The following is a 144,179-nucleotide window of genomic DNA, read 5'->3' on the forward strand; positions in this document are numbered from 1 at the left end:
TCCACGAACCCACCCGAGTGCCCGATACTTCCGGTTAGTATGCTTGCCTTCTAGACCTTTTTCTCCCAACTTCCCCTGAGCTATGTTCATGTTCTGTTCTGTCACCTTTGGGATCTTCCGACCACGCAGTTGTATCAGTTAAGATAAAAACGAAATGCAATATATCTGATGGACTTCTCCACTGTATTGTATATCGATAGTCTACTGCTGACTGTGATAGCTTCCGTACACTTATATCTGATCTACCACTGCATTCCATGTTTTAAAAAGATGTATCCTCCATAGTATCAAACCTGACCGAATGGTTAATTGTAGGCAGAGACCGATTCATACCATCCAAAAAATTCCAAAAACCTACCAGCCAGAGATGGTTCTCCCCAGAAGGTGCTGCTGCCATCGCGCACAGAAGTCACTTTTTCCATAGCTACCAACGTAATAGATACACTGAGACTAAGCCTGCATTCAGGACTGCCAGCAACCACTGTAAAAGAGTAATAAAAATGCAAGAGAGCTATATGCTCAGTCCGTTAAATCCAAAGTAGCATAGCAGCAGCTTGGTTCCCACCAGTTTTGGCAAATAGCAAACAGGATCCTGAACAGAAGTGTGTGTTCTATCCCAACCATCATCAACAGACCTGAGGTCATCTCCTCAGCTTCAGACAAGGCCAAACTATTTTCCAAGAACTTTGCAGCTAATTCTACCCTATGCGACGAAGGCCATCAACTCCCCGTATTTCCTCCTATAACGGATAACATGCTCTGCAACATACACATATCTGTGCGTGATGTCGCCAAGCTAATCAAGAACCTTGATTCCAGTAAAGCAACTGGCCCTGACGGCATTCCAATCATTGTGCTGAAAAAGCCTCAACCAGAACTTGCCCCCATACTTACAAAACTCTTTAAGCGGTGCCTTAAAGAGAAGTGCTTTCCAACACCCTGGAAAACCTCATTAGTATGCCCTGTATTTAAGAACTTAGGTTATAAGTCCTCTCTCTCTCTCAGTACAGACCAATAAGTCTCCTGTGTGTCATGAGTAAGTTGCTGGAATCCATATTAAATAGAGCAGTAGTCAACCATCTCAGCAGAAATGACCTTCTTAGTGACATGCAATATGGTTTCCGTTCTGCCAGATCTACAGCAGATGTGCTAACGGTTTTATCTCATAGGATTAGGAAATCTCTTGACAAAGGCTTCCTATCTAGGGCAATTGCTCTTGACATATCAAAGGCTTTCGATAAGGTATGGCCTAAGGGCCTACTTCTCAAGATTTCCAGCTACGGTATAACTGGAAATGTTTTCTCAATCATAAAATTATTTCTCTCTGATAGACTCATAAGAGTAGTAGTTGATGGGCAGAAATCAGAGGCCATCAATATTAATGTTGGAGTCCTTCAGGGGTCCATCCTAGGCCCAACTCTCTTCCTGATATACATCAATGATCTCTCAAAACACATCCTTAAATCATTTGTTGACATCTATGCTGATGACACGACCATCTATGGCAACACATCAAAAGGCTGTAAATGACAAAGTTCTCTCAGATTCTCTTTCCTCTGATCTTGAGCGTGTGGTTCAGTGGGGAGGAGGTGGCTGATTACTTTTAATGCATCTAAAACCAAGCTCCTATCTTTACATCATCAACGCTCTGATCCCCATCTGGCATCAATTGATATGGGTGGCTCTCGTCTAGGGCAAGCTCCCTGTTTTGATAAGCTTCTGGGCTTGACCTGTACCCCTGACCTGAAATGGAATACGTACATCAAGTCAGTTGCCAACATCACTGGAAAAATGGTAGGTTCCTTGTATTTGAGAATTTTATTTTTAAATAAAAAAAGTAAAACAGAAAGGCTCAATAAAACAGAAAGGCTCAGTGATAATGCAACTGCTACCAGCAGTTCTACTACGGAAATTAATACTAGACCTAAAAGAAATAATCTCAAGAATTTGTAAATCCAAAGATTACTATCTTTGGTATTGATATAGGGTGTATTTTGTATTGCCATAGAAAAAATGGTCAATTATAAAATTTTGAAGAAATTGAATAAGAGGATTTTTTTCTTTTTCCTTTCTTTTTTTGACAGGAGAGTTTGAGAATTTTATTTTTAAATAAAAAATAAATAAGTAAAACAGAAAGGCTCAGTAAAAAAGAAAAATTGTAAAATTTATTTTAAAACGGATTTAAGAATTTTTCCAATATTTGTGAATTTGAGCGGTTTATTTGAATTCAGCAGACGACCTTTTTGAGCTTTCTGATTGGCTGTTTTGTGTCACGTGATGTAAACAAAAGAAAAACAGAGTTTTTGTTTTAAGTTAGATCAACAAATTTTATCAGATTGGAAAATATTTCTGAACTGATCGGTTCGGATTTTTTTCTGCTCTCCGGAGAAAATATCGATACCCGTTTAAAATGGTTTCTTCGTTAAAATCTTTCTAGAAATGTAGCGAAAGGCCGAGACAAATTATTCTCAAATAATTGATTGAATTTCGAATCTAGAATTCTCCGTAAAAAAATTAAATATTTCGACAGAGTCAAAATATTAAGAATTTGTTTTAAAATATTTTGGGAGAAAGAGAATTAATTAGAATAGTTGGGAATAATTATCCTTCCCTTAACAACATCTTTGATAATTATACCAAAATTATCAGGACTTTAGTAATAGTTAGACTTTCCTATAAGACTTCTTCAGAAACGAATAGATCTCCGAAAAGATTTCCTTTTTAAAATGCTTCCTCGATTAATGTGCCTCTTAGAAATCATTCTCTTTGTAAAACAAATGTTCCAGATAAATCACAGGATAAGATTTCTACTCTGAAGAATTTTCATGCTAAATCTTCTGGTACATACTTTAAATGTAATTTTTGCAAGACTGATAGTCATGCAGGTTTCCTTTGTAAAGTTTATCCTACTTTGCAGGACAGATTGTCTCAATGCACTGTCCTCAAGTTGTGTAAAAAGTGTTCAAGTCCTAATCATTCCACCGAGAAGTGTAAAGGAAATCAAAATTTATTTAGGTCTTGTTGGAAGTGTGGTAAAAGGGATCATGGAGGTTTTTTTTGTGTCCCAATTTAGATCTAGCGCCCGTAAACTCTAATCCTTGCTTGCAGGCAGAAGGCCAATTTATTTTGCCCCTGCTGGAAATATCAGCTACTAAGAATAATATTAAATTTTAATTGTTTGATTGACACTGGTAGCCGGCGTTCGTATCTGTCCGGCAAGATGTGTAGAATGTTTAAATTCGAACATGATTGTTCTAATAGTAAGGATTTTTTGATTAAAACCTTTTTGGGTTCTTCTCAAAAACGTTTGGATAAGATTAATTTGTTTGTCAAATATTCCGAAAGTGAAATTGAAGTTCCTTTCCTTGTTGATAATGATTTAGATTTGGATTTCCATTTGCCGAGTTTGAGGGATTGTTTTGACAGTTTGACTAGAAAAGGGCATAAATTATCCATTAATATTCCAGACATTCTCAATGATAATGTGAAGGTACATGGGTTGTTGGGAGTTGATGCACTAAAAGTGTTGGGACCTGTGGAGTTAATAGAATTTATGGAGGGGAATGCCTTAAGGTTGTCAGAGGGATTAGTTCCTTTTGGCAGTATCTCAAATTTCAGGTTAGATTATGTCTCCTCGGCTAATGAAGCTTGTGGTTGTAATTATAGCAAAATAATTTCCAGCTATTTTTTTATTCCTTCGAAAGTTTTGTTGAATCTTCAGTTGATAGAAAGTTGGAGAGAATGTTCAGCCTGGAAGAGTTAGGAATTTCAGAAGATTCAGTCAGCAATTTTGATGCTAATAAGCTGAATGACTTTCGGAACTCCATAAATTATCAGGATGGGAGTTATTATGTGGACTTACTATGGGATGAGGATAAGTTGGCATCTGTTCCTTCTAATTATAGAGTAGTCCTCAATGTACTTAACAGAGTAGTTGACAGATTGAGTAAACAGAACTTATACAGAGAATATGTCAATGTATTTTTAGAACAAGAATTGGAGGGGGTAATTGAGAGAGTGAATGTCAGACCAAAAAATTTTCATGAATTTACATGGATCCCTCAAAGGCCAGTAATAAAAGAAGATAATCAGAGTACAACTAAGATAAGGCCAGTGTTTAATTGTTCTTTGCGCACGGGTGGACATCCTTCTATTAATGATTGTGTTTACCCCAGGGTAAATTTGTTCACAGACATGTTCGATCTTCTTTTGAAGTTTAAGACGGATCACCATGTTTTATTGGCTGATGTGCGCAAGGCCTTTTTAATGATTAAGTTGAAGACCGAGAAACACCAGAGTCGATTTTGTTTCTTTCTCAAGCTCGATGACAAAATTGTATGTTTCCGTTACAAGACACTTATTTTTGGTTTTGTGGCAAGCCCGTTTATCCTTAATTTTATAATTAAGTATCATGTGGAGAAATATCCGGATGTCCCATCGAAAGAGATGCTAGCTATATTACCCATGATTCCCCTCATGAGAAAGTATTGGGTTATTTATATAACACCACAGAAGATGATCGGCACCTTTCACTCGATTTGGAGGAAAAGGCTGCAAATACTAAAAGAGGAATATTGTCAGAAAATTCTAGGGTTTATGATCCCTTGCCTCTTTGCCTGCCTGTTACTATCAAAGGGAGATTACTCCTCAGTCTTTGGTGGAAAAACAAAGTGCATTGGAATCAACCCTTGCCCATTTATGTCCAGGATGCTTGGCGCAGGATATTTAAGGAGATGCTCTCTTTGAACACTTTCAGGTTTCCAAGATTCGTAATGGATACGTCTATTAATTTAGATTTAATTATATTTTGTGATGCCTCACTAAAGGCATTTGGGTTTACTGTTTATGTCTTCCAAAGGGAAGAAGCTAATTTATTATTTGCCAAAGCCAAGGTGGCTCCCTCAAATAAGAGAACAATCTCGTGACCTTTACCAAATTGACTTTAAAAATATTATTAAAACTCAATTCATAAAGAAAATGATGTCAAGATATTAGTGAAGAAAATGATGTCAAGATATTAGTGAAGAAAATGATGTCAAGATATTAGTGAAGAAAACGATGTCAAGATATTAATGAAGAAAATGATGTCAAGATATTCATGAAGAAAATGATGTCAAGCTATTAATGAAGAAAATGATGTCAAGATATTCATGAAGAAAATGATGTCAAGATATTAATGAAGAAACTGATGTCAAAATATTAATGAAGAAAATGATGTCAAGATATTAATGAAGAAACTGATGTCAAGATATTAATGAAGAAAATGATGTCAAGAAAAAACCCGAAAAACTTGTTCATTCACCTAATAATTTACAGTTAAAAAGTAAAATATTTATCTTTTCTATTACAACGTTCAGATTAAACCAATGATTGCTGGTCTTGTCTGATCTATGCTTGATGGGAATTTCCGAGAATCCAGGTCAAATTATGAAAGAGTACCGAATATTTCTTTCTCAAGCTTTGTTTCATGCATGAAACTGAAAGATGATTATATCTAACCATTTGGACAGAGTATGTGAAGCGTTAGGATTGAGTTATGAAAAACGATTATCGGAAAGACAAAAGAAATGAATTTTTATTAACACAACCATTAACTCAAGCAGTAACCACGCATGGGAGTAATCGAGTGTTATCTGCTGGTGTTAATTTACCGTCAGATGATTTTCAACATGCATTGGGTGTTCCCATATAAAGACATTAAACCTTGGGTCGGTTGTCGCCTATCGTCTTAGTGGTGTAACGACATAAATTTTGTTTTACCAGGTACTTCATTCATGTGTTGAAACTTACACCCCCACTGAAAAATGGTACAGTCGGGTGACATTATTGTTGAATGAGTGAGCTGACATGTCATTGTTGAAGAAATTTCATTGCTCATTGTGGGCCAACCTGGACTCCAATACCAACTATTTACCCAATGGCAATGTCTACTACCTCAGTCATCAATAAATCACCAGACCGTACCATTTTTCCGTGGGGGTGTTAGTTACATACACATGAATGAAGCACATCGTAAAACGACATTTCGTTACACTGCTAAGACAATAGGCAACATTTTTGTCGTTAGACCAACCTAAAGGAATAACTGAGATGAAGGTTTCAAATGCACAAAGATTACAACTTGGTGTCGTGAATGTGGAGGCAGACTTTGTTGAAAATAATGCTTCCTGGCATACCATTCATAATGGATGAGGACATATAGGGCTTAGAGACATTCTATAAGTGAAGAACAGGCAGTTTCCTAGAAGTAAAATGGGAATATTTAATTTTATTTTCGTATTTTAAAGCATTTTCAGGGTAAGTAACAGAATTCAAAACTTTTGGCTACCAAATTGACAGAACCGACCAAAGGGTTAAACAACAAAAAAAGAAGCTTGCATTCAGCCGACAATCAACATAGCCCATGTGTGGCTCAATCCATACTAGCTAAGAATATCAATAACATATCTCAGAGAATATTGGCCTATTTTTACAGTGATCATATTACTTTAGGACTGACCACCAATATCTATAATGGATGTCAATTTTAAAGTTTTGTAAACGTACTCATGTATTTTAATTAGAACCGTCTTAATGTATTTTTTTTGTTTTTAATCACATAATTTTGGGGGACTGTTAAGAGAGGAGAAATATGAAAGCAATCAACATTTTCCTCCTGTAGCACGTTTCATATAGTCTTAGACTCCAACCAACACCTCATCACTAGGACTAATCATACAACTACCAGGATTTTTAATAAGTAACTCGATTGCGAGATGATGACCTACCGCATGGTCAGGAGAATTGTTCATTTTAGCTTTTTGATTACATATCTTAATTGTCTCTTCTTTCTCCTGTTCTTCCTATATGGACAAAGGAGAGTTTTACCTAAGCAGGTAGAGAAGAGAAGGAATTTGTGTTAGTTTCATATGATTGTAGGTGAAATATGTCAGGAAATTATCAGCTTTTTTACATACTAATCTGAGAAATGAGTTCCTTTTAGCAACCGATGAAAATAAGGGGTCCTATATCCAAATAAAATCATTAGCAGTTTATCCTCTTTGAAAAAAAATAAAAGAATATATAAATAACAAGAGGGATATAATGGTTCCTTACTGAATTTCTATGGTCAATACCAAGAAAGATAAATAATGGCTCACACTTATAAAAAAACTAAAATAATATCAGTTTTTACACAACTTTCAAAATACCTGGATTAAACAACTTTCCAGAAGGGTCTTACCAGCTGAAATAAATTATGAAAGAAATTAGAGATATAATACTCAGATTTTATTTAAATGCTGCATATATAATTTAACTTGCATAACATGTATGATGCTCATGTGAGAAAATCAGCAGCAGCTGTAGAATAGCTGACTAGTGAACATATGAGAAACTGCCATCTTAGTACATATGCAAAGCGTGTGCACACTGATGTCACGGGAAGGAGAAGAGAAAAAGACAGAAATAAGAACACATGATGAGAGACGACAGCAATCAGACGTGTTTTGACTCATATGCAGTGAAAAATGTGTTGCATGGTTGAAAAAGTGGAAACCCAGGTGGGGAAAATGATACACAAAAAGGGCATTTCTGACAGGCATGTGCAACGCGGGAGTGATATTTTCAAAAACAGTGAAGTTCGTTGTTGGAAATTACTGGAATAGTTTTTTTTATCCACCTAAAAAAAATGCTAAATCCTATTTTAATGTCCTTCCTTCGTATTTTGTTCCTGCGATGGTATCAATGTGCAGGAGCGAGTTTTTTAATCACATTATTTTATTTGTAATAATTAAAAGTATTCAGTTATTTTTATACAAAAGCAGTTCCTCAAGGCTATATGGAAATCATTATTTCTATAGCAAAAGTAGCGACACGTCACGGTTTGAGATTTTGAATATTTCGTTTGTAAGTTGTGATCATTGCAGCTAGAAGTCAACTATGACAATTAATGTCTCCAAAATACGAAATAGTTTAATTTTATGTCGCCTTTACTTTTCAAAACAAAATTAAAGTGTACTATCACAATCCAGTAAGTAAATATTCGATAAGTGTTATTTTTACAATGTTTGCACAATAAATAACACTCAAGATGAGAACAGTAGTCTTAAGAATCTAAGTAATACAAAGAATCATTCTTCATCTAAAAAATTCAGAATCGTAATACTATAATTGGTTTAATGTTGGAGACGCCCCTCCATGGGATTAATGGACTATCTCATGATGTCACTTCCTCTGGTGACGTCACTTCGGATAATGAGTACCGGTGCCTAGCAAAGATTGGTATGTGGCCAAGGAGGTTGTGTGCAAATGCCCAACAGTTGAGGAATGATATTGCTCAACCCGCCTTGCCTGTAATATATGTGAATCCATGTTTGTTTCTAAAAGTCCTGTGTTCCTTTCGTTTTATTACGATTTAACACCATAACATTTAAGAATCATGATTATTTTTTTAATTCATTGACTTTTTAAGGTTTGTTGCTTTGGTCAACGTCTAGAATCTTTCCAACCCCCCACACTCTTTACAATGACGACTTTTACAAGTTTTCGAGGGTGATGAAAGCATATATATGCTTCAAAAATGGTGACGAGAAATAGTTTTCATGATATGAAAAATGTACTTTTTCAAAATGTGAGGAATCACATTTGAATATAAATTAAACGTAAAATTAGGACCAACTTTATGGCCACCTACGTAGGGGGTTGCTTTTTGCCTTTATTTTTGGGCAAAAGGTATTTTTGGCTTTTTTTTCCTCTCAATAAAGCCATGGGGATATTTCAGAACAAAGATAGAGTATAATCTCTATACAGATATGTGTCATTTCTTGTGCTTTCAGTGGTGACCATTTTTATGTGCAAGTGCGCACATATATTTGCCACAAACAAGTAGTTTTCCAAATAATAAGCAATGTAATTCATTATGTTATCGGTGGTGGCCAATTCTGTATGTGCAAGTGAATACTGAATTGGCCACCACTGATAACAAACAATTGCATTATCACGTGGCCAGAAAGTGGGTGCTTATTTTATACTAGCAGGGCTACCCAGCGTTGCTTGGGATCATATAAACTATTACAAAATTGAAGTTGATTTTGAACATATGTTATTCTTAGGATAGAGGAATTTTTAATGTCCATGTATAATTTGCTATTTCGAGCAAAAGAATTTTTACCTACCTAGAACATGTGTGAAATAATTGTACCCTCCATAGGATTTACAGCATGTATATGAAATAATTTTACCTTTGTGAGGACGGGTAATGTACAACACATATTTAAAATAAGTTTTCCTATACTCAGACGGGAAATTTAAATACATATATTAAACAATTTAACATACTCTCGACAGGTATTGTACAACATATATGAAATAATTTCACTTCCCACCAAGGCAACCATAATTTAAAAAAATTGAAGTCAATTTTAGATTGATCGTTATGATTTCCAAATTAATACATAAATATATTGCCTTGGTTAATGATTAGACAACTGATATTCATAAAAAAATTTTAGTGGCTCCAAGCCCTGACTGAAGCGATTATTATAAAACATTTTCAGTTGCATGATGTCTTGTCTGGAACGATTTCCATAAGACATTTCAAGAGGCTTTGTGCCTTGTCTGGAGTGATTTCAATAAACGCTTTCAAGTGGCTTCATGCTTTGTTTAGAGTAATTTTAAAGAAAAACTTCCAAGTGGTTTCATGCCTTGACTTAAGCGATTTTTAAAAAACATTGCAAGCGGCTTCCTGAGAAATTTCCAGTAGCTTTATGCTTTGCCTAGAGCGATTTCCATAAAAAGTCTAGAGGCTTTTTACCTTGTCTGGAGCACGTCCCATAAAATGTTTCAAGTTGCTTCATGTCTTGTCTGGAGCAAATTTCACAACAAAAATTAAGTGGCTTTATGCCTTGTCTGGAGCGAATTTCATATAACATTTCAAGTGGCTTCATACTGTGTCTGGAGCGATTCTTATATAACATTTCTAGTACCTTTATGCCTTATCTGAAGCGATTTCCATATAAAATTTTAGTGGCTTCGTGTCATGTCTGGAGCGATTCCAATCAAACATTTCAAGTGGCTCCATGCCATGTCTGGAGCGATTTTAATAAAAAAATTTTAAGTGGCTTCATGCCATGTCTGGAGCGATTTTAATAAAAACATTTCAAGTCGCTTTATGCCTTGTCTGTAGCAATTTCCATAAAAACATATCAAGTGGTTTCATGCCTTGTCTTGACCGATTTTCATGAAACTTTCAAGCATGGTCCGTATCCTGTATGTTTTTTTTTCATTTAATAAATTCTTAAAGGACACTGCAGATTAGTAAAAATATACTCTCCCCATATTAAGAATGGCTTTCTAAATAATAACGTCATTATTGCAGCGCACTCCTTATTACGTATGTCATTTTTTTATTTATTAAGTTGGTAGGTGAAAGTACATAATAGTTAAAAACATATGCTCCTCATATTAAGAATGGTTATCTAAATAATAACGGTATTATTTCAGCACGGTCCTTAATCCATATTTCAGTTTTTTTATTTATTAAATTGTAAGAATAGTTAAAGACACACGCTTCCCATATAAGGAATGGCTCTAAATATTAACGTTATTATTTCAAATCCATATGAAAGCATAGAATATTTAAAAGATACTTTCCCCATATTAAAAATGGCTTTCTAATAATGTTATTACTTCAGCACGGTTTGTTTCCATATGCCAGTTTTTTATTTATTAAATTGTTATGTGAAAGTACAGAATTATTAAAAGCATACACTCCACATATTAAGAATGTCTTTCTAAATAATAACGTTAATATTTCAGCATGCTCTGTATTTCGAATGTCAGTTTTTTATTTATAAAATTGGTAGGTGAAAGCATAGAATAGTTAAAAGACACTCTACCCATATTAAAAATGGCTTTCTAAATTATGTTATTACTTCAGCACGGTTTGTATTCAATATGTCAGGGTTTTTTTTAGTAAATTGTTAGCTGGAAGTACAGAATAGTTTAAACATGTCTTCCCCATATTAAGAATGGCTTTCTAAATAATAGCGTTATTATTTAAGCATGGTCTGTAATACGCATGTCAGTTTTTTATTTATTAAATTGTTAGGTGAACGTATAGAATAGTTAAAAACATATGCCTCCCATATAAAAATGACTTTCTTAATAATAGCATTGAGACTCAAGACTTTGTATTTTGTATGAAATTAGATTGAGAAATGGATACTTATTGTTGACATGAAAACAATAATAAAACAAAAATAGAGGTAAACATGAAAGGAATCTACCTGGCTTTTTCTAAGCAGTTCAGAGATCTCACCCCCATTTGTTTTTCAAGGAGGAAATAATGCCTGGTAAAAAAACTACTTGGTTACTTAGCTAACATTAAAGTGTAGTATCTGTTCTGATGCTCTGCTGCACATTTTTCAGTTGGTGGAGAAGTTCTTCATGACTGAGACAATTATTTTTAATTGTTAGGAGAAAATAAAGGATAGTAAAAAACATACCCTACCCTCCCCATGCAAAGAATGGCTTTCTAAATAATAACATTATTACTTCAACACAGTTCATATTCCGTATACATGTTTCTTATTTAATAAATTGTTAGATGAAAGTACAGAATAGTTGAAAAATACCTTCCCTCCACATATTAAGAATGGCTTCCTAAATAATATTATTTCAGCACAGTCTGTATTCCGGGTGTTATTTTCCATCCCCTCTGCCTTAAAAATATATTCGAAATAAAATAAATATGAAATCTTAAAAAGAAGAAATATAGGTGTCTTTGTACTAACAAATTTAAAACCGCGAGTAAAATTTACATATTATTTCATTTTTTTAATACAAAGACATAAAAAAATGAGTTGTCATCAACTAGAATCAAGTCAAAATATCTAGCGTTCCAGTTTAATATTGTTTTTTGTATTGTGTGCATAAACGCAAATAATGTCGGCTAGTGGTTAATGTACATTTTATAAGTGTAAATTCTGCCAATGTCTACATGTTATTCATGTATGTAAACAAAGATATAACTCACTATAAACCATCCTTGGTGCATGAATATTATTTCCTGAGAATTTCAGTGTTATGTGACCAGTAGTTTAAGGGTTTACCTATTAAATATTACACACATGTACTATTTTATTTATATAGATAAGTATGTAAGGTTTCACAGTAGCATTTCTAAGATAGGTGGTTGTAGGGATTACATGATAGTAATGTATTGTATATAAGTCATTTCCAACTGTTGTTCCGGTTAATGTTCCCAGGACTTGCTGCTACATTGAATGCTTAATTTTTTTCCCGTATGTGTTTTCATAAGTCAACAAACTTGACAAGAACCACATACTTCACAACAATGTGGTTTCTCTACTGTATGTGTTTATCTACAATTCAACAATGTTGACTTCCAAGGAACATAAGAACCACATATTTAACAAAAATGTGGTTTGTCTCCCGTATGTGTTTTCATATGATTCAACAAATTTGATTTTTGTGCAAAACAAGAGCCACATACTTCACAAGCATGTCGTTGCTCCCACGCATGTTTTTTCATATGCCACAACAAATGTGACTTCTGTGCAAAAGAAGAACCACATATTTCACAAGAATGTGGTTTTTCTCCCGTGTGTGTTTTTATATGAGTCAACAAATTTGATTTCTGTGCAAAAGAAGAACCACATATTTCACAACAATGTGGTTTCTCTCCCGTGTGTGTTTTCATATGACGCAACAAATGTGACTTTCGTGCAAAACCTGACGCACATACTTCACAAAAATGCGGTTTCTCTCCTGTATGTGTTTTCATATGAGTCAACAAAGTTGACTTCCATGCAAATGAAGAACCACATACTTCACAGGAATGAGGTTTCTCTCCCGTATGTGTTTTCATATGACTCAACAAACATGACTTCCATGCAAAAGAAGAACCACATACTTCACATGAATGTGGTTTCTCTCCCGTATGTGTTTTCATATGACTCAACAAATTTGACTTCTGCGCAAAAGAAGAACCACATACTTCACAAGAATGTGGCTTGTCTCCCGTATGTGTTTTCATATGATTCAACAAAGTTGACTTCCATGCAAATGAAGAACCACATACTTCACAAGAATGAGGTTTCTCTCCCATATGTGTTTTCATATGATTCAACAAACTTGACCTCCATGCAAAAGAAGAACTACATACTTCACAAGAATGTGGTTTCTCTCACGTATGTGTTTTCATATGATTCAACAAAGTTGATTTATGTGCAAATGAAGAACCACATACTTCACAAGAATGTGGTTTCTCTCCCGTATGTGTTTTCATATGTCTCAACAAACTTGACTTCTGCACAAAAGAACAACCACATACTTCACAACAATGTGGTTTCTCTCCCGTATGTATTTTCATATGATTCAACAAAGTTGATTTATGTGCAAATGAAGAACCACATACTTCACAAGAATGTGGTTTCTCTCCCGTATGTGTTTTCATATGTCTCAACAAATTTGACTTTGCACAAAAGAACAACCACATACTTCACAACAATGTGGTTTCTCTACCGTATGTGTTTTCATATGATGCAACAAATTAGACTTCTGCACAAAAGAAGAACCACATACTTTACAAGAATGGTGTTTCTCTCCCGTATGTGTTGTCATATGCTGCAACAAATGTGACTTCCGTGCAAAAGAAGAACCACATACTTCACAAGAATGTGGTTTCTCTCCCATATGTTTTTTCATATGATTCAGTAAAGTTAACTTCCTTGCAAAAGAAGAACCACATATTTCACAAGAATGTAGTTTATCTCCCATGTTTGATTGCATTCCACAAAAAGTATATTGACTTGAGTATATGAGAATAAGCACGCTTATAATTCTAAAAATTTCTTTGAAGGAATTAAAACTGTTACATCACCAAGGAAGAAAAGGTCTTCTGATCTCTTAATGGATTTCTTTTCAGTGTTGCAAATTCTGAAAATATACAATAAATTTGAAAAAATAAAATTTTTGTGATAAAATTTAATTTTTATTAAAATATATATAGCGTCCTATGTAATTTGAAGTAGCATCCTATGTAATTTGAAATTTTATTTGCAATATCACTAAAGATTGAAACTTCAGCATTCAGGAGTATTTAACTTACAACTGATTTTTACAAAGTACTCTAACCATAGCACTTTTTTAAGGATACATTTTAAACTCTTCTAACTTAATGTTACTAATACTACAATATAAAAGGTTGTGGAAACAAAAAGGTGAATTCCAAAAATGTTATTTAAAAATCTGCAGTTTTATTAAATTAGGCTTTTTACACATGATCAAAATTATAAGACCAAGGGTTTAAATTCTTAGATTTATGGTACTTCTAATGTTTTTAGTTCAGTTAGAGATTAGCATTCACTGTGTAAAGGTGTTACCATGCCTAAACCAAGAAAACTCACCGAAGTTGACTGCCCCCAAATTCTAGGATTCCGTTTGTCACAACGAGTGATAGCAGTTAAGGTATATCGCAGTGCAACTGTTATTGTCAACTTTCTAAAAAACATTGAGAATTATGGAAAAGCAAAATCCTTTGGTATGCCCCCAAAATTTCTCCTGCATTGAGTAGGAAAATCAGACAGGTTATGAATGACAGAGGACTTTATTCTAGTCAAATTAAGTCGGTTACAGATGTTGATTACAGTCCAATCAGACGACACTTACAACAAAAAGGCATGGTAAATAAAAAGTGTAAACAAATTCCTCTATTGCTTCCACGTCACAAAGTGGAACGCTTAAGATTTGGTTATGAATACCAAATCTGGGACGTTGAGAAGTGGAAGACAGTCTTGTTTTCTAATGAGAAAAATTCAATTTAGATGGTCCTTATGAGTTACAGCGATATTGACATGACAAAAGCATGTCCTTTGAAATTTTTTCCACACATCATAGTGGTAAAGGGTCCATAATTGTATGAGGTGCCTTTTCTTACAGATGGTAAGATGGAACTCCAGATGGTGCAGGGTCGTCAGACAACAGCTGGTTATATTAGCTACAAAAAGCATCTTTGATGATGGAGGGACATCGTTTGTGTGGGGACGGATGGTTATTCCAAGAGGTTAATGCTGCAGTCCACAATGCAAGACGGATCTTAAGCTTTCTACAAGAAAATGGAGTCCATCTCTTGGGACATCCTTCATGCTCACCAGACTTGAACCCAATTGAAAATGTTTAAGGATGGATGAAAAAAGAGGTTTATCGAAACGGCAAACAATATTCAAGAAAAATGAATTTCGTGAAGCCATCTTCAGAAACTGGAAAAGGATCCCTCGCACCTTAATGGAAATCCTTATATTTTACATGCCCCCCCCCCAAAAAAAATTTTTGAAGTCATCAAAATCAGTGGAGGTAGATCTCATTACTAAGTTTTATTGTTGAATGTTTTCATACACTTTTCGTACACTTTTTTACAATTTAATAGATTTTTTGTCTCTGGTCTTATAATTTTTATCATGTGTAAAAAGTCTAATTTCATAAAATGTAAATTTTAAAAATAAATCTTTAGAATGTAGTTTTTTGTTTCCATATCCTTTTAGATTGTAGTATCGGAAGAGTTTATAGAAACTTTTTACTGCTTATTACTATATTATTTATAATTAATTGTTCCCATATAGTGTTAAATACTATACTAGGCTTAGTAATTGATCATCACCCAGAATATATATCGATTCCTTAAGCCAGATTACTCTTTATTGTTCTTCTCCATTTATAATTTTTATTTCATCCCATAAGGGTAGATGGTTTGCCTTTTAAATCATTTATTCTGCCATAACTGGTTTTTCAATCTCTTCAATGTTTTTTAATCTTACTGTAAGTGAGTGACATGGATTACATTTGTATAACTTTCAACATTTACATGGAATCTCTTTGTCATGATTTTTCCATAAACCATTTGACATGCACTCTTTAATACTAACCTGACGTTTTAAAAATTACAAATTCTTTCATTTTTTTCTGCCATGTCCTTTGTATATGATATACAAACTTTTATTCGTATAACATAATGGCAGTATTCAGAAGAGATTTGACTATCTTGTTTTCTGGTGGAGAGTTTTTCTTAAGCTTTCTACCTCATTTTAATATGTATTGTTATTAGTATATTAGTATATTTTTATTAGTATGTATTAATTTTGCTAAGTGTTTTAGGAAACAGACAGTTTCTTTACATTATATAGATTGTGAGGATTGAACTGTTATACTGGCTACATATTTAAAGATATATAGAGTGTTATTAGAGTCTTTTAATGATGTGGCATGAGATGACTTGGAAAATAAGAGACAAGAGTTTGATTTGGAGTGGTATTATTATTTTGTTCTTTCGTCAGTGGCATTTTGTTGTTATAATGGAGTAGTATCTATTTTCAAATTTTGTGCAGGGATTGACTTTACTATTGAAAAAAGGCAGTGGTGTCAGACATAAAAGAGAAGTAAGGGAATAGTACATGAAGTAAAGAGAAGTAAATAGGCAGGTAGATAATTAGATATTAGTACAAGTGTCAACTGGTAACATTATCGAGATTACCATGAATGATAAACAAAAGAGAAAAAAAATTGAAGGGAATAAAAATACCTCAAGAATTCAAGTTGGAAGTTGATATGTTGTTGAAGTAGAATAGAGATTTTTCTTGGACAGAACCGATACGCTGGAGAAGCATATCAATACTGGAAGGCATTAACTCATACTGAGACGCCCGTATTGAAAAGCAATAAAAGTTGGTAGACTTACAGAATAGACAAAATGATGTGGACAGGTGTCATTGAGGCATTGAATAGCCCGAGGAGTTTTCTATTAGTGTTAGTAGAAAAGATTTGGTGTATATTTTCGGGCTTTAAACAAAATCACCAAGAAGTATGTTTGAGCATTACTGGTTATTGACGATATACTAGCCTTGCTCGGGCCAGCAAAATATTTCTCAAAAATAGATCTAAAGTCAGCAGCTTAAATTAAGTAAGGACAATAAAATGAAAGCTGTGTTCACCTACCACCAGGGTTTATTTCAGTTTAACCTAATGCCACGCAGACTTGCAAATGTATCCAGGGTCTTTCCGGAATTAATTTCCATAGTTATACAGGTACAGCAAGATTATACATTACCGTATTTGGATGATATTTTAAGATTCTCAGATACGAACATATAAATAGGGTACTAGTCAGTTTACATAAGCACAACCTCAGGTTAAAATCCATAATGTGTGAGATTTCTAGGAGAGAAGTACAGTATCTGTGGTTCAAAGTAAGTGAACAGGGTATAACAAAGTCAAATCGATAAAATTACAGATTTCTTCAATATCACGTCATATCATCAATGATTTATCAAAAGATTTTGTGAGACAAGTGAGCCGTTAGTTTACTTGATGAGGAAATATGAAAGGTTCCAATGCGACAACACATGCTAGTTTGCCTTTAATGTTTACCTAAAAACGAAGTTTGCAGATATGGTTATATTGGTGTATTTTGATCCTGAAAAGGACAACCGGCTGTACACAGATGCATCCAATCATGTATTTGGGAAATATCTGTTGCAAATTGTCATATGATCAAAGGAAAAGCAAAGAGGCTGAAAAACCAATTTACTAGTCATTACATAAAGTTAATGATAAAATCGAATCATGTATTTGGGAAATATCTGTTGCAAATTGTCATATGATCAAAGGAAGAGCAAAGAGGCTGAAAAACCAATTTACTAGTTATCACATAAAGTTAATGATAAAATCGAATCATGTATTTGGGAAATATCTGTTGCAAATTGTCATATGATCAAAGGAAAAGCAAAGAGGCTGAAAAAACAATTTACTAGTTATCACATAAAGTTAATGATAAAATCGAATCATTTATAGCCAAAAAAGTTTGCGTCATATAAAAGGGTTGAGTGTTCATCAGTATCGTCCGAACGTTCTATAATTTCGAGTGTAGATTTAAGAGGCAGATAGGGAAATTTTTAGATTTAAAGATGCGGATGAAGAATAGTAAATCATCTATAATGCAACAAAAATAATTCATAGTGAAAGACGAGATGATGTCGAAACTCAACGACAAACTATTGATAAGGTTATATGTACCGTCACATCATAGAAAAAGACTGTGCAGTACGATGACAATAATGGTCACATGGGCGTGGAAAAGATATTTCACGCCAATAAGTAAAAGTATTTCTGTCCGTGTTCATTTAAGGAGGTGAATTAATACGTAGGCAAATATATTTCATGCCAAACCAGAAACCTGAGAAAGCAACAACTACAAATGCAGAAGTGTGGTTTGCCTCGTTTTCTTTTTGCAAAACTGATATTTGATATTTCCAGGCCCTACCCTACACTTTCAGGTAACTAGTACATAGTGACGTTCATCGATATGTATAGTGCTTGGCTGGAGACTTTTGTGATCCCTAATAAGAAGGCAGAAATGGTGGTGCATCTCTTGTTGGATGAGATTTCCTCAAGATTCAAGGTACAACTCCAGTTGTTAACAGACAATGGGTCCAAAAATGTTAACAAAGTGATGAAGAAGGCATGGGAGGACCTCAACATACACCACGTGACCACATCATTTTATTTTCCTTAAAGTAACGGAAAATAGAAAGATTTCATAGGATGATGTATGACATTTTAGCGAACAATGAACAGTCATGGCATTTATACATAAACCAAATGTTGGCGACTGTCAGATTCCATGTGAGCGAAATAATGAAATTCTCACCATACTTCTTGGTCTACAACAGAGACGTGATCCTGCCATTGGATAATATATTAATGCCTTGTAGAGTATGCTATGGTGACGAGCAACACTAGATCACTCTAAAAGATATGCATCGATCTTTTACTTTAGTAAGGGATAACATTCAGGAAGCTAGGAAAAAACTGGTAGCGAACTCTGATAAGAAAACAAAGTCAATGGATTTTAAGATTGAAGATCTGGTTTATTATGTAAGAAAACATGTTTTGTGGTTATATAAGATTAAGTAGCATTTGATGGGCTCCGTGACAACGTGCATGTGTAACATCTGTGGACAACGTCAATCAAGGAATGGGAAATTCCCAGCATGGAAAGACCGTTATGAAAGAGCGTATGAGTTGGATAGCAATTCAGGCATAGTACAGGCTGTTATCTTAATATGGAGGAGTTAACATCAACAAGAAAGATCGGATCAGGAGTCTGATGTACCAATGATGAAGAGGAGAGTCATAACACAGAGCATAACTTCGAAAATTGCATATATTTTAGACACGAATTATCCCCTATTTTCATAACATATGATATTAGGATCCATTTGAAAAGGCCTAAAGTAGGTTCAGTGTTTGGAAGTGGTTAGGGTTAGATGTCAAAGACGATATTAGGATCCGTTCAGAAAGGCCTAAAGTAGGTTCAGTGTTTGGAAGTGGGGAAGAGGAACAAATGAGATGGAATTGTTTAGGTTGGGTAAGATCTATTTTCTGTTTTTAAAAGAATATTCCTTTCTCGGGTTCATTCCATGCATGATTAAAAAAAGTAATTGAAAGTGATTATGAGAAAGACAAAAGAAATTAATTAATTAAGGGCATTTCTGAGAAACATGTTCGACACCGAAGTTATATTTTGAAGCACAGTTAAGTGCATTGTTGGAAATTACTGGAATAAATTCTTGTGTATCCACTTAAAAAATGCTGAGTTGTATTTCAATGTCCTTCCTTTTTTGTTTCTGCGATGGTACCAGAAAATGTGCAGGTCTGGGTTTTGAAATGTAATAACACTGTTCGAGTGTAAGAGTCACATTAAATACTTTCATCTCTATAAATGATCAGTGAAATTCGAAACCAAGATCCCAGTGACTGTGCCAGTTGCTTTATTACTGAGCCATAACCAAAAGCAGCATATCAAGTCTAGGTGGAAACCATTATTTCTATAGCAGCAGCACCGACACCTGACGGTTTGAGATTTTGAATTTTTGGTTTATAAGCTGTGCTGATTGCTGCTAGCAGTCAACTTCCTTTCTAGTTTACCAAATAAAAGGCCATTTCTCAGGCAAGTTGAGCAGATGACAACATTCATAAAACGATTAAACATTGGCAATCCTCTCTTCCATTCCAGCTCTTGGACTGACAACACACTGAATGGTGTTTCTACTAACTAATTTCCCTGTTTCATTGGCATAGAAATGGCGACAGTCTGCATTGCACAATTGACGATCAACAATAAAACCAACAGTTTTGCCATTTTAACTTTTCTTTCTTTATTTTTTGTTACACTACCAACTCTTCGAAGTACACACACACATGCTAGCCAAGTCAGTTACACACATGGACCTATTCTACAGCCAATCCTTTTCTTCTTTTTTACATTTTTACTAACGAATAAAATTAATAAAATTGTTTTTAAATGTTAGAATGAGACTTTGTCTTTCTATACTACAATCCTTTCAGCAGATAAATATAAATTAGCAAATTATGGTTAAACCAATAATTTCTCGGGTAAATTCGATACAATGCTATCAAAAACGTACAACTTTAAAACTTAAAACTGTTGTCAAAACATCACACTCCAAAACTCGATACTCTTTTGTAAAAACTTCCAACTCAAAAACACAAATTCATTACATCCACTTATGAAAAACCCATTAATAATCAGTTAATGTTCCATAACATACAAAATAGTTTGATTTTATGTCATCTCACTTTTCAAAACGGAATTAAAGTTAATGTGTACTATCACAATCCGGTAAGTAAATATGAAATTTCCATTATTGCAAGGAAAAACAAAAACAATTTAATGTTCAACAAAATAAAAAATAATTACACACACATGCTAGCCAAGTCAATTACAATTTTCCCTACACAAATTCAGAACATCCACTTATGAAAGCCTCATTAATAATAACTCTAAACTTTTCATCTATCACATTTAATTGCTTGATTGGTTGAAACATGGACTCATTCTACAATCCTTTTCTTATTTTCTACATTTTTACTAACGAATAAAATTAATAAAGTTGTTTTTAATGTTAGAATGAGTCTTTCTATACTACAATCCTTTCAGCAGATAAATATAAATTAGCAATTTATTCTTAAACTAACAATTTCTCGGGTAAATTCGATACAATGCTATCAAAAACTTCCAACTTTAAAACTTGAAACTGTTGTCAAAACATCACACTCCAAAACTCGACACTCTATTGTAAAACCTTCCAACTCAAAAACTCAACATTCTTTCAAGTTAACTTGCACATGACTACGCACATAGCATCCTTTATCCAACTTGTTCTCCTGTTTGTTTCACAAACGTTTTTATTCACCCATTTCATTTGCATAGAAATAATGAGTCTGTGTTGCACAAGTGGCCATCTGTTAGAGAATAGCAAGGCAGAAGCAGAAAATTATCTGTTGATCTATCTGTTTATCTAATTATCTCTGCATCTATCTGTCTATATAATTACCTATCTAGCGATGAGTTGACAACAGAGATTTGAAGTCATTTTCGATGACATGTTATGTGTTCCAGTTTGTGCAAGCATAGCTGAAGTTGGATTAGAAACGCCGATAAAGACAGGTGGGATTAAATGTGTCACCCCTGTGAAGGAGACGTCTCAAAATGGAAGCAAAGAAGAAATCTCCAATCCAAAGATATAAAATCCTACACCGTCTTTGGTCCTGTCTTGAAGCGTTCCTTTAAACAGATTCGAGCTCCCCAAGGACGTATGACAAACCTATCATAATTAGCAGAAACAGGTATGACGTCATGTTATGTTATATATGTATATATGTTGACATGCAAGCACACAGCAACACCTAGAAGAATCAGGGGCATCTACAATAGACATTAAAGATCTGATGACAACAGTCCATTACATAAAAAACAAAAACATACATAGTAACACGTCAACAATAAAACTATTTTAACCTTTCTTTTTTTGTTATAAAACTAACACTTTCAAGCACATGCTAGCCAAGTAAGTTATGATTTTTCTTGCACAAATTCAGAACATCCACTTATGAAAGTCCCATTAATTATAACTCCAACCTTTTCATCTAGTACAGTTAATGTTTCATAAAATACAAAATAGTTTAATTTTATGTCATCATCACTTTTCAAAACGTTAAAGGGTACTATCACAATCCGGTAAGTAAATATGAAATTTCTATTATTGTGATGAAAAACAAAAACAATTTTTCAACATGTAAAAAATGTAAAGAAAGAAAAATGTTATTGGTACGTATCATTTGGACTATTGTTCTCATCTTAAGTGTTATTTTTACAATTTTTGCACAATAAATAACACTCAAGATGAGAACAGTAGTCTTAATAGTCTAAATAATACAAAGAATAATTCCTCATCTAAAGAAATTCAGAACCGTAATATTGTAATTTGTTTAAAAATCATGATTATTTTTTAAAATTTAATCAAAGTTATTTGTAAGGTTTGTTGAATGTATTTTTGAAAGAACTTAAAAATACATAATAATAAGTTTCTTTAATTATCAGCATTCTTTAAACAAATGAATAGAAAATTTAATAACTGCATTTCCAAATAAATTAACAGGAAAACTCAACAAGAATACAAACATTTAATTTTAAAAAATGAGAAAACAATAACTGCATTACTTAATTTGTGAAATTTGTCTAAAAAAAGTCGATGTTTCCAAAATGGGGGTTCGATTTACTAGAGTGTTGTATTAGAAACAGAGTACACCTAAAACTAGTAAATATTGAATTCTTTTTTATATATAATCTGGTAGATTACTGAGTATTAGACTTTGTTGAAAAAATATAAAATAAAAAAAAAGATGACAATAAAAAAATATACACAGTGGGAGGGTATTGCTTTCATACGTGCATCGAGCATTTTTTTTTTACTTTAAACATATGAATCAGTGAAAAACATTTAAATTTAAAAAATTGAAAAAAGAAAATTTATAAATAAATAGGTTGTTTTGATACACATCTAAAATCTTTGCAATCCTCAAAAAATATTTTACAATGACGATTTTTTAAGGTTTTCAGGAATTCTGAAACCGAATATATACATTAAAAGTGGCGCAGAGAAATAGTTTTCATGATATAAAAAAATTACTTTTTCAAAATAAATTTATGGCCACCTAGTAAGGCGGGCATTTTTTTGTTTTTGTTTTTGTTTTTTTCTGATTTCATGTTTCGATAAAGACAAAAGGACATTAAAGAACAAAAAACAAAGAAAAATGTTATCAATTCTGTATGTGAAAACACATACAGAATTGGCCACCACTGATAACATAAAGAATTACGTATTGACCTTTTTTTATGTTTAAGTCAGTATTGAAAACAAAATCTGATAGATTAGTGACCATTCGATAATAATCCGATGAAAAAAAGATGAAAATAAAAAATACACATATGTGCGCCATGTAGTAATACTTACGTTTTTTTTTTATAATCTACTTTCGATTAACTTTATCTGATTTTATAAAGGAAACGATTTTTTAAATGTGATTGACTTTACAAGCTCAACTTAACATTCAAGATGACGAACGGAAGAGCAAGTTCGCAGAAAACAAATTGAAGAGGAGAAATTATTTCGAAATAGAGCCGATCTATTTGGTGAATATCACGGATAAAATTATTATTTTATTTAACATTTTAATATTTACATGAGAGAGAACAGATTACAAGTTTAATTTTTTTATTAATTCTCTAATTCGTTGCACGTGCAATTTAATGGCTGACACTGATTTAAAACCGCCTTTTCGTATTTTTATTTATTTATTTATTTTAGATTCCTGATTTTTTAAAATTGTGTTTGAAACATTTAAGCCTAAAGTTAATCTGATGCTTGTGCAGTTTACCAAACTCATTAAAAATGAAGATATTGGTGAACATTAGTTTATCATATTTTGTTTTTATATATATATAGATAGATTTCCTTTATCGTGTTGAATCTCTAATTCGTTGCACGTGCAATTTAATGGCGGGATCAGATAGATGAACATATTTTTGAAAGCTTATCATATTTTTTAATCGTGTTTTAAAGATTAAAGATTAAAGTTAATCGATGATATTGACTGGTTACTTAAATTCGGCTCAAGGAAATAATTTATCCCGAATTCTCCTAAGACAGCAAAACATCGAACCGGAAATGTAAATATGAATCGAAACGTTTCGTCCCCCCCCCATTTTCTCAGTTTTTTTTTAATATCGAAATGAAACGAAACAGCTTTATTTGTTTTGTTTTTTTTGTTTTTTTTTGTCTCTGTAATGAAAAATAAAGACCTTTTAATATATTAGAAAGGTTTTATTCAACATAAAATTCAGCAGGTACAACAACATGGTCGATAACGAACGACTAAGCTGGGAAAAGGCGCCAATTTAGTTCTATTTGTAAACATCTGGTGAGTGGTGCGCATGCGCACTAGCGCTCTAAAGTCACAAGACTCTCCACCACATTTTATTTATATTTCGGGTTGCAGGTGATCTTCCTTCCCCTTTTTGTTGCTTCTGGAAGAAATTTGAAAACGCCCTTCCTCGAGTCAGACTGTTGCTGCTGCTCTTCTATTTCTAAACACTTTGTTTTGTCGACTGGAGAGAAAGATTCTCCATTTGGTGAGGTATTATTTTTTGGGGTCTCCTGTTGATCAATCAACTCTGGTTCGCGGATGTTTGTTGGAGTAGTAGAATCTGGTGATGTACCATGATCAGGGGAGACAGGAGATTCCAAGTTTGTAGAGGAGGGGTCAGTGACAGGAGTGGGGGCTAGGTCTTCTGTTGAGACTGTTGACTGCCGGTCGTCAGGGAAACGAATTCTTGCAAAGTTGGGAGTTGCAGATATTATATCTACTGGTTCCACTAGGGGATCTGACTTGTGTTGGCGGACAAACTTCCTAAGGAGGGCCGGTCCTCCTTGCAGCCACTCGAGTAAGGTATATCAGGTGGCCGACCTTCTGGAAAAGTTAAACATTCTCTCGTGTGGGGTTGAGTTAGTTGCTGTACAAAGTAGCGATCGAATAGAGTGCAAAGCTATGTCGAGTACTTCATGGCAGTGACGTTCGTCCAATTGCCTGGTTTTGAGTGCAAGTTTGATCGTTTTCCAAATTGTGCAATTTACTCTCTCGCATTGTCCATTGCCGATTGGATGGTATGGAGTTGAGTGAGTAATTACAACTCCATGTTGCCAGAGAAACTCTTTTAGTTCACATGAAATAAACTGACTTCCTCGATCACTATGGATGGAATCTGGGCAGCCAAAAAAGGTAAATAAATTCTGGAGACAATTTATAACAGTTTTTGTTGATATGTCCTGACATGGATAGACAAAGGATAGCGTGAATATTTCTCTACAATCACGAGTAGGTATTTGAGATTATTCGTAGATGGTTTCGGTCCCATGAAATCTATTGAAAGACGTTCAAAGGGGGATTGAGAATGGATTAATCGACCTGATGGAGGTTTGAAGAACCTTGGTTTTATTTCAGCACATATTTGACATTCAGCGCAGGTGCGCTTAACATCTTCCATGGAGAATGGTAGATTATTCTGCCTCACAAAGTGGTAGAGTCTCGCTACTCCAGGATGACAAAGTGCTGCGTGCAGGTCCTTTAGTGATAATGAGTGCGAAGCAGAACATGATCGAGAAAGGGTATCTGCAGAGTTATTAAGAGAACCTGATCTATATACTATCTCATAAGAATAGTTTGAAAGTTCAAGTCTCCACCGAAGCAGCTTATCGTTTTTAATACGATTTGGTGTCTGCGTATTGAACATAAATGATGCAGCCTGTTGGTCAGTAATAATGGTAAAGTGTCGACCGAGTAAGAGGTCACGCTATTTACGCACAGATTCTACAATGGCTGCCGATTCACGTTCCACTGCTGAATGTCGACGCTCTGACTGCGTTAGGGTTCTGGAAAAATATGCTACTGGACGTCCATTATGGGAAAGGCAGGCTGCTAATGCTGTCGCAGATGCATCAGTTTCTATCGTAAAAGGAACTTCATCCTCAATGGCTGCAACCGAAGCCTTGCAAATTTCATCTTTCATGGTTGAAATTATTTTTTAGTTTCTCAGTGATAGGAAAGGACGTAATGTTTAATAAAGGTGAAATCCGATCTGAGAAATTCTCTATCCATGGTGAATAGTATGAGAAGAGACCTAGAGCCCGCCTGAGTGACTTACTGCAGTTCGGAATCGGTAATTCTTTTAGTGGTGTAAGTCTGTCTGGATCAGGACTGATTGTTACATTTTCCAATAAGTGCCCTAGAAACTTTAGTTTGGTTATACCATATTCACATTTTACAGGGTTTAGTTGCAAGTTAAGACGGTTGATAACCTTTCTAAAAGCTTCCATATTTTCGTTTAATTCTTTATTAGTTTTTCCTCCGATGACAATGTCATCAATGTAGGCAAATGTACCTTGGAGTTCATGTTCTTGAATCAGATTATGCATAATACGTTGAAACACAGCTACTGAGTTCGTTAGCCCAAAAGGTAACCTAGAAAACTCGTATAGTCCTCCGTCAGCTTCAAATGCTGTGTAAATTCTCTCGTCTCTACGTATAGGGCATTGATAATATGCAGACTTCAGGTCAAACTTATTGAAAATTTTGTACTGTGATAGTCGGCGTATGATATCCGAAATTTTGGAAAGCGGAAAAGCATCCAAAAGTGTAAACCGATTTATAGTTGCAGAATAGTCAACGACCATGCGACGCTGATGTCTTTAATTTCTAGTTACTAGTACTTGGGCTCTCCATGGGGAATTCGATTTGATTATGATACCTTCTTTTAATAATTTTTGTATCTCATTCCGGATAAATTCGCAGTCCGATGCTGAGTAGTTTCTGCTTTTTGTTACGATGGGTTTATAATTCTTTGCTAAATTAGCAAAAAGAGACGGTGGCTCGATTTTCATCTGAGTGACGTTAAAAATCTGTAAAGATGGTATCTTTCCGTTATAACGGAATTCCTCCCGGTTATGCAATTGCATGAACTCTTGTCCTAGTATAATTGGAGCACCCAAGTTGGGAAGGATAGATAGACGCATATTAGTGTAAATTTGTCCATTAACAGCGATGGACGCAACACAGTGTCCTAAGGTTTTGCTCGTGAGATTCGAGGAAGCCATGCTTACCGTATCATTAGAAGGTAATATACTAAGACCGAGTGATCTCACGATGTTCATTCGTATAAAGTTATGAGTGCTTCCACTGTCTACCATAGCTTTCAAACAGGTACTATTAATTGTTGCATTTACTACAGAATATTGTGTGCATGGAGTGCATTGGGATGACGCAGTGAGGGCAATATATGCAGAACTAGTCCTGGTATTATAAGTTGTTTGTTTTATTTTAGATCGGCAGACTTTAGAGAAGTGGACCCTCTTTCCACATTTAAGGCAGTCAGCATTCCGAGCTGGGCAAATATTTCGAGAATGATTTTCTCGTCCACAGAATTGGCATCTGGCGAAGTGAGTCGCCTGATTATTTCTGGAAACAGCAGCACATTCATTAGTTAGTTCTAAACTAGAGTTATTTTCAGATTCATCTGCATGAATAGATGCCTTTGCTACAATTGATGTGTCATAAGCTGCTGCATTATGTTGGGCCATTTCTAGACTTCGTGCAGTTGCTACGGCATGATCTAGGTTAATTTCAAAACTTTCAAGTAATCTCTGCCTAATAGTTGAGGAAGTGAGCCCTGTGATAAATGCGTCACGTATCGCTAGCTCCGCATGTTGAGAGGCAGTAACATCTTCAAATTTACAATCCTTAGAAAGATTCTTTAGTTTTAGGAGAAACTGATCAATAGATTCACCTTGATTTTGTTTCCTAGTGGCGAGAAGGTGACGAGCAAACACAGAATTTACCGGTTTTTACATAGGTTGCTTGAAGGATGCTAATAGCCCTCTCGAATGTTGAACAGTGAGATATAAGAGAATAGACCTTCGGTGAGATGAAATTAATCAGAATACTTAACTTATTCGGAGGATTTTGAGGATGAGCGACTGTGAGAGAGTCGATGCAGTTGATGAGGGTACGAAACCAATGATTCTATTCGTCAGCGGTTGTATCTGACGATCCTTCGAATTTACCAGGTCTCAGTATAGCATCCATTGCTGCTGTTAATTTTTTAATTTTATGTTGAATAAATTGTAATGAAAAATAAAGACATTTTAAGATATTAGAAAGGTTTTATTCAACATAAAATTCAGCAGGTACAACAACATGGTCGGTAACGAACGACTAAGCTGAGAAAAGGCGCCAATTTCGTTCTATTTGTAAACATCTGGTGCGCATGCGCACTAGCGCTCTAAACTCACAACAGTCTCTTTCTTTTTTTTATCGAAATGAAATTTGTTTTTGTTTTCCTTTTATTTTATATTTTTATTTTATTTTTATTGTGAAAAAAAGGGGGGTTAATGATTGCTCATGAGAGGGAGAGCGGTGTGCATTTACCTTGCTTACTAACAAAAAGAGACTGCCTTTTTAAAGCTTTTTTTTCACAGGTCAGGTGACAGTTAATCACATGACCTTTTCGTTATTTAAAGGGAGATTCTTCTCACTGGTCAAGTTTTTTTTCCAGATGAATTTGTGGCTGGTGCCGGAAAGCAATTCTTTGATTACCTAAGCTTTGCTGGCTAGCAATTTTTAACTGACTGTCACGTCGCGGAAGGGGGCAATTCTTCTGCAACTTAAGATAGGTGCACATTGCTTCCTTTCCTCGACTGAGCAGTCATTGGATTTTAAGGGAAAATTAATTTTTTTTTTCACATTATCAGTTTTTTTTTTTTTGTGGGGGAGGGTTTTCTATATAAATAAAGGTTCCACCCTCAAATTTAAAATTACTACTACTAAGGTTTTTCTGGCTGCTGAAAACGAAAACAACGTTTAAAATTTCAGGAAACAAATATTTTTTCAGACATGAAAAAATTATCGTGTGAAAATGAGGGGGATCACCTTTTTATATTAATTTAACATAAAATAAGCACCCTCTTTACGGCCACTTTTTTTTTTGAGGGGGGCAATTTTTAAGGTAGTGTTTATTTGGTAATTGTGACCAACCAACCAGCAAAAATTAGCGCTTGGGCTTACAACAACGACCACTAGTTATAACAAAGACTTACATTGTTAAAAAAATATATATACATGAACAAAAAAAGTTGTAATGAAAAATGTGTTCCTGGCGGCGTCAGAAACTGACAAATTCAAATTTAGAAGTTAAATAAATTTATTGTACCACATCCCTTGAAAGATAAATATTAGTTTTCTGGTACTATTTCAAAGATAATTAATAAAATGAAGTCTTAAGATATTTATTGGATTAAAAAAAAAAGAACATTGTTTTTACAAAAAAAAAAAACATTGCTCGTAAAAAAAGATAGTTTTTACAAAAAAGCTTAATTATTCCCCACCCCTCAAAGAAGAAGTTCGTAACAGATCCAGCTTTGCATAATTCCAAGTAGAAGTTTAATAACAGATCCAGCTTTGCATAATTCCAAGTAGAAGTTTAATAACAGATCCAGCTTTGCATAATTCCAAGTAGAAGTTTAATAACAGATCCAGCTTTGCATAATTCCAAGTAGAAGTTTAATAACAGATCCAGCTTTGCATAATTCCAAGTAGAAGTTTAATAACAGATCCAGCTTTGCATAATTCCAAGTAGAAGTTTAATAACAGATCCAGCTTTGCATAATTCCAAGTAGAAGTTTAATAACAGATCCAGCTTTGCATAATTCCAAATAGAAGTTTAATAACAGATCCAGCTTTGCATAATTCCAAGTAGAAGTTTAATAACAGATCCAGCTTTGCATAATTCCAAATAGAAGTTTAATAACAGATCCAGCTTTGCATAATTCCAAATAGAAGTTTAATAACAGATCCAGCTTTGCATAATCAAAACGAAAGATAACGCGTCGCTCATAAGTTCTACAAAAGCCCCCCCTCCAAAAAAATGTCAGGAAGTCCATTTTATTTTATAACTAAGGCTGTGACAAGAAAACATTTTTATCATTGTTTTGACTCTCGAGTATATATCCGACACAGTTAATCAACCGAGAACCACATCACTCTATTGTTGGAATTTTTTAATACCAATAATAGAGTATCCCCCCACTGTTTACATTTATTTTGCAACAATGGTTTGTTGCGACCTGTGACTAGGTAAAAATTGTAGAACCTTGTCGGTCTGGTAATAAGGGTAACGATTCGATTTCCTTCAACTCCAATCCCAAACTGAAATCACAGTATTTATTTTCGGAAAATTTACAAAGTAAAAATCAGAAAAATTTGGCACAAGGCCGAAGATGGGGGAGGGGAAAGGACGGTCTTCTCTGACTAGTGCTAACTAATCTAACCTAACTAGTTCCTACTTTCACTCTACTTACACCATAATACCACATTCATACTATACATCCATCAGCGTATACATCCTTCATCAATCACCATAAGAACATCATACCATGATAACCTAATTAAAACCCATAAGAAAGGGGGGGTTTGGGAAGATAAAAATTTTATATACAAAATACAAATGAAATATTTACAATGTTAGTAACAAAAGACCCCCCCCGTTGTTAAACTATGGCAGATGAACTGATTCGCCAGTCGAAAGGGTGAGATGCGGGTCCAAACGCTTTATTTAAAACACCTCTTACGAAAACTTCGAAAGGGAACCCGCATCTCTGGCGAATCAAGCGATCTGTCACCTAATTGGGGAGGGGAGTGGGGTTAAAAAAAACGCAGGGACAAACTTAAAAGGGGCCTAATGATCGCTATCACACACTAGCTAGGTTATGAACAAAGAAGCCTAAATAATGGTCCTACTCTTGCCTATATCGTGACCTACTCTGGACTAAAAACGAGTCAGGGCTGACGTTCGTTCCTGTTACCCAAAATTCTTTTTCCTAAGGAACATCCAAGAACCAGTCAAGACTTGCTTCTCTCACCCGACACACACGCGCAACTGACACCCACCATTCAACAAAGTCTGACGGAGAGAGTCTAACTCTCTCGGCCTTGATACGATCCTTTAAATAATGATGGAAGAGTCATATAAGGTCGAGGGGAGCGAAGTCCTCAGATCCATAGACCACTTTCATACGTGTGTTCCAGATAACACCTCTCATCACAGCTAGCAAGGTCAAACACAAATCTTTTCTGAGCCTATCCGTTGTCGGAGCCCAATTGCTACAGACATTAATAGGAACCAAGGTTAATGAGGATGTGTTTAGTATGCGGACCATGAGACCTGTAACAAACTCAATCAGTGGCGCCACGATGTGACAATAAACGAAGGCGTGACATAAAGTCTCGTCCTCATCGCCGCACCGTTTACAAATAGGCGAGTCCACCAAGCCAGCTGAGTGGAGTCTCTTACCGACCCAGAGAGCATCCCGAATTACCAGCCAGGTCAGGGAAGCCTCGTCGTTAGTGAGGCATCCTGACCCAAGCGCCCAAGGCCAGATTGAGCAGAGCTGCTCCTTCGTCAAAGGGAGCCTCTCACTGATGACATCCGTTACGGATCCCTTCACTAAAACCCGATATAATGCCTTTCGGGACAACAGCAGAGTGTTAGAGGGGCTTTCCTTCACTCTTAAGAGGGACTTCAGTGCGCGCCGGCACTCGCGGTAGAAGGGACATTCACCTCGGGGCAACCTGTGTGCCTCCCCCTCGGAGTAGTGCACCCCTCTCAAAGCCAGGAAGGCTTTCTTGGTGTCCTCCATCCAGAGGCCACCGTTTTCCCTATCTTGTGTGCACATTCGATCTAGATAGTAGAGCCGTAGCGTGTATAGCCGAATCTCCACGTTTGGCATACCGAGACCGCCTTCAGAAGGATGTAGGTAGCAGACATCGCGACAGACCTTAGGGGCCCTTCCAAGCCATAAGAAGTTGAAAAGAGCCCTCTGCAAATATAGCAGTGTATCTGACGGGATTGGAAGCACTGATAGACGATAAATAGCGATTGGATAGATGTGGGTATTACACACCTCCACTCGCCCCTTTAATGAAAGGTTTTTACTGATCCACCGTGAAGCTGCAGACCGTACCGCTTTCAGAACCTCCGACCAATTTTTCTCCAGCTGGAGGTCAGGACCATACCAGACGCCGAGTATCTTGCAAGGCCCATCGCTCCAACTAAAGGGCCCCTGAAGGGGCATACCCCTCCAGGCACCAATGCGCAAACCTGAAGACTTGTCGCAGTTAATTTTGGCCCCTGTTACCGTTTCATACAATCTGATTTCTACACCGACGACACTAATCTCAGCACTGCTCGTTACAAGCACAGTTACGTCGTCGGCATAGGCGGAGTACTTCGCCTGGGCATCCACACCTGGCAAAGTGATTCCGCGTAGCCTGCGCAAAAATGGCTCGATCACAAGCACATATAGCATGGGTGATAACGGGCACCCTTGACGAATGGAACGTGACAAACTGAAGGGTCTCGACCTCTTCCCATTTACTTCCACCATCACCGTGGGGTTAGTATAGAGAAGATGAACCCAAGAGCGAAATTGCGGGCCAAAACCGGCCGCCGATAAAACAGCCCCCAAGTACCGATGGTCAACCCTATCGAAGGCTTTGGACTGATCTAAATTGATCAGCGCGGCCTCAGTGTCGACTTTTTCTATCCTCAGGCATATCGAGTGCAAGTTATCCTGGATTGTCCTGCCCTTCACGGCACACGTTTGCTCGGGGCTAATAAGACGAGCCAGGACAAGCTGCAGACGATTTGCGAGAATCTTGGCCAAAATCTTTAACTCAGCGTTAAGCATCGTTACGGGGCCTGAAATTACCTAACCCATCCCCACCATCTTTGCTTTTACGGACAAGTTTTATCACACCCATGGTAAAGTACTTGGGGATTGAGCCGTTCCTAAACCATGAGTTAAACAAAACCGTCAGTAAAGGGACAAAGATGTGCGACAACCTCAAATACACTTCGTAGGGAAGACCATCGATCTCCGGTGACTTATTAAGGCTGAACCGCTTTAAGGCTTCAATGACTTCATCCTCCGTTATGCCACCTTTGCACCTAGACGCTTCGGTCGTCGAAAGACGAGAAAAGTCAGCTAAATAGGTGTCGAACTGTTCTAATGACAGACCGGGTTCCATGGAAAAAAGCTCCTGGAAATGGGATCTAAACGCCTCCAGCACACCCTGGTTTCTGGTCACGGTACGCCCGTCCGGCAATGTGACACGAGTGATGTGCCTATCAGCCGCTTGCCTAAGCTCCTCTGCACGCAGTTCAGCGGCCATGTTTGTTGCTTCCTGGGGCATTCTTTTTAACCTAGCCCTAATCGCTAAGGCTTGGTGCTCCTTTTCAGCAAGGGAGGCAAGCCGAGCCCTAATTATATTAACGCTAGCACTATCCCCCTCCTCCACCGCCCGATCTAGTCTAGACTCTAGTGTCACTTTAGCTGCCCTAGAATCTAGATTGAGTCTTTTGCTAAAGTCAGCAGCAAAGGACTTAATGGCTTCCTTAACTTTTACCCACCACTTATTCCCAATAATTGCCCCCGTCAATTCCCGCTGTAGGGTTAGTAATAGCCCGTCACGGAAGCCCTTCACATCGAACAACGACGTGTTGAGCTTCCAGTAACCGGCTAATCTAGGCTTAGGTCTATCTAAGTTTACCCGTACACGAACAAGTCTGTGATCCGAGTAAACTATATTGTGGAAACTTGGACAATCCAATACTCCTACGTTGACTCGCCTAACTAAGAACCGGTCGATATAGCTTGAGAGCTGTATCGAATCGGAGCCGCCTCTACCTGTCCAAGTCCACACTAAGTCACGGGGCTTTTCATTTCAGAACTTGTCGATAAGATCAAACTTATCCACAAATTCACGAAATAAAACAGCATCCTAATCTCTGTTAGTTCCCCTAGATGTTAACCCAAATCGATCTAACTCGGGATCCAGGACGGCATTCCAGTCTCCCGCTAAGATAACCGTTCTGGAAACATCTAAGAACTGCTCCATCCGCCGAAAAAAAACAGCCAGCTCAGAATGGCTATTGGGCGCATAAACCCCAATAAGACGTAATGCCCTACCCTTTATGGTAACATCCAAAACACATAGTCTTCCCTCCGGATCCAAGTAACACGGGTCACACGACGCATCTAGAGACCTTTTAACTAGCCAGGAAACCCCTCTCGAGCGAGAATTATAGTGCGCTGAGTAAGCCTCAAAGGTCTTAGACAGTGCACTCAAATGGTCACCAGGAATAAGGTGGGTTTCCTGCACACAACAGATATCCACTCCGAGATGCTGCAGGTCCAAACTCAAGCGTCATTTTCACGAGTCGGCCCTTAGCCCTCGGACATTTAAACTAGCAAGCTTGAGATCCATGGTGGTGCCTTAGGGTTGGGAACCAGGAACGAACATCGCGGCCGTGAGCATGCTGACGGCTCTCGTGAGGGAATAACTACCCATCGTAGTATCGATGAGGCCGTCACGAGAGATACCACCGACATGCAAAGGATAGGTTAGTTTTGCTATCCTATATAGGGAGGGGTGCATTTTTACCGGGACCCTCCCAACACAACATTTTTTAAGGTTTTTTATGTCACAATCTTTAAACACAACAAGGGGAGTGGGGAGGTTGAAGGCTTTATTTGCCTCTTCGAACATTAGCCAAAGATCCTTGGCCTCTTCTTTTTTCCGAACAACGGTTAAGATTCTTTTGGCATTGGGAAAATTAGCAGGGGTATCTATTAGTTTCCCCCCACCTCCTTGAACTCAATTAGTTTTGTGAGGTCAGTTCCTTTAAAGTTCTTGTGGTTGTTAATAGCGGCTTGGTTTATTATGCAAATGTCTTTTCCAAGGAGGTAGAGAGTCTTTTTCTTGTGTTCAGGCGCGGGGGTAATGTCCATAGCAGAATGTGTGTTTTTAGAAGGAGATGCAAGGGGAGTGTTGTGAGTGGTCGCAGAGGTGGATGGAATGGGAGAGGAGGGTTTGTGTATTTTTGAAGGGCTTAAGGGTATTAGTTTAGGCTGTTTATAAGGGACCGGAGTTGTAACTGGAGGAAGCATTTTGAGGGGGGAAGGAGTTTTTGGTTTTGTAGGAGACTGGGTGATAGGGTTGGTTAAAGATTTGGGGCTTGGTTTCGGAGAAGTGGCTTTACATGGGGATTTGGGTGATGGGCGTTGAGCGTCTAATTTCTTTTTTAGTTTGACAATTTCCAGATATTTCTCTTTTCCGGGGTCGTTTTGCAGCATTGCCTGTTCTTTCATTTGGTCAAGGCTCAGGCGTCCAGGGGTTTTTCTCCCAGGGGTTATTTGTCAGGGTTCTCCCCTGAGGATTTCGTCTGATTCTGTTTCGTTGGTAGGCGGCTTGGGACCGCTTTTTGATGAGGATCCCAAGTGTTGTCCAATGGATTTTTTGGTGTTTGGAGGAGGTTTTTTTAAGGCGCATTCTGACGTGAGGTGGCCAATTTCGCTGCAATTCCAGCATGTCGGTCTTCGGCCAGCCACTATTATAGGGAGTTTCTCCTCTCCCGCCTCGAGGAAGAAAGGGATCGCATCGAAGTTTGCCTTATCGAGGAGGATGTCATATGACCATATGCCGTGGAACTCGTCCACCTGCACCGAAACCATTTCACCATATTTTAGAAGGAAGGCGCCGATGTGTTCTCCTTCAATGTGGTGAGGTACATTAAAAACGGACACCGTAGTCCGACGTTTTCCCATATATTCTGATCTTAGAATATAGTTTTGAGTGATTATCTCTTTTTGTGAGATAGTTAGGCAGTCTTCTGGGGAGTTAAAAAGTACACTCCATGTGTTGTAGCCCTTGCACTTGACGATGCGCAAGGGTCTAAAACCAGCTGTAGCCAAAAGGTTGGTGACGATATCTGCATTTGCTCTTATAACTTTTTTTAACTTTCTGTCGACTATAAATATAGTCAGACACTTTTTTTTGGATTTCCTCCAATCTTGGCACGTTGACAATTAGTCCTTTGTTGGTGACAAGTTCCAGGCATTGTTTTGCCTTTTCAATGAATTCATTGACGTTGATATCCACTTTCGGTGGTTTGGTCCAGGTGTTTGGCGTAGAAGTAGTGCCGCGTTTTCCGCTTCCAAAATGTCGACGACAATGGGCGTTTGGATCGCCGAAGCGGCCATAGCCGAACCGTTAAAAAAACTGGTTAAAAGAAAGTCCAAAAAATAACTGTTAAAAATAACAGTAAGGCAAAGGAAAGAAAAAAAGCGTCGTGTAGAGAAAAAAAATCCGATGGTAATAAAAATAAAAGAAATCGCTGATAGAATAACACACGAGACAAGAGTCAAAAGCAAACTGAAATCACAAGCAAAATTCAGTTCACTCCATCCCTCTTATAATCCAGTTAGCCAATCAAATAAGTTAAACGTAACAACTACCAATATAAAAAGAGTCATCACCCACATAAAAGGTTTCTGCTGCCACTCTTCCTGAGAGTCGCAAGTAAGTGCTTCAAGTTTTATCAACAGAAGAAAAAGGAAATGCTAGCTCCTTGATGACTTCACGAGCCCAGAGCGCGGATTTTGGTCTCTTTTTTGGTTCCAGCAGATTAGGAGATACTATTTTGAATCTTATTATTGTATTCGTTCATGGATACGACATGTTCATTATAAGAACCAGTGTTATTTTGAACTTATCGAACCAAATAAAATCATTAAAATACATAACTTATCCAGGTAGGTAGAATAGTAACTTATAGAACAAAATAAAAGTATTAAAATGCATAACTTATCCAGATAGGTAGAAGAGTAATTTATCGAACCAAATAAAAGCATTAAAATACATAACTTATCCAGGTAGGTAGAAGAGTAACTTATCGAACCGAATAAAAGCATTAAAATACATAACTTATCCAGGTAGGTACAAGAGTAACTTATCGAACCGAATAAAAGCATTAAAATACATAACTTATCCAGGTAGGTAGAAGAGTAACTTATCGAACCGAATAAAAGCATTAAAATACATAACATCGAAGTAGGTAGAAGAGTAACTGATCGAACTGAATAAGAACATTAAAATACATAACTTATCCAGGTAGGTAAAATTGTAACTTATCGAACTGAATAAAAACATTAAAATACATAACTTATCCAGTTAGGTAGAAGAGTAACTTATCTTGCTTTGTCAGTTTTTTTATTTACTGGTTTCTCTTAACAAAACTCCCCAAAACGGTGAATTGTTATTATAATTATTTTGAATGCACCTAATTTTTTTTTTATTACAAAATATTTTTCTACTTTATTTTTTGTTGAGTGAAATTTGTTTTACATTTAATCTCTTTAATTCATTTTTTTCTCGTATAGATTTATTTTAGACACAATCAAGAAATAATCAGAAATCTATATAAAAAAATAAATAAATAAAAATACGAAAATACGGCTTTAAACACTATTAGTTTCCGCCATTAAATTGCACATGCAACGAATTAGGGAATTAATAAAGATGAAACTTTTAATCCGTTCTCTCTCATGTAAATATTAAAATGTTAAATAAAATGATATTAATTTTATCCGTAATATTCACCAAATAGATCGGCTCTATTTCGAAATGATTTGTTTTTATTTTTATTTTTCCTCTTCAATTTTGTTTTCTGCGAACTTGCTCTTCCGTTCGTCATCTTGAATGTTAAGTTGAGCTTGTAAAGTCAATCACATTTGAAAACTCGTTTCCTTTATAAAAGCAGATAAAGTTAATCGAAAGCAGATTATAAAACAAAAAAACGTAAGTATTACTACATGGCGCATGTGTATTTTTTATTTTCATCTGTTTCCATTTTTTCATCGGATTATTATCGAATGGTCACTAATCTATCAGATTTTGTTTTCAATACTGACTTAAACATAAAAAAAAGGGACAATACGTAATTCTTTATGTACTCAGTGGTGGCGAATTCTGTATTCGTTTTCTCGTACAGAATTGATCACATTTTTATTGATTTTTGTTCTTTAATGTCCTTGTGGCTTTATTGAAACATGAAATCAGAAAAAAAAAGCGAATAATCCTAATGAAAATGTTGATTTTTCGCTGTCGATTGTTTTTGTTTTCAATATTGACTTAAACAAAAAAAAATAACTTCTTCATCGTTTACCAAAACAAAACAAAGCAAAAAAAAAAAAATAATAATTTTATAAATTTTATATGTTTTTAAGTTTCAGATTTTGTTTTCACTACTGACTTAAACATAAAAAAAGGTCAATTTCTAAAATCTTTCAAAATTACAAATATTCTTTACAATGACGACTTTTATACGTTTTCAAGGATGCTGAAAATGAATAAATATTTCAAGAGGCGCAGAGAACTAGTTTCGATGACATGAGGAAAGTATTTTTTCTAAAAGTGAAGATCACTTTTTTATATAAATTTAATGTAAAATGAGCACCCACTTTTTGGCCACATTGTGATATTTGGGGGAGGGGCTTAAAGCCGTTTTGGTAAGTTGTTACTTACTTTCCACCTTAATAGTCAGCTTTAACATGACGAATTCTATATGTTTTCGGTATGCTGAAAACGAATATCACATTGAAAATTGCCGCATACAAGTAGTTTTATGGATATTAAGCTAAGTAATTCTTTATGTTATCAGTTGTAGCCACCATTCATAACATAAGGAATTACATTGCGTAATAGTCGGAAAACTCGTTATTGTCTTGTTAACTCAACTTTTCTTCCCAAGAAAAGTTTCTCTTCTTTTGTAAAATGTTTTAATATGGGGAACACGCGATGCAGGATGAATACCATCTGATAATTTAAAATTAACACCGGTAGATGAGACTTGATGACTTCCATGCTCGAGTTTATAAACAAGAAAAAATTGATTTCTTTTGTCTTTCTCATAATCTTTTCTTTCATAACTCATTCCTAAGCTTCACATACTCTGACAAAATGGTTAACCGGAAGCATCTTCCAAAGTGTTACGTATAAAACAAATCCCGAGAAAGGAATATTTATTAAAACAGAATATAGATCTCACTCAACATCGAATTCCTTCTCGCTGGTTCCTCTTCTCCACTTCCAAACTCCGAACCAACTCTAGGCCGTTTTGAATGGATCCTATTACTGTCTTTGACATCTGCAACGTTGATGTTAACTCCTCCATATTGTGAACAATAATCAAATTAAATAAAAAATAATAATGATGAAAAAAATAAAAAAATAATAGTGAACAATAATAATCAAATTAAATAAAAAATAATAATGATGAAAAAAATAAAAAAATAATAGTGAACAATAATAATCAAATTAAATAATAAATAATAATGATGAAATAAATAAAAAAATAATAGTGAACAATAATAATCAAATTAAATAATATATAATAATGATGAACTAAATAAAAAAATGATAGTGAAAAGTAATAATCAAATTAAATAAATAATAATAATGATTAAATAAATAAAAAAATAATAGTGAACAATAATAATCAAATTAAATAAATAATAATAATGATTAAATAAATAAAAAAATAATAGTGAACAATAATAATCAAATTAAATAATAAATAATAATGATGAAATAAATAAAAAATAATAGTGAAAAGTAATAATCAAATTAAATAATACATAATAATGATGAAATAAATAAAAAAATAATAGTGAAAAGTAATAATCAAATAAAATAAAAAATAATAATGATGAAAAAAATAAACAAATAATAGTGAACAATAATCACATTAAATAAAAAATAATAATGATGATGAAAAAAATAAAAATAGTGAACAATAATAATCAAATAAACTAATAAATAATAATGATGAAATAAATAAAAAAAATAATAGTGAACAATAATCAAATTAAATAAATAATAATAATGATAATGAAATAAATAAAAAATAATAGTGAACAATAATCAAATTAAATAAATAATAATAATGATGATGAAAAAAATAAAAAATAATAGTGAACAATAATAATCAAATTAAATAAAAAATAATAATGATGAAATAAATTAAGAAATAATAGTGAACAATTATCAAATTAAATAATAAATAATAATGATGAAATAAATTAAGAAATAATAGTGAACAATTATCAAATTAAATAATAAATAATAATGATGAAATAAATAAAAAAAATAATAGTGAAAAGTTATAATCAAATTAAATAATAAATAATAATGATGAAATAAATAAAAAAATAAACGTGAACAATAATCAAATTAAATAAATAATAATAATGATGATGAAAAAAATAAAAAAAATAATAGTGAACAATAATCAAATTAAATAAATAATAATAATGATGATGCAAAAAATAAAAAAATAATAGTGAACAATAATAATCAAATTAAATAATAAATAATAATGATGAAATAAATAAAAAATAATAGTGAAAAGTAATAATCACATTAAATAATAAATAATAATGATGAAATAAATAAAAAAATAATAGTGAAAAGTAATAATCAAATAAAATAAAAAATAATAATGATGAAAAAAATAAACAAATAATAGTGAACAATAATCACATTAAATAAAAAATAATAATGATGATGAAAAAAATAAAAAATAATAGTGAACAATAATCACATTAAATAAAAAATAATAATGATGATGAAAAAAAAAATAATAGTGAACAATAATAATCAAATAAACTAATAAATAATAATGATGAAATAAATAAAAAAAATAATAGTGAACAATAATCAAATTAAATAAATAATACTAATGATAATGAAATAAATAAAAAATAATAGTGAACAATAATCAAATTAAATAAATAATAATAATGATGATGAAAAAAATAAAAAATAATAGTGAACAATAATAATCAAATTAAATAAAAAATAATAATGATGAAATAAATTAAGAAATAATAGTGAACAATTATCAAATTAAATAATAAATAATAATGATGAAATAAATTAAGAAATAATAGTGAACAATTATCAAATTAAATAATAAATAATAATGATGAAATAAATAAAAAAAATAATAGTGAAAAGTTATAATCAAATTAAATAATAAATAATAATGATGAAATAAATAAAAAAATAATAGTGAACAATAATAATCAAATTAAATAATAAAATAATACTGATGAAATAAATAAAAAAATAATAGTAAACAATTATAATCAAATTAAATAATAAAATAATAATGATGAAATGAATGAAAAAATAATAGTGAACAATAATAATCAAATAAAATAAAAAATAATAATGATGAAATAAATAAAAATATAATAGTGAACAATAATAATCAAATTAAATAATAAAATAATAATGATGAAATAAATAAAAAAATCATAGTGAACAATAATCAAATAAAATAAAAAATAATAATGATGATGAAAACAATAAAAAAAATGATAGTGAAAAATAATAATCAAATTAAATAAATAATAATAATGATGATGAAATAAATAAAAAAATAATAGTGAAAAATAATAATCAAATAAAATAAAAAATAATAATGATGAAATAAATAAAAAAATAATAGTGAAAAATAATAATCAAATAAAATAATAAATAATAATGATGAAATAAATAAAAAAATAATAGTGAACAATAATAATCAAATTAAATAAAAAATAATAATGATCAAATAAAATAAAAAATAATAGAGAACAATAATAATCAAATTTAATAAAAAATAATGATGATGAAATAAATTAAACAATAATAGTGAACAATAATAATCAAATTAAATAATAAAATAATAATGATGAAATAAATAAAAAAATAATAGTGAACAATAATAATCAAATTAAATAATAAAATAATAATGATGAAATAAATAAAAAAATAATAGTGAACAATAATAATCAAATAAAATAATAAAATAATAATGATGAAATAAATAAAAAAATCATAGTGAACAATAATCAAATTAAATAAAAAATAATGATGAAATAAATAAAAAAAATAATAGTGAACAATAATAATCAAATCAAATAAAAAATAATAATGATGAAATAAATTAAAAAATAATAGTGAACAATAATAATCAAATTAAATAATAAAATAATAATGATGAAATAAATAAAAAAATAATAGAGAACAATAATAATCAAATTAAATAATAAAATAAATATGATAAATAAATAAAAAAATAATAGTGAACAATTATAATCAAATTAAATAATAAAATAATAATGATGAAATAAATAAAAAATAATAGTGAACAATAATAATCAAATTAAATAATAAAACAATAATGATGAATTAAATAAAAAAATGATAGTGAAAAGTAATAATCAAATTAAATAAAAAATAATAATGATGAAATAAATAAAAAAATAATAGTGAACAATAATCAAATTAAATAACAATGATAATGATGATGAAATAAATAAAAAAATAATAGTGAAAAATAATAATCTAAATAAATTATAATAATGATGATGAAAAAAATAAAAAAAATAATAGTGAACAATAATAATCACATTACATAAAAATAATAATGATGAAATAAATAAAAAAATAATAGTGAAAAGTAATAATCAAATTAAATAATAAAATAATAATGATGAAATAAATAAAAAAATAATGGTGAACAATAATAATCAAATTAAATAAAAAATAATAATGATGAAATAAATTAAAAAATAATAGTGAACAATAATAATCAAATAAAATAAAAAATAATAATGATGAAATAAATAAAAAAATCATAGTGAACAATAATCAAATAAAATAAAAAATAATAATGATGATGAAAAAAATAAAAAAATTATAGTGAAAAATAATAATCAAATTAAATAAATAATAATAATGATGATGAAATAAATAAAAAAATAATAGTGAAAAATAATAATCAAATAAAGTAAAAAATAATAATGATGAAATAAATTAAAAAATAATAGTGAAAAATAATAATCAAATAAAATAAAAAATAATAATGATGAAATAAATAAAAAAATAATAGTGAACAATAATCAAATTAAATAAATAATAATAATGATAATGAAATAAATAAAAAAATAAAAGTGAACAATAATCAAATTAAATAAATAATAATAATGATGATGAAAAAAAAAAAAAAATAGTGAACAATAATAATCAAATTAAATAAAAAAATAATAATGGTGAAATAAATAAAAAAATAATAGAGAACAATAATAATCAAATTAAATAATAAAATAATCATGATGAAATAAATTAAAAAATAATAGTGAACAATTATAATCAAATTAATAATAAAATAATAATGATGAAATAAATAAAAAATAATAGTGAACAATAATAATCAAATTAAATAATATAACAATAATGATGAACTAAATAAAAAAATGATAGTGAAAAGTAATAATCAAATTAAATAAAAAATAATAATGATGAAATAAATAAAAAAATAATAGTGAACAATAATCAAATTAAATAAAAATGATAATGATGATGAAAAAAATAAAAAAATAATAGTGAAAAATAATAATCAAATAAAATAAAAAATAATAATGATGATGAAAAAAATAAAAAAATAATAGTGAAAAATAATAATCTAAATAAATTATAATAATGATGATGAAAAAAATAAAAAAATAATAGTGAAAAATAATAATCACATTACATAAAAATAATAATGATGAAATAAATAAAAAAAAATAGTGAAAAATAATAATCAAATTAAATAATAAAATAATAATGATGAAATAAATAAAAAAATAATAGTGAACAATAATAATCAAATTAAATAAAAAATAATAATGATGAAATAAATTAAAAAATAATAGTGAACAATAATAATCAAATAAAATAAAAAATAATAATGATGAAATAAATAAAAAAATAATAGTGAACAATAATAATCAAATTAAATAAAAAATAATAATGATGAAATAAATTAAAAAATAGTGAACAATAATAATCAAATTAAATAATAAAATAATAATGATGAAATAAATTAAAAAATAATAGTGAACAATAATAATCAAATTAAATAATAAAACTATTATGATGAACTAAATAAAAAAATGATAGTGAAAAGTAATAATCAAATTAAATAAAAAATAATAATGATGAAATAAATAAAAAAATAATAGTGAAAAATAATCAAATTAAATAAAAATGATAATGATGATGAAAAAAATAAAAAAATAATAGTGAAAAATAATAATCAAATAAAATAAAAAATAATGATGATGAAACAAATAAAAAAATAATAGTGAAAAATAATAATCTAAATAAATTATAATAATGATGATGAAAAAAATAAAAAAATAATAGTGAACAATAATAATCACATTACATAAAAATAATAATGATGAAATAAATAAAAAAATAATAGTGAAAAGTAATAATCAAATTAAATAATAAAATAATAATGATGAAATAAATAAAAAAATAATAGTGAACAATAATAATCAAATTAAATAAAAAATCATAATGATAAAATAAATTAAAAAATAATAGTGAACAATAATAATCAAATAAAATAAAAAATAATAATGATGAAATAAATAAAAAAATAATAGTGAACAATAATAATCAAATTAAATAAAAAATAATAATGATGAAATAAATTAAAAAATAGTGAACAATAATAATCAAATAAAATAATAAAATAATAATGATGAAATAAATAAAAAAAATCATAGTGAACAATAATCAAATAAAATAGAAAATAATAATGATGATGAAAAAAATAAAAAAAATGATAGTGAAAAATAATAATCAAATTAAATAATAATAATAATGATGATGAAATAAATAAAAAAATAATAGTGAAAAATAATAATCAAATAAAGTAAAAAATAATAATGATGAAATAAATTAAAAAATAATAGTGAAAAATAATAATCAAATAAAATAAAAAATAATAATGATGAAATAAATAAAAAAATAATAGTGAACAATAAACATCAAATTAAATAAAAAATAATAATGATGAAATAAATTAAAAAATAATAGTGAACAATAATAATCAAATTGAATAAAAAATAATAATGATGAAATAAATAAAAAAATAATAGTGAACAATAATAATCTAATTAGATAAAAAATAATAATGATGAAATAAATAAAAAAATAATAGTGAACAATAATAATCAAATTAAATAAAAAATAATAATGATGAAATAAATAAAAAAATCATAGTGAACAATAATAATCAAATTAAATAATAAAATAATAATGATGAAATAAATAAAAAAATAATAGTGAACAATTATAATCAAATTAAATAATAAAATAATAATGATGAAATAAATAAAAAAAAATTAGTGAACAATAATAATCAAATCAAATAAAAAATAATAATGATGAAATAAATTAAAAAATAATAGTGAACAATAATAATCAAATTAAATAATAAAATAATAATGATGAAATAAATAAAAAAAATCATAGTGAACAATAATCAAATTAAATAAAAAATAATAATGATGATGAAAAACATAAAAAAATAATAGTGAAAAATAATAATCAAATAAAATAAAAAATAATAATGATGATGAAAAAAATATAAAAAATAATAGTAAAAAATAATAATCAATCTAAATAAATAATAATAATGATGATGCAAAAAATAAAAAAGTAATAGTGAACAATAATAATGAAATTAAATAAAAAATAATAATGATGAAATAAATTAAAAAATAATAGTGAACAATAATAATCAAATTAAATAATAAATAATGATGAAATAAATAAAAAAATAATAGTGAACAATGATAATCAAATTAAATAAAAATAATAATGCTGAAATAAATAAAAAAATAATAGTGAACAATAATAATCAAATTAAATAATAAATAATGATGAAATAAATAAAAAATAATAGTGAACAATAATAATCAAATTAAATAAAAAATAATAATGATGAAATAAATTAAAAAATAATAGTGAACAATAATAATCAAATTAAATAAAAAATAATAATGATGAAATAAATAAAAAAAATAATAGTGAACAATAATAATCAAATTAAATAATAAATAATAATGATGAAACAAATGAAAAAATAATAGTGAACAATAATCAAATTAAATAAATAATAATAATGATAATGAAATAAATAAAAAAATAATAGTGAACAATAATCAAATTAAATAAATAATAATAATGATGATGAAAAAAATTAAAAAAATAATAGTGAACAATAATAATCAAATTAAATAAAAAAAATAATAATGGTGAAATAAATAAAAAATAATAGTGAACAATAATAATCAAATTAAATAATAAATTATAATGATGAAATAAATTAAAAAATAATAGTGAACAGTAATAATCAAATTAAATAATAAATAATAATGGTGAAATAAATAAAAAAATAATAGTGAAAAGTTATAATCAAATTAAAAAATAAAATAATAAGTATGAAGTAAAAAAAATAACAGTGAACAATGATAATCAAATTAGATAAAAAATAATGATGAAATAAATAAAAAAATAATAGTGAACAATAATAATCAAATTAAATAAAAAATAATGATTATGATAAAATAAATAAAAATAAAAGTGAATAAAAATAATAATGATGAAATAAAAAATAGTATTGAACAATAATAATCGAATTAAATAATAAAATAATAATGATTAAATAAAAAAATTACAGTGAACAATAATAATCAAATTCAATAATAAAATAATAATGATGAAATAAATAAAAAAATAATAGTGAAAAGTTATAATCAAATTAAATAAAAAAATAATAATGATGAAATAAAAAAAATCAGTGAACAATAATAATCAAATTGAATAATAAAACAATAATGATGAACTAAATAAAAAATAATAGTGAAAAGTAATAATCAAATTAAATAAAAAATAATGATGAAATAAATAAAAAAATAATAGTGAACAATAATAATCAAATTAAATAAAAAAAAATGATTATGATAAAAAAATAAAAAAATAATATTAACAGAAATAAATAAAAATGAAAAATTATAATATAAATAGAAAAAATTAAAATAAAAAATAATATAATAAAAATAAAAAATAATAAAAAGTGGTAATAAAAATAGAAAATTGTTCCTTCTTTCTAGTTTGAAATACAAGTCCTCTACTCTCTACTTTATATCTCCATACTTTTAGGAAATGGCTGGACCCATAGCCTCAACTAGAATCCTCTGTCTCATGTGACAAACCTCCATGGGCTTGTCTTCATACTCCTGGCTTGCATTGAGCCAGATCTTCCATTTAACTTTTGCTAGAACTTTCTGATAAGTCACTTGAAGATCTTGTGGTTCGTGTCTAATCACTATGATCTTCACTTCTCTATTCCTAATTCCAGTCCCTGTTTTCTGACTATTCTGCTTTTCTGGTCCCATCCCACTAAAAGCGCATTTTTCTAATGTAATTATCCTTTGCATATAGTCTTGTATTCCTTCTAACCTTACCATTGTCACGTTTGCTCATTCGACTACATGTTTGTTAGGGTTTGCAACAATTTCAAAGTCGTCCTCTAGGGACCTTTTCAATTCTGCCCATTTTCAACTTGCATTGTTTAACATGAGTTTGTTTTTTAATTGTCCAACTGAATTGTCCTGTGTTGTTAAGAGAGTTATCTGACATTTTTCCCCGTCTACTGCTCTGGTCACCCTACAATAAGATTATAAAAATTTGAGTATATCTGTATTTTTGGGTTATTTTATGTGCGTCATCGTTTTTCAAGCAGAAACATAAAAGAAAAATATCCAAATTTTTCTTTTCTTTTCCTTTATATGTGTTAACTCAGCTAGATCTCTTTTCTTCGGGCTATATATGTGACCTGCTTTGTTCAGGTGGACTCGATTCGAGATCTGTGCATGTCAAATAGTTGAGCTTTCACCACTGATGATATCAATCTTGACAACCTGACCTCATCGTTCAGTGCATTTGCTACCAGCTGTCATATGTGCGTTTGCAAAACTTGAATGCATGACACCAATAAAACTCTTGTCTATTTTACTTTCCAAATCATGTGATGCCATATGGAGTTAACATAATTAAAAGACTCTCATATCCAAACTTCAATTCTCACAATCTATATAATGTAAAGAATGTAACAGACTGTTTCCTACAACACCAAGCAAAAGCAATATGTACTAATAACAATACATATCAAAATGAGGTGGAAAGTTTAAGAGAAACCTCCATGTAAATGTAGAAAATTATACATAAATGTTAGCCATGGCATTCACTAACAAAACAGCAGATATTCTGAATGATGAGCAACTACTAAGCATACCTAGTATACTATTTAACACGATATGGGACCCATTAATAATAAGCAATGAATAATATTTATGTACATATACATTAATATATATATATATATATATATGAGAGAGATTATGTAGTAATAGTGATAACATCTCGAACCAGAATATTTCCTAAAATTCGTACTAGGATTGTCTTGTAGGATCCGTGGTGCTATGGTTAGAGTACTTGGTAAAATTCAGTTGTAAGTTACATACTCTTAGACATTGAAGTTTCAATCATCAGTGGGATTTAAAATGGAATTTTAAATTACATAGGAATTCTAGCAGTCATCACTAACGATATAAGAGCTTGCTAATCTAATGTACTAAATAAAGACTTCTGTTCAGAATTCTGTACATAATTCGGAGTTGAAAAAAAAGTTGCCAAGTTCAACAAAATACACCCAAGATGAATCCAAATAATATAAATAATCCTCATAAAGATTTTAGTTAAAGATTTTTAAATAGAAACACATTGAATATTTGAAAATAGAAACACATTGAATATTTGAAAATAGAAACACATTGAATATTTGAAAATAGAAATACATTGAATATTTGAAAATAGAAATACATTAATTTTGCTAACTAACCAGTATTGCATAAAACTATAATCATTTTATTTTGAATTTCATCAATAATAAATGTTTTGGATATTTTTAATAAAAATCAACAAAATAAATTGAATTTTATCACATGACATGTATGTTTTCAATTTTTTTTATATTTTCAGAATTTGCAACAATTAAAAGAAATCCATTAATTGATAAGTTGGACTTTTCTCATTGATGATAAAAAAGGTTAAAAATAATTAGAAACTTCATTGTCTAAAGTTGAAAAATCTGGATGTGACTTATCAAAAAGTTTTTATCTAATTTGGAAAAAAATTGTTCTTATAACGGGTGGTTATTATCAAGTATAACACTAAATTGCACCCCCCAAAACAGTGCCATTTAAATAAAAAAAAGGGTTAAAAAGGATCAACATGATAAAAAATTTCTTTATCTAAAATGTCTAAAGTTGAAATTTATTAGCGTCACACACATACTCCATTGAGTTTTATTTTTTTTTAAATCAGATACAAAACAAAATGAGAGACAATGAACGTACGAGACAGAAAACACATTCTTGTGAAGTATGTGGTTCTTCTTTTGCCTGGAAACACACTTGGTTGCGTCATATGAAAACACATACAGGAGAGAAACCACATTCTTGTGAAGTATGTGGTACTTCTTTAGCACAGAAGTCAACTTTGTTTACTCATATGAAAACACATACAGGCGAAAAACCACATTCTTGTAAAGTATGTGGTTCTTCTTTTGGACGGAAGTCACATTTGTTGGGCCATATGATAACACATACGGGAGACAAACCATATTCTTGTGAAGTTTGTGGTTCTTCTTTTGCAAAAAAGTCAAATTTGTTGACTCATATGAAAACACATACGGGAGAAAAACCACATTCATGTGAAGTATGTGGTTCTTCTTTTGCACTAAAATCACATTTGTTGAGTCACATGAAAACACATATGGGAGAGAAACCATTTTTTTGTGAAGCATGTGGTTCTTCTTTTGCATGGAAGTCATGTTTGTTGAGTCATATGAAAACACATACGGGAGAGAAACCACATTCTTGTGAAGTATGTGGTTCTTCTTTTGCACGGAAGTCAAATTTGTTGAGACATATGAAAACACATATGGGAGAGAAACCACATTCTTGTAAAGTATGTGGTTCTTCTTTTGCACAGATGTCATATTTGGTTCGTCATATTAAAATACATACAGGTGAGAAACCATATTCTTGTGAAGTATGTGGTTCTTCCTTTGCATGGAAGTCAACTTTGTCGACTCATGTTAAAACACATATGGGAGAGAAACCACATTCTTGTGAAGTATGTGGTTCTTCTTTTGCACGAAAATCACATTTGTTGTGTCATATGAAAACGCATACCGGAGAGAAACCATATTCTTGTGAAGTATGTGGTTCTTTTTTTGCAGAGAAGTTAACTTTGTCGACTCATATGAAAACCCATACAGGAGAGAAGCCGTATTCTTGTGAAATATGTGGTTTTTCTTTTGCACAGAAGTCAAATTTGGTGAGTCATGTGAAAACACATACAGGAGAGAAACCACATTCATGTGAAGTATGTGGTTCTTCTTTTGCGCTGAAGTCAACTTTGTTTTATCATATGAAAACACATACAGGAGAGAAACCATATATTTGTGAAGTATGCGGTTCTTCATATGTAAGGAAATCACATTTGTTTAATCATATGACAAAACATACAGGAGACAAACCACATTCTTGTGAAGTATGTGGTTCTTCTTTTGCACAGAAGTCACATTTATCACGTCATATGAAAACACATACGAGAGAGAAACCACATTCATGTGAAGTATGTGGTTCTTCTTTTGCGGAGAAGTCAACTTTGTTGAGTCATATGAAAACACATACGGGAGAGAAACCATATATTTGTGAAGTATGCGGTTCTTCATATGTAAGGAAATCACATTTGTTTAATCATATGAAAAAACATACAGGAGACAAACCACATTCTTGTGAAGTATGTGGTTCTTCTTTTGCACAGAAGTCACATTTATCACGTCATATGAAAACACATACGGGAGAGAAACCACATTCATGTGAAGTATGTGGTTCTTCTTTTGCAGAGAAGTCAACTTTGTTGAGTCATATGAAAACACATACGGGAGAGAAACGGAACCTTCCAAAGAGACAGTTTATCTCCTCTACTATTTTGCTTGGCAATTGATCCTCTAAGTAAGCTTCTAAAGAACTGTCAAGGTGCTTATAATCTAAGCTACAGCACCCAAAGAGAATCCTCCAAGTTAATAAACCAGTTATTTTTCATGGATGATCGTAAGCTGTATGCTAGCTCGGATAAGGATTTAGATCATCTACTGAAAATTGTCCACACTTTTTCTAATGACATCAAAATGAAGCTCGGGCTGGATAAGTGTACTATGTGTACTCTGAAAGCTGGCAAGAAGATATCTACTGAAAATATACAACACGATGAAAATAGTGTAATCAGAGAACTGGATGAACAGGAAACATACAAATACCTCGGCATTGATGAAAATGAGTCCATCCAGCATTCCAATATGAGAGAGAAACTAAGCTAAGAATATCTATGCCGGGTAAGAAAAATCTTCAAAACCGAAATCACAAACAAGAACAAAGTTACGGCAATTAACCAACTTGCCATGCCAGTACTAACATATAGTTTTGGCATTATTGACTGGCCTCAGAAAGACATAAATTGGCTTGACACAAAGACAAGGAAGATGTTAACCTTGTACCGAGTTATTTATCGAAATCAGTGCATGCCTCGTTTGTATATACCCAGGCGAGAAGGAGGTATGGGACTCTCGGAAGTCAGTCACTAACACAGAGCCACAATCGTCAGCATAGGTCAGTACATAATAAGTTCCTGTAACCCCAAGCTGATGAAAATTAAAGACCATTATCAGAATCGAGCAAGTAGTACAACATCTATAACACAACCTGCCACTCATTTTGGAAAAGATTGCCTTACAAATGATACTGAGAACCCAAACAAGCCTGCCACTGACATAGCCCAGAAAAGTCAGAAAAATACATTAGCCAGTTCCATAGTGTTAAAACAGAAGAATGGACCAACCATAAACGGGCAAAATACCTACCGACTGAAATATCCCAAGAATATATTGATAGGGATGGTTCCCTGGACTGGCTCAAAAGAGGATCCCTCCATTACGACCAAGAGAGGTTCATATTGGCTGCACAAGACCAGGGCCTCATGAAAAACACTTTCAAAAAGATGTGTGGTCTAAGCAACAATAATAAATGCAGGTTCTGAAGCATTTAGGTTGAGAGTGTGAGCCACCTGATTTCTGGTTGCAAAGTCCTACTTGGAGATTGTTATTATACAGATCACTATAATGGGGTTTGCAAATACCTTCACTGGAAGATAGGTAAGAAACTCAACATTCAGTGTAGTAAAAACTCCTGGGAACATATACCCGAACGAACAGTTGGGAATGACAACTACACTATACACTATGACTACATAATCCCTACTGCTACATATCTAGAAAACGCAGCTGTTAAACCAGATATAGTGATTTGGGACAGAGCAAACAAAAAAGCGACCGTAATAGAGGTCAGTGTACCCGATGATACAGGGCTTAACAGAGCTGAGAGGGAAAAGATAACAAAGTATCAAGGACTTATGTATGATATGAAACGAAATTGGAAATTAAAAGACGTTTCAATTATACCAGTCATCATAGGAGCAACTGGGCTTATGAAAAAGAACTTTAAAAAGTACATAGCAAGTATACCCGGTGAACCAAGTGCAAGTGAAATACAAACGATTGCACTGAAAGGGACGGCTAGAATCCTGAAAAGATCTCTTGGTTGGACTCACTAAAATAGGGGTAAATGTCAGACATCTGGTTGGATGTCCCATCCCCTAGAAGAAAAAGAATTTGAAGCACACACACATACTAGCCAAGTATGTTTCGATTTTGTCAACAAAATAAGAAAAACTAAAAAGCCATATTGTGGCTTTTCACTAACCAGAAAAGCATGATTATGTTTATATTTTTTCTCTCAAAGTTTCATGGTATGAAATTCACAAACAGTCTCCCGTTGTATGTATATCTCGTCAGAGGAAATGATGACATTAAGTTTTTGTAAATCTTTCAGGGATATGGCGACGTCTTTCTACATATAGTGTCTGCTATTCATAAATAGTCACCGATCTGTTACTGACTAGGCTCAGCATTGCTTAACTGTTTAATAATGAGAACTGGTATGCAACGTGATTATGACATGTATGTGTTGATTGTTCTAGAATGAATTTTGAGATGTGCTAAGAATATGCGTCTAAAGTTTTGAAAAGATTGATTATATAGGATGAAACCTGGGTCTATCACTGCGATTCAGAGACCAAAGTCCAGTTGATGCATTGGAAGCACTTGGATCGATTACACCCCAAAAATTAAAGACTGAATCCCGTTGTTGTCAACGTCATGCTCGCATTCTTTTATAACAAGAATGGAGATGAGAGATTCCCTGGCAAAGTTTAACAAAATTACAGAAGCTTGTTATGCTTCATGTTTTAGAAATTTTAATAAGGTTATCAAAATCAAGAGGCGGGGCCCGATTAGCAAATATCCTCCTTCAAAATATCACTTCGATGCAGAGATGATTCAGCTTGATTTCTATCTCCAAAGATGCATTAAACGATGCAAGAAATGTATACCTCTGTGATGTTATTATATAGAAAAAAAACATATACAACCGTGATGTAGATAATAAGTTGTGTATCAGTTATATTTTGTGGGATAGTTTTATATTAGAAATTAGTCTTTGGCATTATCATTTTCTGTAAACAAATCTTTCTACTCAGAATAATTGATCTATTATTGTCTGAGGAAAATACTTTGTATGAGGTTTACTTCTACTGCGCTATTTACACAATTCTCTCATGTCTAAATCATGTAAACGTATGCATCCAAGTCACCAGCGATATGACATGACATTAGTGTTAAATCATTTCTTTAGTTCTTTTGTTAGAAAACGGGAAATAAAGTTAACAAAATGTTATAATTTACATTTTCATTAATTTACCTTTTAATTAAATAGGTTTATTCATTTTTTTATTGTTTCAATGTATTCACGTAGTTTGGCATTAAAAATGTGTTTCTTTTTTCAAGATTCTTTCCAGATTCAGATTGGAAACTCTTTTCTATCCTCAAACACGAGATATTTCTTTGCCATATCATGTGACACATTTCTCATATATTTATTTAGGGAAACTTTTAATCACGTCACCTGCAGCACGGCATATTTCTGTTTGCTGACAGACTATCCTGAGATCTAAGACTCTAACCCTCAGCAAAATTCATACAAATTAACAAAATTGTTACAGGCGTACTTTCACGTGTTTCATTAAGCTGCCGTGTGAAAGAGCATAAGATGAAGAGCTTCATTCAATTTTTTTCACTGACACTAGCAGTTTTCTTGGATCAACCAGTCGAGCGCTACATGCTAACAAATGAAGTTTTAGCCTTCAATCTATGTATGCTTAGCGACACATGAGACTTAGACGTGGCGAAACATGTGTTCATGTAGATCTAACAGAATAAAGACAATCGAAATGGAAAGACAAATTCCATTAAAATATAACTACTACAAATATATTTTTATCTTTAATCCTAGTTAATTTTTTAGTTAGAAATGTTTCGCTTAATACAATTAATTTTCATTTTCTAATTATTATTTTTATAATTGTATTCAATTAATATTTCGTCACAGCCAATCAATTTATTCATTTTACAATAAAAAAAATAAGTCATGTGTTTTTTACGTTTTTGGAAATTTTAATCATTTTTTTACGCCACATCCAGTCAATTTATTTCTTTTACAATAAAATTAAACGTCATGTTTTTAACCTTTAATTTTTTTCGTTTTGTATTTACGTCACATACAATCAATTTATTCGTTTTACAATAAAAAATTAAACTTCAAATTTTTTTACAGTTTTAATTGATTTTTTATTTATATTACATCCAATCACTTTACTTGTTTTACAATAAAAGATTCAACTTCAAGTATTTTAATTAATTTTTTATTTATATTACATCCAATCAATTTATTTGTTTTACTATAAAAGATTAAACTTCAAGTATTTTAATTAATTTTTTTTATTTATATTACATCCAATCAATTTATTTGTTTTACAATTAAAGATTAAACTTCAAGTATTTTAATTAATTTTTTATTTTTATTACATCCAATCAATTTATTTGTTTTACTATAAAAGATTAAACTTCAAGTATTTTAATTAATTTTTTATTTATATTACATCCAATCAATTTATTTGTTTTACTATAAAAGATTAAACTTCAAGTATTTTAATTAATTTTTTATTGATATTACATCCAATCAATTTATTTGTTTTACAATAACAGATTAAAGTTCAAGTATTTTAATTAATTTTTTTATTTATATTACATCCAATCAATTTATTTGTTTTACAATAAAAGAATTAACTTCAAGTATTTCAATTAATTTTTTTATTTATATTACATCCAATCTATTTATTTGTTTTACAATAAAAGATTAAACTTAAAGTATTTTAATTAATTTTTTATTGATATTACATCCAATCAATTTATTTATTTTAATATAAACGATTAAACTTCAAGTAGTTTCATTAATTTTTTATTGATATTACATCCAATCAATTTATTTGTTTTACAATAAAAGATTAAACTTCAAGTATTTTAATTTATTTTTTATTTATATTACATCCAATCAATTTATTTGTTTTACAATAAAAGATAAAACTTCAAGTATTTTAATTAATTTTTTTATTGATAGTACATCCAATCAATTTATTTGTTTTACAATAAAAGATTAAACTTCAAGTATTTTAATTTATTTTTTATTTATATTACATCCAATCAATTTATTTGTTTTACAATAAAAGATAAAACTTCAAGTATTTTAATTAATTTTTTTATTGATATTACATCCAATCAATTTATTTGTTTTACAATAAAAGATTAAACTTCAAGTATTTTAATTAATTTTTTATTTATATTACATCCAATCAATTTATTTGTTTTACTATAAAAGATTAAACTTCAAGTATTTTAATTAATTTTTTATGATATTACAAACAGATTAAACTTCAAGTATTTTAATTAATTTTTTATTGAGTTTACATCCAATCAATTTATTTGTTTTACTATAAAAGATTCAACTTCAAGTATTTTAATTAATTTTTTTATTGATATTACATCCAATCAATTTATTTGTTTTACAATAACAGATTCAACTTCAAGTATTTTAATTAATATTTTATTGATATTACATCCAATCAATTTATTTGTTTTACAATAAAAGATTAAACTTCAAGTATTTTAATTAATTTTGTATTGATATTACATCCAATCAATTTATTTGTTTCACAAAAACAGATTAAACCTCAAGTGTTTTAATTAATTTTTTTATTGATATTACATCTAATCAATTTATTTGTTTTACAATAAAAGATTAAACTTCAAGTATTTTAATTAATTTTTTTATTGATATTACATCCAATCAATTTATTTGTTTTACAATAAAAGATTAAACTTCAAGTATTTTAATTAATTTTTTATTGATATTACATCCAATCAGTTTATTTGTTTTACTATAATAGATTAAACTTCAAGTATTTTAATTAATTTGTTTTATTTTACAATAAAAGATTAAACTTCAAGTATTTTAATTAATTTTTTATTGATATTACATCCAGTAAATTTATTTGTTTTACAATAAAAGATTAAACTTAAAGTATTTTAATTAATTTTTTTATTGATATTACATCCAATCAATTTATTTGTTTTACAATAAAAGGTTAAACTTCAAGTATTTTAATTAATTTTTTATTGATATTACATCCAATCAATTTATTTGTTTTACTATAATAGATTAAACTTCAAGTATTTTAATTAATTTTTTTATTGATATTACACCCAATCAATTTATTTGTTTTACAATAAAAGATTAAACTTCAAGTATTTTAATTTATTTTTTATTGATATTACATCCAATCAATTTATTTGTTTTACAATTAACGATTAAACTTCAAGTATTTTAATTATTTTTTTATTGATATTACATCCAATCAATTTATTTGTTTTACTATAAAAGATTAAACTTCAAGTATTTTAATTAATTTGTTTTATTTTACAATAAAAGATTAAACTTCAAGTATTTTAATTAATTTTTTATTGATATTACATCCAGTAAATTTATTTGTTTTACAATAAAAGATAAAACTTCAAGTATTTTAATTAATTTTTTTATTGATATTACATCCAATCAATTTATTTGTTTTACAATAAAAGATTAAACTTCAAGTATTTTAATTAATTTTTTATTTATATTACATCCAATCAATTTATTTGTTTTACTATAAAAGATTAAACTTCAAGTATTTTAATTAATTTTTTATGATATTACAAACAGATTAAACTTCAAGTATTTTAATTAATTTTTTTATTGATATTACATCCAATCAATTTATTTGTTTTACAATATAAGATTAAACTTCAAGTATTTTAATTAATTTTTTATTGAGTTTACATCCAATCAATTTATTTGTTTTACTATAAAAGATTCAACTTCAAGTATTTTAATTAATTTTTTTATTGATATTACATCCAATCAATTTATTTGTTTTACAATAACAGATTCAACTTCAAGTATTTTAATTAATATTTTATTGATATTACATCCAATCAATTTATTTGTTTTACAATAAAAGATTAAACTTCAAGTATTTTAATTAATTTTGTATTGATATTACATCCAATCAATTTATTTGTTTCACAAAAACAGATTAAACCTCAAGTGTTTTAATTAATTTTTTTATTGATATTACATCCAATCAATTTATTTGTTTTACAATAAAAGATTAAACTTCAAGTATTTTAATTAATTTTTTATTGATATTACATCCAATCAGTTTATTTGTTTTACTATAATAGATTAAACTTCAAGTATTTTAATTAATTTGTTTTATTTTACAATAAAAGATTAAACTTCAAGTATTTTAATTAATTTTTTATTGATATTACATCCAGTAAATTTATTTGTTTTACAATAAAAGATTAAACTTAAAGTATTTTAATTAATTTTTTTATTGATATTACATCCAATCAATTTATTTGTTTTACAATAAAAGGTTAAACTTCAAGTATTTTAATTAATTTTTTATTGATATTACATCCAATCAATTTATTTGTTTTACTATAATAGATTAAACTTCAAGTATTTTAATTAATTTTTTTATTGATATTACACCCAATCAATTTATTTGTTTTACAATAAAAGATTAAACTTCAAGTATTTTAATTTATTTTTTATTGATATTACATCCAATCAATTTATTTGTTTTACAATTAACGATTAAACTTCAAGTATTTTAATTATTTTTTTTATTGATATTACATCCAATCAATTTATTTGTTTTACTATAAAAGATTAAACTTCAAGTATTTTAATTAATTTTTTATTGATATTACATCCAATCAATTTATTTGTTTTACAAAAACAGATTAAACCTCAAGTGTTTTAATTAATTTTTTATTGATATTACATCCAATCAATTTATTTGTTTTACTATAATAGATTAAACTTCAAGTATTTTAATTAATTTTTTTATTGATATTACACCCAATCAATTTATTTGTTTTACAATAAAAGATTAAACTTCAAGTATTTTAATTAATTTTTTATTTATATTACATCCAATCAATTTATTTGTTTTACTATAAAAGATTAAACTTCAAGTATTTTAATTAATTTTTTATGATATTACAAACAGATTAAACTTCAAGTATTTTAATTAATTTTTTATTGAGTTTACATCCAATCAATTTATTTGTTTTACTATAAAAGATTCAACCTCAAGTATTTTAATTAATTTTTTTATTGATATTACATCCAATCAATTTATTTGTTTTACAATAACAGATTAAACTTCAAGTATTTTAATTAATATTTTATTGATATTACATCCAATCAATTTATTTGTTTTACAATAAAAGATTAAACTTCAAGTATTTTAATTAATTTTTTATTTATATTACATCCAATCAATTTATTTGTTTTACCATAAAAGATTAAACTTCAAGTATTTTAATTAATTTTTTATGATATTACAAACAGATTAAACTTCAAGTATTTTAATTAATTTTTTTATTGATATTACATCCAATCAATTTATTTGTTTTACAATATAAGATTAAATATCAAGTATTTTAATTAATTTTTTATTGAGTTTACATCCAATCAATTTATTTGTTTTACTATAAAAGATTCAACTTCAAGTATTTTAATTAATTTTTTTATTGATATTACATCCAATCAATTTATTTGTTTTACAATAACAGATTCAACTTCAAGTATTTTAATTAATATTTTATTGATATTACATCCAATCAATTTATTTGTTTTACAATAAAAGATTAAACTTCAAGTATTTTAATTAATTTTGTATTGATATTACATCCAATCAATTTATTTGTTTCACAAAAACAGATTAAACCTCAAGTGTTTTAATTAATTTTTTTATTGATATTACATCCAATCAATTTATTTGTTTTACAATAAAAGATTAAACTTCAAGTATTTTAATTAATTTTTTATTGATATTACATCCAATCAGTTTATTTGTTTTACTATAATAGATTAAACTTCAAGTATTTTAATTAATTTGTTTTATTTTACAATAAAAGATTAAACTTCAAGTATTTTAATTAATTTTTTATTGATATTACATCCAGTAAATTTATTTGTTTTACAATAAAAGATTAAACTTAAAGTATTTTAATTAATTTTTTTATTGATATTACATCCAATCAATTTATTTGTTTTACAATAAAAGGTTAAACTTCAAGTATTTTAATTAATTTTTTATTGATATTACATCCAATCAATTTATTTGTTTTACTATAATAGATTAAACTTCAAGTATTTTAATTAATTTTTTTATTGATATTACACCCAATCAATTTATTTGTTTTACAATAAAAGATTAAACTTCAAGTATTTTAATTTATTTTTTATTGATATTACATCCAATCAATTTATTTGTTTTACAATTAACGATTAAACTTCAAGTATTTTAATTATTTTTTTTATTGATATTACATCCAATCAATTTATTTGTTTTACTATAAAAGATTAAACTTCAAGTATTTTAATTAATTTTTTATTGATATTACATCCAATCAATTTATTTGTTTTACAAAAACAGATTAAACCTCAAGTGTTTTAATTAATTTTTTATTGATATTACATCCTTCCAATTTATTTGTTTTACTATAATAGATTAAACTTCAAGTATTTTAATTAATTTTTTTATTGATATTACACCCAATCAATTTATTTGTTTTACAATAAAAGATTAAACTTCAAGTATTTTAATTAATTTTTTATTTATATTACATCCAATCAATTTATTTGTTTTACTATAAAAGATTAAACTTCAAGTATTTTAATTAATTTTTTATGATATTACAAACAGATTAAACTTCAAGTATTTTAATTAATTTTTTATTGAGTTTACATCCAATCAATTTATTTGTTTTACTATAAAAGATTCAACTTCAAGTATTTTAATTAATTTTTTTATTGATATTACATCCAATCAATTTATTTGTTTTACAATAACAGATTCAACTTCAAGTATTTTAATTAATATTTTATTGATATTACATCCAATCAATTTATTTGTTTTACAATAAAAGATTAAACTTCAAGTATTTTAATTAATTTTGTATTGATATTACATCCAATCAATTTATTTGTTTCACAAAAACAGATTAAACCTCAAGTGTTTTAATTAATTTTTTTATTGATATTACATCCAATCAATTTATTTGTTTTACAATAAAAGATTAAACTTCAAGTATTTTAATTAATTTTTTTATTGATATTACATCCAATCAATTTATTTGTTTTACAATAAAAGATTAAACTTCAAGTATTTTAATTAATTTTTTATTGATATTACATCCAATCAGTTTATTTGTTTTACTATAATAGATTAAACTTCAAGTATTTTAATTAATTTGTTTTATTTTACAATAAAAGATTAAACTTCAAGTATTTTAATTAATTTTTTATTGATATTACATCCAGTAAATTTATTTGTTTTACAATAAAAGATTAAACTTAAAGTATTTTAATTAATTTTTTTATTGATATTACATCCAATCAATTTATTTGTTTTACAATAAAAGGTTAAACTTCAAGTATTTTAATTAATTTTTTATTGATATTACATCCAATCAATTTATTTGTTTTACTATAATAGATTAAACTTCAAGTATTTTAATTAATTTTTTTATTGATATTACACCCAATCAATTTATTTGTTTTACAATAAAAGATTAAACTTCAAGTATTTTAATTTATTTTTTATTGATATTACATCCAATCAATTTATTTGTTTTACAATTAACGATTAAACTTCAAGTATTTTAATTATTTTTTTTATTGATATTACATCCAATCAATTTATTTGTTTTACTATAAAAGATTAAACTTCAAGTATTTTAATTAATTTGTTTTATTTTACAATAAAAGATTAAACTTCAAGTATTTTAATTAATTTTTTATTGATATTACATCCAGTAAATTTATTTGTTTTACAATAAAAGATAAAACTTCAAGTATTTTAATTAATATTTTATTGATATTACATCCAATCAATTTATTTGTTTTACAATAAAAGATTAAACTTCAAGTATTTTAATTAATTTTTTATTTATATTACATCCAATCAATTTATTTGTTTTACTATAAAAGATTAAATTTCAAGTATTTTAATTAATTTTTTATGATATTACAAACAGATTAAACTTCAAGTATTTTAATTAATTTTTTTATTGATATTACATCCAATCAATTTATTTGTTTTACAATATAAGATTAAACTTCAAGTATTTTAATTAATTTTTTATTGAGTTTACATCCAATCAATTTATTTGTTTTACTATAAAAGATTCAACTTCAAGTATTTTAATTAATTTTTTTATTGATATTACATCCAATCAATTTATTTGTTTTACAATAACAGATTCAACTTCAAGTATTTTAATTAATATTTTATTGATATTACATCCAATCAATTTATTTGTTTTACAATAAAAGATTAAACTTCAAGTATTTTAATTAATTTTGTATTGATATTACATCCAATCAATTTATTTGTTTCACAAAAACAGATTAAACCTCAAGTGTTTTAATTAATTTTTTTATTGATATTACATCCAATCAATTTATTTGTTTTACAATAAAAGATTAAACTTCAAGTATTTTAATTAATTTTTTATTGATATTACATCCAATCAGTTTATTTGTTTTACTATAATAGATTAAACTTCAAGTATTTTAATTAATTTGTTTTATTTTACAATAAAAGATTAAACTTCAAGTATTTTAATTAATTTTTTATTGATATTACATCCAGTAAATTTATTTGTTTTACAATAAAAGATTAAACTTAAAGTATTTTAATTAATTTTTTTATTGATATTACATCCAATCAATTTATTTGTTTTACAATAAAAGGTTAAACTTCAAGTATTTTAATTAATTTTTTATTGATATTACATCCAATCAATTTATTTGTTTTACTATAATAGATTAAACTTCAAGTATTTTAATTAATTTTTTTATTGATATTACACCCAATCAATTTATTTGTTTTACAATAAAAGATTAAACTTCAAGTATTTTAATTTATTTTTTATTGATATTACATCCAATCAATTTATTTGTTTTACAATTAACGATTAAACTTCAAGTATTTTAATTATTTTTTTTATTGATATTACATCCAATCAATTTATTTGTTTTACTATAAAAGATTAAACTTCAAGTATTTTAATTAATTTTTTATTGATATTACATCCAATCAATTTATTTGTTTTACAAAAACAGATTAAACCTCAAGTGTTTTAATTAATTTTTTTATTGATATTACATCCAATCAATTTATTTGTTTTACAATAAAAGATTAAACTTCAAGTATTTTAATTAATTTTTTTATTGATATTACATCCAATCAATTTATTTGTTTTACTATAAAAGATTAAACTTCAAGTATTTTAATTAATTTTTTATTGATATTACATCCAATCAATTTATTTGTTTTACTATAAAAGATTAAACTTCAAGTATTTTAAATAATTTTTTATTGATATTACATCCAATCAATTTATTTGTTTTACTATAAAAGATTAAACTTCAAGTATTTTAATAACTTTTTTAATTTATATTACATCCAATCAATTTATTTGTTTTACTATAAAAGATTAACCTTCAAGTATTTTAAATAATTTTTATTGATATTACATCCAATCAATTTATTTGTTTTACTATAATAGATAAAACTTCAAGTATTTTAATTAATTTTTTTATTGATATTACATCCAATCAATTTATTTGTTTTACAATAAAAGATTAAACTTCAAGTATTTTAATTAATTTTTTATTTATATTATATCCAATAAATTTATTTGTTTTACAATTAAAGATTAAACTTCAAGTATTTTAATTAATTGTTTATTTATATTACATCCAATCAATTTATTTGTTTTACAATAAAAGATGAAACTTCAAGTATTTTAATTAATTTTTTTATTGATATTACATCCAATCAATTTATTTGTTTTACTATAAAAGATTAAACTTCAAGTATTTTAATTAATTTTTTTTATTGATATTACATCCAATCAATTTATTAGTTTTACTATAATAGATTAAACTTCAAGTATTTTAATTAATTTGTTTTATTTTACAATAAAAGATTAAACTTCAAGTATTTTAATTAATTTTTTATTGATATTACATCCAATCAATTTATTTGTTTTACTATAAAAGATTAAACTTCAAGTATTTTAATTAATTTTTTTATTGATATTACATCCAGTCAATTTATTTGTTTTACAATAAAAGATTAAACTTCAAGTATTTTAATTAATTTTTTACTGATATTACATCCAATCAATTTATTTGTTTTACAATAAAAGATTAAACTTCAAGTATTTTAATTAATTTTTTATTGATATTACAGCCACTCAATTTATTTGTTTTGCAATAAAAAAAATTAAACCTCATGTGTTTAAAGTTTTGTTTGATGGTTTGTCAATTTCGTCACATTCAATCAATTTATTCGTTTTGCAATAAAAAATACAATGTCAAGTTTTTTTAGCTTTATTTTTTCATTTATGTCACATCTAATCAATTCGTTTTACAAAAAATTAAGCGTCAAGTTTTTTAAATCTTTGTTTTATTTTTGTCGGGTTACGTCACATCCAATCAATTTATTCGTTTTACAATAAAAAATAAAGTCAAGTTTTTTTTAAAGATTTGTTGGATTTTTTATTTACGCCACATCCAATCAATTTATTAATTTTACAATAAAAATTCAACATTGAGTTTTTTAAACCCATGTTTTATTTTTTATTCAGGTCACATCCAATCAATTTATTCATTTTACAATAAAAATTCAACATTGAGTTTTTAAACCTATGTTTTATTTTCATTTACGCCACATCCAATAAATTAATTCGTTTTACAAAAACAATATATTTTATTTTTTATTTACGTCACATCCAATCAATTTATTCGTTTTACAATAAAAATTCAACATTGAGTTTTTAAACCTATGTTTTATTTTTCATTTACGTCACATCCAATCAATTTATTCGTTTTACAAAAAATATGTTTTATTTTTTTCATTTACGTCACATCCAATCAATTTATTCGTTTTACAAAAAATATGTTTTTTTTTCATTTAAGTCAAATCCAATCAATTTATTCGTTTTACAAAAAATATGTTTTATTTTTTTCATTTAAGTCACATCCAATCAATTTATTCGTTTTACAAAAAAAATATGTTTTATTTTTTTCATTTAAGTCACATCCAATCAATTTATTCGTTTTACAGAAAAAACTGGGATTTACTTTCATTGACGTTACATTCAATCAATTTATTCGTTTTACAATAAAATAGAATGTCAAGTTTTTTAAGCTTTCTTTTATTTTTTTCATTTACGTCACACCAATCGATTTATTCGTTCTACAATAAAAAAAATTAAACATTAAGTTTTTTAAAGATTTGTTTGCTTTTTTTATTTACGTCACATCCAATAAATTTATTCGTTTTACAAAAAAAAAGAATACAAAAACTGTTTGATTTTATTTCACATTCATCACGTCGAATCAATTCGTTTTTCAATAAAAACGTCAAGTTTTTTAAAGATTTGTTTGATTTTTTTATTTACGTCACATCCAATCAATTTACTTTTTTAACAATTTAAAAATCTGATTTTTTACATTTACGTCACATCCAATCAATTTATTTGTTTAACAATTTCAAACATCTGATTTTTACAGTTTTGTCACATTCAATCAATTTATTTGTTTAACAATTTAAAAAATCTGATTTTTTACATTTACGTCACATCCAATCAATTTATCTGTTTAACAATTTCAAAAATCTGATTTTTTTACATTTACGTCACATCCAATCAATTTATGTCTTTAACAATTTCAAAAATCTGATTTTTCACATTTACGTCACATCCAATCAATTTATTTGTTTAACAATTTCAAAAATCTGATTTTTTACATTTACGTCACATCCAATCAATTTATTTGTTTAACAATTTCAAAAATCTGATTTTTTACATTTACGTCAGATCTAATCAATTTATTTGTTTAACAATTTCAAAAATCTGATTTTTACATTTTTGTCACATTCAATCAATATATTTGTTTAACAATTTCAAAAATCTGATTTTTTACATTTACGTCACATCCAATCAATTGATTTGTTTAACAATTTCAAAAATCTGATTTTTCACATTTACGTCACATTCAATCAATTTATTTGTTTAACAATTTCAAAAATCTGATTTTTTACATTTACGTCACATCCAATCAATTTATACGTTTTACAATAAAAAAAATCTGTTTGTTTTTTCCATTACGTCACATCAGATCAATGTATTCGTTTTACAAAAAACTGTCTGATTTTTTTTCATTTATGTCACATGTAGTCAATGTATACGTTTTACCATAAAAGTATGGTTGATGTTTTTCATTTTCGTCACATCCAATCCATTTATTCATTTTACCATAAAAAAAATCTGTTTGTTTTTTTCCATTATGTCACATCAGATCAATGTATTCGTTTTACAAAAAACTCTGATTTTTTTTCATTTATATCACATCTAGTCAATTTATACGTTTTACAATAAAAATGTTTGATTTTTTTATTTACGTCACATCCAATCAATTTACTTGGTGTGCCAGAATTATTGGGGAATTATACCACTAAAAAAAACTGCAAATAAAATATAAAAACCTCTTAATTTCTCTTTTTAAAGTGTTTTACTTTGTGCAATATACTTGCAAATAAACTATTAAGGCTGTTAAAAAATAATAGAAATATTATTTATTTTTCAAAAACAGTGTTTACAAACTGCCTGCGCGCCTTCACGCAGCCATTTTGTTTACGTAATGAAATCAATTGAATTTTACGAGTTAATTTTTTTTCAATTTTTTCACTTTAGAAATCGATAAGAAATTTTCTATTGGTTAAATTTTTATTATATTTTCAAGTTCAATGTGAAATTTTATGCTCTTTCCACTAAACCGAATATAATATTCTAGACAAGAGTTTTTTATTTACCCCCCCCATTTTGAAATGTCTATAAAATGAAAAAAAAATAATTTTCTCAGCTGAAATTGAAGATAAAAGATCAATAAAAAATAAATTAATTTAAAACAAAAAAATACAGTTATTTGCAAATTTACCTGTAAAGTCCAACGTTTAAAACCGTTCTTTTAAACCACGTTTAATTTTTTAAGTAAAATCTTATAATCTTCTTATACTGCACAGGAAGCTTCGTTTTATTACGACAATTATTTCTAGTTCATTCAATATTTTTTTAGATATTAAAAAAAGTCACTCTGTAAAGTAGAAATAAAATATATTAAATCCAATACTCATTTATTTCTTTGAGAAAAGAAAAAAAAGAAAAAATTCCCCGACTGTTTTTTTTTTTTAGCAAAAATTTATAAGTAAAATGTAACTAGTTTTCGTCTATGGTGACACATATTTCTTCACACACAAGGCTAGACGGCTAACGCGAACGTGTGGGTTTTACGCCATTCTGTCCATCCGTATTTCAAAACAAAAATAAACACCGCTTCAGCATTTCACTAACACCATAAAAATGCTTACGTAATGGCGGCTTTTTCAAATAGTTGTTTTAAAAAATTATTTTATTTAAAAAATACATGAGATTGTAAATAAAAATATGGATAAATTCTTAACAATGAACAATGGAAGTATCCATTGAATAGTATTTTATAGGTAAGTGATTTTTGGAATTCATATACACATATATTTATCGAAACAAGTTAAAATTCGTTGACTTTCTTTAAATCTTTTTTAAAGAAAAACAATTTAAAAACACAAATATTGCATAATTTGCTGTAAAACCTGTAACTTTTTCAAAAAGTTGGTCTTTACTCCTTTATTTGAAAAAAATTAGAGTTTGAATTACATTTTTTTCAAGTAGTTATAAGCTTGGAAAGATTGGAGGTCGAATTATTCAATTTTTCACGCATTTTTAACGATGTTTCTGACACTGCTAAAATTTTACTAGTTTAACAATAAAATAATTAAACGTCAAGTTTTTTTAAAGCTTTGTTTAGTTTTTTTCCATTTGCGTCATATCCAATCAATTTATTCGTTCTACAATTAAAAGATTAAACATCAAGGTTTTAAATCTTTGTTTGTTTTTTTTTAATTATGTCACATCCAATCAATTTTATTCGTTTTACAATAAAAAAAATATGTTTGATTTTTTTCATTTCCGTCACATCCAATCAATTTATTCGTTTTATAATAAAAAAATTAAACGTTCAATATTTCAAAGCTTTGTTTGTTTTGTTTTTATTTAGGTCACATCCCATCAATTTATTTGTTTCGCAATAACAAAACTATTTGGTTTTTCATTTTCGTTACATCCGACCAATTTATTCGTTTTACACAAAAAACACATCTGTTTTATTTTTCATTAACGTCACATCCAATCAATTTATTTGTCTTACAATTTTTTTATATTTACTTCACATCCAATCAGGGCGCGGTATTTTGAGAGGGTAAAAAACAATAATTTAAAAATGAATGAAAGCTAACAAAATATCTGAAATTTAATGCCAAAAAGATTGTAAACATCGGGACTTTTAGAAAAATATGTCCCTATATTATGAGCGGCACATGTAAGGGGCGGCATTTTAAAAGGTTAAAAATAGAAAAAATAATAAATAAAAAGCTAACAAAAAATCAGAACTTTTTTAACGAAAATGTAAAAAATCTGAACGTTTGGAGGAATCGGGTTCAGAAAATGTGTCCCTGTTTTATGGGCGACCCATCTCAGGGGGCGGCATTTGAGAGGGTAAAAATAGAAAATAGAAAAAATAAATAAAAGCTAACAAAAAGTTTGAAATTTTTTACCGAAATGTAAAAATCGGAACATTTCGAGGCATCAGAATCGGAAAATGTGTGCGTATTTTACGATCGGCACATGTAAGGGGGCGGCATTTTGAGAGGGTAAAAATAGGAAATAGAAAAAATAACTGAAAATAAAAGCTAACAAAATATTTTAAATTGTTAACCGATAATTTGTAAAAAAAATTGAAATTTTGGAGGTGTTGGAATCGAAAAAATGTGTCCCTGTTTTACGAGCGGCACATGTCAAGGGCGGCATTTTGATAGGGTAAAAATAGAAAAAATAAATGAAAGCTAAAAAAAATCTCGAATTTTATACCGGAAATGTTGTAAAAAATCGGAACATTTGGCGGTATTGGAATCGGAAAAATGTATCCATAATTTACGATTCCGAAACCGATTGTTTAAAATGTTTAATCTACTTTTTTATTATTGATAATAACATCAAATACGATGTAAATTTATTTTATTTGTAAAACAATGATGATTCATGCAAGCTTTTTTGAAACTAACTTTTCAAAGAAAGCAGTTGATTTACATGTCCCAAAACACGTTGAAAAATTAAAGAAAACATTTTTGTCAAGAAAATACTTTCAAAACATCACAGCTAATGAAGTGATACCACGGAAAATTAGCGACAGGAAATTACGTAATTTTGGAATTGTAGAAACATTAAGCAAGTACGGAATAAAAATTGACTGTAAACAGATTTTATGATCGTCATATAAAGGAATATAGTTTTAAACTACACCCCAAATACTATTTAAGTGGCTTTCTATTTGATAGTTTAAATACTGCCGAATTTCTGTCAAGTTACAAACAATCACGGAGTAATTGATTTTTTCAAACTATTAACAAAATTTTATAATCACTGACGTATTTGTGATTAAACCGAAGTTTATTATGATGAATCATTTCTGGAAATAGGATTTTAATTATTTTTGGTTGCTTTAAATACAGAGAGATTCTATAACTAGTAAAAAATAATATGCAGCAAATAAATGTTACATGCCCCCTCTTCGTCTTCATGAGGAAGGCGCGAGGAGCTTCGTTTTCAGATTTGTTTTTGCGCACATATTTGAAAACTTAACCGCTCATAAATAGAAAATAAAATATTCAACAGAATAGAAAAGTGGCCATAAACATATGTAACATTTAAAATAGAAAATAAAATGAAAGACTCTTTCCTCGTAAGTTTCTTGTTTTAGGGGGGTAGTGACGATCTCTCTGTCTCTATATATATTTAGGGTTAGGTATCTCAGAAAAAGATGATTTTATGGGGGATATCTCACCTTTTGTGGTACTAGTTCGGAACATCACAAGAATTTTTAATTTTTTAGGAATATTTCGTGAATTTTGAAAGAAGGTGCCGTAATAAAAAGAATGAAGGCGAGTGATGCGGCATTCCGTAAAAAGCAAAAAATAAAAGAAGAGGAAGGAAAAAGAATAAAGGCACGCTGTTGAAATTCACGGAAAAGACTTCTGTGGCCGAAACGGCCGAAACGAAGGTCGAAAATCATGCTGAAACCGAAGTGAAGTTGTTACTTCGAAAGTCGACATTGATAGCGTTGATACATCAAAACTGTCAATGATGTTAATGCACCTCAAGTGGAAGAATTGGAATGGCAACCATGGCGCGAAAACATACACTGCAACCGATGTTACAGATGTTGATTTATGGCCAGTTGAGAATAATCATAAAATTTGCGCTGTGCTTGTTCAGCAGGGATCTGCCGCTGTGCAGCAGCTGGATCATGAATTCAAGGAAGTAGTCCGACCAGAAACAAAAACAAAAGGTGTCGTTAGAAAACTACGTTAAAAATGGTTCTATCGAGAATTGTGCAACGGTGATAAAATTTTGAGAACATGGGTGGTGTATTCTCCTTCCAGAGAAGCCTTATTTTGCTTCTGGTGCAAACTGTTTTCAATTAGACTGTCAAATTTTTCTGCTGATGTGGGTTTTACGAATTAATAGAAATTAAACCCGAAAGTATATGAACATCTTATGCTCAAGTGTTTATCAACTGGAAGGAAAGGTAGTTGACAAAGTAGAGCAACATCTTATTGAGAAGGAAAGTAAGAAGTGGCAGGAAATTCTAGCTAGATTGCTGGACGTCATCAAGTTTCTCGTCAAGCAGAATCTGGCACTAATGGGTCACCGGAAAGACATATATAATGATGAAAGAGATCAAGAAAACAAAGAGAATATTTTTTTAGAATTGGTAAATTTATTGGCCAAGTATGACCCTGTGCTCCGTGAACATTTGGGGAAAGTTAACCTGGGAAAGAAAATCGCTATTTCTCATCTGTCACCTGAAATTCAAAATGAATTTGTGAACATTTTGGCAAAGCAGGTGAGAAAAAAATCATCGATCAGATCAAAGAAAGCAAATATTTTTATAGTATTTCTGATGTATCTCACAAGGACCAGATGAGTGAAGTGTTGCGCTACGTAAGAATTGATAAAAAAAATAAAGTAGCAGTGGATGAGTCGTTTCTCCGCTTCATCGAGACAAAAGGTAAAAGCGCGGATGACATTTCTCAACTGATGTTGTGAGAACTGCAGAACGATGCGATTCAGACTAACGACTGTATCTGCCAGGCATTTGACAATGATGCTATTATGGCAGGCCACCGATCGGGTGTGCAGAAACGAATCTCCGACACCAACCCAAAAGCTCTATTCGTTCCATGCATTAACCATCCATTAAATCTGGCTTGTGTACATGCCGCTTCTGTAGTGATTCACTTTGTTACATTTTTTGGCATACTTGACCGGTTATTCTCGTTCTTTTCTGCATCTACACATCGCTGGGACGTCTTGATTCAGTTGACTGGTTTAAGTATCAAGCGGGCTGTAGAAACTGGATGTAGTAGTCGAGCACAAGCTGTAAATGTTGTGGTAAAAAACGTTATTGGAAGTCGTCCGTGCCATGGAATAGCTCACAGAAGGAGGAGAAAATTCAACTATAAGATCAGATGCATTTTTAACTCTCAACTCGGTATTGTCGTTTCCGTTTCTTTTATTTCTGAGTCTTTGGAAAACTATTCTCCCAGAAATCAATGATGCCCATAAGTATCTTCAAGATAAGGGGTTGGATCTGCACCAAGTTTCTGTCAGGCTGACGGCGTTGAGAGATTACCTTCTTCAGAATAGAGAAAATATGGTGGGCACTGCAATAGACGAGTCAAAAAAACTGCTCTGAAATAGGGATAAACATGGAGCATCTTATCCACAAACAGAAACGAAAGGATGGTGAACAATAGACTGATGCAGCACTGGGGTTTGATACTGAATTGAGGTGAGAAATGCTGTATGTCATAGACAGGTTGGCTGAAGAAATATCTTGCAGATGTCCACAATCTTGCAAGTAAATACGCTTTTCTTGAAACTGAAGCTCATAAAAAACTACCTTCGATCAAAAATGAGCAAGACAAGGCTTACAGACTTGGCAATCCTATCCAAAGCGAGGGAACTTGTCGATAGAATTAATTTTGATTGAGTTATTTTCCGAGAAAAGGCGAAAAGTATATTTCAAAATTTTCAACTGACTTGATGCTTTGCGATAGTTCTCTCATAAAACATGAATTTATAGCCTTATTTTCAATTCATAAATGTATTTATCGAAAACAAATTAAAACTATTTTTAAAAGGATTGAAACATTATTAACAACAAGAAATTTCTTTAATTTCGCGCTTAAACCGATCGACTACACACACGGATTTCAAAAAGCACGGATACAAAACGTTTTTTTCTCTTCGGGAAGCTCGACCTCTTCATAATAACATTATGAAGAAAAAGAAAAGAAAACTACATCGGACTATCCTCTTCTTGATACAGCCATGAATTTTTGTGAAAATTCGAAAATAACAAAATTAAAAATGCAAAAAATAACGATTTTATCATTTCTTAACCTTTTCCTGTTTTCAAATGTTCTCATTTAAATTTATAAATTAAAACTTCAAATATTCTCATTTAAATTTATAAGAAAATGTTTTCTAAAATGTGTGACTTTCCATTCCTTAAATTTTGCGCTTAAACCGGGGGATCGTACACAAGGATTTCAAGAAACGCCGATACAAGATGTTATTCTCTCCGAGAGACTCGACCCCTTAAAAATTACATTATGAAGAAAAGGGGAAAAATCTACCTCGGATTCTCCTCTCTTTGATACAGCCATGCTATTTAGCGAAAATTCGGATTTTAACAACAACAAAAATGTATATAAAAATGACGTTTTCATTTCATAACATTTTCAGGTGTCTAAATGTTCTCATTTAAATTTATTGTGACAATATTAGGGTAGGACCCTGGTCTGGAAGAGTTAACAGACAGTAATTACTTGGCTGGGTGACTGGGTACAGAATAGAATTGGATGGCGGTAGTCATTGGCGATCCTGGGTAAATAAGATAAGAAATTGAGATGAATGGCCGAGGAAATGGAATTTGATGAGACAGATGCTGAGTTAGCAAAGTTATAGTTAATGACTGTTTTGAAAAAGGCTTTCCCGTTCTTCCAGGGACATATGTTCCCGTGTTGATATAATTAATGGCCGGAGAGGAGCCATTGCGATAATGTTGTTTTGGAAAGATATTTTGGAAAAAGATTCGTCGGCCAGAAGCTGCAATAAGCCGACGCATGTTGACAGGTAATGGCCATATGTCGGCCACTGAATAATGTTGTTTGGGGGAACTGTATTTCACTGTAGAAATCAGATAAGGAAATATTAATTAGTATTAATATAGACCCCGCCTGTTCGCCCACACGATCCGAGGATCTAAGGTGGAGAAGTAGAGAAACGCCAGGGTGACGTCACTGGGAATAGTGAGAGGATTAATTCCAAGGTGGTTGGAGAACTAGGACCAGCCCCTAGTATACGTCACCGGTGATAGTAAGAGGATCGACTCCACGGTAGTTGGAGGTGAGGGGACCGCCCCTATGGTTATGACGTAAATAACCATTAAGAGGGAATTCCCCTCTGTACCGAGAGTTTTGGTTACCTAAGCAGATCTATACGATAAGAGCCCTGAGTAATGTAATTTGGCAAGAAAATGACATCTGAAAGGAATTGCCAGGCAGGGTTTTCTTATTTAAACAACCCGTTTTTCGGATCTGCGCGCACTTTCAAACTGGTCAGCCAACCTCCCGGTCGGTTAGATTGAGAAAACGAATTTATTATCCTAATCGTTGCCGATCATTTCCAAAGATAAGCTGCCCTGAGATCGGAACCCAGCCAAGTCGCCATATTACCAGTTACACACTCACTCCCTTCGTTTGACTGTGCAGTTATTTTGAACATTGGAAACAGGATAAAGATTTTTATTATCTACATATAGAAAACAGTTTTCTGTTTTATTTTACAAGTGTGCTAGCGTCTCCGGTCGTCCGTGTGTGTAACCTTTTCCTTGCAGGGTGAAACGTCCCTGCCTTATCACTTAAAGAAACACAACGTGGGGGTGGAGCAGTGTATGGTCACTTCACTGGAGGAACTGAAGCTGTCTGGTTCCTGCGTTGCGGACGGCGAAGGCAGACCGGTGGACGGATGTCGACGAGTCAACGCCAAAGACGATCAACGCTGACCACTCGACCAGAGGAGAACAACAACAACTTCCAAGCGGAGGCGGGGTGGTACATATTGGTGCCGTTGTGAACCAGGATTCGACCCTTAGGGGAATCCGACGCGAGACAGAGAATTCGACCCTTGAGATAATCAACACTTGAGACATTCAACAATTGAGACGTTCAACGCGAGACAGTCAGAGAATTCGACCCTTGAGATAATCAACACTTGAGACATTCAACAATTGAGACGTTCAACGCGAGACAGTCAGAGAATTCGACCCTTGAGATAATCAACACTTGAGACATTCAACAATTGAGACGTTCAACGCGAGATAGTCAGAGAATTCGACCCTTGAGATAATCAACACTTGAGACATTCAACAATTGAGACGTTCAACGCGAGACAGTCAGAGAATTCGACCCTTAAGATAATCAACGCTTAAGACATTCAACAATTGAGACGTTCAACGCGAGACAGTCAGAGAATTCGACCCTTGAGATAATCAACGCTTAAGACATTCAACAATTGAGACATTCGGCCCGTGAAAAGATCAAGCACGTGAGCAGCACAATCCACAAGAGGACAGCGACAGGTAGGACACCTTTTAGTTTCCCCTTTGATTCTTTTTTTTTATTATTATTTTCGTTTCATCTGGGACAGAGCTCGCCGTGTCTTGTCGCTTGTTTGTTTGTTTTTTCAGCTATTGAGAAAATTGTGTTGTTTCTTTTTGATTATTGTTGTTAAGAAAATTTTGTTGTTTTTTTTATTATTATTATTGCAAATTGAAGGTCGTATTGCTTGTTGTTTTGGATATTGTTGCTAAGGGAATCTTATAGGAACAATGAGTAGGGAAGGATCGATAGAGACAGATGTGCCTGTGGTGGAGGAAATAACCAGGGAGTTTAAGACGATACTAACGAATGTGAGAATGTCCTCGTTTGGGGGGGGCCGTTGAAGTTAAACGATTGGCTAAAGGCAATTAGAAAAAAAAAGTTAGTATATAATCTGTCGGAAAGAGAGTTGGTTCTGCTGGCCTTTGAGACAGCAGAGGGGTTAGTGTCCGATTTCATAGACAAGAAGCTGAATGAGGATCCAGGGATAACCTGGACTCAGCTTCAAGACGAACTGAAGATAGAGTATGCGGGAGAGCCGTCCGCAATTCAGGCCATGAGGAGCCTGGGGCAGGTTAGGCAAAGAGAGGGAGAATCGTTTGCCGAACTGGCCGAAAGAGTAAAGGGATTGACACTGTTGGCCTTCCCTGAAGACGAAATCCGGGCGAATCCTGTGCCCGGATGTCTGACTGTTTCATAGATGCCCTCTTAGATGAGGACATCAAGAGAGAGGTCTTAAAGGATAGACCTGACGATGTGGCCAGATGTGTGCAGATGGCCAGGCAGAGTGTGAGTGTGATAGAGAGGGCAGGTGATGGGGGTTCGGGGGCAAGGAAAACCCCAAAGGATAGGCAGAGAATTTACAAACCTCCAGTAAGGAAGCGGGTAGGATATAGGCGGCAGGAAAATTGGGAGGAAGAGACTGACCCCAGGCGCCAGAATTGGTCAAGATGGCGTGGGTTCCATGATCCACCCCAGAGACGCTCCGGACTGATATGTTGGCAGTGTCGGGGAGAGGGTCATCGCTCCATGGAGTGTCCATCGAGGGACAATGGAGGAGGAAGATTAGTAAATAGACCCCCTGAGAGAAGGAGAGAGCCTTCCTCAATTAAGTCCCTCTCTAAACAGAGAAACCAGGGAAACGGGAAGGGGCTGCCCCCTCAGAACTAAAAGGGAGGGTAGCCCAGTGTAATATAATCAGAAAGTGTTGGTCTTGTGGTAAGACTGACCACGTAGCCAGAGTTTGCAGAGAAAAGAGATGTTGGCAATGTCGAGGAGTGGGTCACCTGAAAAAGACTTGCCGTGAAAAGGAAAATTGGGAGAAACTCTTATTGCCAGCGCCTATGTCACGTGTATGGAAATCTAGGAAAAGGAAGAATAGAGCAACGGTCTATTCGACACTGACAGAGCTGAGCGAATTAAGTTGTGAAGCCTATGTTCAGGGTCTTAGGGTAAAGGCCTTGATCGATACGGGCGCTTCAGTCTCGCTAGTGAATAGGGAGGTGATAAGGAGATTGCGAGTTAAACGAACTCTGTTACAAACTGATCTGGATGTTAGCCAGGCCGATGGCAGCCATATGAGGCTAGATGGGAGGATAGTATGTCCCATAAAGGTAGGGGGTGTGGAAGTTGATCACACCCTGTATGTGGCTCCAGATGTGTGTGAAGAACTAATCCTAGGAGAGGATTGGTTGAAAGCCCGAAGGGCTCGGCTGGAGTTTGAACAAGCGAAGCTAATCTTGGACAAGATAGAAGTTCCCTTGGGAGGACAGAAAAAGGGTACTCTGGTGGTAGTAGCGAACAAAGATACAAAGATACCCCCGAGGGTGGTGGTATCCTGTGAAGGTCAGATAAGGGGTATGGGGTTGGATGGTGAGACCCATCAAATAATACCCGTAGATAAATACCGTGATAATGAAGAAGGAATAATGCTGTGTGAATCGGTGGTGCAGGGGGAGGAGATAATCCCTGTGCTGATAACTAATACGTCCGGTAAAACCGTAAAGATACTGAAGGGTGAGGAGATGGGGTACGCCTTACCACTACGTAACGTTAGTCAAATACGGTGGGACAGGAAGGAAAGAAAAGAATTGACAGAACTTAGGGAAGAGGAGATAATAGTACCTGAGAGATATCGAAATAGAGTGAGAGATCTGTTAAAAAGAAATCGGGATGTGGTGGCTAATGATGATAGAGAATTGGGACAGACTCAGACTGTCTCAATTAAAATTGATACGGGAAATAATCGGCCCATAAGGTTAAAGCCTTATAGGACTCCCATTCATAAGAGAGAAGTGGTGGAAGAAGCCGTAAAGGATATGTTAGAGGCAGGTATAATTGAGAGGTCCAAATCGCCTTGGGGTTTCCCGATAGTGGTAGTGGAAAAGAAGGACTGGGGGCATAGGTTCTGCATAGATTTAAGGAAATTAAACGCTATCACTAAACCTGTGGCCGTTCCCTTGCCTTTAATTGACGATATATTGGCATTGTTGGGCAAGTCAGTCTGTTTCTCAACATTGGATATGAGATCCGGTTACTGGCAAGTGGCCTTAGACAAAGTAGACAGGGAGAAGGCAGCCTTTACCTGTCACTTAGGGCTGTTCAATTTTAGGGTGATGCCCTTTGGCTTATCTAATGCTCCAGGGATATTCACCCAATTAATGTCTATTGTTTTAGAAGGATTAGAGGGCTTTGCTATGGCCTATATGGATGATGTGTTGGTGTTCTCCAAAACACCCGAAGAGCACATTAAGCATTTAGAGAAGGTGATGGAGAGGTTGAGAGAACACAACCTGAAAGTAAAATTGCCAAAGTGTCAATTTATGAAAGACGAGACTAAGTATTTGGGATTTATAATCGATAAGGAAGGGATAAAACCTGATTTGGATAAAGTAGAAATAATCAGGGCAACGCCTGCGCCCAAGAGTGTTAGAGAAGTGAGGGGATTTATAGGTGCCATTGGGTACTATAGAAGGTTTATCCCTGCCTTCTCGCGATTGGCCGGACCACTGATAGCTCTCACCAAGAAATACGCTAGATTCAGGTGGACGGAGGATTGTCAGCGAGCCTTTGATTGTCTCAGGGAACAGTTAACAGCGATTCCACTTTTGACTTACCCAGATTTGAGCAGACCTATGGTCTTATACACTGATGCCAGTGATAGATGCATGGGTGCGGTATTAACACAACCTTGTCCAGACAGGGACGAGCCGGTGCCAAATATACCGGAGGAGCTCCGTGTATTTCTTGTCACATCGGCTCTCGGAGACACAGCAGAGATGGCCGGTGATAGAAAAAGAAGCGTATGCAATTATGTACACAGTACAAAAATTAGACTACTACCTTAGTGGAGCCGTGTTCACGATCAAAACTGATCATAAACCCTTGAAATATCTGCTGGAGGCAGAATGGACGAACAAGAAGATTCAGCAATGGGCGCTGAAGTTGAGTGGCTATAACTGTAAAATTGAGTACTTAGCGGGTAAGGATGATACTTGTGCTGACTTATTATCCCGAATACCTAAACAGTTAGAAGCAGAATCGATACATTTAGAGCCTGGAGTAGATGATAGGGCTTACCAGGTGAATGTCTTAAATGCGCATACCTTGAAGGGTAGACCTGAGTTAGAGGAAGATGAAACGGGTAGTTTAGTGATTGTCAGTGGCCAACACTGGAAGGAAGTAATCGAGAATAGTCAGAGGGATGAAGAGATACTAGCGTTGAGGAAAGAAGCGGAGGCTGGAAAAGCAAGGAAGTTGATAGTGCATGACGATGTGTTGTATTACCTATCTGGGGCTGAGGAAGAGCCCAGACTGAGAATGGTTGTCCCGAGAACGCTTAGAAGGGAAATCCTCGTACAGTGTCATGAAAGGATAGGACACATGGGAATTGATAAGACCCATGAATTAATCGGCCGAAAGTACTACTGGCCAAAATTGTATGTAGAAGTCACAGAGTATGTGAATGGTTGTCAGGTATGTCAAGTCCAGGATAGGAGGCAGCGATTGGCCCCCTTGAGGGAGACTGACATACCGAATTTTCCGTTTGAAAAAGTCAGTATGGACATATCAGGTCCATATGGAGAGACCCCCAGGGGAAATCAATATATAGTGAGTTTTGTAGATTGGCTAACTAATTGGCCAGAAACATATGCTATCTCTGATAAAAAGGTACAGACCGTGTCAAATGTGATCTTAACTGAAATCTTCCCTCGCTATGGGTCACCTGTCACAGACAATGGACCCGAGAATGTAAATAGAATAATGCGTGAGGCATTGGAGAGTTTGAGGGTGGAGCATGTGACGACATCTCCATATCACCCGCAGAGTAACGTTAAGGTGGAGAGATTCTATAAAACCTTAGCCGATGTATTGTCCAAATTGGTGAAGGACAATGAGGAGAATTGGAATTTATATTTAACTCAGGCGCTAGCTGCAGTGAGATTTTGTGAGAATGAAACTTCAAAATTCTCACCGTACTATATGATATTTGGGCGAGATGTAGTGCTGCCAGTGGACAATTTGCTAAAGCCACGACGAAAGTACATGGGTGAGGATCACCATAAATTGATAATTGAGAAGCAGCATAGAATATTCGCGCAAGCGAGGCGGAGAATCGCTCGTGCTCAGAAAAGGCGTAATGCCAGAATTAATAAAGGAAGAGAGGAAGTAAAGCTGGGAATTAGAGACCCAGTATATTATAAAGTTAATCTGCGACAGGGCAAATTGAGTGCGAGATGGGAGCCTTATTATAGAATCGTAGATCAGACCGGACCGGTCACGTTTGTGATATGGGACCAAGTTTCAGGGAAGGTGAAACGAGCCCATGCAACTGAGTTAAAGTTGGCTAGAATATATACTTGGGAAGGACCAAAGTTAAAGCCAACACGACGAAAAAGGAGAAGGGTCACTTTAGCAGATTGTGAGGAGGAAGAATCAGGCGAGGAAAGTGATTATAACCTGATAGAAGACTCACGAGTCTTCGAGGTAACGGAACAAGGAGGTAAAGTGATAAAGCCTGGAGAAGGAGAAGTCGATGAACAGCCTCCGATGTCAAATACTGGAAATAGAACCAGTGGAAGTGATTGGGAGTCAGAGGATGAGATACCTCTTGCCCAACTTCGTGAGAGGTGGCAGAAAGAAAAAGGGATCCATGAAACAGGGGAGATACCCATTTAATATCGGTTGAGGGGAGCTAAGAATGCTGAGCCCCAAGATTAGATTGAGTGAGCGAGGTATTGCAAAGTAGACGTGTCTTGGATCGGTTGGGGTTTGCGATGCTCGGATAGGCTGGTTGGTGGAGAAGGGCCCCTCCATTCGTTTTGCTTCGGGTGTGGTGGATCTCATCTGGTCCTTGACCATGTCTCAAAATAAATTACCTGTGTTATAGAGAATTTTAGCCGGCTAGGGAAAGACAAATACTTAATAAAAAAGGTGTACACAAATGGAGAATGAATTGTTCTTGCATCTCGTTGCAGGAATGGACCGAAGAATTTTGCTGATGATTGTGATTGCGATTTGCTCGGCAAATGCGTGGAGGAATGAACGAAATACTATCTTTAAGAAAGTTAGTGAAGTCATAATTACCAGGTCGAAGTGGTTAATTACCTTAGTGGTGGACCTTAAACCTTACAGAATGTTGTTGGTCGGGTTAAAAGATGAGATCATTGCATTGGATAAGGCCAGAACACGAGTAGCGAGTAACTATGTACAGGAGGAAGGGTACATGAAGCTATTATCTTCCTTAGAGCAAGAAGCTAGGGTTATGGAATATCAATGGAAGGAGATGAATTTGTCTCTAAAGGGCATTGGGCTGTTGCAAGCTAGATCGAAGAGGGCAGTGATTCCTATAGTGGGAAAAGCGTTAAGTGTGTTGTTCGGCACAGTATCCGAGGATGATGTGAAAACTATCAGGCGGAAGTTGCTTGATATGGAAAGGAATCAGAAAACTTTAGCTCAGGTGGCTAGAGAGAGCGTATCGATATTAAATGTCACGAGAATGGAATTAGCCAAAAACCGAGTAAATATAAATTAGCTAACGAGAAATCTACGAGAATTACAAGTAGAAGTATCTAATATTACTGAGTCAATGAAATCTGAATTGCAAGAGGTAAGCAGTTTTATGCAGCAGTATTTCCAATTGTTGCCAATTACAGCTAGGGTGCGACAAACTAGTCAGTCATTGATAACCCTATTAGAGCATGTTAGAACCCAGTTAGATTGACTATCCTTGGGACATCTATCACCTAGTATAGTGACCCCAAGCTATCTGAAGGCAATATTGATAAAAATACAGACCGAATTACCTCATCATTTACGTTTACCTGTAGATCCTACAGAGGAGTTATGGAAATACTATAATGCATTGGGTTGTGTGACCCTGATAGAAAACGAGAAGCTAATAGTAGTAATGTCAGTTCCATTATTGGATAGAAATAGTACGTTCGAAATATATCAGATAATAAATCTTCCCATTCCCTATCCTAAAGCAGACCAGAAGCTGGGGGCTGTGGTAAGGTATAGGTTGGAAACTGAGTACATAGCTTTGAATTTAGCAAGAACTAAGTTCATGATGTTACCTGAGAGAGAAGCAAGCCAATGCAGGGCTGATGCATTGAAGACTTGTACTTCTACCAGCCCCATATATGTGGCTGGTAATTATGAATTATGTGTGTTAGAACTGTTTAAAGGAGATAAGGAGGGTATTAGGAGGAATTGTCAAGTGGAAGTCTTGGCTGATGTAGTATTACCACAAGCAATTAGTGTATCGGATGGAGTCTGGGCGGTAGCAACCCAGGGAGAAATAGAATTATCGATGGTTTGTGAGGGTAAGACTACGAGAACAATAAGTGCAATGCCCCCATTAACAATGGTAGAGTTACCATTAAGTTGTTCCGTATTTGGAACGTCAATGTCCCTCCCACCTTATTACCAAGCTAAGGAAAAGTTTGAAAGGAAAAAGTCATTTGGGAAATAAATGGTAACTAATCTCAGTGATTGGGCAGGATTGTGGGAACCGATAGTAAAATGATTCCCTGATGCAACATTGAGTAAGATTCCCGAAATACTGAAGCCTATAGAGAAGATGGGAGTTGAACAATTAAGAGATAAATTGGATACTGTAGGAAAAACCAGTATAGGCTGGATTGGTGATACCAATATCTTGGTGAATTGGTCGGCCGTGATTGGAACTTTGATTATAATAATCCTGGTAATATTAGTGGTACGAGCACTAATGAAGCGTAGAGAATTAATGGTAAAACGCAGGACAATGGCGAGTGCTCTCCCTCGTGGAACAGGGGGGCCAATTGGTGTTCTATTTGAAAAGAATGCAGAAGAAGTGGAAATTAAATCTTCGGGTGGAATTGTGACCACCCCTGATTTGAAAAAGACAATTGAAAAAGAGAAAGCAACTAAAAGAGACAGACAATGAGTGGCGGACAGTTGCAATGTGTTGAGAGCCTCTGATCTTGCATGCGAAAACCTTGGAAAACAAAGAGAAAAGACTTAAAAGAGCCAGACATGATGGATAAAAAATATACAGGACAATTACTCATTGAGAACTTTTTGCATGAATTGGATATTGACTAATATTGTAATTTGATTGTTGTGTCAATTATGGCCAACTGACAAAAATGAGAAACTAAACGGCACACTATGGAAGGCCATACAAGTAACCTTACATTCTCGTAAAATGAGACTTTCAGGTGTCTAAATGTTCTCATTTAAATTTATTGTGACAATATTAGGGTAGGACCCTGGTCTGGAAGAGTAAACAGACAGTAAGTACTTGGCTGGGTGACTGGGTACAAAACAGAATTGGATGGCGGTGGCCATTACCGATCCTGGGTAAATAAAATAAGATAAGAGATTGAGATGAATGGCCGAGGAAATGGATTTTGACGAGACAAATGCTGAATTAGCCAAAGTCATAGATAATGACTGTTTGAAAAGACTTTTCGTTTTTCCTGGGACGTATGTTCCCATGTTGATAAGAAATTGAGATGAATGGCCGAGGAAATAGAATTTGACGAGACAGATGCTGAGTTGACAAAGTTATAGATAATGACTGTTTTGAAAAAGGACTTTTTCGTTTTTCCTGGGACATATGTTCCCGTGTTGATATAATTAATGGCCCGGAGAGGAGCCATTGCGATAATGTTGTTTTGGAAAGATATTTTGGAAAAAGATTCGTCGGACAGAAGCTGCAATAAGCCGACGCATGTTGACAGGTAATGGCCATATGTCGGCCACTGAATAATGTTGTTTGGGGAACTGTATTTCACTGTAGAAATCAGATAAGGAAATATTAATTAGTATTAATATAGACCCCGCCTGTTCGCCCACACGATCCGAGGATCTAAGGTGGAGAAGTAGAGAAACGCCAGGGTGACGTCACTGGGAATAGTGAGAGGATTAATTCCAAGGTGGTTGGAGAACTAGGACCAGCCCCTAGTATACGTCACCGGTGATAGTAAGAGGATCGACTCCACGGTAGTTGGAGGTGAGGGGACCGCCCCTAGGGTTATGACGTAAATAACCATTAAGAGAGAATTCCCCTCCGTACTGAGAGTTTTGGTTACCTAAGCAGATCTATACGATAAGAGCCCTGAGTAATGTAATTTGGCAAGAAAATGACATCTAAAAGGAATTGCCAGGCAGGGTTTTCTTATTTAAACAACCCGTTTTTCGGATCTGCGCGCACTTTCAAACTGGTCAGCCAACCTCCCGGTCGGTTAGATTGAGAAAACGAATTTATTATCCTAATCGTTGCCGATCGTTTCCAAAGATAAGCTGCCCTGAGATCGGAACCCAGCCAAACCGCCATATTACCAGTTACACACTCACTCCCTTCGTTTGACTGTGCAGTTATTTTGAACATTGAAAACAGGATAAAGATTTTTATTATCTACATATAGAAAACAGTTTTCTGTTTTATTTTACAAGTGTGCTAGCGTCTCCGGTCGTCCGTGTGTTTAACCTTTTCCTTGCAGGGTGAAACGTCCCTGCCTTATCACTTAAAGAAACACAACGTGGGGGTGGAGCAGTGTATGGTCACTTCACTGGAGGAACTCGAGCTGTCTGGAGCCCGCGTTGCGGACGGCGAAGGCAGACCGGTGGACGATTGTCGGCGAGTCAACACCAAAGACGATCAATGCTGACCACTCGACCAGAGGAGAACAACAACAACTTCCACGCGAAGGCGGGGTGGTACATACATATATATATATATATATATATATATATATATATATATATATATATATATATATATGTTCTCGTCTTTCTGTTTATGTGCTTTTTATTTATTCTTTATTATTATTAAACGTTTGCTTTTACTAATCTTTTACTTTTACGTTTTCTTGTTACGAGTACTTTAAAGTTTATCACTGTTTTTACATATACGTGTGTGTGTGTGTGTGATCTTACATATCTTACGTGAAGTCCACTGCTATATGTGTGTGTGTGTTCTCATTCTTACACAGTTTCTTTTGCCTTGGAAGGTTTCTGAGGCGTGTATGCACAATGCAGTGTGAATGTACCTGGTTGCTTTTGCCAGCGGATGATATCTTCTGGTCGCTGGTCTGCCATCTTGCTGGGGAGTGGTACTTACTGCTGCAGACAGATTCATTAATGAACAAGATGGGATTTGAAGCTTCAAATTTTTATTCAAGGCAAGCCTATCATCTCGGACCCTGATTGTCGGGAGGGACCCAATTTTCCGTCTGCTTCATCTGCTGCCTAGACCAACTCCCTGCCCATGTGGTCATCAACTGGAAGCCTACCCGCAATTCCCGTATCATCCCTTACTTTCTGGTGAATTCTATCTAGGTCGTTCAAGGATGACTTGAGTTTGATGCCCGTCAAACCTAACATTCTGACCCTGCTAACTCGCTGATGGGAAATCAAAATATGCTTATATAACTTTCTATTTCTAAACTACCTAGATAGCAATTAAGCTGGGATTCCCAATACTACATTTCTTCATTAACACTACTTTTTATATGTATTTTTCGTTTTATATTCTTTTTTATTTTTTAATTCACTTCCCCTACTTTTCACTTCCTCGTTCTCCCCGCCAACCTTGTTCTCTCCTCCAACCTTTAAACTAGAAAAATAAGACTCTTAATATTGGGATTATACGTCTGAATTTTAGAGCCGTACATCTAAGGGTAATCTGTTTAGCAAATAGAAATATGCCATGCTGCAGGTGGTGTGATTGAAAGTTTCGTTCAATAATAAAACACGTAAGAAATGCAAGTGTAACATGATATAGCAAAAACGTATATCACGTATTTGAGGATGGAATAGAGTTTTGAGGGAGTCTGAATCTGGATTCTATACAAGCAAAATCAGTCTGAATATGGAAGGAAAATCTAAACTATTAAAACCTTCATGTCTAGCTGTCTGCATCTCTAAATTTTCATCCTTAAAACTAACTTAGAAAAACTGATCAAGAAGTAATTGGTTAATAAGATAATGGTATCTCCTCCTCTGAAAAATCTCTTTAAATAAACCCTTTGAAAACCAGAAAATCTTCATTGTTTTACTACACGTGTAATTTTTGTCTGTTAAATTTATCTAAAGTGAGGGCCAGGCCTCAACCACCACGAGATCAGAAGTCAATTACCCTAATTTAATCGAGCATTAAACAAAAGCCTTGATCACTTGAAAACGAAAACGCAAGTGAGAAAAACTGTGTTTATGAAAAGACTATACGAACTTCTGTTGAACATTAAAATATTACATTAAGTAAACCAAGCAATTTATAGCCAGTGCTTTGGGTAACAAAATTATACTTTCTCGATATCATGATGCTGCAAAAGTAAATGATAATGCCACAGTCTAATTTAAAATATAATTAGAACAACAAAAATTGCCACAGTTTTTAGTTTCTTTTTCTAGATAAAAACATCACAGAGTTACACATTTCTCACATCGTTTAATGCATTTCTGGAGGAAGTTTTTGTAGAAGATGCAGAAATTCAGAAATCAAGTTGCATCATCTGATTATCAGAGAGATATTTTGCAGGGATATATTTGCTGATCTGATCCCACCTCTTAATGTTGATTTCATTTATTTAATTTTCTATTAAATGAAGTACAATAAGCCTCCTAATGTTGATAGCTTTATTTAATTTCCTATAAAATGAAGTGCAATAATCTCCTGTAATTGAGTTAAACATTGCCAGGAAATCTCTCATCTCCATTCCTGTCATTATTGAACGTTCCTTGTTCTTTAAAAAAATCTTACAACGCTTAAGCAGATATTTAAACATGAATACTCGATATAAAATAGATGTTTTATTGAGATGTAGTAAATTTTAGTAGTAAAAAAAACATGTTAAGACGGGACCTTGGCATAAAAGTTGTGTTTTTTTCATTTTAAACATTTACTTGAGAATAAAAACTTTTTTATTTAAAGAAAATTATCAACATAATCAAAGGATTCTATTCTTTTCTATTTTTAGAGAAGAGCCACATACATTACAAAAATATGGCTTTTTAGTTTTTCTTATTTTACTTTGTAGGAAATATCGAAATTACTTGGCATGTGTGAATGCTTTAAAAGTTTCGTATTGTAACAAAAACAGAAAAAAACACTAAATAAGTTACCAAGTTGGTTTTATCATAGGCGATCACTAGAGCGATGCAGACTGTTGCATTTCTATGCAAATGATAAAAAGGTGAATAAAAACAGACGTAAACAGAAGACGAGTAAGAAGAAGACGTGCTACGTAGTTGTGTGCGAATAAACTTTAAATAGCGTAAAGTTTTGGATTTAGACGTTTTGACAACAGAGTTTGTGTTTGGGAGTTGAAAATTTTGACAACATAGTGTCAAGTTTGAGAGTTTGAAGTTTTAAGAATCAAACCGTCTCTCTTGTACTTGGTTCAAGAAAAGACTTTTTCCAATTTTCTGAAATGCAAGTTGTGGAGTATTTGTACTACTATTTTGTGTGATTTTTGAAGCAGATTTATTTTCTGATTTTGTCATATTTGTAAGAAAGTCTTGTGAAAAATGGTTGGCCAGTTTCCTGATAGACGCTGTTCTGCTGATTCTTGTTTTGTGATGCTGAATACAATTTTGAGGTATTGATTTTGGAAAATCATCAAATAGTTTCTCAAATGCATTTAATATGACTCAAGGAAGTTGACATCTTTTCAAAAGAAGAACCACATACTTCACAAGAATGTGGTTTCTCTCTGGTTTGAATCTCTTTTGCACTTGGATCACCAGATGTATTTGCCAGGTAGTTTTTTTTAATTCTTTTGTCTAATTTGATTTGCTCCTAGAATTACTGACATAGAAATTTTCAAACGATTCCAGTTTCCTTTCTATCTACTTAGAAACATTGGAAATCAAACTTTGATTGTGAGCAGTCATTATAACTCTGTCCTTATCATAGTGAAGACATTCTCTTTAAAATCAGTCTATAACGTCTCCCTTATTTATATAATAATAATAATAATAATAATAATAATAATAATAATAATAAATCCAGAAAAGACTTGTCACACTCTTGTTTGGCCCATTTTTCCAATTTTCTGAAATGCAAGTTGGAGTATTTTTAATTACTATTTTGTGTGATTTTCGTAGCAAATTTGTTTTCTGATTCTGACATATTTTTTAAGAAAGCCATGTACAAAATGGTTGGTCAGTTTCCAATATGACTTATCTGCAAAAGAACAGCCACATACTTCACAAGAACATGGTTTGTCTCTTTTTCTGAAATAAACGAAGTTCTCAGAAATCAAGGGGCCCACAACCCGGGGCTAACACTTGAACTCTATATGAGATACATAGATATTCGAATGTTCCATTTAAGTTCTTTATCTCTCAAACACTGAGTTAGTAAAGATATTTTCTATTTTTTTCGATTTAACTTCAGTCAGTCTTAAGATATCAAGGGGCTCCCTCCTGGAGCTAACACTTTGTAGTGAAAAATGAAGAGCCGAATACCTTTGTAAAGGTTTTATTCACAAAAGAAAGCAAGTCACAAATAGCGTTAATTACGCAGCATTTATAGTTAATGGAAGAGTTCATTCAAGGGATGAGGGGTTAGGGATATTTCACTTTCCCCTTCAAGTTTTTTTTCGTCATTATTTTATTTATTTTTTTTCATTATTTTTTTTTCTCTAACTTTTTTTTTGCCTATAATTTAAACTTTTTTTCGTGCCTTACTTAGTAATGAAGTCCTTGTATTTCTCAGGAAATTTCAGTATTCTGCCAGATCTATGCAGTGGCTTGGTTGGCATTTCGCTCTCAACTGGTTCCCCACGGGTGTTTTCTTCTATATATTTCAGGATATTGTATACATTTGTTTTCACTCCCTGGCTTACTCACAGGTGGCATGCAACCATTCTCTAACGTGTTGTCTCTTTTAATTGTGTTGGGAGCCAAATCTCTGACGTTAACGGTAGTTTCGATGCCTGAAGGTAGTCGTACGTGGGCATAATGAGGGTTGATCTCCAGTAACATCGCAGGTGTAACCAGGGGCTTATTTTTACTCGACCTAATATGATCTCTGACGTATACTTGGCCTGGTTTTGCCCACAGGGGAATAGAAGTACCAGAAGTGGATTTACGGCTGTACTTAAATAGTCTATCATGAGGGATCGCATTCGTAGCTGTGCAGAGCAATGATCGAATAGAATGTAGAGCATCAGGTAGAATATTTTCCCAGCAGGATAGTCTCATTTTACGAGAATGTAAGGTTACTTGTATGGCCTTCCATAGTGTGCCGTTTAGTTTCTCAATTTGACTATTGCCTTCCGGGTGATATCTATTCGTTTTCGAAGTTGCAATGCCTTTCCCATGTTAGTAATTGGCCGTTTCTTCCGATAGAAAATCAGTCGCTCTATCTGTGTGAATCATATCGGGCATACCAAATATCGCAAATAGTTGATTCAGGCATTGCGTGATCGTTGAGCTTGTCATATATTTACATGGAAATGCAAAAGGAAAACGCGAGTATTCGTCGATTATTGTAGGTAAGTATTTGTTACCATGTGTGGACGTAGGCAGTGGTCCCTTGAAATCTATGTTTAATCGCTGAAATGGTACTATTGCTTTTATGAGAGTTCCCTTGTCACCGATGAAGAATTTGGGTTTTAAATACTGACAAGACGAGCACAAATTAGTTACTCCTTTTATTTGATTGAGGGAGAAAGGAAAGTTTCTTTCTTTGCAAAAATGGAAGAGTCGGGTAATGCCTGGATGGCATAATTTACAGTGTAGGTCCCGAAGATCTTGTAAGGAATAAGTGAGAGCAGATTTTCGGGAAAATGTATCAACGACAATATTTTCTCACCTTAAATTGTGACAGTTCAATGCGCCAACGGCATATTTTGTCATTTTTTATTTTTGATTTCCTGGTATTATCAAACATGAAGCTAATACTTTTTTGGTCCGTAATTACAGTAAACTTTTTACCAAGGAGAAAATGTCGCTACTTACGCAGTGCTTCAACAATAGCAGCTGCTTCTTTTTCTACCACGTGATGTTTCGTTTCACTAGGGCTTAGTGTTCTGGAATAGAATACAACCGGATGATTCTCTTGATTAAGGGTAGCTGCAATACAGTTTTTACTAGCATCTGTTTCTACTATAAATTATTTTTCTGGATCAACCGTTATCAGCATAGCATCTTTCAAGTCGTTTTTAAGTCTTATAAAAGAGTCCAACGCCACAGAAGATAACGGGAATTCTCTATTGCGGTTTAGTGCTAATATTTTCTCTGAAAAATTCTGGATAAATTTGCTGTAGTAGGAGAACATCCCAATAATCCGTCTTTGTGATTTTAGATTTAGAGGAGGTGGCATCTCAAGTAGAGGTTTAAGACGTTCGTAGTCGGGTGATATCTGGTTGTTTTTGATAGTGTACCCAAGTAATGTTATCGTTGAGACTGAAACGATGCTTTTTTTATTAAGCATGATGTTGTACTGTTTAGCAACCTCATAAAATCTTTGAAGATTATAGTCATGCTCTTTTTGGGTTTTTCCACAGATAGTAACACTATCCACATAGACAAAAGTATCTATTAATTGCTCTTTGCTGACAATGCCGTCAATGGTCCTTTGGAAGGCGCTTACTCCATTAGTAGCCCGAACGGCAGGCGAGTAAACTGGTATAATTTACCATTCGCCTTGAATGCTGTAAATTTACGATCCTCATTACTGATGGGGATTTGATGGTATGCTGATTTAAGATCAAGTATAGTGAAAACATTATACCTGGCTATTTCCTCGACAATCTTTGATATACTTGGTATCGAATAAGCGTCTAATTCAGTAAATTTGTTGATTGTGTCGCTATAATCAACCACCATTCTTTTTTTTTCGGTTTTCATTCGATGTTACTAGAACTTGCGCTCGCCAAGGTGAAATTGAGGGTTCTATAACATTTTCCTCCAACAATTTTGCAGTCTCTGCTCTTATAAATTTGCTATTAGCAATTGTGTGACGACGTGACTTGGTGCTGATTGATGTTGTTTTCGTAGAGAGATGAGAAAATAATGGGGGAGGAGAAACGTTCATGGATGGAAAAAGGTATTCTTGGTGACTGCTCCGATGATAAGTTCTTCCTCCGGTCCATCGAATTTGAAAGTTACCATCTTGTATCTGCCGAGAATATCTTTTCCTATGATTAAGTCGACAAATAAATTTTTAATGACCTCCACTATTATGTTAGAGTGTACATTATTATTTAGAGAGATATCGACTTTAGTTTCTCCCACAATTTTCGCACACATTTTAGGGTCGGCTAATGATATTTCTGTTTGGGAATAATTTCGAGGTTAATTTTTTTGCAATATTGTCGTTAATGAAAGTCCCCACACTACCAGAATCTATCATGGCATTGACAGTGAATCTATTTATTTTACACTTAGTAAAAGTGTCTTTTTTCCTTCCTAGACATGCGAGACTCGGGAAATCAGTGTCTTCATTTAACACCACTGACACGGAAGATTTGCAGACTGTGGCCCAGTGTCCTTTTTTCGAACACTTATTGCAGTTCGAGTCCCATGTTGGACAAAGGCGACGCGGATGACGAGAATTCCTACAGAAAAAACAAATTTCCTTTGGCCTCGTTTTTTTTGTGTTGCAGCCAGACTCATATTTTCTCCTGAAGCGATTATTGGCGCAGAAATAACACTCTCCTGGTTGTAACACACAGAGTGTTTTTCTGCTTGTTTCAGAGATCTTGCCATCTTGTATGCTTCCCAAAAAGTTAGCGAGGATTTCTCGAGAAGTTGTTGTCGAATTGAGGAGGAGGAGATACTGCTAATAAAAGCCTCCCGCGTATACTGGCTTTTATTTGTTTCAGAACTCACGGCTTGGAAGTTGCATGTCTTAGCCAGGTTTTCCAACTGTAGCCTGAAAGAATCATCTGCTTGCGCTGGTTGTTGTTTCATGATAATAAGTTGGTGTCAGTTGTAAATGATATTAGTAGGCCTGATGTATGCCGCGTCCAGAGCTCTCATGGCAGATGCATAGTCACTTGTGTCACTGATTATTTTGTATACATCAGCCGATATGCTATTTATCAAAGCATAGAAGTCAGTTTGAGTGTTTCCAGTTTCTTCACTGCCGTTAACCGTATGCAAGTAATTCATAAACGTGAGTTTCCAGTGTTTGTACTTTTTTCTGCATTGAAGGCTGTAGACTCGGGGCCGAATCAATCGTTCCGGGTGAAGTACTCGGTCCATTTCTTTTGTGAATAAAATTGTAGTGAAAAACGAAAAGCCGAATACCTTTGTAAAGGTTTTATTCACAAAAGAAAGCAAGTTACAAATAGCGTTAATTACGCAGCATTTATAGTTAACGGAAGAGTTCATTCAAGGGACGAGGGGTTAGGGATATTACACTTTCTGTTATGATCTAAATTTATATCCAAGGGCTCTTTTAAGAATAGATGCTGTTCCCTTTATGGCTGCTATTTGTATCTCATTACAGCTTGGACTTCCAGGGATTGCTTCTAAGTATTTATGAAGATTCTTTTTTTATTAACCCAGTTGCTCCTATCACAACCGGTATAATGTTTATTTCTTTCAGAGACCATGTGGTTTTTATATCATTTTTTAGGTCCTGATGTTTTATCTTTTCCCGTTCAGCTCTATTAAGACCAAAATCATTTGGGATTGTGACATCGATAATGAGCGCAGTTCGTTCGGGCTTGTTTCATATTACAATATCGTGTTTGATAGCTTTGTCTTTTATGTATCTGCCCGCCTATATGTCTTTGTCATAGAACACGATCACTTTTCTGTTTGATGTTATCGGTGGTTGTTCATGTTCCAATATGTTCGTTGCTCTGTCAAGTTGCATCTCTCCACAGATCTTCCAATATAGGTACTTACATCCTTTGTTGTGACGGGCAGTGTAAAGGCCATCGGCCAATAAGATTTGACATGCAGACATTAGGTGGCTTGGGCTCTCAATTGCAGAGTGGCAAAACCGGCATTGGCCATTTGCTTGTAAGCCGGCCTTTTTCTTTAATCCATTTGTGAGTAAACCCTGACCTTGACTGGCTATGATGAGTCTTTCCTCATCAAATGGAAGTCTCCCGCTCTTGAGCCATTGGAGTGAAGCATCTTTGTCTATATATTCCCGTTTAAGCTCCTCTAGGAACTTTCCTGCTCTTTTATTTTGTTCCCATCCTTGTTTTTTTTGTGTTTATCTCGATTTCGGTGTATTTTTTTTTTGTGTCTATCTCGGTTTCGGTATATTGTTTTTTTTGTGTCTATCTCGATTTCGGTGTATTTTTTTTTTTGTGTCTATCTCGATTTCGGTGTATTTTTTTTTTGTGTCTATCTCGGTTTCGGTATATTGTTTTTTTTGTGTCTATCTCGATTTCGGTGTATTTTTTTTTTTGTGTCTATCTCGATTTCGGTGTATTTTTTTTTTGTGTCTATCTCGGTTTCGGTATATTGTTTTTTTTGTGTCTATCTCGATTTCGGTGTATTTTTTTTTTTGTGTCTATCTCGGTTTCGGTATATTGTTTTTTTTGTGTCTATCTCGGTTTCGGTATATTGTTTTTTTTGTGTCTATCTCGGTTTCGGTATATTGTTTTTTTTGTGTCTATCTCGATTTCGGTGTATTTTTTTGGTGTCTATCTCCGTTTTCTGTATGTGTTTTTATATGATTTACCAAAGTTGACTTCAGTGCAAAAGCCCAACCACATACAACACGTGAATGTGCTTTGTCTCTCGTATGTTTTCATATGACTCAACAAATTTGACTTCCATGCAAAAGAACCACACACTTCACAAGCATATGGTTTGTCTCCTTTTTTAAAATTTTGTTCCTTTGAAGCTTGTAACGCTGGGTATGGAGCAGCCAAACCAGCCACCAACATTTCCCTGCTTTTTATTGAAACCAACTGAGAGCTCTTTTTAGTATCCTCGATGTTCCCTTAAGTGCAATTATCTAGATCTCTTTTTCACTTGGTTCACCAAGAAGATAAGCTAGGAATTCAAATTCTTCTTCATAAGCCTGTGGCACCTATAATAACTGGTATGATTGATATTTCCCCAAGATTCCAGTTTCTTTTCATATCATACATGAGACATTGATATATGGCCTGTTTCTCCCTTTCTACTCTGTTCATACATCCATCATTAATGACACTCACTTCAACCAAGGTTCTTACTCTGACTTATTCCTTATAACTATGTAAGGTTTGGCAGCAACATTTTCAAGGTGCGTGGCTGTAGGAATTACATAGTCGTAATGTATGGTATATATATCATTTCTAACTGTTCTTTAAGGTTGATGTTCCCAGAACTTGCTGCTACATCGGATGTTTATTTTTTTACAGATGGTCCAGTGGAGGTACTTACATACTCCATCATGACTTGCTGTGTAGTAGCCATCTTTTAAAAGAAACTTCCAACTCGATACCAGATGACTCGCCATTTCTGATTCCGTGTAGCAGAATCTGCATTGTCATTCTTTTTTTTAATTTTCTTCCTTTGAAGATTGTAACGCTGGGTATGGGGCAGCCAAACCAGCTGCCAACATTGCCCTGCTTTTAATTGAAACCAATCGACAGCTCTTTTTAGTATCCTCGTTGTTACCTTAAGTGCAACTGTCTGCATCTCTTTTGCCCTTGGTTCACCAGGAATATTAGTAAGGAAGGACTTCAGGTTCTTTTTCATGAGCCCTATGGAACCTATAACAGGTGATTGTTTCCTGTATATGTTTCCAGATGATGCAACCAATCTGACTTTGATACAAAAAAAGAACCAAATATTAAACCAGAATATTTTTTTCTCTCTTGTATGTTTTCAGATGAGGAAAATTCCATGCAAAAGAACAATATACTCCACAATAATGGGGTTCGAGTTTTTTAATTTCATTTAATTTGTTTTTGATGTGATAGGGCATTCTGCTAAATGTCAAACATTCTCCCATTAATTTACTCCAACCGAGTGATCTTTTAAAGATTCTAACTATCCCTGTAAGAGCAATTTATTGTATTTCTCTTGAACTTAGTTCACAACGTCTAATCACTAGATAGTTTATGAAATTCTTTTATTTTTCTATAATGGCTGGAATGATTGATATCTTTTTATGTTTATGTCGTATATAAGCCCTTGCTAGTGTGTTATTTTCTCCTTATCAGCTGTTAAGGCCAGGACCATTACGCCTCGTATGTGTTTTCATATGAGTCAAAAAAGTTGCCCTCCATGCAAAATTTAAACCACATACTTCACAACAATGTGGTTTCTCTCCCGTATGTGTTTTCATATGATTCAACAACTGTGACTTCCGTGCAAAAGAAGAACCACATACTTCACAAGAATATGGTTTCTCTCCCGTATGTGTTTTCATATGACTCAACAACTGTGACTTCTGAGCAAAAGAAAAACCACATACTTCACAAGAATGTGGTTTCTCTCCTGTATGTGTTTTCATATGACTCAACAAATTTGACCTCCATGCAAAATTAAAACCACATACTTCACAAGAATGTAGTTTCTCTCCCGTATGTGTTTTCGTATGACTCAACAAATATGACTTCTGTGCAAAAGAAGAACCACATACTTCACAAGAATGTGGTTTGTCTCCCATATGTATTTTCATATGACGCAACAAACTTGACTTCTGTGCAAAAGAAGAACCACATACTTCACAAGAATATGGTTTCTCTCCTGTATGTGTTTTCATATGACGCAGCAACTTTGACTTCCATGCAAAAGAGGAACCACATACTTTACAAGAATGTGGTTTCTCTCCTGTATGTGTGTACATATGACTCAAGAAATTTGACTTCCATGCAAAAGAAGAACCACATATTTCACATGAATGTGGTTTCTCTCCCGTGTGTGTTTTCATATGACTCAACAAATGTGACTTCCTTGCAAAAGAAGAACCACATACTTTACAAGAATGTGGTTTGTCTCTCATGTTTGCTTGCATCTGATTTCACAAAAAGTAAAAATCCAATGAAGTGTATGATGATAGGCACGCTAATAAATTTCAACATAAAAACATTTAATGAAGAAATTTATAATTATTTTAATCCTTTTTAAATCATCAATGCAGAAAAGTACTTCTTATCCATTAATGAATTTCTTTTCATTGTTGTAAATTCTGGAAATATAAAATAAATTTTAAAAAATACATTTCATGTGGTAAAATTGTATTATGTTGATTTTTATAAAAATATCCAAAACATTTATTTGTAATGAATTTTTTAAAAATGAGTATAGTTTTATTAAATACTGGTTAGTTAACAAAATTATTTTTTTAATTTAACTAAAAATAATCACGTTTTTTTCATTTTGTGGGTGAAGTTAGATTATTCATATTATTTGGATTCTTCAGAATAATGTTCTCATCTTTTTCATAATGTTTCTAGTTTACCTTCTATCTTATTCAGGTGTTTTTTGTTGAATCTTTCCCTTGAACTAAGAAATCTTTACATAATTCTGAATCGAACCCTTTATTTAGTATATGAGATTAGCATGCTCTTGGATTGTTAGTGATGACTGGGTAAAAATTCCAAAGTAATTTTAAATTCTATTTTAAATCTCACTGAGGATTGAAACTTCAACATTCAGGAGTATGTAACTTACAACTGAATTTACTTAGAACTCTAACAATAGCACTATGGGCCTGGCAGACAATCCTAGTATGAATTCGCGGAACTATTTTGTTTCTAGACACTTTTTATTACTTATTCCTAAATGTATACATAAACATGTTAATATATATATATATATATATATATATATATTAACATTATTTATAAATGGTTTCTATGTCGTGTTAAATATTATACTAGATATGCTTAGTAGTTGATCATCGGAATATGCACTGTTCCCTTAAGCAGATTATGCTTCATTGTTTACCTCCATCTATAATTTCTTCTTTATTGCATAACTAGCCTGGGTACACAGCGTTGCCCGGGTGTTTGTAGGTGTGCGTTGAGCAAAACAAATTAAGTTGTAGTAGGCAGGCAGGCTCAGACTGGTGATGCAAAGATGGAAAAGAAAGCTGAGGTGTGTGTAAAACTGTTGGTTGAGCAAAAAAAAACAAAGGAAAATTGCGAACACAAAAAAGTGGTCATAGGCAGGCAGGCAAACCTGTACCGCGAAGGAAGAAAAAAAAGTGAAAAAATGTAACGTGTTAGATGTTGTGCCCATCAAAAGTGACATAGGTGTAAATTAAAGCTAGACAATCGAAAAGAAAATCCGATGCCTCTCTTGAACGTTTTTGTGAGACATACATACATATATACATACACACATTTAAACAGATGTTTACTCCTTATATTATAGATGGTAGGGGGTTTCCCTTTTCCATCCATATATATTCCACCATAACTGATTTTTCAATTTTTCCACATATTACAGCTTTCCAATGTTTTTTTTAACCTTACTGTTAGTGAATAACATGGCTCACTATTTAACGCATGCAAGTGTCGAAGGTGAGAGCATCTGCAAAAAGCATGTCACATATATAAAACACAGAAAAAGGAAAAGGATGAGAGGCCTACAGTCAGCCAGGAATGAGCATCGCATAAGCATTGTTTACTCTACCAACCTCCCGGTTCACACTCTCCATATCTAGCTAGGCACACACATACGACACAGTACGAGAAAGAGAAAATAAAATTATTTATATTTTTATACAAAAAAAAATCAACATCGCAGTCCACACTCTCCATCTTAACAAAAATTGATTGTAACTTGTATTGTTATCTTGTTCTTTCATCAGTAGCATTTGCTATTGTTATAATGGAGTAGCAGCTATTTTCAAATAGATAAGACGGTGGTTACAGGAGGTGAATGGATGATGTAGAGAATTGAAAAAGGCAGTGGGGTCAGTAAGAAGATTGAGAAGAGAGAAATCTTTCCTAAGGAAAACAAAACTGTTCGAAAATAGAAAAGACGGTGGCTACAGGAGGTGGGTGGACCATGTAGAGCAGGATTTAAGGGTGACCAGAGCACTGAATGATGACAAATATCGGATAGCTCTCTTAACCACATGGGGCCGAGTCGAATAATTCATGACAAGACTCATCATAGACAATGAAAGTTTAACATGGGTTGATTTGAAGAGGTCTTTAGAGAACTACTATGGAATTGTCACAAATCCTAACAAACAAAGTCGAATTAGCAAACGTGAGACAGGGTAGGTTAGAAGGGGTACCTGACTATATGAACAGGATAATTAGATGAGAATGAGGGTCTCAAAGATAGGAAGATGGAGATGTTTGTGATGAGACACAAGCCACATGATCTTCAAGTGGCTTATCAGAAAGCCTTAGAAGAAGTTAAATGGAGGATCTGGCCTAATGCATACAATGAGTATAAAAACTATCCCATGGAGGTTTGTAGCAGATACTAGTTGAGGCTATGGGTCTAGCCAGTTCCTGAAGATATGGAGACAGACGTAAAAGAGGAAACCAAGTACAGAGTAGGGGACTAGGATTTAAAACTAGAGAGAAGGAAAGAGGCAGATAATTAGGTGTTACTATTTTGTTGAGGTGGGCAAGATACAGAAATTCTGCAAGAACCATATCCAGGGAAACCAGGAGAGCTTCATTCATGCAATGACACCCAGCTGAACAAATGACGGATGATGAGGGGAGGTTTTGTCATGATTTTGCCATTCCTTATGACCTCACTCAGATTGTTCGCGAACCCACCCATGTGCCTGATACACCCGGTCAATATGCAAGCCTCCTAGACCTTTTTCTTTCAACTTCCCCTGAGCTATGTTCATGTACCATTCATTCTCCTCTAGGATCCTCCGACCACTCCGTCGTATAAGTTAAGATAAAAATTAAGTAAGAAGCGTCCAGACGTACCCCTCCACCATACTGTATACCGATACTCTATGGCTGACTGGGATAGCTTCCGTACATTCATATCTGATTTACCTCTGCACTCCATGTTTAAAAAGGAAACGTCCTCAATAGTATCAGATCTGACCGAATGGTTAATTGTAGGCATAGACCAATTCATACCATCTAAAAAATTCCAACAAAACCCTAACAGCCAGCCATGGTTCTCCCCAGAATGTGCTGTGCTATTGCGCACAGAAATCACTTTTTCCATAGCTACCAACGTAATAGATGCACTGAGACTAAAGCTGCTTTCAGGACTGCCAGCAACCACTGTAAAAGAGTAATAAAAAATGCAAGAGAGCTATATGCCCAGTCTGTTAAATCCAGGGTAGCTGATCAGCGGCTTGGTTCTCACCAGTTTTGGAAAATAACAAATAGGATCCTGAAAAGTGTGCGTTCTATCCCAACCATTATCAATTGACTAGACGTCATCTCGTCAGCGTCAGACAAGGCCAAACTATTTGCAAAGAACTTTGCAGCTAATTCTACCCAATGCGATGAAGGCCATCAACTCCCATATTTCATCCTATAACACAGAACAAGCTAGGTAACATACAAATATTTGTGCATGAGGTCGCCAAGCTAATGAAGAACCTAGATTCCAGTAAAGCAACTGGCCATGATGGCATCCCAATTATAGTGTTAAAAAAGCTTCAACCAGAACTTGCTCCCATACTTACGAAACTATTTAAGTGCTGCCGTAAGGAAAAGTGCTTTCTGACTCTCTAGAAGACATCATCAGTTTTTCCTGTATTTAAGAATTCAGGTGATAAGTCATCTCCCTCTCAGTACAGACCAATAAGTCTCCTGTGTGTTATTAGTAAGTTGCTGGAATCCATATCAAATAGAGAAATAGTCAACCACTTCAGTAGGAATAACCTTCTTAGTGACACACAATATGGTTTCCGCTCTGCAAGATCTACCGCAGATGTGCTGACGGTCATATCTCACAGGATTAGTGAATCTCTTGACAAAGGCTTCCTTTCTAGGGCAATTGCTCTTGACATATCAAAGGTCTTTGACAAGGTATGGCATAAGGGTCTACTTCACAAGATTTCCAGCTTTGGTATAACTGGAAATGTTTTCTCAATCATTAAATTATTTCTCTCTGATAGGCTCATAAGAGTATTGGTAGATGGACAAAAATCGGAGGCCTGCAATATAAATGCTGGAGTCCCTCAGGGGTCAATCCTAGGCCCAACTCTCTTCCTTATCTACATTAATCACCTCCCTAAACACATACTTAAATCATTCGTTGACATCTATGCTGATGACACGACCATCTACGGCAACACATCAAAGGCTGTAAATGGCAAAGTTCTCTCTGATTCTCTCTCCTCTGATCTCGAGCGCGTGGTTCAGTGGGGGAAGATGTGGCTAGTTACCTTGAATGCATCCAAAACCAAACTCCTATCCTTACATCATCAATGCTCTGATCCCCATCTGGCATCAATTGTTATGGATGGCTCTCGTCTGGGTGAGGCCCCGTGTTTTGCCAAGCTTTTGGGTTTGACCTTTACTCCTGATCTGAAATGGAACACATACATAAAGTCTTTTGCCAAGGTCGCTGGAAAGATGGTGGGATCCTTCTACCGCTCCAGAAGATATCTCACTACTGATGCAATTCTCTATCTATATAAAAGCCAAGTACGTCCAAGGATGGAATACTGTTGCCATATCTGGGCAGGAGCTGCTAAAAACAGCCTATCCTGCCTTGACAGAGTACAAAATAGACTTCGTGGCTTAGTGGAGATGCCCTTTTCTCTACCCTGCAACCTCTCTCCCACAGAAGAGACGTTGCGAGCCTATCCTTGTTTTGTCGTTATTTCCATAGCAGGTGCTCGTCTGAAGTCCAATCTCTGGTCCCCCCTCGCCAATCTTTCATGAAAAACACCCGTCTAGCTGAATCCACTGTGAAAAATTTCCCCCACTCTATATCTATGCCTAAATCAAAACGCGGATTCCATGAACAAAGCTTCTTTCTTAGAACTGCAGACCTGTTGAACTCTGTTCCGTCTGCTTGCTACCCACCGGACTACAACTTGGATGTGTTCAAGTGCAACGTTAACAAATTCCTAATGAACCACCCCCTTAAGTAAACACTTCGTCAAATCTCCACACTAACGTAATATACTTGCAATAATCCTTATCCCTGAGTGGCTTCCGGGCCTTGATAAGTGATGAAGACTGTGTAAAAAAAAATATGTATATATATAAACCAAATGTTGGCAGCTTTCAGATTTCATGTGAGCTAAACAGCAAATAACGAAATTATCACCATACTATTTGCTCTACAACAGAGACGTGATCCTGCTATTAGATAATATATTAATGACTTGTAGAGTATACTATGGTGGTGAGCAACACGAGATCGCTCTAAAAGAGATGCATCAATCTTTTACTTTGATAAGGGATAACATTCAGAAGTTAGGAAAAAACTGATAGAGAACAAGAGTTGGCTTGGAGTTTGGAAGTGGGGAAGAGGAACCAGTAAGAGGGAATTGTTTAGGTTGGGTAAGATCTATATTCTATTTTAAAAAAAATATTCTTTTCTCAGGGTTAGTTCTATACGTGACACTTTGGAAGATGATTTTGGTTAACCATTTAGACAGAGTATACGAAGCGTTAGGAATGAGTTATGAAAGAAAAGATAATGAGAAAGACAAAAGAAATGAATTGGTGTTCTCTGTGTTAAGACATTTAACAAAAAAAAGAAAAGAAACTTATTCTCGGAAAGAAAAAATTCAGTTAACAAGACAATAATGAGTTTTCCGAATATTAAGCAACGTAATTCCTTATGTTATGAATGGTGGCCACCACTGATAATATAAAGAATTACTTAGCTTGATATACAAAAAAAACTACTTGTTTGCGGCAATTTGAAATGTGATATTCGTTTTCAGCATACCCGAAAACCTATAGAATTCCTCATGGTAAAGATGACTGTTAAGGTTGAAAGTAAGTAACAAGTAAGCAAAACGGCTTTAAGGCAGCCCCCCCTCCCAGATATTACCGTGTGTCCAGAAAGTGGGTGCTCATTTCACATTAAATTTATATAGAAAAGTGATCCTGACTTTTTGAAAAAATAATTTTCTCATGTGATGAAAACTAATTCTCTGCACCACTTTTGAAGTATTTATTCATTTTCAGCATCCTTGAAAACCTATACAAGTCGTCATTGTAAAGAATATTTGTAATTTTGAAAGATTTTAGACATTGATCTTTTTTTATATTTGACTTTTTTAAAACTTGTTAAACCGTTAAACACATATAAAATTAAATTTATAAAATTATTTATTTATTTATTTTTGGTAAACGATAAAGAAGGTTTTTTGTTGTTTAAGTCAATATTGAAAATAAAAACAATCGACGGCAAAAAGTTTTCAACAATAAATCAACATTTTCATTAGGATTATTCACTTTTTTTTATTCCATGTTTCAATAAGGACATTAAAAAACAAAAATCAAGAAAAATGTTATCAATTCTGTAACGTGAAAACGCATACAGAATTGGCCACCAATGATAACATAAAGAATTACGTATTGACCGTTTTTTTTCTGTTTAAGTCAGTATTGAAAACAAAATCTGATAGATTAGTGAACATTCGATAATAATCCGATGAAAAAAAAGATGAAAATAAAAAATACACATACGTGCGACATGTAGTAATACTTACGTTTTTGTTTTATAATCTGCTTTCGATTAACTTTATCTGCTTTTATAAAGGAAACGATGTTTCAAATGTGATTGACTTTACAAACTCAAGTTAACATTCAAGATGACGAACGGAAGAGGAAGTTCGCAGAAAACAAAATTGAAGAGGAAAAATAAAAAATAAATCATTTCGAAATAGAGCCGATCTATTTGGTGAATATCACGGATAAAATTAGTTTTATTTTATTTAACATTTTAATATTTACATGAGAGAGAACAGATTACAAGTTTCATCTTTATTAATTGTTTAATTCGTTGCACGTGCAATTTAATGGCGGAAACTGGTAGATTTTTAAGCCGCCATTTCGTACTTTTATTTATTTATTTTTATATAGATTTCCGATTGTGTTTAAAAGATTTATCTATTATGCAGTAATACAAACCCGATTAATCTAAAGTTAATCTATACGAGAAAAAATTAATTGAAGAGATTTAATGTAAAAAATTACAGGTGAAAAAAAAATTATAATGAAAACTGTTATCACGTTGGAAGAAACTGACAAATTCATCAAAGTTTATAAGTTAAATAAATTCCTTGCAAAACCCAAAAATTCCCATTAAGAATAAATGCTAGTTTTCTGAGCCTATTTCAAAGATAATTAATAAAATAAAAGGTAAATTGACAGGTTTCTTGCCGGTTTCCGCCACGAAAAATAGTTCGTTTTTAAGTTGTACCTATTTACTATGCCTCCCCACGGTCGTTTTTTAACGTGGAGAAAATAAAAATTGTCTCAGTCGTGAAGGATTTCTCCTCCAACGAAAGAGAACAAGAAATAGAAGTGCAGCATCTGAAGACAGATACTACACTTTGATCTTGTCCCGAAGGCCAAGCAAGAAGCGGAACTTAATGTAAGAACAGAAACGAAACGAAACTTCTTCGGTTTTTTTCTTTTTAAATTCAATTTTTTTTTTTTTTAAATACTTCAATAATTAGTTTTAATTATTTTCTACTGTATCTTCACTTTTCACCGCAACAAAAAATAAAGTAGAAAAATATTTTGTAATAAAAAAAATAAAAAAATTAGTTGCATTCAAGATAATTAAAAGTAATAATTCACCGTTTTGGGGAGTTTTGTTAAGAGAAATGTCGATATTTCCTACCGACGAGTGGGGGGGGGGGATGAAAAGACGATTAGCTTGTAACGAAAAATTACCTCGTTGCTTACAAGCAAACGTATTCTTGTAAATATAACGCGCTGTTAACAGTTGTCGTACCGGTCTGATAGATCTCTAACAACGATAAGAACAAAAAAACTACAACAACAACAAGCCTACAAAGGTGACTGTTTCTATAGTCTCAATCTCTCGTTCAGCGAGATTGAAACGAGACTGGAATGTCTATTTAAGCTATAAGGAATAGACATCCTATTTTCTTCATTAACAAACACCAAGCCGGCCCGTTGTTCACAGCCATGAGTGGCTTTCCCTTCCCACCGAGCCACCCTCGGTAAGTCAATCAATTTAATTATCACAAAAACCAATAAACCAAAACAGTGACAAAGCAAGATACGTTACCCTTCTATCTACCTAGATAACGGTCGAATATCCTTGTATAGTAAAGATCATGCTTAGATGGGGATATTGTACTCACCTTCAGAGTCAGAATCGGAGTCAGGGTTTTCAACACGCAGATATTAAGGATATTACCTCCACTTCAGGGAATCGGTTGTAATCGTTGATTATGAATAACATAATCACCCGATGGGAACGGACCTGAAAAATCGACTGCTGCAACTGGTAGTGGTGATGAGTGTGTAGCAGACACAAATGGACCCCTTTTCTTCTCGCGCATTCGCTTCCTCTGAGTGAGTGATGAGGCGCTAGACTGTCCAATCTGAGGACTTGCGCACGAATACAAATTGACCCCTAGGGACCAGACAGCTTCCGGTCCCAGAAGAAAACTCTCTCTTACGCTACCAGCCTTCGTCGGGGCTAGACGCCTGTTCTCTTCGCTGCTCCTACTAAAGGTATTGACGACAGCCGCGGGTTGTAACTACCTCGTAAGGCAGTGGAGACCCGACTCTACTTTCTTCCTTCAGTACGCTTTGCAAATAAACCTTTCCCTTGTTAAGTTGAAGAAGTTGTTTGTCATTGTTCATAGAATTGTGTTATTTTATTTTATTAGGGAAATTCCCTAAAAATGGTGACTCCGTCGTGATAACACATTTCCGAACAGACACTTCTTTCGCTTTTTAACAGGGTAAGGCGCGCATTTTAAAAACCAGCACATGGTTTCCAACCACACACATAAACAGACAACGGATTCGGGAGAGCACATTTAAAACTTAAAAAAAAAAACAACAACAAAAAAAAAGACGTTATTTCCCTCTTTTCCTTATCGTTTTTTTTCCCGTTATATATATATATATATATATATATATATATATATATATATGTATGTGTGTGTGTATATATATATATATATATATATATATTATAAACTAAGGAGCATACAAAAAAAAAAAACAAAAAAAAAAACAAACAAAACAAAGAAAAAACACCCTTTTCTTTCACAACGGCGGGCTACACATAAAAAAAAGAACGCCAACCTACAAAAAGAGGTGACACTTTCTTGGTGTACGAAAATTCTTATACCAAACTTGAACTTCTAATGCTATTTTTTTTTCTACCTTGAACATTTCTGCCGTGTTAACGCGCACCGCGCATAAGAAAAAACTCAACAAAAAAAAAAAAAAAAAAAAGAACTTTCACGAAGTTTTTCTGCATTAGCACTCTTCGGCCAAAATGTAAGTACTTAAAGAGTTCATTTATCTTCAGGTTCACACACATTTATAAAAAAAAAAAAAAAAAAAAAACCCATATTGTCCACATTTTTTTTTGCTTCACGGCTCTTCCTGATATAATTTTGTTTTAGCTTTATTTCATGGTAATTTTGTTTCTTTCTTCTCCTCCCCCATTAGCCTGTTAAATTTTTTTTTTTGTATTGTCTCTGTTTAAAGATTTTCTCCATATTTCTCCTTTCTTCTCCATTGGTCCATATTCGGCGTCCTTTCAGATTTCGGATACATTATATATATATATTTTTTTAAAATTATTTGGTATCTACTTTCGGTAGTGACGATGACAACGTTGCCTGCCTTCGCTGGGGACGTCCGGGTTTGGTTTGCTCAACTCGAGTCTTATTTTGCGGCGAACAACGTGTCAGAGCAAACGAAGCTGCACATTTTATTCAGTGCCTTCCCCGCGTCATTGACTCCTGCGGTCAAGGACTTAATAACGGACACCCCGTTAAACTCCACTTACGATAGCATAAAACGGGAGGTGCTACTACGGACGTCCATGTCGGCGGAAAAGCGTTTTCAAACGCTGGTCCATGACGAGCACTTAGGTGACCGCAGGCCGACGGAACTACTCCGTAGAATGAGGTAACTGGCAGAGGACGTCCCTCCTGACAGTGCCTTAATTAAGCAGCTCTTTTTCTCAAGGCTGCCGGCGCAGGTAAAGGCTATACTTGCGCCAATGTTTGAAAAACACACCGTCGATGTAGTAGCAGCATCGGCGGACAAGGTCATGGACTTTGTGAGGGGGCCTACCACCGCGGCGATTCCACAACAGCCTGCTGAGGTACCCGCAGGCACCGCAAATGTAAGACAGGATGCTACATCGGTGGCTATACTAACGGCCATCGAACGCCTCACTAGAGAGGTGAGCAAGCTCAATATGGGCAGGTCGCACTCACCCAGACGCCGCTACAAAAGCCGCTCATCTTCCCCGCACCACCGTCGCCGTGCAAACATGCCGGGACTATGTTTTTATCATAGTCGCTATGGCGCTGAAGCACGGAATTGTAAAATGCCCTGCACTTTTAACAACCAGGGAAACTAAATTGTGGAAAGACGAGCACGGCAAACTTTCCACAAAATGCAAATAACCGTGCCTATTTCGTCACTGACGTAAAATCTCAAGCACGTTGCTTGGTAGACACTGGCGCTGCTTGTAGTATATGGCCACTTAGGCTACTTAAAGAAAGGCCACCAGTGTCATTGATAACACTGCAAGCGGTGAACCATTCACCTATCCCCACGTACGGTCAAATTTCACGTTCTCTGGACTTGAATTTACGGAGAGACTTTACGTGGGTTTTCACTGTAGCAGATCTACCGTACCCCATACTAGGCGCGGATTTCTTGCATAATTTTAATTTAATGGTCGACATGCGCAGACGCCGGCTGATAGACGCTAGCACGGAACTTTCCGTCCCTGGCTCGTTATCTAATGCCCTATCTATCAGCCCGGTATTTTTCATTGCCCCTGCGAATGACCCATACCATGAGGTGCTACACTCCTACCCGGAGTTAACCAATTTAAATTTTGTGGTGAGCAAACCCACGCACACCACAAAACATCACATTGAGACCACAGGTGCTCCTGTGTTCTCACGCCCTCGTCGCCTTCCTGTGGATAAACTTAAAGCAGCGAAGGCAGAATTTAATCATATGCTACAGTTGGGAATTATACGCCCCTCGTCCAGTCCTTGGGCTTCCCCTCTGCATATGGTTCCAAAACGAGACGGAGATTGGCGTCCAACTGGGGACTATAGACGACTCAATGCCATGACGGTACCTGATCGTTACCCAATCCCGCATATTCAGGACTTTGCTTCCTCTCTGCATGGTTGTAAGACTTTCTCTAAGCTAGATCTGGTTAAGGCTTACCATCAGATCCCGGTGAATCCGGCCGACATACCCAAGACTGCGGTTACAACTCCATTTGGAGCGTTTGAATTTCTTACTATGCCTTTCGGCCTACGCAACGCTGCCAGTACTTTTCAGCGCTTTATGGATGAAGTAGTGCGTGATTTAGATTTCGTCTATAACTATATAGATGACATTCTCGTGGCTAGTGCCTCACCTGAGGAACACGTCACTCACCTCCGCCTACTTTTTGAACGGTTTCAGCAATACCAAGTGAGGATTAACCCTGGTAAATGCGTTTTCGGTGTTACGTCACTAGTTTTCCTGGGCCACATTATCAGCCCAGACGGTATATCTCCGTTGCCGGAAAAGGTGAAGGCTCTACAAGACCTTCAACCGCCCACTTCACTTCGCCAACTTAGGCACTTCCTTGGTCTGTTGAATTACTACAGACGCTTTATCCCACGCTGTGCGGATCTCTTAGCTCCTCTTTCCGACCTGTTACGTAACAGGAAGAAGAAAAACGAGCAGATCTCACTTAATGAGATCCAACTTAGAGCATTTGCTGAAGTGAAAAATAAACTAGCGACGACATCTTTGCTTGCACATCCTGTACCCGATGCCCAGTTTTCACTGGTCGTTGATGCATCGGGCACAGCTGTAGGTGCAGTGCTGCAACAGCAGCACCAACAACAGTTACAACCTCTTGCATACTTTTCGCGACAGCTGAAACCGGCCGAACAACGTTACAGCACGTTTGGCCGCGAACTACTGGCAATGTACCTCGCAGTGAAACACTTTCAACATTCACTCGAGGGCCGACAATTTGTGATCTACACCGATCACCGTCCGCTTACATACGCACTGCGTGCTAAGACGGACAAATATTCTCCCCGCGAAACACGGCATTTGGACTTTGTTTTGCAGTTTACTTGTGATATCCGACATATCGCGGGTGAGCAGAACGCAGCAGCAGACGCATTGTCTCGCGTGCCCATCAATTCTCTGTCCTCACCATCGGATATCGATTTGCAACAGATGGCCTTAGACCAGCCAAGTCTGGACACGTTGGATCCATCGTCACCTGAATTCGGGACTTGCAAATTCGCATATCTGCCCGTGCCTACTTCTGACACGCAGATCATCTGTGACACCTCAACGGATTCACCTCGACCATTCGTTCCAACGACCCACCGTAGAGTTGTTTTCGACACTCTACACAACCTGGCACACCCCGGACGCAAAGCCACAGTAAAGCTGATTACAGCTAGATTTTTCTGGCCTAACATGAGGCGTGACATCATTGCTTGGTCACGTTCCTGTGTATCCTGCCAAAAGTCAAAGGTGCACGAGCATATCCGCGCACCCCTTGGAACATTCAGCACCCCAGACGCTCGGTTTAGCCATGTTCACATTGACTTGGTTGGACCATGGCCGGTCAGTCAGGGATTCACTTATCTCCTGACCTGCATAGACCGTTTCACACGGTGGCCAGAAGCCATCCCACTTAGTGACATTTCGGCTGAATCTGTAGCGCGAGCCCTTATATCAGGCTGGATATCGCGCTACGGAGTTCCCACTACAATCACCACTGATCGTGGTGCACAATTCGAATCCCACCTATTCCGGGAACTGTCCAAGATCCTCGAGATCACTCGCATTCGGACAACAAGCTATCACCCTGCTTCAAATGGGATGATAGAACGCTTCCATCGCCAATTGAAAGCTGCATTACGCGCTTACCCTGATCAACAGCGATGGAGCGAGTACATACCGGTCATCCTTCTTGGCTGTCGGGCATCAATCAAGGAGGACCTGGGATATTCCGCAGCCGAACTGGTCTATGGAGCACCTCTATCGTTGCCAGGTCAGATGCTGACCCCGATAGAGGATATATCAACTGACACAGCTCTATATGTCAACAGACTACGAGCTTATCTCAGTAAGCTACCGCCGATGCACCCTAGGGAACAGACCATTAAATCTTTGGTTCCGAAGGACATAGCGACATGGACTCACGTGTTCCTTAGAAAGGACGCAGTAAAAGCCCCCCTAACTCCACCTTACACTGGCCCTTATAGCGTGCTTTCACGCAATGATAAAACTTTTATCCTAGACATTAGTGGTAAAAAAGAGACAGTATCGGTAGATAGGGTAAAAAGAGCCTTTCTGGACACATTAACACCTGAGCCACACATTCCTCCAACATACACACAGCATAATCATACACCTGAGGTAAATGTTCTACGTGAGAACAATTATGTGACCACTACACGTAGTGGTCGACGGGTACATTGGCCGAAGAGACTTTGCAAAACAGTGTATTTCTGTTGAAAAAGAACATTTTTTCTTCTCTCCTTTTTAGAGCAGAACGTTTTCTGCAAATATTCCAACTTTTCACAGAAAAGTAAGAACATTTTTTTTCTGCAAGAAAATAACCTAAAGAGACGGACATTTCTTATTGTATTTTTCTTTCTGCTATTTGTTATGCTACCTTTCTCTCTGTCGGCTTTCAGCCTAAGCAGGGGGTTATGTAGCAGACACAAATGGACCCCTTTTCTTCTCGCGCATTCGCTTCCTCTGAGTGAGTGATGAGGCGCTAGACTGTCCAATCTGAGGACTTGCGCACGAATACAAATTGACCCCTAGGGACCAGACAGCTTCCGGTCCCAGAAGAAAACTCTCTCTTACGCTACCAGCCTTCGTCAGGGCTAGACGCCTGTTCTCTTCGCTGCTCCTACTAAAGGTATTGACGACAGCCGCGGGTTGTAACTACCTCGTAAGGCAGTGGAGACCCGACTCTACTTTCTTCCTTCAGTACGCTTTGCAAATAAACCTTTCCCTTGTTAAGTTGAAGAAGTTGTTTGTCATTGTTCATAGAATTGTGTTATTTTATTTTATTAGGGAAATTCCCTAAAAGTGTATGGTTTCGCAGCTCATGTGCCTTGGGTCTGAGGTTGGCAGGGAATGCATCCATGTATTGCTTCCTCCACCAGTCTATCGATTCCTGGAACCACACCTTTTCCCTTATTAGTTGCTTGGTTTTGACCATGCGCTGGTGAGATTGATGGATAATATCGACTGATCTCTTCCTTAATTTTGAGGGAATTACAAGCCGGTTTCCTTGAAGGACAAGACCATTATGCATTGAAATTTCATCCTTGAATGGGAAAAAAACTTGACAGTTATGTGTCATTCCACCGTCCATCTTTAACAGCAACCATGACTAGGTGTATCAGAATTTTGGGTGAATTTTTGACACCCCTAACAGAAAACTGCGAATAAAATATAGAAAACTCGTAATTTCTCTTTCTAAAGTGGGTTATTTATTTTCTTTATAGAATATACTTCCAAAATAAACTATTTAAGTTGTTTAAAAAATAATAGAAATATTATTTTTCATTTTTTAAAAAACAGTGTTTACAAAGTGCGTGCGTGCGCTCAGGCAGCCATTTTGTAACGTAGTGAAATCAATTGATTTTTATGAGATGAATATTTTTCAATTTTTAAACTTTAAAAATCTATCAAAATTTTCCTATTCGTTCAATTGTTACGTTTTTTTTAGGGTAAATGTAAAATTTTATGCTCTTTCCGATAAACTGAATATAATATTTTAGACAAACGTTGTTTTATAAATTCACCCCCCCCCCATTTTGAAATGTCTATGAGAATTTTAATAATTAATTTTGGTTGATACGTTTTATATATCACAAATTGAAGATAAAACATCAATAAATAAAATACTCAAATTTAAAACAACAAAAAAATATCACTTATCTGTAAATTTATCGGTAAAGTCCAAAATGTAAATCCTTTTTTCGATAACCACGTGTTTTTTTTTGTTTTGTTTTTTTTACGTGGAAGCTTAATTTTTGTTTAGAATTTTCCAGTCAATATTTTTCTGTCAGTGTATATTTTTATATTTAATTCCTGGTTTCCTTTTTTTCGATATAAAAAAAAGACGATACCATATAATGCAGATTTATAGTATAATAAATAAAAAATTCAGGTATTTCTTTAAGATATTAAAAAAAATTACATTTCATATCCTCGTCATTCCGTAATCCGTGTAAATCCCAAAATAAAAGATCCCAGTTTTCATGTACGATAGCGCAAACGCGCCAACATTAAAAAAAGGACGATAAGTTATCTCCCTTTGGTATCGAAAATTCCTTTAAAATTACGGCCAAATCTGTTCATTGCAATGTGGCCATAAAGTGGGTGCCCATTTGACGTCACATCATTATAGAAAAGTGACCCCCCACTTTACCATTTGTAAAAATTTTTATTTTCGAAACTACTAGTTTCGTTTGCCGTATATATAAATGGTTATTTCCGTTTTCAGCGCCCCCGAAAACCTTTAAAAGTGGAAAATTTGAAGGAATATAATCCCATATCGAGATTACTAACGTTTCTGAATTAGTGTTTTTTTACACTTATAGGCTTCCGTAGATAATAAAATGACAATCTTAACATCCGGTTTCTTTAAACTTTCTTGAAAGACACGCGTTGTCGCGATATGTGTTGGAAAAATCCTTCCATTTAAAAAATACATGGATTATAATACATAAATAGGAATAAATTCTCATACAGGAAGATTAAAAGAAAGCATATCTTACTCATTGACCAGGTAAGTATATATTTTGCCATTTAAAATATATATCGTAAGATTCAACTAATGTTATTGTTCGACATTCCGTGAAATGTTAAGTGAAGAAATCCAAGGAAAAATAAATAAAATTGTTTATTTCTCTATTTAAGCTTTTATGATATTAAAATTTGGTCTTTGCTCGTTTTATTGAAATAAAATTTACGGGTTTAAATTACGTTTTCATATTGTTATAATCTGATAGACAGATAGGTGTCTATTCAAACAACTGTTTCTTATGGCGACTCGGCTGAAAATTCTGATACTGCTACCACATCACACTGTTGCTGTTAGGGACCAGATCAATGAAGAGTATCATTACGGTTATTCCAATAAGCATTTAAGTCGGCACGTCGAATCGCCGGTGTTACAATATATATATGTTTGTATTCAGTCTGATGTAGTTTTGGATTGAATAAGTGAGGACAAATAAAGAGCGAAGTCTTTCTCTGACTAAGGCAGATGTCTTTTCTTTAGAAAAATGTTTTCTTTTTTATGAAAGAGGCCACAAAATTGTTTGTTTTCAAGGGTTTCAGGCATATAATTCAGGCAATGCAAACTTATATAAATGTACCTTTTTGGTAATCAGTCCAAGGAAATTTACAACTTCAAGCGTAAGGCGCGCAACAATCATTTTTTGGTTTACGTCAGGAGACAGAGTGGGTGTTCGAAGAGCTGGGTTACCGGACATGAAAAATCTGACTCGACTGACTGCTTTTGGCGCGTTTGCCCATTTTATTGTGAACAGACCAGAGCACAGCAAAGGTTGTTGATAAAATCTTCTGGAATTGCTTTCTTTGCAACCCGATTGGATGAAAAACACAACATCTCTGTGGCGTAAAGTGCCTTCAACTACGTCGGCAATACAAGACAAGTTTTAGTTTTGTTTTTGTGGAAATTGCGTGTGTGTTGACAACGGATGTACGTAAAACAGAAATCTTGCTTGTACAAACACTTTAATGCAGCGGGTCGCTACAGTGCCCCCCTACTAGAAAGAATGTCGATAGGAAAATAGAAGCTGTTTACTGTATAGAGTTAGTGAATCGGTGAGGCCGCCTGATGTGCCTACCCGACCTGGTGGACAGTGTTGGTCTGGGTTACTCAGCATTACTAAAATGAACTGTAGGCGTAGGATACTATGGTTCCTGTTTTGGGGAATCGCTGTGAACTTTGTCGTCAAAAATCTTGAGACGATCAATACTAACTGAATCCGCTCTGCCATTGATTTCGACCACAAAGAATTTTGAGAATTTCTTCAGTACCTTGTAACGCCAGAATAAGGTGGCTGAAGATTGCGGTGCACCCATAATTCCACATGAATACGTGAGTTCAAGTGTTAATATGGAATATGAGTGGTTACCTTTTGTGGTCTCGGTTTAACATTCAGAGGTTTTCACATATATTCTTTCACACGAGAGGTGTAGCTCATTGGGTCCAGCATGTGATGCAGTCAGGTTGGTGCAATCATTTGTCCTGGTAGGGTTAGTGAGGTACTGCAAACCATTTCAGTGGGGGATGAACCGATGTCTGTTTTAACGGTGGATCGAATACCAAGGAGCACCAAAGGTAGGAATTCTGTCCATCTAATGGAGTCAGATTATGCTTTAAGAGATGCCGATGATTGTGTGAAATCGCCCTACACTCTAGAGCCAAAACAGAAGAGCCATTGCTCAAAACAACATGTTATAAAAAGGCTCAGAGATCTCATCAGAGACACCCCATGGCGAAATATCTTTTCACTTCCTGCTCAGCAATGCGCAAATGAGACCACTGAATGGTTCAAAACAACAATTGGAGCACATGTTGCCATACAGTAGTTTTATAGCAAGCCCCACGCTCCCCAATTGTTTACTTGTGCAGCGGCCATCGCATAAAGGCAGCAGGCATACTGCAGATTTAACCGACATAAGTCCAGTTCAAAACGACAGAAGTATATAGAAGCCAGAAATAACCGTAAGAAAGAAATAGCGACAGCTAAGAAAGAATTTATTGAAACCACCAAAACACACATCAAAGCACAAAAATTAGGAACCCGTGACTTCTGGAAAAAATACAACAGTGTAGTAAATAATGGACATTCAACAATTCCCCACTATCCAACAATCATGAGGTTGTTTGCTCTGCAATTGAGAAGGCTAACATGCTTGCCAGTCTGTTTGCCTCAAACTCCATACTGGACCCTACTAACAACCTCCTCCCTGACGTTCCTTTGCGGACAGACACCACACCAGACGATCTGAAAATCACCCAACCTCAGGTGTACGCTATCATAAAAAACCTTGACACCTAAAAAGCATGTAGATCTGATCTCATCCTGGCTGTGCTATTAAAATCATGATCCGTTGAAGTAGCTCCGGTTCTCTCCAAACTTTAAACAAATGCCTTAATGAATCTTGCTTTCCTGCCTGCTGGAAAACTGCTTCTGTGGTACGAGTTTTCAAGAATTTTGGCGAAAGAACTAACACAGTAAATTACTGCCCCATTAGCCTTCTCCAACTTTTTGACAAAATATTTGAGTTCATAATTAACCAAGCTCTAGTCCATCACCTTACAGATGCTAAACTTCTGACCGACCAACAATATGGATTTAGGCAAGCCTGTTCCACGGCAGACATCCTAACTGTAATCTCTGAACGTATATACCATTCACTTGACAAAGCAGGGGAGGGTAGAGCGGTAGCTCTAGATACATCTAAGGCTTTTGACAGGGTATGGCATGAAGGTCTTCTCAGGAAAATCAGATCATACGGCATCACTGGAAAAATAATTAACACAATTAAATCCTTCTTAGATAAGAGAAAACTCCAGGTTGTCCTCGATGGTCGTACATCTAAACAATATGATATAAATACGGGAGTGCCCCAGGGGTCTATCCTTGGACCTCTATTATTCGTGATATTCATAAATTACCTCCCTGACAAAATTGTCTGTGAGATGGGTATATATGCTGATGACACCAAGCTCTATAACAGACACGACAGGAAAACAAATGAACATATATCTAGAGAAATGGCAGAAACACTAAACGATGACCTCCAATTTGTATTGGAATGGGGACAAAAAAGGATGGTCACATTCAATGCTGCCAAGACTAAACTTGTTTCCTTCAATTACTACAAGAAACCTTCTCTACCACTAATAGCAATGGTCAAAGACTCTTTATCTTAAAGTACATCTTTTAAACTCCTCGGCCTTACGTTCACAGGAAACATAAGTTGGAAAAATTACATTGAGGGCATTGGCAGGACCACTGCGAAAAAGGTAGGTTCTCTCTGCCATTCTAAAAGGTACTAATGCCCGAAAGTATCCTGTACCTCTATAAGGCCACCATTCGCCTATGTATGAAGTATTGCTGTCATATTTGGGCTGGTGCATCTGCTACTAGTCTCTCGCTCCTAGACAAGGTTCAAAAGAGAGTCGCCAACCTGATAGGTCCTGAACTGTCATCTAAGCTTCAGCCTCTGTCCCATCAACGAAATGTAGCATCCCTCTGCCTGTTCTACAAGTACTTTAACGGTGAATGATCCGAGGAACTGCAAGCACTTGTGTCCCCTTGATGTAAATACTCCCGACAAGCAGCAAAATCCCACCCCTTCACAGTTGAGATCCCTAGATGTAAGAGAGCCTTCTACTCCAGTAGTTTCTTCCCCAGAGCTGCAAGACTTTAGAATTCCCTTCTGGGTTCCTGCTTCCCTAACTGTAGTGACATGCAAAAGTTCAAGTGTAACGTGAACTGACATCTTGCTGCCCAACTCCCTACATAGTACCCCTGTAGCTTATGTCCATGATAGTAGCCCCCTAAATCAAAGTGGCAATGTGCCTTGTTTGGGGTGAAAATGTAAAAAAAACAAAAAACTGCCGGTGCAGGCACTCAATCATGTCGTTTGCTGCTGGGTGGTAAGACGTAGTGCGTATGTGTCTGCAACCAAGCAGGCAGTAGATTTCAGAAAAAAGATGAATCGAACTGTCTACCTCTCTCGGTTGTAACGGTATTAGACATGCCAAAACGCAATATCCAATGCATAACGAGTGTTTTGGCGACAGTTTCAGTGGAAGTATCTCTAATGGGGATGGCTTCAGGCCATCTCGAATATCTGTCGATGCAGGTTAGCAGATGAGTATAGTCCTTCAAGGGTGGGAGTGGGCCCACTATGTGGACATGTTAAAAATGAGGCTCAGGGGTTGAAAACGTCGCAAGAGGGCTCTTCATATGAATCATTGACTTCTGGCAAATGATACAACCCCGTGCCCATTCTAGTATATCCCTGTTGATGGCAGTCCATATAAAACGTGACATCACCAGCTTTTGAGTCGAACGGATGCCAGTTTTGAAAACACACCTCGCCTATGTTTGAAAGGCACATAGGGGCGCTCGTAACCAGTTGAAGTGTCGCACCATATCATCTCGTTGGAGAAAGGTAGTGGAAATTTTCTGAACATTAGGCTCTTGGAATGTAGCAAGCGATTTAATTCTTCGTCATTCCTTTGGTCGACTGCGATTTGATGTAGATCGATATTCTTGGTAGTTTGGATGGCATTAATGTGCATGTGCGATAATGTGTTGGCGACCACGTTCTTGGTGTCTTTGATGAACTTGATATCTGAAGTGAATTGTGAAATATAATCCAAATGGCGAGCTTCTCTAGGCGAATGTTTGCCAGGCTTAGTGAGTAAAGCGTGAGACAGTGGCTTATGGTCCGTATATAGAGTGAAATTTGAGCCTTTCAACATGTAATGGAAATGTTTGACTGTGCAATAAGTAGCTAGAAGTTCACTGCCAAAGATGCTGTATTTAGTCTCCGTGTTCTGGAGGGGGTCTAGAGAAAAAGGATAGCAGTTGCCACGAGTTATCAACGAACTGCTGCAGGACTCCTCCAATGCCTATATCAGATGCATCTGCTGACAGGGCTTATTCCAGAGTAAGTCAGTTAAGGGTTGTGCGATTTCAGCGCAGTGAGGCATGAAACTTCTGTAGAAATAGATCAACCTGAGGAAATCCTGGCGCTTACGCAATGAAGTGGGGGGGGATAACCGACAATGGATTGAACCTTATCCGGTAGGGGACGAATACCATCCGAATCGATCACATGCTCAAGGAAAGGTAGTAGGGAGACTCTAAACTCACATTTGCTGGGGTTGATTATGACGCTGTATTCCGATAGTCTATGGAACATTTTTTGGATGTGTTTGTTTTTTATGAGCTGGCTACTAGTAAATCGTCGATGTTCACATAGACGTATGGCAGACCGCAAGCAACTGCGTCTATAAACCGCTGGAAGGTTGGCCAGCATTTCTCAATCCAAAGGGCATTCGCAAAAACTCGAAAAGTCTGAATGGAGTAGTGATCGCAGTTTTGGGAATATCCTCGGGATCAACTGGTATAACTGTGTATAAGATACATTTTACAAAATATCCCCACAATGTCGCCAGTCGCCGGTCGTCTTTTTTGATACCATGTGAAGTTGGAAGGTCAAACAACAACAAATGGTTTATTTCGACTTGCGCAACTGCCATTGCTCAAAGGCAGCATGCATACCGCAGATTTAACCGACATAAGTCCAATTCAAACAAACAGAAGTACATAGAAGCTAGAAATAACCTTAAGAAAGAAATAGCGACAGCCAGGAGAGAATTTACTGAAACCACTAAAAAACGCATCGAAGCACAAAAATTAGGAAATCGGGACTTTTGGAAAATCCACAACAGTGTAGTAAATAATGGGCAATCAACAATTCCCCCACTAACCAACAATCACGAGGTTGTTTGCTCAGCAACCGACAAGGCTAATAATAGCATAAACGATGGCGGTGAGTTGGCACAAAATAGTGCGAGGGTGCAGGGGTTAATACCATGTTAACGGTAAATTTGCGACGGGTTTGAATATCAGATTCGTTATTATTTTTTTAATCATTAATTTAGACAAATACGGATGCTTTGATTGATTGTACTGGCTTTATGTCTAATTATTATTATTTTTTGCACAAAAAAGATGTATTTTTTAATCGATATTTTAAGACTTTACTTTACTAATTATCTTTGAAATAGTCAAGAAAAAAATATTAATCTTTCAAATTAAGTATAAGTTTCTAACGACGCTGTAAAAACATTTCACGTGTTTATTTATTTTTTTTTTTTCAGTAATTTTAGACACGTATAATATGGTTCTTTTTCAATATCTTCATTTGTGATGTGTTTAGTAAACTGCACAAGCACCAGATTAACTTTAGGCTTAAATGTTTCAAACACAATACAAAAAAGAAAAAAAAAACAGTAATCTAAAAAGAAAAAAATAAATAAATAAATAAATAAAAATACGAAAAGGCGGCTTTAAAAACTATCAGTTTCCGCCATTAAATTGCACGTGCAACGAATTAGAGAATTAATAAAGATGAAACTTGTAATCTGTTATCTCTCATGTAAATATTAAAATATTAAATAAAATAATACTAATTTTATCCGTGATCGGCTCTATTTCGAAATGATTTATTTATTGTTTTTTTTCCTTTTCAATTTTGTTTTCTGCGAACTTGCTCTTCCGTTCGTCATCTTGAATGTTATGTTGAGCTTGTGAAGTCAATCACATTTGAAAAATCGTTTCCTTTATAAAAGCAGATAAAGTTAATCGAAAGCAGATTATAAAACAAAAACCGTAAGTATATGAATTTAGTATCGATTTTTACGCATTTGCAAAATACGTTAAAAATTGTTGAAAAAAAAAAGTCATATAACTGAGAGGTTGCGAAAAAAAATACAATCTTCTTCGCGACGGTCTTCTCAGGTCTTGTAACCACAGCAACATAAAATAAAAGAATGAATGAGGTGATTCTTCACGAAGGAGGAAGGTTTTTATAACAATTACCTTACTCTATTGGTATAAATAACCACAAGGCTAATGTTCTTCTTGACGGTTGGAAAAGCATCCTCACCTCTGGCAGCTACACTCAGAAAGTGTAGTATCTGTTCTCCAGATGCTGCACTTCCATTTCTTGTTCTCTTTCGGTGGAGGAGAAATCCTTCACGACTGAGACAATTTTTATTTTTGTACTCCACATTAAAAAACGACCCTGGTGTCTAACTCTGTCCCGTGGGGAGGCATAGTAAATAGGTACACTCAGGTAAGCTATGTATTATTCACTACAAAATGTAAGCGAGATAACTACATTTACTAAACGAATAATCCTAATGAAAATGTTGATTTATCGCTTAACATTTTTTCGCTGTCAATTTTTTGATTTGTTTTCAATACTGACTTAAACATAAAAAACTTCTTTATCCTGTACTAAAGAAAAAAAAATTTTATGAATTTTAAATATTTTTAACTAATGTTTTTTTTTTTGTTTACCATAAAAAAAAACTATAAATCTTAAATGTTTTTCATTGTTTAATGGTTTTTATTTTCATCTTTTTTTTCAATTTTCTCAGTGGATTATTATCATTAATCTATTATTTTATTTTCCTTAAACATAAAAAAACAATGATCAATGTCTACAAAGCAAAACAAAAAAAAAAAACTAAAGCAAAAAAAAAAAAATCTTTACAATAAAAACTTTTATAGTTTTTCGGATGTGCTGAAAACGAATATATACTTCAAAAGTGAACCAGAGAATTAGATTTAATGATTTGAGGAAATCACTTTTTCCAAAAGTGGGGATCACTTTTATATTGCTCTCCACTGTACAGTATATCGATACTCTATGGCTGACTGGGATAGTTTCTGTACATTTATATCTGCTCTACCTCTGCATTCAATGTTTAAAAAGTATGTGTCCTCTATAGTATCAGACCTTACCGAATCGTTAATTGTAGGCATCACCGATTCATACCATCCAAGAAATTCCAATAAAAACTTAACAGCCAGCCATGGTTCTCCCAAGAATGTGCTGCTGCTATCGCGCACAGAAATCACTTTTTCCATAGCTGCCAACATAATAGATGTACTGAGACTTAAGTTGCTTTCAGGACTGCCAGCAACCACTGCAAAAAAATGCAAGATAGCTATATGCTCAGTCCATTAAATCCAAAGTAGCTGAGCAGCGGCTTCATTATCACCAGTTTTGGCAAATAGCAAACAGGATCCTGAACAGAAGCATGCATTCTATCCCAACTATCATCAATGGACCTGAGGTCATCTCGTCAACATCAGACAAGGCCAAACTCTTTGCCAAGAACTTTGCAGCTAATTCTACCCTGTGCGACAAAGGGCATCAACTCCCCATATTTCCTCCTATAACAGACAACACACTATGCAACATACAAATACCTGTGCATGATGTCGCCAAGCTGATCAAGAACCTTGATTCCAGTAAAGCAACTGGCCCTGACGGCATTCCAATTATAATGTTGAAAAAGCTTAAACTAGAACTTTCCCCCATGCTTACAAAACTGTTTAAGCGTTGTCTTAAGGAGAAGTGCTTCGCAACACCCTGGACAACCTCATCAGTATGCCCTGTATGTAAGAATTCAGGTGCCAGGTCATCTCCCTCTCAGGACAGACCAAGAAGTCTCCTGTGTGTCGTGGGTAAGTTGCTGGAATCCATATTAAATACAGAAGTAGTCGGCCACCTCAGCAGAAATAACCTTCTTGGTTTCATGCAAAATGGTTTCCGTTCTGCTAGATCTACAGCAGATGTGCTAATGGTTATATCTCAAAGATTAGGGAATCTCACGACAAAGGCTTCCTTTCTAGGGAAATTGCTCTTGACATATCAAAGGCCTTCGATAAGGTATGGCGGAAAGGCATACTTCACAAGATTTCCAGCTACGGTATAACTGGACATGTTTTCTCAATTAATAAATCATTTCTCTCTGATAGGCTCATAAGAAAAGTGGTTGATGGGCAGAAATCAAAAGCCCACAGTATTAATGCAGGTGTCCTCCAAGGGTCCATCCTGAGCCAAACTCTCTTCCTGATCTACATCAATGATCTCCCAAAACACATACTTAAATCATTCATTGACATATATGCTCATGACACGACCATCTATGGCAACACATCAAAGGCCGTAAATGACAAAGTTCTCTCTGATTCTCTCTCCTCTGATCTTGAGCATGTGGTACAATGGGGGAAGAGGTTGTTGTTTACATTTAATGCATCTAAAACCAAGCTCCTATCTTTACATCATCAATGCTCTGATCCCCATCTGGAATCAATTGAAATAGATGGCTTTTATCTTGGGGAGGCTCCATGTTTTGACAGACTTCTGAGATTGACCTTTGCTCCTGATCTGAAATGGAACATGTACATCAAGTCTGTTGCCAAGGTCGCTGGAAAAATGGTGGTATTCTTCTACTGCTCCAGTAGATATCTCACTACTGATGCAATTTTCTATCTATATAAAAGCCAAGTACGTCCAAGGATGAAGTACTGCTGCCATATCTAGGCAGGAGTTGCTAAAAACAGCCTATCCTGCTTTGACAGAGTACAAAATAGACTCTGTAGCCTAGTAGGGGATGCCCTTTTCTCTTCCCTGCAACCTCAGAAGGAACGTTGCAAGCGTGTCCTTGTTTGATCGTTATTTCCAATGGAAGTGCTCGTCTTAGCTCCAATCTCTGGTCCGCTCTCGCCCATCTTTCAAGAAAAACACCCGTCAAGCTGAAACCACTGTCAGTAATTTTCCCCACTCTTTATCTGTCTAAATCAAAACAGATTCCATGAACAAGGCTTCTTTCTTAGAAGTGCACGCCTGTGGAACTCTCTTCCGTTTTCCTGGTTCCCACCTGACTACAACTTGGATGTCTTCAAGTCTAACATAAACAAATTCCTGATAAACCACCCCCTTAATAAGACACTTTATCAGATCTCCATTACTAACAATTACTACGATATTGTCCCATTAATTACTGTACAAGCAATAACCCTTATCTCCGAGTGGCCTCTGGGCCCTGATATGTAAAAAAATGAAAAAAATTTTTTTTGAATAATGCAGATCAATAAGTGCACTAGCACCAAATGAGCACCCACTTTCAGGCAACACGGTTATAATTTTTTTGGTTGGGGGTGCCTGAATACCGTTTTGGTAAATTTTTACTTACTTTCGACCTTAACAATCACCTTTAACATGACGATTTCTATAGCATTTTGTATGCTGAAAACGAATATCCCATTAAACTTTGTCACAAACAAGTCGTTTTTCAAATATTACACAATGTAAAGAATTGGCCACTACTGATAACATAATGAGTTACACTGCTCAATAATCAGGAAACTACTTTGTGCAAAAATATGCTTATGTTTGCACATACAGAAATGGTCACCACTGATAACATAAGGAATGACACATATCTTTATACAGATTTTTCTCTTTTCTGTTCTTTCATGTCTTCGGGCTTTATTAAAAGACAAAATTTAAAAAAAAATCTTTTAGCTTCACTAGGTTTGTTGAATGTCTTTTTGAGAGAACTTAAAATTACAATATAATAAGTTTCTTTAATTATCAGCATTCTTTAAACAAACAAACAGAAAATTTGATAACTGCATTTCAAAATGAATTAACAGGAAAACTCTTTGGTATACTTATGTGTGCAATATTTTATAATACATCGATCCCTTATATGGAAATCAATCGATTAGAATACAAAAATTTAATTAAAAAAAGGAGAAAACAACAACTAAATATCAAAAGGTTAAAAAAAACTTAACTCTCAAAATTGGCTTAAAAGTCAATGTTTCCAAAATGGGGGATCGATTTACTAGAACTTTGTATTAGAAACAGAACACAACTTAAAAATTTTAAATATTGGCATTTTTTGATAATTTGGTAGATTAGTCACAAGTACACAGAAGCGCGCCACTTTCCTGCATGGGTTGATCATTTTGTTTTTTTACTTTAAACCTGTTAAAATCATTTAAAATAATTAATTTTCATTGGTAACTATAAAGCAGTTGTTCCAGTCATTGTCTGGAATCTTTACCCCCCCCCAAAAAAAACGCTTTCACGATTACAACTTTTATATGTTTTCAGGGGTGCTGAAAACAAATATATGCTTTAACAATGGCGCAAAGAAATAGTTTTCATGATATAAAAAATGTACTTTTTTTAAAAAAGTGTGGTATCACTTCATTACAGATTTAATGTAAAATGAGCACCCACTTTATGGCCACGTAGTTGTCACCCACCAAAACAAATTCCCCTCAAATCATGAGAAACTAATAAAAATTATTTGTCTTTCCTTCCTCTCTTCAAAGCCAACTTTATTCCTACATAGGTTAAATGGCTTTCTTCAAAAAGGAAGAACAAGAGAAAGAGAGAAAATTAAGAATATGCAATCAAAAATGCAAATTGACCAATTCTCTTCGGTTCTAATTAAAATACATGACTACTTTTACAAAACTTTACAATTGACACCCATTATAGGTATTACTGGTCAGTCCTAGCGTGATATGATCATTGTTTAAATGGCCCAATTTTCTATGCGATATGCTATTGATATTCTTAGCCAACTCAATAGCACTCAGATCAGCTTGTATGAATGAGGAAGGCTTGGCTGTCGGCTTTTGCAGATTTTGAGTGTCAGTATATTTGGAAACATACTCGAGCCAAATTAAGTTGACTTTAAAGGTGTCATGTTGAGGAACTTGCTTAATATTAAGCTTAGGTGCACGTTATGTACGGTTTTCTCTGTGATCCTTCCAAAGTGATGTCTGCCATCTTATTTACACTTTCAAAACTAAGTTAAAGAAGAATGATGGAAAACAGAAGAGATTCAATTTGACATTCGTTCAAAATGACTGAGCAGTGTTCAAGGGGGAAACAGTAAATCGTTATTATTTTCATACATTGCTACCAACTGAAACATGTTGAACAGTACATTTTTCATCAGCCAGAAAAAATTTGTACACCTCGTTTTTATATAAAAATATAAAATGTTATTTTCTGTTTCTTTGCTCTCTCATATTTTAAATAAAGAGAGTCTGGACCGGAAGTGGGGTGGATGGAGCGATACATGTGTGATGGTGATTTTCAGCTGACTAAGCTTCTCTTTTCTTTTGCCTTTTCCTTTGGGCTATATATTTGATTAGCTTTTAGCAGGTGCGCTCAGATTTGAAAGTAGTGTATGTCAAATAGTTGAGCTTTCACCACTGAAAATATCAATTCTGACAGCCTGACCCCATTGATCATAATAATGTTTGATCATAAATAATTTTTTTTGTTAAATGTTTTAATATTGGGAACACCTGATGCATGGTAGAAACCATCTGATGGTAACCACGTGGTAATTTAAAATTAACATCGGTAGATGACACTCGATGACTACCTTGCGTGAATACTACTCGAGTTAATAAAAAATGTATAATCTTTTTTATTCATTCTTAACGCTTTGCATACTTTGTGGAAATTAAGATTTATTGAATGATCTGAGTTTATCGCAAGTATTTCCTTTGGTCTATTTCTACCAGTGATCCATACAAACATTTTCCTTCTCCTTCAATTTTTCTATTCTGTATAGGCGGGTTTATTATTAATATTGAATAAATATTCTAAAGGTATGTGATTTGTATAAAAGTACTTATGCAACTTATTAAGGGCATAGTGTATCATGTAATTATTAAGTATATGCTTCTTTTTCTATAGTCGGCAATCTTGTCTGCATTTCACTAAGTTTATGGGATGAGAAGTAAAATGTTTTTTTCAACCTTTATGCTCCCTCTGATCCGTGTACAGTCTGTAGTCTTTCTCAGGATTGGGATAAGTCAGTATAACAATATCTGCGAGCTCCATTTTTAAGCTGACTGTCTACCCTCTCGGGGATTTAATTCTTTTGTTCATCAAGCATAATAATCACAGTAATGTTACAAGCCACTCTACACTTAGCTTACACTTAGCTATTTGGCACAACATTCTCAAGGTGATTGTTTAAGAGCGTTTTTTATAAAAAGTTGACCTTTCACCCCTTACAAGCCACTCTACACTTAGCTGTTTGGCAACCTGTTCTCAAGGTGACTGGTTGGTATTGTTCATTAAAAGCAATATAAACTTACAACTCACAAACTTACAACAATTTCTAAAATCCAAAAAAATTATAAATGCATGCAGCTGTTGGTGTTTTAACATAATTTTCTGTGCTGATCCAACTATTGATTAAATATGGGCATCATCTTGTAGAGCTATATACTCGTCAAATATTCTTATCATTCCTAAACCGAAGTACATCTTCACCTCATTTTTATTAAGTCAGTAATGGTTTAGTATCACATATTTACCTCTGCTCCTCTATATTTTTCTCCTTCAATTGTAATCAATTCTATGTGCATTGGTATGCGCTTCTTCAGTAACACATCATTATCTACCTAGCTTTTTTCTTACTTTAAATCTTAGTCCTTTCCTCTTTTACATCTGTCTCCATATGTTGGGGGACTAGCTGAACTCATAGCCTCAACTAGAATCTGCCATCTCGTGTGACAAACATTCATGAACTCGTCTTCATACTCTTCGCTGGCGTCGAGCCAGATCTTCCATTTATCTTCTATAGCTTACTGATAAGCCGCTTGAAGATCTTATGGCTTGTGTCTCATCACAACCATCTTCACTCTCATTTCCCTTAAACCCTCTAAAAAATCCCAGTAAATGTTTTCTGATTTATCTGCTTCTCCAGTTTATATGCACCTTCTGCTAATCTATCTTTTGCACATTAACGTAATATTTTTTAATTTCTGAAATCAGTTCCTGCACAAAATTTGAAAACAGCAGCTATTTAATTGTACCAATAGCATGCTACTGAAGAACGAACAAGATAACAAAAATGAAAATCAATTTTTGTTAAGAAACACGAAAGAGAAAAAAAATTAGCTTTAAAAATTTTGAGCATATATATCTGTTTTTATTATCTTATGCCTATCACATATATGTATATATACTTATTGTTTTTTAAGCAGGAATAGGATGTTGACAGTTAGTCAAGGCTCCCTTATTATTTGTTAGAATAACTGGTCAAAAATGGCAGCAAATGAAACATGTTCCACTGTCGTTGGCTATATAGGGAAACCATTGACCCTCATAGGATGAAGTAAATAATTATAGATTGAAAAGAACAGTGAAAAGTAAGGAAACAAATAAGCTTTAAAACAGCTTAAAATATCACCTTTTAGGCAACAAAGCATCTCTAATTGTAATTGTTGTCGTTCTAGGTTAGACAACATAATATTGAGTCCATATGCCTCGCTTTCCTCTTAGTGACTGTCAAGAACTCACTAATCTTCATCTTTCTGGTATATCTAATCGAGAAATCGGCCACAGATTGAAATATGATTAGATAACGGTACGAGTGACTGTGCAAAAGCACAAAAACTGGCAGTATTCATGATGTCCCTAAATGTGGTCGTCATAGATTTCTTACAATGAAGACAATGCTATCTAGATTTGTAGCATCAGAAACAGATTTGAAATGGTTTCCCAATTCCAACAACAGTGTAATCTTGTTATATATTTTCTTTCTACAGTTAAGAACAGATTGAAGAAATTTAATTAGTGGGGCTCTGTTGCAAGATGCAAGCCAATGATTACTATAAAACAGAAAATGCCATCTGGATTCCATAAGATGTATAAGATCATGACTCTTCATATTAGTCAAAAGTGATTTTAGCAATAACCGCAAGTTCAATAGGCAAGACACTCAAGGCAGACAGTACATCAGTCGAAAGGAGGATAAAAATGTAATCCTATGTGCACAGTTTCAATGCTGCAAGGGGGTTGAGGTTTAGTATTAATGGGGCGTATTATTAGTGCCTATATTTCGCTAGCAAAATTGAATTAATTCGACCAAGTATATTAATATGTTGTCTGGGCATTTTCTACCCTACTTTGGCCGAAATTTGGATGATAATCTCATCTTTATGTAGGATAATGCTTCCATTCACGCAACTGACAATGTCAAGCGATTACCATGTTTGAATTGGTCACGCAATCTCCAGACCTCAATATTATAAAAACATATGACATTACATCAAACTACAACTAAACAATGATTAAATTTTAAATTGGGAAATATTTTGGACAAAAATGAAAGAGAAATATGGTGCCCTTTCACCGGAGTATTGCTAAAAGACTAATTCAAGGTATGATTAAAATATTGCAGGTTGTCAACTTGCAAAAGGGCTATAATAGGATCCTTAAATCAAAAGTCAAATATATAAACAGGTAAAATTATAGACGAATAAAAAATGAATCAAATGAGGTATAGGTTTTTTCAACTGTTGCAGTCAATTTAGCGTAAATTTGCAGCTTTGAAAAAAATAATTGCAAACTTCTTTTGGTGCCACTAGTGATAACGTCTAGAAACAAAAATGTTCATAAGTTCGTATCAGGATTGTCTGCTAGTTACTGTAGTTCTATGGTTATAGTAATTGTAAAATTCAGTTGTAACTTACTTCTGACCATTGAAGTTTCAATCCCTTTTTGGTGCCACTGTATAGTAGGATTGTTGGCTAGGGACCCTGGTGCTATGGTTATAGTACTTAGTAAAATTCAGTTGTATGTTACATACTTCTGGACATTGAAGTTTCAATCCTCAGTGAGATTTAAAATATAATTTTTAATAAGCCTTTTTACCAGTCATCTCTAACAACAGAAAGCATGCAACACTCAAATAAAGGATTCCATTCAGAATATACCTGAATAAGATCGGAGATAACATAGATACGTTGTGAAAATAAGACCCAAGATAAGAACAGTATTCTGAAGAATCCAAAAAATATGAATAATTTATCCTCATCTCTAAAATGAAGAAACAATTAATTTTGTTAACAAACCAGTATTTTATAAAACTATATTCATTTTCTTTTTTAAATTTGATTAATAATAGATGTTTTGGATATTTTTAATAAAAATCAACACGAGGAATTAAAGTTAACCACATGAAATATAATTTTAAAATTTATTTTATATTTTCAGAATTTGCAACAATGAAAAGAAATTATTGGATGAGGACTTTTCTTCACTGATGATTTAAAAAGGTTTAAATTATTTATACATTTTTTCATATAAATTTTCTAATGCTAAAATTTTTTGCCTGTCTATGACCATACACTTCATTGCATATACATTTTCTGGAATCAGATGCAATCAAACATGGCTGAAAAAGCATTTTCCTGTGAAGTATGTGGTTCGTTTTTTTCACAGGAGTCAAGTTTGTTGCGTCATATGAAAACACATACAAGAGAAAAACCACATTCTTGTGAAATATGTGGTTCTTCTTTTGCACAGAAGTCAAATTTGTTGAGGCATATGCGAAGACATACGGGAGAGAAACCACATTCTTGTGAAGTATGTGGTACTGATTTTGCACAGAAGTCACATTTGTTGAGTCATATGCTAACACATACCGGAGAAAAACCACATTATTGCGAAGTATGTTGTTCTTCTTTTGCATTGAAATCATATTTGTTGAGTCATATGAAAATACATACAGGAGAGAAACCACATTCTTGTAAAGTATGTGGTTCTTCTTTTGCACATAAGTCAACTTTGTTGAGTCATATGCTAACACATACAGGTGACAAACCACATTCCTGTGAAGTATGTGGTTCTTCTTTTGCGCAGAAATCACATTTGTTGAGGCATATGAGAAGACATACGGGAGACAAACCACATTCTTGTGAAGTATGTGGTTCTTCTTTTGCACTTAAGTCAACTTTGTCACGTCATATGCTAACACATACAGGAGAAAAACCACATTCTTGTTACGTATGTGGTTCTTCTTTTGCATGGAAATCAACTTTGTTGAGTCATATGCTAACACATACAGGTGACAAACCACATTCTTGTGACATATGTGGTTCTTCTTTTGGACGGAAGTCAACTTTGTTGAGTCATATTACAAGACATACAGGAGACAAAGAACATTCTTGTGAAGTATGTGGTTATTCTTTTGCACAGAAGTCAACTTTGTTACGTCATATGCTAACACATACAGGAGAAAAACCACATTCTTGTTATGTATGTGGTTCTTCTTTTGCAGTGAAGTCACATTTGTTGCGTCATATGAAAACACATACAGGAACCGAAATTGGAAATTAAAAAAGGTTCCAATTATACAAATCATAATAGGAGCAAATAGTGAACCAAGTATGTAGTTCTTTTGCACGAAAGTCAAATTTGTTGAATCATATGAAAATAATTATCTGAGAAAAATATATCCGCTAGAAAAACTGTAAAAACCTGAATATCCAATGTAGTAGCAAATTTTGGGAATATGTATGAAAAAGAACAGTTGGAAATAATCATACACCATCCACTATAACTACAAAATTCATACAGTTACATACATAGAAAATAGGGCTATTAATCGTGACATAAGATCTTGGACTAGAAGGAGAATGTGGCAACTCTAGTTGAAGTAAGCATCCCTAATATGCTGGCCTCAACAGCGCAGTGAGGGAGAAAATAAAAATACCTAGCATTTATATAAAACTAATTGGGATAATGAAATTTTTTTTTTTAACTCTGGTGAATATACACGGTGAACCAAATGCAAAATTATGAACAATAGCACTTAAATTGACGCTTAGAATCTTTAAAAGATCTCTTAGTTAAAGTAAACTAATAGGCGAATGTTTGCATCCGGTAGAATGCCCCACTCACACCAAAAATGTGATAAAAAAATTAAAACAAAAAACGCATTCTTGTGAAGTATGTGGTTCTTCTTTTGCAGGTCAAATTTATAGTTTTAATATTAAAAAGATAAGAAAATTAAAATCTTTTGCACAGATGTGAGATTTATTGCGTCATATGAAAACACATACAAGAAACTGATAAAATTTTTAAAAGTGAAATGTGTGTTGGTATTCTTGTGTGAAAAATATGTTATTCTCCCATTTAAAAACGTGAAAAAAGAATTCGATATTTTGATTATGTTTATAATTTTACTTTAAAAACAAAGTTTTTATTCTAATGTAAATCTTTAAGACCACCCAAAACAGCTTTCATTTTGAAATGTAATATATCTCAATAAAAGACATTTTATATCGATTATTCATGTTATACCCTTTTATCTTTTTTGCTTTCATATATATGTTTATTGTGTGGCGTGACCGCCCTAGGAAGCGATACAGCTCCCCATTTGGGGAGATTGAGACCCCCTAAACACTGAGTAAGACCGGGTAATTATGCTGATATTGTCTGTTAAGCATTATTGGGTGCCCAGACAGCGGCGGGTAACCTTGCTGAAAGGATGTATTGTGCTTTTGTAAAACAGACATATTTTATTGTTTGAGGAAAATGACAAGAGATGTCATTTGGAAAGCTATAACGAATATGATTTTGTTCTTGGCCTGACAAATCCCAGCTCAATGATGTCTGGCTTTTTGAGTACGAGAGGTTAGTGTCAACTTTTCTGGGCGTGTGAATTAATTTGATTTGTAGTCTCAGATTCGAGGGCCTATGAAGGTTTGCACACACGCAAGGAGCTGAGAATTCCCCGGATTGTTGTATCCCGCAGTGATTGGTCTGGGGAACAGCCTACCCTATCCCATCATCTTCCAATATAAGCAAATGCCCAGGCCAGAAAGGAGCAGATTAAAGCCGAATCTCAAGACAAGAGCACTAACCCCAGAGAGCCGCCATACCCCTGTCCCTCCATCGTCACCATCATGGAGAATGAAGAATAAGATTTCCGACTGTTTTCTGGTATAATCGAACTGAACAATTGTACACATGTAAAACACCTGTAAATTTCGTGAATGAACTTTTAGTAAATTAGAAACCAGCTGCGTTTGTTTTCTTTTTGCCTGCATGAGAAGCTAATTAATTTTTAGCAGCCGCAGCAGCAGAAACCGATGACGAGGCCTACGACACGGAAGAACCTTGTAAAGAGCTCCCAGGAGAGGACAATCATGGCCATTACTGTTTTGAAGAGCTCAGAGGTCACATCTGGTGACCTGCGACCAGGGGATGATCTTTACAATTGTGCAAATACAATTGACTTTCAATAAGTAATGCACCTGACCCACTTTCGTTTGTCTGGTCTAGTAGAAATGTTGCATATGCAATGATTTATATTTCTTTGGGTCATGTGGCCAATTACAACTCTGAACGAATTGTTGTTCCTGATTTAAAAGTGTTTGAAATTAGTTAATTGTGAAATCGAACCTGTCAAATGTTATACAGTGATCAGTTGTCTTTTTTGAAACCACGCACATCACAGGAAACTTTTGATGAAATTAAAAGAAACGATGTCACATCATATTATTCTTGTAAAACGTTGTCATTGTGAATTTAAATATGTCATGAAATTTGTAGCAGCAGCACCTAGACTTGGTTGTCCTCCATCTGTCATTGAACCATTTCAACAGAGTATATGAAGCATTAAGAAAATCGTGTTTACATAATTGGCGTTTTACAATAACATTCCCATCTAGTAAGTATTTCGAACATGAAAACATACCCGTGTTTAATAAATCTAACAAAAATCAACTAATCGTCATATTTTCGTGAAATTTTCGATACTTATCCATTTTTGAAAAAAATACATATAAAATGCAGTTTCCGTAAAATATACGAGAGGAAATATATATTTTTAGTGCGTGCCCCTCATATTTATGTTTTTCGAAATTTGAACAAAATATATTTAAATCCATTGAAATTTCTATTTATTATGAAAAATAAGAGTTCAAATAAGTAAAACGCATTTATTTCAAAGAAAAATTAAATTCACGTATTGAACAAAAACTTACCTTGAAGTTGCAACTAAAAAAATGGATATAAATTTAATATTATTATATTTTTTAAATAGTGCTTTTCTAATCAATATTTACTATAACTAGTTGAATTGCAAAGAAAAAGAGACTTCCTAAGAATTAATTCATTTTTTTAAAAATTGAGACGATTAAAATTTCATTATTTCGAAATGTTCCGTTATAACATAGATTTTTAATTAATTGTGTTTATTTTTTTTAAATATCAAGTTTTTATATAAACATGGCTCTTGTCAGCTCTTTTATCGTCAGATTAAAACCGATTTGAAAATATTATTGCACAAATATTAAGCATTTTGTTGGCCCCCTATTTTGTTTGTCTCTTTTTACGGAACAAAAGTATGGAAGTCGGCAGTTAGCCAAAGTAAACATTCGTAAAACCGTATTTGATATTTAATATACAAATATTTATAATATTATTAATCCTTAAACAGTGTAAATCTTTAAATCTAACAAAGTTATAACAAAGATTAATTATTAATTGCAGTTTGAAAGAAAATAAACAAAGCTTTTAAACAATCATTAAGTCGCTTCTGCTTTTCCATAGTTCGTATAGTTAACACAAATCTGACGTCATAGAATCATGCATAGTTTTTTTCACATTCATTTGCCAATGCTTATTGGTCAATTGCTAGAATCTTTCCAATCCCCAAAAAACATTTACAATGATGAATTTTATTTTATTTTATTTTGGGCGGGGGGAGCTGAAAACGAATATATACTTTAAAAGTGGCGCAGATAAATAGTTTTCACGGTATGAAAAATTTACATTTTAAAAATGTGGGTGATCACTTCTCATTATAAATTTAATGTAAAATGAGCACCAACTTTATGGCCACCTAAGCTCCGGTCTTGCCTGTTAAATAAAATAATACTAATTTAATCCGTGATATTCACCAAATAGATTGGCTCTATTTCGAAATGATTTCTTTTTTATTTGGGGCTTATGTCAACAGATCAGTAAATCTAAGGGAGATAACCAGCATATACCACGCAGTTATCTGCATTTGTAGACATTCAGTATCCAACGTAATCCAATCGTTGGCGGTGAAGGGGCGGGGGCAGGTGTGTTGTGGCGGCCGTTTACATTGGGGGCGGGGCCACGGCCGCCACAACACACCCGCCTCCGCCCCTCCATCGCCTCCCCAAATGTAAACACCGAATTTCTGTGAAATGTTCAACAGTATTCTACTCGGTAAATATGAAAAAACGGTTAATTAAACTGCAGAAGCACCTGTTAAACTACACAAGTTCTATAATTGAATACCCCCCCCCCAAAAAAAAATTAAGAATGAAAAACATAAAATATGCTTTTGTAAACCGCTCATGGAAACTTACTGACAGCAATATTTTTACTAATAAATGAAATGAAAACTTTTTATATTATGAAAAATATTTGTCATTTAAAATGTCCGCCATGTATTCATGCACCTTGTGTACTACGCACGTGCGCGCAGTTTAGTAAGAAAGTGAAAAAAATGAATATAATTAAGAAAGTGAAAACATTAATGTAATTAAGAAAGTGAATTGTCTGTTTCGATATCGGGAAGTGGAAAATATCCGGAGGATGAATGAGTGTGGGGGGAGAGGTCATTTCGGCCTTGAACCCGGAAAATGTTTTGTTGGGTTATGTTTTGGCCCTTTTGGCTCCGTTTAGTGTTTTTTCCGAAATGGGAAACAAGATGGCCGCCAGCAAAAACAATAGTGATTACGTTGGATACTGAATGTCTTCAAATATGGATAACTACTTTTTTGCGCAAAAAATGAATGCGATATTCGTTCTCAACGTACCCGAAAACTGATATAAGTCGACAAATCAAAGATGAATGCCGAGGGGTCGGGAAACTAAAAAAAATACCAAAATTACATTGACGGTTTAAATACTTCAAAATCTCCTTCAAAAACGTTTCGTTATTTTCGTTAATTAACAATGTGTCATTATCTTATTGGGGATATCAAGGGATTAGAAAGACAGAACAATCGATTGGCTTTTACATAATGGCGTCTTTATTATCATTGTAAAAACAAAGCAAAACGTACACCGGTAAAGGACGCAACTCGAGACGGTGAAAACTCTTATTAGTCCCTCATGCAACATCTTCCCTTTTCTCAATGACAAAGCAGCACAAAAAAAAGTCTAAGAATGAAAACAGTGTCTATAAAATATAGTGATCTAGGCGTTCATTGGCTGACTACGCTCATACCTAACAGGAATTATTCTTCCCTTTCAATTATGTAGTGAAATCCCCGAATCTCACAGGATCTCTTATTATTCTTCCTGACCGTGTTATCCGCAACTGTTTCGGGCTTGGTTTTGTTGGGGATGGGGTCGGGTTTGTGCTTTCTGTCATTTAACCTTCATATTGAGGTGGTTATGTGGTGCATATCTCTTTTGTGCTCCGGCCTGCATTCTTGGATAACTCGCACTGCACTTCATATGGCTGGTGTATTACTGATGTGAGTGGGGATGTCTCTGCAGTTTTCTTCAAATCTACTCTATTCCGTGGATATAATTCCCCATCCACTTTTATATGGTATGATCGTTCATCCAGTCTCCGCCCTACCACTGCTTTCCTCCACTCTTTTTGACCATTTATGTGTTGTTTCATCCGTACTCCATCTCCAGGATACAATGGTTTCAGTGGTTTTAATTTGTGGTTGAAAGAATGTTTTTGCCTCCTACGGTCTTGTTTCACAATTTTTCTTAGAATTTGGGGCAATTCTCGCTTGAGTAAATCCTCTCTGGTTGGGAGAAGTGATTTTGTTCTCCTTGACATCAGCTTCTGAGCTGGTGATAAGAGACCCCTGCCTGGCGTATTCCTGTGATCCAACATTGCTAGGTATGGATCAGCCTTATCTTCCATCGCTTTCTGGAAAAGTTTTCCACTTTGCCTTGCTATTGTATGGACTGACCAGTGTACGTGAAAAACACCACGTTTTGCAAAGGTAGAAAATTCCTGGCTACTAAACTGAGGCCCATTATCAGTTACCACCTCATCTGGTATTCCATGTCGTGCAAAATTGTGTTTCAGTTTAGTTATCACTGTATTTGCTTGTGTATTGAAAAAATGATCAATTTCCCGAAAGTTGCTCATGTAATCAACTGTGCAGAGATAGTCTCTATCTGCAAACTTAAGGAGATCTATTTCCACTTTCGCCCAGGGTCTGTCAGGAACTTCATGGAGCCTTAATGGTTCTGCCGGATTGGTTCCTTCATATTTTCTACACGTGGGGCATTTTGAAACGTAGTCCCTTGTGTCACTGTTCATATTTGGACAATACAAACATTCTCTTGCTCTTCTGCAATATCCCTCTACTCTCAGGTGTGTGGAATGAAGCTTTTCTGCTGTTAAGATGTATTTTGTCTTCTGGTCATCCTTTCAGAATTACTTGCTGCAACTGCTGCATGCTTCTGTTTTCCTTCATGGCTAAGCGCAGTTCATGCAGCCTTCCTTCTGTTACAGGAATATATTCTGCTTCCTTGAGATTATCTTCATCGTCCATATATTATCGCCCAATCCATGGACGCATGCTTTTGATAGCGTGTCTGCAAGGAACATTTTCTTACCTGGATGGTACAGAACTGTAGCATCGTAAACCTGTAGTCGCATCATCATGTTTTGCAGTCGTTTTGGGCATTTCACCAATTCTTTTTTCATGATCGCTTCTAGTGGCCTATGATCCGTTAGTACTGTTATCTGTCGACCAAACGTATACTGAGGAAACCGTTCACATGTGTAGACTACGGCTAATAGTTCCTTCTCAATCTGTGCCATCACGTCAGATATGTGTGGTAGAAATTTTGCCAGGTAATTTACGAATCCAAGCAATCGTTGCACTCCCTTCACATCTGTTGGGCACGGCATCTCTTTTATGGCTCTTATCTCCCCAGGATCAGAACGTAAACCATCACTAGTAATCATGCATCCCAGGAAAGATATAAACGTTTGTCGTAGGTTCAAATTTTCAGCATTCAATCGCATCCCACGACCACGACATCTCTACAACAGTTTTCTGAGATTTTGGTCATGATCAATTGTTGCTTCCTCCATTGTTTTACCCTTCCCAATCACCAGAAGATCATCCGCTTTGTTAACCACCCCCTCTAAATCGGACGCATTGCCAAAAAGGGTCTTTTGAAATATCTCCGGTGCTGGAGTAATCCCGAAAGGTAAAACATCCCACCAGAACCTACCATATGGTGTAGAAAATGTTGTTAAGTGAATGCTGGCTTCATCTAATTTTACATGCAAAAATCCATCTCGTAGATCCAGGGTAGAAAATACTTTGCTGTCAGCCAGTTCCGGTAGTAAATCGTCCAGTGTAGGTAACTGAAAATGTTTACTCTTCAAAGTTTATTCAGTGGTCTTGGGTCTATACATATCCGTAGGCTTCCATTTTTCTTAACTACTAATGCTAAAGCATTTACCCATGGTGTTGGCTCATTCACTAGCTCAATAACATTCTTCTTAACCAGTTTTTCTAACTCGACTTTTAGCTTGTCCTCAAGTGTCACTGGTATTCTCTGTGTTGCTGCAACATTTGATGTCACTCCTGGATCCACCTGCAAATGTACCTCTCCTGGTAATTGACACAATTCTTCCTTGAATACATCTCTGAAGTCATCGATAATGCTGTCTGAGTACTGGCTGCTATATTCATTCATTTGGGAAACTTTGGCGACCATTTTGAATTTGTCGTTATTGATTGTGACAAGTTCCATTTTCTGGATTGCATTTGCTCCAAGTAAGGGATTGAAATCCTCTTTCACAATGACAAACTTGACTGCATATTTTGTCCAGTTTCGGGGTTTATCATTTTTACTCGACACTCTCCTAATGGCTTCACTTCTGTTCCATTCCACATGAAAAGAGTTTTATTTGAATGTTCCAGTGTTTTTCCAATCACATGTTTCTCATTCAATATGTTCACGAACGCTCCACTATCGAGCTGAAAGGCAATTGGTTTTCCTTTCACCATCATTTCCGCTTTTATCACCTCCTGACTTACAGCATTCACCTTTTCCTTAATTGTTACGCTATCTACATGTCTATAGTCTGAACAACTACTACTGTCGTTTTCCTGGTCATAATGTTTTGGCCGTCTGCACCTTCTTTTTCCTTGATACTTTGCATTTCACGGCAAAGTGGGTTCTCTTACATTTATAACCGGTTTTAACAAATGCAGGGCATAACTCTTTGCTCGCTCCATGCCACAATGCACACGCCCAACACTCTCTGTCAGATTGTGCCGATGTCTTTCTCCTAGTTTTAAAATCAACCCTGTTCACTCCTTCAAGCCTTAGGACTCTGGACTGTAGCATTTTCAGACACCTTACTGATGTCAATATATTTTTATAAGTCTGTCTTATTTTTAATAACTCAGCTTGTGTCTGGGGGTTGTGTATTGTCGATTGGTTTTTATTTCAATTATTGACTTAAACATAAAAACAACTTATTTATCGTTTATCAAAGAAAAAAGTTTAGACACTTTAAACGTTTTTTTACTGTTTCCAAAATTTAAATAATGGTAGTTTAAAGTGTAGAAGCCGTATCCCCCCCCCCGTATTTTTTTTCACTTTTTTTTTCATCGGATTATTATCCAATGGTCACTAAGATTTTACTTAAAAAAATGTCAATGTCTAAAATCTTTCACACTCCAATAATTCATGATATAAAAATAATTTTAAACTGGGGATCAGGATCACTTTTCTATATAAATGTAATGTAAAATGAGCACCCACTTTCTGGACATATGGTTATAATTTTTTAGGGGGGGCATGGTCTGAAAGCCGTTTTGATAAATTGTTACTTACTTGTCATTTTAACAATCATTTTTAACATGACGACTTCTATAGGTTTTCAGTATGCTGAAAATTAATATCGCATTTAATTTTGCCGAAAACAAGTTTTTTGGATATAAAGCAATGTACAAAATTGGCCACCCCACCACTGATAACATAAATATTCCATTAATATTAAGAAAACTACTTGTTTGCAACAAAAATATGCATGCGCTTACAGTTACAGAAATGGTCAGCAAGGAATGACACGTATTAGTCTACTTATTTTTCTTTTTGTTCTTTAATCTCTTCGTGTCTTTATTGAAAGATGAAATCGGAAATCTGAAAAATAAACTTTCAGCCTAAAAGACAAAAACAAACAATTCCCCCTCACTATGTGGCCATACAATGGGTGTTGATTTTATGTTAAAATTATAATTAAATGTGGTCCCCAATTTAAAAAAAAAAGTAAATTTTTCATATCATAAAAACGCTGTATCTGCGCAACTTTTTAAAGTATATATTCGTTTTCAGGAACACTTTAAAAAGTCGTTATTGTAAAGGTTTTTTGGGAGTCATTGACTAAAATAACTTGATCGTTTAGCAAAAGAAAAAGTTTATAAATTTTAAATTTTTTCTCAAGTTCATAAGTTTAAAGTAAAAAAATAAAAAGAGCTCGGCGCACACATGAAAGTGTATTTTTCTATTTTAATATTTTTTTTGTTCTAATACAACGTTCTAATCGACTTTTGGAGCCGAATTTCACAAATGTAGCCTTTTGGAACTCCAGATATCAAATTATCTCTTCGTTTGTATAAAGAATGCTGATAATTAAAGAAACTTGTTGTATTTTCAAGTTTTCACAAAAATATATTCAACAAACCTTACAAATATCGTTGACTAAATAATCATGATTCTTAAACAAATTTACAAAATTACGGTTTTGAATTTTTTAGATGAGGAATGATTCTTTGTATTAAGATTAAGACTACTTTTCTCATCTTAAATGTTATTTATTGTGCAAACATTTTAAAAATAATATTTAAGATGAGAACAATAGTCGAAATAATCCAAATGTTACGAACAAAATGTTTTTCTTTTCATGTATTTTTACATGTCGAAAACTTGTTTTTGTTTTTTTATCGCAATAATAGAAATTCCATATTTACTTACCAGATTGTGATAATACACTTTAACTTTAATACTGTTTTGAAAAGTGAAGACGACATAAAATTAAACTATTTTGTATTTTTTTTTTACATAGGTATCACCACTTATCAAGGCCAAGAGGCCACTCAAGGATAAGGGTTAAAGAGTGTACAGTAGAAATTGGACAACATAGTAATCATTAGTAATGAAGATTTGGTAAATTTGATAACTTATATAGAACGGCTCATCAAGAATTTATTTACGTTAGACTTGAACACAACCATATTGCAGTCAGCCGGAAAGCAGGAAAACGGAAGACAATTCCACAGGCGTGCAGTTCTAAGAAAGAAGCTTTGTTCATGGAATCTACGTTTAGGTTTAGGCACAGATAAAGAGTGGGGGGAATTATTGATAGTGTGTACAGCTAGACGAGTGTTTCTTGTGAAAGTTTGGCGAGGGGGGGGGCATAGATTAAAGCTCAGTCGAACACTTTCCATGAAAATAACGATACATCAGAGACAAACTCGCAACATCTCTTCTGTGAGATAGAGGTTGCAAGGAAGAGAAAAGGACATCTCCTACGAGGCTACGAAGTCTATTTTGAACTCTATCAAGGCAGGACAAGTTCTTTCTAGCAGCTCCTGCCCAGATGTGGCAACATTATTCCATCCTTGGACGTACCTGGCTCTTATATAGATAGAGAATAGCATCAGCAGTGAGATATTTACAGGATCAATAGAAAGATCCCACCATTTTTCCAGCGGCCTTGGCAACAGATTTGATGTACGTGTTCCATTTAAGATCAGGCGTATTTTGAGGACATTAACTTTGATAGATGAAAAGGTTGCAGTTATTATTAATGGGGTTTTCATAAGTGGATGTTCTCAATTTGTGATTTACTTGGCGTGTGTTTCAAATGGTTGGTCGTGTAGCAAACAGAAAGAAAGGCTTTAATGAATACACCCAGTTTTATGGTTGGTAAGCTATCCTACAGCTGCGGCTGATTTTCTTACACATCCATCATGCGCATTACAAGAACATAGTGGATAGTTGAATTATAAATACAGCAATTAAGTAAAATTTGAGTATTATATCGCTTGTTTCTTTCATAATAAATTTCTGCTGGAAAGTTATTTAATCCAGGTATTTTTAAAAAGTTGTTTTAAAAAACTGAGATTATTTTAGTTTTTCAATAAGTGTGATTCATTATTAATTTTTCTTTGGTGTTGGAGTGTATTTTTCATTGTTAATTCTTCGTATTTATTTATTACTACTGCTGTTACTCTCTCGTTGCTATTGTTATGGATTTTTATTTTTCCTCCGGTTATGACTGAAGGTAGCCTTGTGTCTATGGAAATTAAATAAGGAGCCCTTACCCCCCTCTTTTCATTGTATGAACTTTTATTTTTCTTTTGACTATGAATAAAAGAACCTTTTAGATCCTTAACTATGTGTTTGTTATGAAATTTGGATACGTTTCAAATGTTACCTTTGATAATTATCTGGGAGGATGTAAGCAAGTAAACTTTTCATCCTCTTCCTAATGTTGAGGGCAGATAGGATAAAGTCCTAGTGATTGTCACAAGTAGAGTAGAGGTGCTTGTTAGTTCTATTTATAGATAGGGCATCTTAAAGTTGGATTTAGGGTAAGATGGACATCTTCATTTCGGGAAAGATGCGCATGTGACCAACTTACTCCAACTGCCATTGGAACAAGTTTTGTTAATTTCTTTTTAAAATTAAAACCCACAAGCAATGGATAAGTAAATTTGATGATCTCCCAGGCATTGCTTTAACACTTGCTGGCACATAGGTATGTAGGGCAGCAAATGATGGAAATGCTCAATAATCATGGCTTAAGTGTCACTAAGTGTCGAGAACTGGCTTATGAGCATGCGCATTGGAATGATCTTTGAATTGGAGGGAGAAAAAGAAATCTGGGATTGATGGCTATGTTTTAATGAGCGTAATCAGCTGTGTATCCGAAAGCCTGAAGCTGCATCATTTGCACGTGCATCTGCCTTTAACAAACCTGTTGTCAACATGTTTTTTGATAATTTTGCCAACCTAATGGACAAGTACAACTTTAGCTCTTGTCAAATTTATAATGTGGATGAGACTGAGTGCACAACTGTCCAAACACCCAAAGCAGTTGTCACAGCTAAGGGACAGAAGCAGGTTGGCAGCATAATGTCCGCTGAGAAAGGTTGCTGCCTTGAGACAGTTGTTAATGCCATTTCTGCAACAGGACAGTGTGTCCCGCCTACGTTTATTTTTCCACAAGTGAATTATAAGGAGCACTTCATAAATGGAGCACTTCACCTGGTTCTATTGGTACAGCTAGACAGTCAGGGTGGATCGATGAATCTGCCTTCATCTAATACATTTTATTAAGCATTATCATCCAATACATGCACCATTTCATCAAGCATGTACATTGCACAAAATCAGAACCTGGACAATCATGGCTCTCATTTTTCTTGTTAGTGTCTAGCCTGTTAATTTCCTTCTATAGTCAGTCAACAATATCAAAGCTATACGTCACCACTGGTAGTCACTTTGGTTGATGACAGTCACTTTGTTTTTGTTTGTCAGTTCTGTTTTGCAATTTTTTCTGACACAGTGCACATACACTTTGCTTATTTTTTCTCTTATTCTGCCATACTGAATTGCATCGTTTTCCTCTATGCCAAGATATTTGTATTTTCCCTGCTCTTCATAGCTAGGATTTTTTTGATTATCGGACGAATTTTATAAAGATCAAAGCATGACAATATCCATTTATTGGGTACACTATCATTTACCTTTTGATAATCGATCCAAGCCATGCTTAGGTTTATTTGCATCTTTCTACAGTCTTCAAGAACAGTTCTGTTAATCAGTAACTTGTCCTTGGTGCCTAAGCACTTCCTCTGCATCCTGCCTATTCTTTTTCAAGGTATGCTCCTCAGGAGAGGTGGCCATGAATGCTGTCTGCAACACTAAGTTTTCCAGTGAAGAGTTTGTAAGTAGTAGTGAGGCAGCAGATTGGCAACTTGTTAGGAAGTTGTGTCTCAACCGTTTTAGCTATAACGGTGGTATAACCTTTTAATAGCTATATTGGTGTGGCTTCCTCACCTTTCATCAGTTTAGTGAAGCAATTACTGTAATGAATATGGAGTACTGTAAGTTTTTTAAGCCAGAAATCAGATAAGCTATCAAGTCCAGGTTTTGTTATTCTGGAATCTATCCAACTTTTGTTTAACTATTGTAGATGTTATCTTTTGTTTCAGCATCTCTGGCTTGTTTTCATTGATACTAGCTATCTTCAGGATGTAATTGGCGTCTAAGTTGCTCTCTTGTATGTGTTTTCATATGACTCACCAAATGTGATTTCTGCACAAAAGAAGAACCACACATTTCACAAGAATGTTGTTTCACTCCTGTATGTGTTTTCATATGATTCAACAAATTTGACTTCCATGCAAAAGAAGAACCACATATTTCACAAGAATGTGGTTTGTCTCCCGTATGTGTTTTCATATGATTCAACAAACTTGACTTCCATGCAAAAGAAGAACCGCAGACTTCACAAGAATGTGGTTTCTCCCCCGTATGTGTTTTTATATGACTCAACAAATTTGACCTCCGTGCAAATGAAGAACCACATATTTCACAAAAATGTGTTTTTTCTCCCGTATGTGTTTTCATATGACTCAAGAAATTTGACTTCTGCACAAAAGAAGAACCACATACTTCACAAGAATGTGGTTTCTCTCCTGTATGTGCTTTCATATGCCTCAACAACGTTGACTTCTGCACAAAAGAAGAACCACACAATTCACAAGAATGTGGTTTGTTTCCTGTATGTGTTTTAATATGACTCACCAAATGTGACTTTCGTCCGAATGAAGAACCACATATTCCACAAGAATGTGGTTTCTCTCCTGTATGTGTTTTCATATGATTCAACAAATTTGACTTCCATGCAAAAGAAGATCCACAGACTTCACAAGAATATGGTTTGTCTCCCATGTTTGCTTGCTTCTGATTCCACAAAAAGTATATTCAATGGAGTGTATGATGTAACCAGTCTAATAAATTTCAACTTTAGAAAATTTATATGAAAAAATTTATAATGTTTTATAACTTTTTAAAATCACCAATGAAGAAAGGTCCTCCTTATTCATTAATAAATTTCTTTTCATTGTTGCAAATTCTGGAAATATAAAATAAATTTGAAAAATACCTTTAATGTGGAAAAATTGAATGTATTATGTTGATTTTTATTAAAATATCCAAAACATTTATGAACGAAATCAAAAATAAAATGAGTATAGTTTTATGCATTACTAATTTGTTTACAAAATGTGTTTTTTTATTTTTAAATATTTAACTAAAACTCTTTGTTTCTTCATTCTTGAGACGAGGATCGATTATTGATATCATTTGGATTATTGAGAATATTATGCTCATCTTGGGTGCTATTTTTACAACGTTTTATGGTGCCTCCATTCTTACGTAAATGTAGTATGTCAAACTTGGGAAATTTTGTTTTGAACTCAAAAATCTTTACAGAATTCAGAATAGAATAAATTTATTTATGAGAGGAGCATGTTATCGTATTGTTAGCGATGACTGGGTAAAAGTTATATATAAATTCTATTTTCAATCTCACTGAGGATTGAAGCTTCAATGTTCAGAAGTAATCCTCGTTGGATTAATTAATTGATTATCATTAATATGATTTTTGTGCATCTTGCATTGGAAGCTTATAAATCTTGTTGGATTAATTAATTAATTACCATTAATATGATTTTTGTGCACTTTGCATTGGAAGCTTATAAATCTCGTTTGATTAATTAATTAATTACCATTAATATGATTTTTGTGCACTTTGCATTGGAAGCTTATAAATCTTGTTGGATTAATTAATTAATTACCATTAATATGATTTTTGTGCACTTTGCATTGGAAGCTTATAAATCTCGTTTGATTAATTAATTAATTATCATTAATATGATTTTGTGCACTTTGCATTGGAAGCGTATAAATCTTGTTGGATTAATTAATTAATTATCATTAATATGATTTTTGTGCACTTCGCATTGGAAGCTTATAAATCTTGTTGGATTAATTAATTACCATTAATATGATTTTTGTGCACTTTGCATTGGAAGCTTATAAATCTTGTTGGATTAATTAATTAATTATCATTAATATGATTTTTGTGCACTTTGCATTGGAAGCTTATAAATCTTGTTGGACTAATTAATTAATTATCATTAATATGATTTTTGTGCACTTTGCATTGGAAGCTTATAAATCTTGTTGGATTAATTAATTAATTATCATTAATATGATTTTTGTGCACTTTGCATTGGAAGCTTATAAATCTTGTTGGATTAATTAATTAATTACCATTAATATGATTTTTGTGCACTTTGCATTGGAAGCTTATAAATCTCGTTGGATTAATTAATTGATTATCATTAATATGATTTTTGTGCACTTTGCATTGGAAGCTTATAAATCTTGTTGGATTAATTAATTAATTACCATTAATATGATTTTTGTGCACTTTGCATTGGAAGCTTATAAACCTCGTTGGATTAATTAATTAATTATCATTAATATGATTTTGTGCACTTTGCATTGGAAGCTTATAAACCTCGTTGGATTAATTAATTGATTATCATTAATATGATTTTTGTGCATCTTGCATTGGAAGCTTATAAATTTCGTTGGGTTAATTAATTAATTATCATTAATATGATTTTTGTGCACTTTGCATTGGAAGCTTATAAATCTTGTTGGATTAATTAATTAATTACCATTAATATGATTTTTGTGCACTTTGCATTGGAAGCTTATAAATCTTGTTGGATTAATTAATTAATTACCATTAATATGATTTTGTGCACTTTGCATTGAAAGCTTATAAATCTTGTTGGATTAATTAATTAATTACCAATTATATGATTTTTGTGCACTTTGCATTGGAAGCTTATAAATCTCGTTTGATTAATTAATTAATTACCATTAATATGATTTTTGTGCACTTTGCATTGGAAGCTTATAAATCTCGTTGGATTAATTAATTAATTATCATTAATATGATTTTTGTGCACTTTGCATTGGAAGCTTATAAATCTTGTTGGATTAATTAATTAATTACAATTAATATGATTTTGTGCACTTTGCATTGAAAGCTTATAAATCTTGTTGGATTAATTAATTAATTACCAATTATATGATTTTTGTGCACTTTGCATTGGAAGCTTATAAATCTCCTTTGATTAATTAATTACCATTAATATGATTTTTGTGCACTTTGCATTGGAAGCTTATAAATCTCGTTGGATTAATTAATTAATTATCATTAATATGATTTTTGTGCACTTTGCATTGGAAGCTTATAAATCTTGTTGGATTAATTAATTAATTACCATTAATATGATTTTGTGCACTTTGCATTGAAAGCTTATAAATCTTGTTGGATTAATTAATTAATTACCAATTATATGATTTTTGTGCACTTTGCATTGGAAGCTTATAAATCTCCTTTGATTAATTAATTAATTACCATTAATATGATTTTTGTGCACTTTGCATTGGAAGCTTATAAATCTTGTTGGATTAATTAATTAATTACCATTAATATGATTTTTGTGCACTTTGCATTGGAAGCTTATAAACCTCGTTGGATTAATGAATTAATTAATTACCATTAATATGATTTTTGTGCACTTTGCATTGGAAGCTTATAAACCTCGTTGGATTAATTAATTGATTATCATTAATATGATTTTTGTGCATCTTGCATTGGAAGCTTATAAATCTTGTTGG

General features: G+C 33.5%; 1 long non-coding RNA gene across 1 annotated transcript; it reads right to left on the reverse strand.

Moving 5' to 3' along the window:
- Positions 1-10,677: 10,677 nt before the first annotated feature.
- On the reverse strand, positions 10,678-101,462 carry LOC145270620 (uncharacterized). The gene is made up of 2 exons (XR_013865474.1): positions 101,393-101,462; positions 10,678-13,941 (listed from the first exon to the last, which is right to left on the reverse strand). It is a non-coding gene; the product is annotated as an uncharacterized LOC145270620 (long non-coding RNA).
- Positions 101,463-144,179: the final 42,717 nt, after the last annotated feature.

This window comes from Euprymna scolopes, chromosome 46 (assembly GCF_053919585.1).
Source record: "Euprymna scolopes isolate OS-2025 chromosome 46, ASM5391958v1, whole genome shotgun sequence".
In the NCBI taxonomy this organism is placed as follows: Eukaryota; Metazoa; Mollusca; class Cephalopoda; order Sepiida; family Sepiolidae; genus Euprymna; species Euprymna scolopes.